The following is a 144,179-nucleotide window of genomic DNA, read 5'->3' as shown; positions in this document are numbered from 1 at the left end:
AGGACTGACTCTATACAGCAAATAAATAGTTTCTGGATGTGTGTTTAGAATTGGATCTAACGATACCTATCTTTTTGTTGACCCGATGAGTGAGAAAGGAGGGGTTAGATGCAACAATTGCAACAATTAAAAGTGTTCAAGTCTCCCAAAGAACTATTAAATGTAAGTAAAATTCTTTGCTTTTGATTCTCACAGGCACAATCCTCAAATCAGCATCAATAGTCTAGTTAAAAGAAGATAGCCAGTAAAAGGAAAAAACAAGGGAGTTAGTTATCTCTTAGCGTTAAGTAATTTTTAAGCAATATCAAAACGATGGCACTGTTGAGTTGCGGGTCAATTTTTACTTCAACTCATGGTGAGTGAAAATGGATTCTCCTATTCTTGCCACATGCTTTTCCTGCCACATGATTAGCTTATGTCTCTCTGTCAGTAACTAGAGCTTTACATTTGATAAATGTAAGGAAGTCAGGCTGACAGAGAAGATCTCAGAATTAAAGACACACATCTAAATTGCAATTGAAAATATTAAGAGTGCTAGGTCTTTAGATAAGGTTTTTGATGTGACTAGCCCAGCTTGCCATGCACATTGTTTGGCTCCAGTTGTTACATCTTCGCAGAGAGATGGCTAGGTTACTGTGAGATCATCGAGAGGTTAGAGAACACACTGTATGTCCGTTCCAGCATCAAACAGGTTTAGCCCCCTCAGTGCTGCACACACTGAGAAACCTAATGAAAGTGCCCTAGTAATTGGCGACTCAATAGGGTGGAACGTGCATTCCAACCGGGTTGGGCAGTTCTCCTCTCTAGCAGTCCAGCATATTGTAATGTTTGTGGATTGACGATGATGAACACCGTAATAGTGGATCCAAGTTCAGAATTTATTTAGCAGGATTGTCATTCAGCAATCAGTCAGGATGAGCAATGTGTGTGAACTGAGTGAATGTAAGGAATTGTAGTCCAAAAAATGCCGGGTTTGTAGTTCGTAAGCTATTATGTGTTAATTCCAGTGTTCTATAGATTTACGATCGCTGGTGATCATGACAAGAACCCCCTCTAAGGAGCGGCTTCGAGATGCTCCTAATACAGTTCAGGTGGTAGGTGGAGCAGAGGCAGAACAGGGGGAGGGATGGAGGGCCAGAACCATGCAGAAGAGGCATACCTAAAGCATGGAGCTGAGGAGGGCCTGGAGCGTGGAGCTGCTGAGGGCCTGGAGCATGGAGCTGCCGAGGGCCAGGAGCATGGAGCTGTGGAGGGCCTGGAGCATGGAGCTGTGGTGGGCCTGGAGCATGGAGCTGTGGAGTGCTTGTAGCGTGGAGTTGCAGAGAGCCTGGAGTGTGGATTTGCGGTGGGCCAAGAGGGTGGAACTGTGGTGGACCTGGAGCATGGAGCTGCGGAGGACCTAGAGGATGGAGCTGCGGAGGACCTGGATCGTGGAGCTGCGGAGGGCCTGGAGAGTGGAGCAGCGGAGGGCCTGGAACTTGGGGCTCTGGTATGTCTGGGGGCTTTGGCTCAGAGAGCACTGGTGGTTCTTTAAACCCCAGTGGGGATGAACTGAGGTGGCGGTGACCATTGAGAAAACTCAGGCGATGACCATTCAGGAAGCTTAGGCGGCAGCCATTCAGGAAGCTCATGCGGCAACCATTCAAGAAGCTCAGACGGCGGCCATTAGGGAAACTCAGGCGATGGCAGCCATTTAGGAAGCTCAGGCGGCGGCCAATTCGGAAGCTCAGGCGGCTGTGGTATCTCTGACAGTGGCGGTAGCAGCACTGGCGGTCGTGGCTCTGGCAGCGGCAGCTCTGGCGGCAGTGACTCAGGTGTCATCTCTGGCAGCGGCACCGGCTCTGGAGGCTCTGGTGGTGGCAGCTCTGATGACAACGGCTCTTGTAGCACTGGTGGTAGTGGCGGAGGATCTGGCAGCTCTGGAGGATCTGCCAGCTCTGGCAGTGACTGAGGATCTAAAAGCTCTGGAGGATCTGGCAGCAGCAGTGACTCTGGCAGGGCCAGTGACTCTGGCGGCGGCGACTTTGGTCCTGGACCGTCTAGGACCAAAGTCTATGAAAATGGGTCTGAATGGTTCATTTAGCCCATAATAGAAACTATGAGCACACACTGAGGGATCTCTCATGAATCATTGGAAAAATCCAAAAACTCACATATATAGCTTTCAATGGTGTTTTTTTCCTGCTTGAGTTGGTATAATTGATCTGCTGGATCCATGCTGAATGACTGAGCCTTCTGTAATGTTTGTGGATTGACGATGATAAACACTGTAATAGCGGATCCAAATGCATAATTTATTTAGCAGGCAAAGTCAAGCAGGCAAAGGGTCAGGATATGTGGCTAAGGATCAATACACGGAAGAACTAAGGTGAGGTTTTAAACACGGAAGACTAGACAGGAAAATAGTCAGACATGAAAACATTACAACATAACAAGTCTCAGTCCTGAGGTGTCTGTGCATGCAGCTTAAATAGTGTGTGTAATCAATCATTGACAATCCTTCGGTGGTGCGTGTGTGCAATTAGTCAGGATGAGCAACATGTGTGTGAACGGAGTGCATGAATGGAATTGTAGTCCAAAAACTGCCAGATTTGTAGTCAGTAAGCTATTTTTTGTGAATTACAGCGATCTATAGATTTGAGATCGCTGGTGATCATTACACATATATTCTTAATGTTGGGATTTTACTAACTGGGGCTCAGGGAGCAGACAGATTGACTTAACCAACCATCTGCTACCCTTGACAGTTTACCATACTCTGATAATGTGGAGAACATAGAGCCACCTAGATATAATAACATAGAGACTGTGTCTGTTCCCCGAACCTCTAAATAAAAAAGAAAACTCCTAAACCCTTTCAAAGGTAACAATCTAATTGGTGTTCATAAAATTAAAAATAAACGAGTTTTCACCTGAAGCATATCATTATAAATATGAGCTGCATCTTAAAGGAAAAGGTGGAGGGGTTGGCATAATATACATTTTTTGTGTCACTTAGCAATCTGACTTCAAATTTAAATTATTTGAAGAAATAGTGTTAGTAGTACTGAGTGCTCATTTACGGCATTTGTTAACAGACCACGGGATCAATCACAGAATCAATGATGCAAGTGTGGATAAAACCCAATGTGAGCCAACCAGTTAACGAGTTGAAAAAGGCCTCTCTTGCCCACCAATCAGGGAACTCCCATTACTTTCATTCAGAGAACTACAGAAACATATGAGGTGTGACATTTTACAATTTAAATCATTCATTTTGTCTTAAAGGGCCCCTATGTTGAAAAAATCTACTTTTCAAGCTGTTTGGACAGACATATGTGTAGGTATGGTGTAGAATTTTACAAATATAGTGTTAGAGGTAAGAGTGAGTTTTACAAGTTTAACATGTTTTAAAATAGTGCATGTTTGTAATGAATTACAGCGATTTTCTTCAGCTTTACTTCATCACCACAGTTGCGTGACAGTACAATTATAAAAGAAGACACTTCAATCCCGGTTGATTTTGTTCATTAACATAACATATCCATACAGTAATGGAGATTAATGTATATCCTGTCACATTTGCGTGCAAAAACAGTGCAAAGCTAAACACAGTCTATGTGTGTGTCCGCGGTGTGGGTTTGTGCGTGAACTTTTTGCAAAATCATTGTTTATAACTCATCGTTACAACTCCACAACAAATTTATCAAATACTCATTGGAAAAGGTTTTACAGTAGTATTTCTCACACACAGTAGGTGAGATCCGCTTCCTTCATGTCTGTCTGTTGTCTAAAACAGCTGAGGGAGGAGATTAAAGAGCCCATATTATGGGTTTATGAAAATGACCTTTATTTAATGTGTAACACAGCTCTAAGTGAAGTGAAATATCCAACTAAGGCTTAAATCTGTAAGTGTACAGTGTTTAAAACTATTGATTAATGTATAAAAGAGTCGACTAATACTGCTTCAAAGGAGTCGTCTTGATAACGAGTCATTAGGTGTTTCGCAGTGACGCGGAAACGAAACAAGCCGTGCCCAGTAGTTGCGCACATAAACCCGGGAGATTTGAAACCTGCGGCCTCGCCCACTAACACAGAAAAAAAGGCTAGACACACACTGTAACTTAGCAGACGCCGGTTGAATGACATCACGGTGTGATCAGATGGATATTTGTCACGTGAGGAGATCAAAGCAAGGAACAACAGAGACGAGGATCCAAGTGCAGATAAAATAAGATTATAATTAAGCAAAACAGGGACAAACAGAAGTGCCTGATACAAAAAGGACAATCCAAAAACGTAGTCAAAAAACTGGCATAAGGTCAAAAATATATTGCAAACAGGAATCAAACAATAAACAAGGCTACAGTCAAGAAACAAGCAAAACAACAAGAAGCTAGGACATGCAAGGTACATACATCAACATCAAAGACTCTGTACTAAACTGGTGTATGTGTGGTGTATAAATAGTCTGAATGATCAGTCATCACAAGTCTCAGCTGTGTCTCATCAGCTTTGATGAGCATCTGGTGTTTGACATGGCCTGATAGGACTTGTAGTTCCTAAACATGAACTTTGTAGTTCACCAGCGATCTGTCAGGAAGGATCACTGGTGAACATGATTTCTTTTTTGCAAAAATACCTAAAAATACTATTACAGCCCACCCTTGTGCAGTGCTTCTAGAAACTACATGCTTACAAAGAAGAATTCATCGGCCGTTTGTTGAAGAAAGGATCAGAAAAGACTACTGTTGAAGCGGACAATATCAGAACATGGATCAGTGCATTATGGATCAGTTTCTTCACACACGTCCAACGGTCAAGTTTCAAAATAGTTCAGCTCAGGTTCGAGGTGAGGTGTCTGAATTGCACCCAGGGCTGGAGTAAGTTGAACTGGCGCTCTAGGCGAACGGCGATCACGCTGCCCTCAACCTGAAAGTGCGTTCTATGTATTCTGTTTTTAAACGTTTTTGTAAAGGACTTTTGTTTTGGTGTTGTGTCCTCTGAGGAGGAGGGTAGTGTGTGTGTGTGTGTGTGTGTGTGTGTGTGTGTGTGTGTGTGTGTGTGTGTGTGTGTGTGAGTGAAAAAAGAGCAGGTTGAGTGTGACGGGCTAGGAGACTCGTGTCGTATCAGTTCTTGGAGTTTTTGCTTAATAAAAAAGTCATCTGTATTTTCAAGTCCATCTTCTGTATTTACATTTACCCACTGGCAGCCAAAATCTACGCCTTACACTATAAAGTGTGTATGCACTCTGACTACTTGAAAATTTTTGATTAGAGATTAGCTGCTGGGGATTTTTTACTCTGTCTTGTGCTGAAGGCTATCAGTGTTGACCATCATGGGTCCAATCAGTGCAGATTAGCTTTGCGCTAAGGAAGGGTTCGGGAACAAATAAATCACTGAACGATTAATATGAGAGTTGCTGAGATAATTATGTAAAAATAAATGCAATATTATAAGACCATAAAAGTGTTGTTTGACCTTGCATGCATATTAGACTGTGAGGAGACCCTTACAACCAAAACATGACCCTATTTCATATATAATAGGTACTCTTTAAGGCACGCTGACAGGTACCTGGAAACGGTGGGCATGAAGGACTGGCCTTAAAGGCACAGTTCAGATAAACTGCTACTTGATGATTCGAGCTATAAAATAGAAATTTTTTAAAAATTGTTGACATTTTCTAGTTTGTATTTTTATTTTACATTTTTGCAATATCTTACTTCAATTTGAATGTACAATGTTTCTATTCCATAAGATTTTAGGTGAACAAATCTTATTTTAATGAATATAACTTAAATAAAGCTGTTTTGTTCAAATGCACCAAAAAAAATGTCTATACTCACTAAGAAATGTTTAAAAATGTTCATTATTAAAGGGGGCTGTACTCGTTTATGCTGTGCACTGTATATGTATTTTTGTTTCATTTAATTTTTTGTCCCTCACATCTATAGTACCCTTATATTTAAATTTGAAATGAATATATAAGAACATATATAAAATGTTTACTAATACAATTAAACACACAAATTTTTAATTCTAATAGTTAAAAAATATAGGTAAATAGCCAAGAGCATGGATTAACAGTTAAAAAACAAACTTTTTTTTGTAGCATTGATAATAAAACTAATATATAAAGCACTAGGATTAATATTGGCGTGGTTGTTAGCCTGCTCTGGAACAGGCTAGTTGCAAAGAAAAAATTAATTTAGCTTAATTTAGCCCGCTTTCATGCAAGTGGATCAAGAAAAAAACTCAGCCAGGATAACCTCAAAATCACAGCTTAATCCCTTATCTTACTTTTGTGCAATGCCATTCTGGTGTTGACCCTCCCTGGATGACCATCCTTTAAATAAAGTTGTGCTTGGAACTTTTATCTGTGTACACACCCCAGTTTACAGTTTCATAGTTTTCATGTGGGAAGAAATAGTCTGCCACTGAACCGTATATCTTTAAAGTCACAAATCACATTGAAGAAAAGAAATTTCTGCCACTTAACTTTTCATTATCAAAATAACATTGTATACCACTGAATTTGACTGGTTAAATAAAAAGAACAAAATGCAAAACACAAACCAAAAATCATTTAAAATGAGATCACAAATAAAGCCATATAAACCATAAAACAAATTGAACAAAGAAAAGAAAAAATATAGAAAGCAAAACGATGCAAAACAAAAAATTAGTAAACAAGACCAAATGCAACATAAAACAAAAAACTAAAAAGGGTAAATGTTTTAACTAAATTGGATTAAAAGGGATAGTTTACACACACACACACACACACACACACACACACACACACACGCACACACACACACACACACACACACACACACACACACACACACACACACAAATTTCTGCTATAATTCACTTTTGTTGCTAGAAAAAAGGTTTGATGGTTGGACAAAAAGACAATTTAAACACTAAACTTCAAACGCAAAATATAATGTAAAAAACAAAATGTAAAACAAAACATAAAATCAGGAAAAACAATAATCACAAAGCAAAACAAACATAACAACATAACCAAAAGTAAAACAAAATGTTAATCAAATCGAAACTCAATCAAAATATAACATTTAAATATAAAACAAAAGGCTATAAACAATAACTTTCATGATCACCAGCGATCATGTCTTGGAAGATTGCTGGTGGACTACAAACCCATCCATGAACTACAAATCAAGCCGTTACACACACCGGTCACTTTTCTCCACTGATCACATTATTATTGATTATGCGGACTATATTTACACCCTACATACAGTCTGCAGTTAGTCTTTGTTGTTTCCTGTCACTTATATTTCCTGTCACTATGTTTTTGCTTTAGTTTAAGTTTGTTGTTTGTTTTGTTTGTACTTTTGAATTGATGCATCGTTTATGACCTTTTGATTATTTTGCTTATCATTTTGGATTGCCCAGTTTATATCTTGATTTTTCTTATTTTTGTCCACGATTACTTGCACGAATACTTTCTTTAATAAATTATTACAATTGGATCCTAGACAAGAGAGGTCCTGGACAAGAGGGGTCTTCACCATGCTAAGACCCAAACGTGACAGACTCATTTGCTTGCGACAAGGTTACTGCTCTATTGAGCAGCATGTGGAGGAGTTCATGCAACTTGCTCAACGATGCTCTGCGGACAAATTATATCTAAGGATTTTTCTTTTCAAGGAGGATTGTCAGAACCACTTTGCAACCTTATGCTGAATAACAATCCAGACTGGACTCTTCACCAGTTTACGCAACTGGCAATTTCGCTGTCAGGATTTTTGGTGAGGGAAAAGGAACAGTAAGACCAGCTGGTGATAACACTTGCTGCTCAACCCACCAAAATGAAGGTATTAATTAATCCTTGTTTATTAAGCATACAGTCAGAAATGCCACAAAAGTTTGTTAAAAATATTTTTTACAAAAGTCTGGAGCTGCCATCCATAACCCACAAAAGGCCGGAGCTTTTGTCTGTGTCCCATGAAAGGCTGGTGCCGCTATCTGAGTTTCATGGTGGGTTGCCAGAGCACTGTAAATGCCCCGTTTTTTTTTACTTTTGTGACATATCAGAACTGTAAGTGCTTCCTATTCCTATAAGTCCCCTGACCCATTGGGCTTTTCTGAACAATTTGTACTTGTGAATTCAGCTCCATGCTCCAGGTTAGCTGCAGCTCCATGTTCCAGGTCTATTACTGTTCCATGCTCCTAGTCCACCACAAATGTATGCTTCAGATCTGTCTCAGTTTCATGCTCCAGGCCTGCCATAGCTTCCATGCTTCAGATCTGCTGAAGTTCCATTCTCTGTCTGCCACAGCTCCATGTTCCAGGTTTACTGCAGTTACAGGTTCATGCCCTCTGTCTCTCCCCCTATTCTGCCTCTGCTCCACCTCCCTCCGGGATTGTTCTGAAATCATCTTGGAAAAGAAGGGTACTGTCATGATCACCAGCGATTGATTTCTTGGAAGATTGCTGGTGGACAACAAACTATTCCATGAACTACAAATCCCTGTTACACGCACACTGGTCACCATTCTATACTGATCACATGCACAGCTGACTCTTGATATTAATGATTATCTGGACTATGTATACACCCTACACGCATCATTCTGCAGTGAGTCTTTGTTGTTTCCTGTCACATATATTTCCTTTCAGTGTTTTTGACTTAGAATAAGTTTGTTTTGTTTTTACTTTTGGATCAATGCATTGTTTGACTGTTTTGACTATGATTTTTTTGGATTGCCCTGTTTGAATCTTATTTTTTTTCCCTATTTGTATCCACGATTACCTGGACAAATACTTTCTTTAATAAAGGATTAAGCTGCACTTGGATCCTACATCTCTTGTCTTCACCAGGCCGAGACCCAAACATGACAATAACACAAAGCAAAAACTTTGTAAAAATGAATTAAATAAAATACAATAAATAAATAAATAAATTCTAAAGGCAAAATAAAACAAATTTAATAAATAAAGTAAAGATAACAAATAAAACAACTGAAAATAAAAATGACAATACCAATCAAATAAATGTAAACAACAAACCAAAGTAAACCAAAAAAGATGACTTCAACAACCCAATAACAGATAAAAAGAAAAAAGAAATTATTATATCGACCCCATTCCACGTGAAAAAAATCTTTTTTCATTGATAGGAGGATGAATTAATAAATTTATTTTATTTTTTTTGTGAACAATCCATATAACATATAACACAGGATTGGATAAGCAAATGTGCTTGTGGAAACAAACCACAACACTGGCAAACATGTAGGCTATATAACTGTATTCTCATTCACTTGTGAGTGCTGGTTTAGGAAAAGGTGAAACGCATATGCAGTTTTGTTTGGGTAAGCAAAATGACTGTGCCCAGCGCATGTCTGGCACTGGCCCATGAACCCACTGCCCCACTCGCTTTTAATGCCATAATGAACACAACTGCTGGAAACCAACCATTTCTGCTGAACAGCCGTAACTATCACACTCCTAATGATAGTATGCAGTACACATGAGGGACACAAAATCACCAGACAAGAAAAACAAATAAATCTGCAAAACACCAATGCGGTCAGCAGGTTTAACTCCACCATACAAACATACAGTAGATCCATGCTTTAATCCAAAGATTGAAGTGCTGTTGGAGTCTGTTGCTAAGCGACAAACTGCTTTTTCTGTAAGGGCATTTCACCCCATTGCAAAACGTTATTTGTCCAATACTAATAACACATGACATAATAAATAAGTGCAAAACGTTTTAACAAACAAACCTAACCTCCATATATTTCTGGTTCACAATGTCTTGTTGTTTACAAGCATGGTACTATGACCAGCAGTTGACAGCTAGCTATTATTTCGAGTGCAATAAAGTGCATTGAGCCTGAGAATGTCTGAGAGTTAATCAGTCAAACTGTCATGCTTTTGGATCCACATAAGTGATGCTCAATAAATACTCAAGGTGAGATGAAAGGTAAAAGCTTCCAGGCTGGCCATTCAAACATCCAACAGCTTCACGCTATGGACTTAACACATCTCCAACTCACTGGTTGTCATGGCGAATTGCTTGTGTGTTTCAAGATAGAGCTAAAAATATCTACAAATGTATACAAAAATCCATATATGCATTACACTCTTGGTAAGGCACTTTGTATTATTGATATTTTTAGGTAGAGTGATGTTAAATGGTGCATTTCAACAAAATACAAATAATAGGGATGATAATAAAATACTTTGTGAAAGCTTGTTTCTGCCATAGGATGAAAGCTATGAAGGTAATAGTGACTATGTCTCAAGTGCCAGTAATGTCCCAGTATGTTTCTGCCTGCATCGCAACAATGCCACTTTTCAGACTAACCAGCCTGTTTTTTTTCCCTAATACTAATGCAAATTACCAGATAAAACTTCAGCATTAAAGGCAAAAATGTAAAAACAAGCATGCTGACCACAACAATGCATATATGTTATTTCACATAGCAGACAGCACTTTACAATTGTGTTAAAGCTGTTTTATACAGATTAAATGCTATTATTAACGATTACACAGACATAAACACAGGTTCTCAAAATGGGGTCTGTTTAAAACAAATAAATAAATAAACAAATGATCACAACAGATAATTGATTTCAGCCAAGAAATCCACTAGTTCAGCAATCACTCAAAACCTCATTTCAAAGCTTACCTTGTCCAAAGGGGTATATACACACAAACTTTTAATTTTTAGTCAGCCAACAGCACTTTATGTGAACAGTCTTTCTATTACAACTCGTAATGTTTAGATCTGAATTCTTTATAAAATCAGTGATCTTCACTACCCTATACACACACACAGACACACAGACACACACGCATATATACATAACTTAAAAATTGATTGAAACTGTGTTCCATTTAAAAACTAAATTACAATACAATATTATATTTATTTTTATAAGCAGCTTTTTGGTTTTGAGTATAAAGAAATATTTGTTTTATTTGCTGCTAAGCAGAAACCTCAGAAGTATAGCTCTATCACTGTTTAAAGAAAAGAAAAAAAAACAGGATCATACTTTTATGATATTAGTTTTAATACATTAAAAAAAATACATCTGAGAAATCCACTGGCTTTTTTCTTTTTTTGCTGTATCGAAAACGTAACGAATCATGTCACCACTGTATCGTATCGAACCAAACCGTGATTTTTGTGAACCGTACACCCCTAATATATATATAGAGATAGATAGATAGATAGATATACAGTATAACTATAGCTATTTATAGTATAGGTATACAGTATATATCAGATCAGACAAAAATCCAAGAATAAATTTCTCTTGCCCTGACACCGCTAGCATTATCCCTGTCTTTCATCTTGTTTTACACCTAAATTACGTAACAGCTGCTGTAATAGAAACTTTATGAAATTGCTAATAGTTACAATAACCTCTCACTGGAACTTTACCATTAGCCGAAAATCACTAACTGAGCATATAGCCATTTTCACATCCATTGCCTGGCTTTTTCTGCTTGATATAATCAAAAAACTCCCTTTAAGGCCTCGGCTACTCCCTTGGCTCTCTCTGCACTGCTTTCAGTTCCATTAAGTTTGACTAATAAACATAAGGTCCATTGGATTTATTTGAAATTGCTGTCTGCCCTGTACGCAAACATACCTGTGGAAATGCATCATCAGCCCGATTATTATTATTCAAACTCCTAACCTTCTACCCTACCCTTAGCCCCTTTTGCCTTCAGTGCGAGTACGACTCCACTAGTCGTAGTCGTTAATGTTATGCGTCCGAATATTATGAAATAACCTATGTTATCTCTCGCTTTATTCACCATATATAGACCCTAGGACCCTATGTCAATTTTCTAAAAGAGTTTTCTGATTTTATTTCTGACTTTTTAATTAAAACTGATAAAATACTGATTGTGGAAGACTTTAACTTCCACATAGATGATGCTAACGATACACTAGGGCTGGCGTTTATAGATTTGCTACATTCACTTAGTATAAAGCAAAATGTTGTTGGTCCAACCCATCACTTAAAGCATACATTAGATCTATATTTGTCTCATGGAATTGAGGTTAATTTATGTAGACATTATACCACAAAGTGATGAACAGACCACTACTTCTAACTATATAAGCTGTGTTTACCTGAAATTAGCAAATCCGCACAAATATACCGCCCTGGTAGAAATATCGTTCTGTCCACTAAAGATGAGTTAAAAAAATAACTTACCTGATTTTTTTCTATTTCGAAAAGCACCCGCTAACGCAAATGACCTTGATATAGTAACCAGCAGTTTGGATGTTATCTTTACTAAAACACTAAATACTGTGGCACCCATCCAATTAAAAAAGACTAGAGAGAATAAAACTTCACCATGGTATAACAGTCATACTTGCACTCTCAAAACAGCAAGCCGTGCCCTGGAACGTAAGTTGAAAAAAAACTAATTTAGAGGTCTTTAGAATTGCGCAAAAAGACAGTGTGTTCAGCTATAGGAGAGCTCTAAAATCTGCCAGGGCTGAGCACCTCTGCAAACCCATAAAAAATAATCATAACAATCCTAGATTTTTATTCAACACCATTGCTAAATTAACAAATAATCTGTCGTTTTTGGAACAAAATGTCCCACCGCAAATCAGTAGTGATGACCTCATGATTTTTTTCAGTGATAAAATAGAAGGCTTCAGACAGAAAATAGAAGATGTTTAAGTTTTTGCTCCGACTTATACTTCAGATCCTTTAAACATTTCACTGAATCAAAATAATTCAGTGCTTCAAAATCACAGAACCGAAAGAGCTTGATAAAATTATTAATGGTTCTAAACCAGCTTCATGAATGTTAGACCCAATTCCAACAAAATTACTGAAAGAATTGCTAGTGGTAATATGAGAACCTCTTATTAACCACATCATCTTCTCTTTAGCCCGTATTCCAAATCCTTTCAAGCTAGCTGTTATTAAGCCTATTATTAAGAAACCACGACTCAACCCCAGCAACTTAGCAAATTATAGGCCTATTTCAAATATTCCATTTATGTCTAAAATAGTAGAAAAAGTAGTTTTTGCCCAATTATGCTCCTTTCTGCAGATGAACAATGTTTTTGAAGGGTTTCAGTCAGGTTTTAGGCCTCATCCCTGCTGAAAAATCCAGCTTAATCCATCCTAGGTTGGTTAGCTGGTTTAGCTGGTCAACCAGCCTGGTTTTAGAGGGGTTTTGGCCATTTCCAGACTGGTTTCCAGCCATTTCCAGCCTGGTCTTAGCTGGTCAGGCTGGGAGATGACCCGTTAACGCAAAGGCTGGTTTAAGCTGTATTTTTTTAGTAGGGATCACAATACAGAAACCGCATTAGTGAAAATAACCAACAATTTACTCCTAGCTGCTGACCAAGGGTGCATCACGTTATTAGTATAACTGGATCTTAGTGCTACATTTGACACCATTGACCACAATATCCTCATGAACCGCTTAAATTCTACAGGTTTCCAGGGACAGGCTCTACAATTGTTTAAGTCATACTTAGCTGACCATTACCAGTTTGTGAATATTGATGGACAGCTTTCACAAGTCAGTCCGGTAAAGTATGGGGTGCCTCGTAGATCAGTTTTGGGCCCTTTGCTGTTTACAATATACATGCTACCCCTGGGAGACATTATTAGAAGACATGGGATCACCTTTCACTGTCATGCAGATGATACTCAATTATATATTTCAGCTAAACCAATGAGACGTCTGAACTGTCTAAGCAAACTGAGTGTATTAAAGATGTTAAAAACTGGATGACCAACAATTTTCTTTTCTTAAACTGACAAAACAGAATTATTACTTATTAGGCCTAAATCTTGTACACAGCAGATCTCTTAACTCGACCTGCAATTAGAGGGATACAAAGTTAGTATTAGCTCTACTATAAAAGATCTGGGTGTTATATAAGACAGCAATTTAACTTTAGAAAATCATATATCTAATGTCACAAAAACTGCTATCTTTTATCTGGTGAAATATTGTTCCGAGAAATATAAGTTATGAAGAATGCTATCCATCTCAGATACCGAAAAGCTAGTTCTACAAGCTGCTAGCCACTGTAATGCTCTTTTTGTTGGTTGCCCAGCATCATCTATTAATAAAGTCACATGTCATATCCAAATTGCTTTATCTGTCACAATTAGATTTTCCCCAAATCGCACAGCCCTAATGTGCAGTTGAAAAAATCTGCAAAAACCCATGCTATCATGGTAATATTAAACAACACTTCAGATAAATGTTTCCAGCACCCATGCCACACACAATTATAGGCATAGCTTACCAAAAATTGGAAATTCTGTCACGTTTACTTATTCTTTACTTTTTTCAAAATCGCTTTGAGTTTTTTTCTTCTGTTAAACACTGGAAACAGAAAAATCTGAAAATCTAAAACCATTTTGTTAAGTAGTATTTGTTTTCCTACTATGTAAATCAGTGGTTACAGGGTTTCAGCTTCTTTCAAAATATCTTAATTTTTGTTAAACAGAAAAAAAAGAAACTCAAACAGGTTTGAAACAAATGAAGGGTGAGTAAATATTGAGTAAATATTTATTGTTATATATTCAAATTATATCTATTGATCTCTTAAAGCGTACTGAAGGCATAATATGTATATCACAAAAAAAAAGTGGTGTTCAAACAGTAAGCACTCAAAAATTGCTTCCAGTTTTCATAAACAACAATTAATGAATTATCTCAAAACAATGATCAGTTATTAATTTACTTAATTATTGCTAAGTGGTCTTTAGTAACTTGAAAAGCAGTCATATTTTTTAACATGAAAAACAGATTAAAATAAAACCCTCTGATCACACAATCAGGTATCAGGTACACAATCATTAATTTAGAGGTAATCATTACTTCACAATCATTAATTTAGAGCTCTATACACTCTTTATGTTTTAATAAACCCAACATATTTCCTTTATATATGAAGAGACACATTTACTAACGCACACCATACATGAATACTAAAACAGTCCACCTATAACAGTCGCTAAATCTATGGCATGTTGCCTTTCTAAACTAACATTAACATATTGAATTAGAGCTTTCTTTCATTCCTCCCCATATCGCTCGCTTTTTTCACTCTTTGTTGTTTTTTTTTCTTTTTTTATTTCATCACTCATTAGTCAGTACTATTGCCTTTGTCACCATGGAAACTGGACTAGCCATGTCTTCCCCGGATCTCTAGTTCCTCTCCCTGGTGGGCGACTCTCTCTCTTTCTCTCTTGTCTGACGGACATCTCAACTGCCTTAAACACACGCTACTATATCCAAACATCTCTCATGCCATATGTTACATAACACAGACATTGCATACAACAAACATAATACAGCTGAACGGCCCAACCATGTTCAATATATATGCAACATATATTTCAAAAACAACTATTTAGATATATTTTTTTCATATATATTCAAATGCATTCACTATTTTTACAAATACACATGCATATGTGACCTTATACTAGAAACCTATGTGTTAAAACATATTCATAATTACTGTAAGAGTTGAGTCAGAATCTGACCTTATGTGCAATATTTTATGCGTATATGCATTTCTGAAGGCAATGCAGCATGATAGCTTCATTGAGAGCTTCATTAAACCAAAATGAATCAGTTGTGTGAGTGTATAGCCAAGCTGGATCAGCAGAAGTTCGAATAAAGCTGCAAAGCCACCTCTCTGCACTCACATTGCATACATAATATCGTATATCTGCGGAGTGCTGCATACATGCTTCGATTCCCACTGTCAAGCATCAGCCATGGCGCAGAGAAAATATGCACAGCTTGTGTTGGCATTCAAAATACTCTTTTTGTTTTTTTTAAGGTGTGCTTGGATGCTAGTCAAGAGTATTTTGGAATAGCAAGTGGTCTCTTGGGAAAGTATAAGTGTGCCTTTGCATGTGCAAGAATGATAAACATAGAGTGGTTCTTAAAAAGTGTTGAAAACCGAAATGAATATATTATCCACTTCCATTCAAAACAGTTCTCGAGAGTTCTGTAATAGGAAAAAAAAACATTTTTTATGTATTAATTGCCATTTTAAATGACCAACGTGTGATAAGGTTTTATTAAAAGATGAAATTCTTAACTTTCTTTGATTTCAGTGAAAGGCTAAAAAATAATTCATGGGAAGGACATTGATTTCCAGGTAAATCGAAAGAGTCATGTGATTTTTATGCTCTCAAGAGCCTTCCTTCCATCCTTTACAAGATTTACTTACAGTGTTCAACACAATGCCGAAAGACCCTGCCTGAACTGTAATGTCAATATGTCATCATGGGGCATAGCCAGGTTTATTAGTGACCCTGGACTACATTTTTTGGAAATGAACATTTATACATCATATAAAAGTTAAATGAATAAACCTTCCATTAATGTATGATTCATGAAGACAGGACAAAATTTGGCCAAGATCCAATTATTTGAAAATCTGGGATCTGAGGGTCATACTGTATATTATGCAAAATATTGAGAAAATCACCAGCTGTCCAATTAAAGTTCTTAGCAATACATATTACTAAACAGAAAATGGGTTTTAATCAATTTACTGTAAGAGGTTTACAAAATATTTACATGGAACATGATCTTAACTCATGGAATATGATCTTAATTAGTTCTAAAGATTAATAATGTTAATCAATAATTAATAATAATAACATAAAAGGAAAAATCATTAATTTTGACCAATGCAATTTATTTTTAGATACTGGCAAAAATATACCTGTGCAACGGGTGTATTTGTCGTCCACGGTCACATATAGTCTATATTCTCAAATACACTTTATAATTAAACCCTGATAACATAATTTTAATGTGTGATCAGATACTTTCTTAATGGCTGTTTTCTTTGGGACAACTTTGGGCAATGGTATTATCAATGGGCAGCTAGGTTAGACAAAGGGCTACTAATTAGAACAACCAGATCCAGATACAAATTTGTTGCCCATTCCTAATAGGAAAATATCCATGCAACATCAATCTGCAATATTGCACAGCAATGTTGCTCAAAATGTTTCCCCACATTCGCCGCTTTATCACCTTTAATTGTGCTCTCAGCAGTGTTTACACATCTGGATATTTGCCATTATTTTCTTGCTGCAAATGTTTTTCCAGTTACTTTTTGTTTCTAATCAAATAACAAAAAATAAATTTATTATATGTTTTGAGTCATGTTTAGTCACTCAGAAGTGAGAGCACAACCAATAAGTTGATTCTTTATCATTCGTTAAACTGCAACCAGTGACACTAATGAAAATGGTTTCTAATTCAAATAATAAAAGTGAACTTTGTTGTGTGCATTAACTCATGTTTAATCCTTTGTATTTTACACCTACACAAGTGTAAGAAAAAAAACAAAAAACTCTTTTTTTGTACAAAGAGTTGCTAGTTGCAATTCCCTAAAAGGCCACTGGTGTCATTAATAACACTAGTTTCAGAATTATAGCTCTAAAAAAATATCAATTCAATTTTTGAATGAGTCTTTTAAAAACACGGTGTTGCAAAACAGCAGTGATGTAATCCACTAGTCAGAGTCCAGCTTTACGCTCTCAGAAGTGCACAAACACATACATTAACTTTCATGAACATCACTCAGTAAACATGCACATTCAGTGTGGCACAAAAACGCTAAACAGATGTTTCACATCTGCGAAACACTTTAGGGAAACAGCTAAACGGCTGATTGGAAATCCCAGGAGCCAGTTCTGCAAAACTTGCATTCTGATCGATGCTTCCATTAAAGCCAATCAATGGTGTGACTGATGCATTTAAGAATGTACAGAGAGTGTGTGTGCCTGGTTGAGAATACTCACAGTGATTTTGGTCTCCTTGATCTCCTTATTTTGCCTCCTGGCCGGGGACGTGGACCCTGGACTCTGGGGGGACAGATAGGAGGGATCATCAAAACTGCCCTCTGCATCAAAGCTTTCCTCCATCTCCATTGCTTCGTGCCTCCTGTCTTTCTTTGACGATCTCACTCTTTCTGCAGGCAGTGCTTGACTCTGACTGCTGCTTTGTTGCTGTGGCGAGTGATGCAGAGTGGAGCGTGTGTGTAGAGGGGAGCGCAAGTGGGGGTGGCGGGTGCTCAGGGGGAGGGGGTCGTGGAAGCATGACAGAGTCAGAAAGAAAGAGAGAGCAGGTAATATACACAAGACCTCAACAACAGTTAGGAGGACACATGGTCAGTAATAATAATAATAATAATAATAATAATAATAATAATAGTTTACTTTATAAATAATGTTAATCAAGCAAAAATATTTAATAAAAAACCATACTGATATTGTATTTTGATTCATGCTAATAAAATAAAAAGGGTGATTTTATTGCATTATAATTTTAGAAGTAGTAAATAGAAGTAAACAAACATAACATTAATAAATAATCTTAAAAATATGTTTTGTGATGCTTATAAAAATAAAACTAACAGGAATTTAATTAAATTTTTTGAAGATTTGTTTGAAATTAATAGATTGCAAAGAAAAGGAATGGGCGCTTAGTGGTTGTTATGCAGTTGCTAGGGAGTTCTGGATAGTTGCTATGCAGTTGCTTACTGGTACAAGTCAACAGATCCCACCCCCAAGTCGCAGCAATATCTAGCAATATCTCAGCAATATCTCAATATCTATATTCCTTAGATTAAAAATCAGGTTTCTCCTTGAATTGAAATGCATTATATTGCAGCCATTGGACTGTGCACCAGGTTGCTTAAGAAACAAAAAAGCCTGAAAAAATCAGAATGATTTGAAGTATGAGCCAAATGTAGTTCTGATCTCTAAAGCAATAATAATAGTCATACGTGCCTTAGCAAACACTGCTACTTATAAAAAATATTATTATTATTTTAAATGCAGAGGAAAGGGGTATTAGGATAACGAGAGATAAATGATTTCCTCAAGCAGCACCACACTCCCTTCTTCTCGACGGCATTTTTGTGTTTGAGCAGAGAGAAGGAGGAGAGAGAGGGAGGAGGGTGAAATGGGGCTAATTATCATTGGAGGTAAAGCTGCAAACAACAGCACGGCGTGAAAAGAGACAAATCACATGACCTGTGAAAAACAAAGCCATTTCTCGCCGTCTCTGAGTGTGTTTGTGTGTGTGTGTGTGTGTGTGTGTGCGCGTGTGTACATGCAAGCTGATGTGAGCTTATGCTTCAGACTGGCTGATGCTTCAAGGCATCCGAATTCATTTTGAATCAGTGTTCGAGAGATATACTGTATGTATGTTCAAGGATAGTGTGTGTAAAAGCTGCAGACTCTCCATCACGACCCTTGTGAGACCAGGTGTTTGAGGCTGTGTGCTTATTGTGTGTAAAAGCAAACACCTCCCAGCATGCATCAAACTACACTGCCTCAATACTGTGCTTAACTGTAGGCTACTAGCATAAAACATGCGTTTGCATTAAGTGCTAAACATCTATGTACACAATCAGATAAAAAAGATGGCTGGTAGAAGAAAAACAGAATCCACGGCACTCATTACAGCAAGAAGCTAATGAACATACACAACTTAACAATTCTGTCTTACCGTCTGGCAGAACATGTCAGTGCAGGCCTGCAACCTATGGTCTCATTCATTGCCCAACTCGCCAGGTCGGTAACGGTTCTACACCCAGGACTCTTCCAGCATCCCTCGTCTTCTTCATCTAACCCTTCCCAGCTCTGCTTAAACTCAACACCTTCCCAATCCTGGCTTGAGATCAAACTCCAACCACTTGCGAGGATCCAGAACTGAGTCGCCCATATGGCCTACTCCTTGCCGCTCCCATTTGCTGATTACATGAGCTGCCCTTGTTTGGCTGATAGTGGATCACATGGCATACGGAGGGTTTTACTTGGCCCTGCTTTACCATCTACTTTAACTGTTACTGTTCCCAGATTGGCACAGATGGCCCCAGATCTAACTAAACTAAACCATGCAGGGCAGCGGCCCTCCAGGAACACCCCTGATTTACAGCAACATGAACTGAAAAGATTCTTCATTCACTTTGAAGATTTCACTCACGGATGTTCAAATATTGGTGTGGGATAGTGCTTAAAACTCAAGTTTTTAATTCCTTAAGGATCCCATAAGACACAAGAAAACAACCAAGGGAATCCTCTGGGGATGTTAAGTTTAATAGAAATCTACAGTTCCTTTTACACTTTTGCATTTCATTTTTTTAAAATGGTGTATTATAATGAAAATGCTATTCATCCAGGGTTGCTATTTCAAAAACCATCATTAGCAAACTAAGGTTGTTAGTTTTGTCGTTACACACATAGTTCATTCATTTTGTGTTTCTCAAATTAGTCATTCCAACGAACATTTCCAAACTTTGTTGCAAACCTGTGCGGTAACAACTACACCTCTAGAGCTGTGGTTAGAAGCATAGTTAGAAACGTCTTTCTCACATGTAATTAGCTTTCAAAGTATCTATTGCAGTTCAATTTCGGCGATCATCATTTTGAAAATTGTGCCTCATTCAGGGTGGACTTAAATTTTTTACCATTTTGAACACTCATGACAAAAGCTATAGGTGACTTATGATGTAAAAGCAAAATCTATGTTATGTCTCCAAAGCATGAAAACAAATGAGTAAGTTGAAACAGTTGTTCATTTAACTTTAATTGGAAAATTTTCACTGTCTCAAATAGTCTGTTGCGTTTGTCACCTCAAACATATACTGAAACAGCATAAGGGGCACTCCTTGTCTCTCAGTTTTGATAAAAGATAGAAAACTGTGCTTCAAAACAGTTCAAACCATTAATGTATAAATAATAACCAAAAATTTAGGAGTTAATTTTCTATTTAAAAAAATGCAATTATGGGAAGGGTGGCCTACAATGAGACCATAATTATGGCCCTGGTCACCCCTTAGCCCATCCCCCTTTGTTTGTTGTTTTTTAAGCTTTCTATATGAACGGCAAGAATGGTGAACACGGATGAAAACAGACCAGGGGTTATTCCAGAAAGCTGGGTTAACTTATAATCTGCTAAACCCTGAACCCCAAGTTTAATAACCCAAAACCTGCTTACTGTATGTCAGTTCCAACATACCTGAAAAAAAGTTGATCAACCGCCTGAAGATAACTGTGGGTTAATGCATAATGTACACCTGAAGGCTTTTTTAGTGGATTTCCAAATTCACGATTCAAAATAGAAAGTCATGGTGAGAAAAAAGTGCAACGTACTTTACAGAGGCAGAGCTGGAGATTTTAATCCTGGCTTATGAGGAATTAAAGCCAATTATATTTTTAAAAATCAATACAACTGCATTATCGAAGGAAAGAAATAAAGAGAAAATGCCTTAGTTTACAAAAACATTCTCCTAAAATGTATTATTTGAATACTGGAGCTACGTATTAAAAATTCTAGAATATTCTTTCTGTCATGTAGCTAATAGAAAGGAGGCTGAGACATGCTGACTGATGTGGGCCAACAAAATACTGCTCTATCCCTTAATAAATGCTAATCAGTGGTTGAATTATTGTACCTTAAACCACACAATCTGTCACAGTTGTTGGTGGTGGTTGTCACATACCTTTAGTTGCCTTTTATGCTTTTTGATTTGCATGCAGATGAAGAAAAACACGTTGACACATCTTTTTGATGGTCTATTTGAATATTAGTGGAATGTCTGCTTAATATGTTAATACTGCTCCTTCAACAGACAATTAACTGACTATAAAAAGCTTTGCAAGAACATGTCAACTTACACTAGCCCTAACCCCAACAACAGTCTACTTATAATCTAATGAGAATTAGTAGGGCATGTACATGCAATGTAACTTAAATTCAACAAATGGACCATCAAAATATAGTGTGACCAAAAACGCTAGCTATTAAAAAAGAAAAACTTGAAATAGAAATAACGGAGCATCCCCTTAATGTGAGAAACATATAAGAAGAAAATATGTTACATGTTAAAAGGTTGTGTATAAAGCAATGTAAAAAAAATAAAATTAGTTTATATCAGGAAATAAAGAAATGAACAGTGCTTCAGTCCAAACTATTTAATTAAACATGTTGTTTTTTTTTTTTGTCTCTTAGCCATCTTTTTGGTCTGCTTGGGTCATTGAGGGTTATTCTGGGTCAGGCTGAATCATGTCTGTAGTACAGGTTCAGGGTGTCATCATATAGGGCAGAAAAGCATATCCTTTGTACCCCAGCAAGTAACCAAAGTAGTGGCCAATAATAATTGAAGTGTATAATACAAATATACTAAAAAGAACTAAAAAAAAAAAAAAAACTTTGTGTGTATCCTGAATGTATCCTGTTGGAATGTGTGGCATAATGATGACTCCTTGAAAACTCTGGCATCATGTAAAGACCCGGCCATTTAGTCTCAAAATGGTGATGAAATGGGGTCATCACATATTAGCTAATTAGCAGTAACAAGTTTAATAGTTCCATAGTTACATGTAGGGTTTCATTCTATTGGCCCAACAACGGAATCCAAAGTAACGTCAATAGTGATGGGTTGTCCTTAAATGATTAGTTCATTTTTAACTAATCTTTTGTATGACTCGATAATGATCAGTCCTTTCAGGGAGTGATTCGTTTATTTGCGCATGTGCACATTTGTAGAAGCAGAGGAGAAGATTTGTTTCTTTTTTGAGTCTTCTATCAGGTTTGAGTCTTCTCTCTTAACATGCTGTCATTTGATGAACGAACGAGTCAAAAACTAGGAGACTCGAAAGGTGAACTAATCATGGCTCCTTCAGGCTTATTTGGGACTGTCTGTGTGATGTAAATGAACTGTGAAACGAGGTTAGCTAACATAATCATAGACAAAATTATTTTTCCTTTAGCTTAGTCCTTTATTAATCAGGGGTCACCCCAGAGGAATAAACCTGCAACTATTCCAGCATATGTTTTACACAGCGGATGCCCTTCCAGCCACAACTCAGTACTGGGAAACACCCATACACTTGCATTCACATGCACTCATACAATAAGGCCAATTTAGTTTATTCAATTCACCTATACCGCAATGGAAAACTCACACGAACAGGGGGAGAACATGCAAACTCCACACAGAAATGCCAACTGGCCAAGCCAGGACTTAAGATCTAGGATGAGCTCTATGCTCATGACACGCCCTCTGGCTTGGACAAGCTCATCGAATTTGTCATAAGGATGGTGTGGTCACTTTGTCACCCCTGGAGAGATAGCACCATATCAGTTTGAGTTTGTGTTTGTATTGCAGAAGAGCTGGCCACCATTTCTCTGTCTGTCTAGTAAAAGCCAGCGCTTGCCAATGACTCTGGACCTTTTGGTAAGAACTTCCCCTCTGTCTCCAGGCACCCAAACAAAAACCCTGCTGCCCATCACACTTCGTTGGGGAGGTTCCACGGTCTCTTGCTCTGCGCTGTTGGTTTCAGGTGTGGAGTAGAGTTACATCAAAGAGACATTCGCCACTGAGCACAACATTCCGCTCCACACCCTGCAGGACATGACTACTGTGTACACACTAAATTAAAGTAAATATTGGTTTTAAAATTCTCTATTATTATCTGTAAAGGGTATGCCAGTTAAAGAATATGTCAACTATTTAGATGTTGTCATTTAAAAAATAGGTCACAGTTTACAATAAGGTTCATTAGTTAATGTTACTTAATGCATTTACTAACATGAACAAACAATGAACAATACGTTTACTACGGTATTTGTTCATGTTAGTTACCATTAGTTAATGAAAATACAGTAGTTGTTATTTCATGTTAACTCACAGTGCATTAACTAATGTTAACAAGCATGAGTTTGGATTTTAATAATGCATTAGTAAATGTTCAATTATGATTAATAAATGCTGTACATGTGTTGTTCATGATTAGTTCATGTTAGTAAATGCATTAACTAATGAACCTTATTGTAAAGTGTTACCAAAAAATACAAGATAGAGTTTACTTAAACTTTAACCCTGTTTGTGAAAAGATAAAAAGTAATTTAAATTTTGGTTGTTAATGGTTTGTTCCTTAAGGGCCAGAGTTCTTCTTTCAAAAGCAGAAGGAATTTCTAGATCAGTGATAGGGAACCTATGGCTCATGAGCCACATGTGGCTCTTTGACCTAAAAAGGCTCTTCAGCAAACTCCCTTAAATAATATTTTATGGTTTAAAAAATTATAACCGTCACTAGAATGAAAATACAATTCCCTTTTTAATGTATTTTTCTATTTGTACAGTGAAATGATTAAGAACTCAGTTAACAATAAAAGGATGTTGACCAATGCACGTGTGTGGCGTTGTGGATAAACTTGATTTGCAGCACAAATAAAGGGCAAACAACTTACATTTCTACACATTTACATTTTACATTTCCTCATACACATAAATTCAAAAAATAAAAAAATCTTCAGTTTTACAAAAAAAAAAGCTGAAAATATGCCGAAACAATCTGAATTTTATTCATTTGAACTATTAGCCATTGTAATTTTAGAAATCTGAATATTATATGCCTTTAAAAATTACTCTGCTTGATTCGTGGTTATGGATAAATTACAGGAATTATGGGGTTGGTGTAATGCTGGGGAGTGACACTGACAACAGAAGGTAGGATCCAAATGCAGGTTTATTCAAAGTCAGGCAATCGATGGTCAATTCAGGTGCAAACAGATATATGAAGACAATCCAGAATCGTAATCAAACACAGGCGAGGGGTCAGAAGGCAGGCGGCTAAACAGGAGAACTGGATAAACAAAGCTAAGATCAAAACACAGGAAAACAAGACCAGGATAACGCGTTGTAATGTCACCTTACAGATAAACAAGACTCGGCAAACTGAAGGAGTGAATGAGTGGCTTAAATAGTGTATGTTAATCAGTCTCTGAAAGTCCTCAGGTGTGAATGTAAATCAAGCTAAATAAGAAAGCAGGTGTGTGGGTGAAGAGCATGTATGAAGTTGAAGTCCATTAACTAGCAGATTTGTAGTTTCATTAGTGAGTGTTTACCAGCGACATCTGGTGGTTTGTTCACTGGTAAACATGACAGTTGGGGGAGGGGAGTCTGGAAATAGGTAAAATAGGTGTTTTATTTACATTTGACCTAATGTAATATTAAACAAAAATGTTTTTTAATAGATGTCTATGCTCGGAACTGGAAGTTAGCTGGACAACAAGAAGGTAGCTAACAGAATTAGCCATTTTACATAAATGAAAATTGGTCTGTTTCTCAATATGCGTTCTTCAGCGGTCTTGCAAAAATAAATTGTTGTATGAATGCTGTAATGTTAAAAATAATTTTCAATTTAAAACCCTAAAGGTCACGTGATCAGGAAGAATGCGGCATCTCATTCCTCATGGATTCCTTCTCTGCGTACTTAGAATTGAGAAACAGTATTGGGCTTCTTTGAGAATCGCATGTCTGCAGGGTGCAAACAAGTTCTGAAAATCATTGAAATTGCAAACAAATCTGAATGAACAATGACAAAGAGAGAGATTTGGCACCACCCATTAAACTTTTTGGTTTCAATGTGTTTTAGCCTGTATTAAATTGTATGTAGTTTTTTGTAAAAAAGGTTGTGGGTAATAAATGCAATTCTAACCTCTGTCTCTTGTTCTTTATGACGAAGCACTTGCACACACCAGACCACTTTACCTGAGCCAATCAGCATCCAGGAACCATGACAACGCAATCTCCCCTGCCCAAACAGATTTTCAGTTTTAATTGGCGGGGAATAGTTATAAGTTTCCATCTATGTTGTAAGGGTAATTCTTTGTAGCTATAAATAAATGGTACAGAAGCCAAAGTGGCTGCAGTGCAAGATGACAGCAGTAAAAAAAAAAGTGAATTTAGACAGAAAGCCTATGGTTGAAAGCCTATCGGGCCTAGCAACCAGGGCCATGCCACAAATGCCTGGGGCAAGTAGACCCGAAGAAGTCATACAGCTGTACTAAAAGCCTTGAAAGCACTCTGTTTGTCTCCATTGCTTAACCTGTGGTGAAGAAGGCCACTGAGTTGTGGGTTGCTTAAAGAAGCCCAAACGCCAGGAAAACTGGAGCCGGTCCCTGCCGCGAGACAATCAGTGACCAGGTTTCACCATCTGTCCCAAGTGGGCTTACCCTACACGGCTCTGTGCAACACAGTGGGCTCACACATCAAAAAGACTAAGTTAGCAGTAATGACCCAAACCCTGAAAGACTCCAATGAGCAAGCTCTCCCTCAGTCCACCCTTCCCCTACCTACTCAGGAGAACAGGCGTTTAGCTAACTTCATTGGAGCTAAAGCCCTAGCAATCTTAATAGCTTGATGACCCTGGTGCTGCTAGACACAGGAGCTCAGGTAAGCAGGATTTATAGAGACTGGAAGGGAAGATACTTACAGCACACACCTGTAAGACCCCTGAGTGAGATGTTTAATGACATGTTTAATTAAGGATTAGCTGGAAGTCCATCATGTGAATGGGGATGTTCTCCCTTTCGATGGCTGGGTCATTATCACAGTCAGATTTGAAAATGGCAGTCTCAGCAAGCCAATAATAGTGCCTTTCCTTGTGTGTGGTATCCCCTTGGCCAGCCACTTTTCGGGTTTACTGTTTTGAAGGCAGTGGTCCTGGGTCGGCCAGCTGGACTCATTCTAACTCTTAGCAATCTTTTGTCTGATTCAATCTCAATACCTCTTGAGAAAGCTGTGTTGCTAGTCAGCTTCTGTCATGCTGGCAAAGCTTCTGTGCAACAGGGACGCCTGCCTGTAATCGGGTTGCAATTATGACACAGTGATTCTGTCTGGGAAAGTGGCCTGGATCAAGTGCCTTGTTTTATCCACTGTTGATCAGCCAGAGTCCATTTTTTGTAACTGGATGAAAACAACACTCTGCTGGCAGAGTTAGGAAAAGGAGAGGGGTCTGTTGGAAATGCAGTGTGCCAAGAAACCTCATCAAAATCAGAAAGAGCTTCATTGCTAGGTTCACACATATGAGGAATTCGTTTTCATGACAGAGCTGCTAAAATGCATTTCTTGGAGAAATTTGATATAGAAAAAGACCAAAAATGGCCTCACGCACACCTGTGGACTGGATACCAATCCTTCAAAAAGCCCTGGAACATCTTATTACCTTGCATGTTAGTTCTCCAGCATTAGTCTAACTGACCTTTTTAATTGCATACGGACCAATCCCTGGGTGCCAATTTAAATCAAAACCAAGGGGGCAAGTTGAAAGACATTGGGTGCAAGTCAAGAATGTTCACACATGTTCTATGCCCCTCACGTCCCCCTATATACCAAAAACAACCCATTAACCTATGTCATGAGTATAGCTAAACTTATTGCAGTAGGTTTGTTGGGAAACTTTTAGATTTAAGATTTGACATCAAACACAATCCTGGACAGTCCAGTGCAGATGCGGATACTATGGCATGTCTCCCACTGGACATTGACAATTACACAGTCTTATATGTAGGAATATACAAGTGATGTGGTCTGTGCTGTCTGAAATGGAAGTAAAGTAATTAACCAGAAATATGTGGTCTGGGTCACTGCCCTCAAAATCTAATCTCAGATTTCACCCAACCCCTCATTTGATCAGTTGGTCACCATCAGCCACAATGAGCTTGTCATCACAGAGAAATGTGTCGCTAGTCCTGAACCTAGCGAACCTAGCGAGAGAAAGGTTCTATTGGCCTTTAATGACCAAAATTTTTGAGAACTATGTCGCAAAAGTAGAAGTCAAAAAGGTCAGTTCTCAGAATCCTTCGTTGTCTGTTTCATCAGTTGACATTTTCGTTTAGACCTGTGACTCTCTTTTGTTTTGAACATTCTTGTCTCCGGAACATCTAGTGGTATCCTTTGATACATTCTTTCATTTTTCATTAAAGTACTTGCGATTGAACCTCTCTGTCTAAGTGTCTTGACAGAATGGACTGATCTAACATGGATCCAGCAAGTATCCCTTGTCTGGCTGAGTTTGTCCACACGCATGGACAGACAAGATGAACAGATGACCACCACCAGTCGTGCTAGCCAAGCATTGGTGACACTGGTGTCTAAACTCACCACACAGCTGCCGCATCTTCATACTGCTGGTGTATGCAGCCTAATCAGCTAACATTAGTCCAACTGTTGTGTCTGATCAAGCTGCTCGATCTTCCGAGCCTCGCCTCCCACCTCTGGCCGTCTACTCTGGAGAACCGGAGTTGTGTCGTGCCTTTTTAGATTTTCTGATCAAGCTGCTCGATTTTCTGATCAAGCTGCTCGATCTTCCGAGCCTCGCCTCCCACCTCTGGCCATCTACTCTGAAGAACCGGAGTTGTGTCGTGCCTTTTTAGCGAAGTGCTTGCTATACTTTTCCTTGCAGCCTTCCACATTTTCCATGGAGGAATCGAAAGGAGCGTTTGTCATCACGTTTCTCACTGGGAGAGCAAGGCTATGGGGAACTGCTGTGTGGGGTAAAAAACTCCCATGTTGCTCTTCGTTTAAAGCCTTTTTGGAAGAACTCAAAAAGGCATTCGATCGAGTCATGGCAGTCAGAGAGGCGGCCCGGATGCTCACGGAGATGCAGCAGGGGCAGCGAAGTGTTGTTGACTACTCCATTGAGTTCTGCACCCTGGTGGTGGAGAATAAGTGGAACACTCAGGTGCAGTGGGACGTCTTTCTCCATGGGCTGGCAGACTGTATAAAAGACAAGATCTTTGCTTTGGATCTTCCTAAAACCCTGGATGGGCTCATTGATCTAGCGATCTGCATGGATTCTCGTCTTCAGCTTCGGGAGAGACACACGCGACACACACATGCTCTGGAGAATCCCCCTCTGCTGGCTGTCACTGTATTTCTGGGGCTGGTTTACACTACCCTCTCAGAACCTGAACCCATGCAGATGGGCCGCTCAAGGCTGATGCTGGAGGAGAAGTGAAGATGTCGCAGCGAGGGCCTGTGTATGTACTGTACTGGTGTGGGTCATCGCGGCTCATTGTTCCGTAAAAGCCAGAGCTCGTCAATAGGTAAGAGATTCCTGATGGGTGGGCTATCTTTGGACAAATCTTTTCTTGCAGCCACACTTTAGAAGGTTAAGTTGGAGTGGTCATCTGAGAATTTTATGACTAAAGCCCTTATTGACTCTTGTGCAGAGGGAAATTTTATTGACTCTGCTTTAGTTCAAAGACTTGGACTTCCTGTGATTTCTCTCTCCCAACCTATATCTGTTCATGCTCTCAATGGTTTCTATAAGATTGAACACCTCTGGTAACCACTCTTATTCATTTTTAACAGAAGCTCCTGTCACTCCAGTGGTCCTTGGGCATCCACAATCCAAGTCAAGTCAAGTCAACTTTATTGTCAATCAAACCATGCAACAGTACATTACACAGCAGACTGAAATTGCGTTTCTCCCATACTCCAATTTGCAATTTAAAACAAGATATGACACACAGTAAACATAAACTAAACATTTAACTAATATAGAACAATAGATATTTAATAAATAGAAAATAATGAACAATAATAAACTGTGAGCAAATACCAGATATCCTATTGCTTCAGAATATGTCCAAATTGAGATATTTAATATAGTGCAGTTAGGTGCAGTATGGCAAAAGTGCAAGTGAAGAGTAGCAGCATGGAGATAAGTGAGTTTTGTAAACATATTACTTGTGCAAGGAATATTAACATATATTCATAAAACATTGAGTTTGCCTTTTCCATAGTTCCACAGATTTTTTGTGTATGTGGGCTGTGGGGTGTGATTTTATAGTGCAATTTTCATAAGTGAGTTGAGCAGTCTGGTAGCTTGAAGAAAAAACTATTAATGAGTCTGGTAGTCTTGCAACGCATACTGCTGTAGCGTTTTTTAGATGGTAGGAGAGAGAACAGTTTTGTGTGGGATGGGTGAAGGCTTTGATGATGTTGGTGGCTCTTTTGTAGCAGTGGAAGGGGTATATGTCCTGGATGGATGGTAGGGCTGATCCGATAATCTTCTCAGCTGACCTCACCACCTTCTGTAGAGCTATCCGGTCAGCAGCAGAACAGCTACCATACCCGACTGAGAGACTGCTGGTGAGAATACTCTCAATGGCACCTTTGTAGAAGATAGTGAGTGCCTGTGGGGCGAGGTCAGCTCTTCTCATCCTGCGTAGAAAGTGGAGGCGTTGGTGAGCTTTCTTGACCAGAGAGGTGGTGTTGGTAGACCAAGACAGGTCATCAGTAATATGCACCCCCAGGAACTTGGTGCTTTTCACTGACTACTACACTGCCATAGATGGTGAGGGGTGTGTGTGACTTGTGATTCCTCCTGAAGTCCACAATTATTTCCTTTGTTTTATTAACATTGAGATGTAGATTATTAGTCACACCAGTTGATGAGTTGGTGTACCTCATCTCTGTAGGCTGTGTCGTCGTTGTTGTTGAAGAGGCCCACATATTAATTTGAGGCAGGAATCAATAATCTCTTGGATTGAGAGCTGTCATGCTACGTGTTTGTTGTCTGCCTGTTCTTCTGTATCACGTTTTGTTTTTCAGGAAGAACACATGGATCTGTCAAACGTGTCCAGGGAGTACCTCGACCTGAAGAGAGTGTTCAGTAAGTCTCGAGCTGCTTCTCTTCTTCCACAAAGTCCCTATGACTGTGCTATAGAGGTATTGCTAGGTACGCCAATGCTTACCATTTGGTCGGTATTCGAGAAGGCGATGAATGGAAAACTGCTTTTAACACCCCCAGGGAGCACTTTAAATATTGTGATCTTCCTTTCAGTCTGTCCAATTCCCCTGCAGTCTTCCAAACACTTGTGAATAATGTGTTAAGAGATATGCTAGATCAGTTCATTTATGTTCACCTAGATGACATACTGATATTATCCCATTATCTCCAGGAACACGTTCAACACATCAGGCGAGTGTTTCAGAGGTTGCTAGAGAATAGGTTTAGGCAGAGAAATGCGTGTTTCATGTCTGTTTCTTTTCTGGGATATATCGTGTCGGTTGAGGGCATGCGCATGGATCCAGAGAAAGTTCAGGCTGTGGTAAATCGGCCAACCCCAGACTCCCACAAGGCCCTGCAGAGGTTTCTTGGTTTCACCAATTTTTACTAGCATTTTATTCGCAACTTCAGCCAGCTCGTCGTGTCTCTGACTGCCTTAACTTCCATCAAGACTCCGTTCAGGTGGTCCAATGCAGCACAAGTTGCGTTTGACCGACTGAAAAGCTGCTTTGTTTCAGCTCCCATTCTCATTGCCCCTGATCCATCACGGCAGTTCATGGTGGAAGTTGACGCATCAGAGGTGGGGGTCGGTGCTATCTTGTTGGTGCTTTCCCAGCACTCTCCACGGACGGCAAGATACATCCCTGAGCATATTTTTCACCTTGTCTAAACAATGCAGAACGAAATTATGATATTGGCAATAGAGAGCTGCTGGCTGTCAAGCTTGTGTTGGAAGAGTGGCGTCATTGGCAAGAGGGTTTGGGGGTTCCTTTTATCGTTTGGACCGATTTTAAAAATCTGGAATACATTCAATGCAAAAGATTGAACTCTAGGCAGGCAAGGTGGGCTTTATATTTTGGATGTTTTGATTTTTCCATCTCGTAGCTACCAGGTTATAAGAATGGAAAGCCTGACGCACTGTCTCGAATTATTGATCACTCTGAGCATGTATCACCTCCTAAATCCTTTGTGACACGCAGACTTTTTATCTCTGCTGTCACCTGGGTCGACACGAGGGTCCGCATGGCCTTAGAAGGGGTAATGCCTCCGCCTGGATACCCACCAAGTTATTTATTTGTGCCAAAGGTATTACGGTCCAATGTCATCCGTTGGGGTCACTCTTTTAAGTTGGCCTGTCATCTTGGGGTGAGTCGCACTTTGTCTCTAATTAAACAATGATTTTGGTGGCCAGTTATGAACCAAAGACAGCGGCTGCTGTCACTGATCATGTCTTTCTTATCCATTGCCTCCCGACAGATGTGGTTTCTGACAGGGGGCCTTAGTTCATCTCTAAATTTTGGAGAGATTTTTGTAATTTACTGGGCCGATTGTTAGTCTTTCTTCTGGTTTCCACCCTCAGAGTAACTTTGAAACAGAGAGAGCCAACCAACATGCCTTTGTCCAGAGGTGTCAACACACCAGACAGACCCTTCTTCAAGTGGGTTCGCGCACCAAGGCTAAAGCCGATCGCCACCGGTGTAAGCCTCCCATCTAGGTCGTCAGTCAAAAAGTGTGGCTCTCATCTAGAATTATCCCTCTCTGCACTGTATATAATAAACTTGCACCCAAATTCATTGGCCTGTTTTCTGTCAATAAAATCATTAATCTGGTGGCAGTCCTCCTCAAACTTCCTCCAGCATACAGGAGAATTCATCTCGTATTTCATGTTTCTAAATTGAAGCCCATTTTTTATACGGCCATTAATCTGCCTACTCTGGTTCCTCTGGTTGCAGTCCAGAGGAGAGGAGTTGGGTTCCTTCAAGGGACATATTGGATTATTCTCTGATCGATGATTACAATCGCCAGGTAAGCTCTTCCGAGAGCGCCAAGAGGCAGTCCTAGAAGAGGGGGTACTGTCAGGGTTGATGGGTTTGTGTGTTCTTTCTGTATGTTATGTGTCATGCCTTGTATGTTGTCATGTGCGAGGGTGTGTGATTGTTTACCTTTTGTGATGATGACATGCTTTTGAATTAGCTGACTTATCAGTGTGACAGGTGTGGCCTGTGACTCTCTTTTGTTTTTTTTTTTTTAACATTCTTGTCTCTGGAACATCCAGGGGAATCCTTTGATACATTTTTTTCATTTTTCATTACAGTACTTGCAATTGGACATGACCATCTTACAAGATTTGCACAAGGTTATTCCACAAATAAAAAGTGTGGCAAGACAGCAGCTGGATGTATTTTTATTTTTTTATACCACGCTTTGGATATCCATAAATATTGCATAACGATGAAGGATTAGCCACTCAAGAATGTCACCATACCACTCGCAAGGTAATCCAGCTCAGTTTAATCACACTATATTTCAGATGTTAAGAATCCTGACTAAGAGAAGGAACAATGGAAAGATAAGAATCCCCAAATCATACATGCGTTCAATTGTAGTCATCAAAAGTCAACAGGCTTCTGTCCATTTCTTCTTTTTTATGGCCACCACCCTTGCTTGCCAATTGATTTACTTTCTCGGCTGGTAGACAATTTGGAACTGAACACCCCACAAAATATGCAAAGAAGTGGGCAGCTTAAATATCAGAAGCTTACCAAGTTGCCAGGGAAAATAGTAAGCAAGCCAGTGTAAAGGGCAAAGTACTTTATGACAGAAAGGTGAGAGGTGTAGTGTTACAGCCTGGTGGCCAAGTTCTAGTGACAAACCTCAGTAATTATGGAGGGCCAGAAAAATTAAGATCCTACTGGGAGAAATCGATCTACATCATGAAAGAACAGCTTACTGAAAACCCAGTGTCTGTAGTGTACTCAGAGAAAGGGGACAAGGAAAAGACAACAACACTGCACTGCAACATATTATTATTAGTGAATGACCTTCCTGTAAAAATCTCCTTAAATCCTACCATGTCAGTCTCTGTGAAAATAAGGAAAGGCAGAGTCCCGTTTCATCATACCGACCCTGTTGTCCCACAGGAAGAGCATAATTCAGGATCTAATGCTGACTTGAACGACCCCTGTTATTGGCTAAAGGTGTCAGCAGAAAAGATGCTGGACAGGCCAGTTCTGCTACATTGCCTTCACTTACATACAGTTGGCCTCATGTTACTAAGCACTACATTCTCTCGTTTCTTACACAGCACCACCTTCTCTCCTAAGTCCATACTCAGCTCTTTATCCCCCCTTTACTCACACACATGCTTACACTCAACCACCATACATATATCCCATAGCTCTTGCTTATTGAACAAAGGTAGTAAAGTGTGAAAAAAGACGGTAGTGATTCTCTGTGTCTTCTTTGTAGAATAAAACATAATGTAGAAAATTCTGAACACTCAACACGCAGTTGCTCTTTCTTGTGATCATTGTCCTGCATTTCAGGAAATTTATCCAACAGAAATAAACTGCTAAACACAATGCATGAGATTCTCCTTATTCATAAACCACCAACTAGTTACCACCACCAGCTGCTAGTTCTCAAAAGCTTATAATTTCGTTTACTGTCTCACCCATTGCTCAGCCCACAAAATGGTTTCGCATCACAGGTGCCTTCACTGCTCAGCAGCTAAATTTGGCAGAACACTCACACCCAGTGAAGAAAGATATTACCACCTTAAAGAACTCCACTTCAGGAATTTAAAGCGGTCTGCACTGTGTTCCGTAATGAATCAGCCATACCCACCTGATCACTCCAGTGGAACCAGTTAGACTAGGGCCACATGGAGGACCAGCTGCCATAAACACCTGCCTCGGTTGGACAATACAGGTTCTAGTCCAACACATCTGGAAAGACATGACAGGACAGAAAGTGATGTCTTTTCACTTTCATCATATCCCCAGAATCTAATCTTTACAAACAAGTAAAGAAATTATGGTAGATGGATATTTGATATGACTTGTATCAGACCAGACAGGACGAGGAGGCTGTGGAATTTCTGGAAAGGAAAACAATAAAAGTTGAGGTAGATGATGCCAAACAATATGCAACCCCCTTCTTGCGTGTCAAGAATATGCCTGAACTTAAGGCACCTAAATTAATCTTTATTTTTACAATGCTTTTACAATGTAGATGGTGTCAAAGCAGCTTCACATACAAGATTATAGTAAATTGAAACAGTGCTAGTCCAGTTTTCAAAGTTAAAGTTTAGTTTAGTTCAGTTCAGTGTGGTTTAATTTTCACTGCTTAAAGTCCAAACACTGAAGAACAAATCCAACGATGCGCAGCTTCAAAAGTCCTGAACCACGCAAGCCAGTGGTGACAGCGGCGAAGAAAAAACTTCACCAGTCGGTGAAAGTGAAGGATAAAAAACCTAGAGAGAAACCTGGCTTAATTGGGCACAACAATTTCTCCTATGGCCAAACATCTTATGCAGAGCTGCAGTCTAATCACTGGAGCCTGGAGAACACAGCACATCCATCATGTAGAAGCTGCAGATGGGAGAGGTCACCGGCTGATGTACAGGCTGGCCCTTCAGGATCAATGCGAGGACTCGTCTGTCACTGGAGTCTTACAGGAATCAGTCTCATGCTCTCCAATCCTCAATGTAAAGAGGCTGTCCTGTCATGCTGTGTTCAAACTAGACGCAGAATGCGCAGATAAAACGCCGTGTGAACATTTAAGTTTACACGCTTCATTAGGGCGTCAAACCCCGCTTCATTCACGTGGCAAATCCTTTCATTTCCGCATCAAATTCACTTCAGTACAGAGGCGGATTTGTGTGATGGGCAGAACTTCTGTCTGGCCGGTGACTGTAGCTTCATTGCTAAATGGCTAACAAGGATTTTATTAAGAAAATAACAGTGTTTATGTGCTTTATGAAGGCTGAAAAAAGTATCGATACGTTTAGGTGTGTCTAAGTCCACTAGAACCTTTCAGATGTGCATCCTGCTCTGTAAGCTTATAAACTCCTCCAAAAACTTAACCTAGATGATGGAGGCTTTCAGCAGTGCTTCTGACTGAGCCAAGCCCAGTTTGATGAACTGTAATAGGTGTCGGCTGGAGGAATTCCCCCGGGACACCAACAACAGGCGCAACATCACAATCATGCCCCCAACAAGAGCGAGCTCCTGATTAGTTAACGTGGCGCGAATGTCAACTTAAGTTCAGATTTTTTAACTTGAGCGATTCGTGTGAAACGCACGTTAAGCACGCATATCGGTCCATTCATGCTGCAGGATGTCTATTTGCGTGTTTGCATTGACTTAACATGTAAATCACTCAAGCTTGACGCTTCTTCCGCGTCTGGTGTGAACACAGCATCACAGCTGACATCCACTGAACGAAGTCTGGGCAAAAATCCATAGCAAGCAGCTACCAACATCGCAGAGATTTCAAAACTGGAAAAATCAGGTTATGTTATAAAACTGCCACCAAGTGCTGTGACAAACACCCCCTGCTATTAGTACATGCCACTCCATGTGGTGGAACAAAAAAAAAGCACATAGATTACAACTGTTCATTCCAGTATCACAAACAAAACCTCAACAAACTTTTGCTCCCAGGGCCAGGGTTGGGGCCATCCTTTTTTTGCTGTTATTTACTCTCTATTTAAAGAACAACATGTTGCAGTCAACAGCAATGTTAAGGGAATTTTCCACCAAGTTGCTCCTAGAAGACAAACCACTTCTGCGCTTCCTATGGGGAGAACTAAATGTCCAGGAGCAACCCACTGGGTATGAATGGTTCTCCCCTTCGGCACTTGAGAAACACATTATCGATCATAGCCAGCCTGCGGATAATGTTCCTAATTCAGTACTGAAATCCTTTCATGTAGACAACTGACTACAAAGTTTTATTACAGAAGTAGGGTTTATGGTCAGAATCAGGAATCAACTGGCAAATGGAGGTTTCTAGTCAAGACAGTGGTCAATGTTCCTTTTACCATAATCCACCTGCCCCTTGAATCTATATCGAACAGTGCAGAACTCAGGGTATCACAAGGCCAATCAGACATTTAGGAATCGACATTAGGGCTGTTCTGGAATCATCAGTTTGACACAACCTCCTACAAATCATGCCAATGATAGTAGAGAGACTACTATGCGTGACATATATAGAATCCTGGCCAGTCAGTATGACCCATTGGGTTATTTCCTAAGCCTAAGAGACATATGTTTTCTATAATGCCTCCATACATGCTTATGTCACTGTGGCATATATTCAAACGTAGGACCAGTATGGGCAAGTAGAGGTGGCTTTCCTAACTGGCAGACCTTTTGTAGTACTAAAAAAATGTATCCCCAAACTGGAATGTGCGCTGCACTAACTGGAGCTCAACTCTTCCAAGTTCTCTTAACTAAGTTGAACCTGCCCATTCATCACTTAATCTTGTGGACTGACTCCACTATAGTCCTAGTATGGTTACAGTCTGAATTGTCAATTTAAATTATTTGTTGTTATTCAAGTTGCAGAGATCCAGGAGCTCACAGAGCAACACTCCAGCAGATATGTACCCTCCACCAGCAATCTAGCTGATTACATTACTCAGTGTAAGAGTCTCTGTGAGCTCAACTCTTAGAGTTGCTGGTACCAAGAACCACACTTTTTAAAAGATTTGCCTAATTAATGACATGAATGTCCCAGTCCTAAAAGGAAATAGACTGTGACGAAAAGCACAAAACTGGTACCCACATACTCCTCTGCTTAACATTATCAGATTTCAGCCAGTTTAAGACCCTGGAGAAACTAATCGAATTTACAGCTCTGCAAGGGGCAGCCAATGGTAAATCATTTTGTTTACTGTCTGTGACTGTCATTGCCAGTGACTACAGATGTGCAGAGATTGATGTCTTGCAGAAATCACAGCAAGATTTCTTCTTATTAGATTTGACATAGGTAAGGACTGGTAAATCACTTACCGGCAATAGCAAACTAAGAGGCCTGATGCCCAAACTTGATGTACAAACTAATCTAATCAGAGTTTGAGGATGTCTATGACATAGTCTTTACCTGGGACCTGAAAATATGCCCTCCATCATTTTGGATCCAAAACACTCCGTAACAAAGCTTATTATTTAAAGTTATGATTTAAAACTTTGTCATCCAGTTCCAGACAGGGTGTTCGCGGAAATTCACCAGAAATACTTGATTCTGTATGGGAAAAAGGCTGTCAAGCACATGCAGCAAGAATGTGTACATTGTCAGAAATATAGGAAAAAAACGAAGTACGTAATATGGCAGACGGTAAGCAAAATTGTGCCTCTCTAAGACCCCCTTCCACTCTAGCGGCATGGGCCCTATACTGTGAACATGGGGTGACACAATGAGAAGACATAAGGGAATAATATTTAAATGCCTTACCACCAGAGCAGTGTAGACTGCTCTGACAAGGAAAGCCACAGGAGCTCTTATCTGATACAAACTTCATAGCTCGTGAGAGAGAGCTGGAGGAAGCTTTTACAGCTCTTGTCCTGGATCTGTAAAATCAACTCAACAAACGTTGAATTTCATTTCAACCTCCTAATTCACCCCAGTTTGGTGGTTGTTTGGAGTGAGAAATATGCTCTTTAAAGAATTCCCTGATGGTCTCTCTCAGAAAAAAAATCAGTGACCTTTGAGATTTTTCAAGTAGTGCTGGGAGAAATCTAAGGAAGTTTGAATTCCAAACCATTGGGATATACCTCATCTGATGCTTCCAACCCTAACCCCATTACTCCTAATGGAACAGCCGGAAGCCTCACTCCCCCTGACTTTCAGAGACAGGGATAGAACCCAGGTCTCCAGCATGAGATATTGGTCTTGTAACTGCTGAGCCAAATAGGTGTTTAAGAACCCATACAAAAATACAAAAATTAACTAGCTTCTTGGAAGAGGTTTATCATTAAGTATTATTTTGGTCAAGTATTAAAAATACTTCAATAGAAGATGAAGTTAGAGTAGGTTAAGAGACTTTTCCAATTTCCAAAAATGCAAAAACTCAGGACCAGTTACTGCTTAAAAAATACTCAAAAAACACAAGTCATAAAAAAGCTTAGCAACATGACAAAGATACTTTTCAAAAGTAAGGACTCACAGAGGATGACAGGCTAGGATCCACAATAACCGAGCAAAGAACTATTGAAACTGAGGCTACTTAAACAAACAACTAAACAAGGCACATGTAAAATCAATAACGGTGATTACAGATACAAAAATAAAGACGAAGAAAAAATAAGGACATATAGTTGTAATAAAAAAACATTACATAGAAAAACTAAAATAACATCATCTCCTAACGTTCTTGCTGAGAGACTTGAGCTTGAAAGTGTGAAAGACTTGAATCAACGTAGGATTCAAAATGTCCTTAGCAGGAACCCAGGAACGCTCCTCAGGGTCATAGCCTTCCGAGTCAACAAGGAACTGCTTGGTCCAACATCCAATATCCGGCAGACCGTGTAGACTTGTTGGCCTCCATATAATCGAGGAGGGGGAGGTTTACCTGTCACAGAAAAAGGAGGATAAGACTGGTTTTTGTAGTGATACATAAGAAGGTAGGGTTTATTTTTAATGATTTAGGTTGATATAACTTGTAATTGATTGGGTTTAATTTTCATACTATCTTGAAGGGTCCCTTAAAATTCTAGGAGAGTTTTTTAGAATCCACTCATAGGGGAATATTTCAAGTGGAGAGCCAGACTCATTAGCCAGGGCACAGAGAGGGGGCTGGTCTGCGTCTTTAATTAGCCTGTTGCTGGTATTGTTGGGATACTCAAAGTATGAGACTTGCCTTCCTCCAAGTTTGATGGCAGCATCTGACAAACTGGAGGGTAGAGGGAACTGCCACGTCCACCTCCTGCTCTGGGAATAGTGGAGAAGGACAGCCAAATTGGCACTCAAAAGAAGACATATGTGTAGCCTATAAACAGAGACTAATATGTGCGTATTCTGCCCTTACAATAAAATGGTACCAGGTGGTAGGGTTTTTAGCTGCCATGCATCTCAGGGTGGTCTCAAAGTCTTGATTAAGTCTTTTGGTTTGACCAGTGGACTCTGGGTGAAAATCTGAGGATAGGTTGTCTCTTTGGCAGTGGGAAGTTTGGGCAAGGGAATGAATTGTGCAGCTTTGGAAAATCTGTCCACTATAACCAGAATAGTTGTATTCCCTTGGGACGAAGAGAGCCCCGTGATGAAATCCATAGAAATGTGTGACCAGGGGCTGTGATGTCTGGAAAGTGGATGCAGTAAACCTTGAGGTGAACAGTGGTAACTTTTACTCTATTTGCAAGTATGACATGCATTGACCTATAAAGTCCCATCTTTCTTGATGGTAGCCCACCAAAACCGCCTCTGCTAAAACTCAAGAATGCGGGCAGACCCTGAATGACACATGAGCTGGGATAAATGTTCACACTGGTGAAACTTAAAGTGAGCAGCTTTGGGGACGTTCAGACATCTTGGGTTAGAGTCTTTGGTTTGGGCTTTTCTAACAAGAACCTTCAGTTTCCATCTGATGGGGACACTAATCTTTGAACTGGGGGCAATAGGTTTATTGCAATCTTCTTGAGGGGATTTAACATACACTCAGGACAATGTATCTGGTTTTAGATTTTTTGAACCCGGATGGTAGGTGAGGGTAAAATGAAACCGGTTAAAGAATAAGGAGCATCGGGCTTGCCGGGGATTGAGTTGCTTTGCTTGTTGAACTAACTCAGTATTTTTGTTGTCTGTCAGTACTTGGAATGGGTGTTTGGCTCTCTCCAGCCAGTGTCTCCAATTCTTAAATGCTGGCTTTACTGCCAGTAGTTCCTCATCACCCACATGATATTTTCTCTTGGTTGGGGTGAGATGGTGAGAGAAAAAGCAAAAGGGTGAAGTTTGTTATCCTTACCTCTCTGGGATAATGCTGCTCCAATCCCTACCCTTAGAAGCATCAATCTCAACCATGAAAGGTTTGTTAGGGTTTGGGATAAGGAAGATAAGTGCCAATGTAAAGCGCTTCTTGAGTTCTTTGAAAGCTTCTCCAGCTTCAGATCCCCACCAGAACCCAGCAACTTTTCTTTTAGTGAGGGCAGATAATGGGGCTACCACAGTGCTAATATTCAGAATGAATTTTCTATAAAAATTAGCAAAGCTCAGGAAACGTTGCACTTCCTTGAAAGATGAAGAGGAAGGCCAATCCACCATAGCTTGGACCTTTTGAAGAATGCATTTGGATCTGCTCTGGTTGGATGACAAAACCAAGGAAGTTCTTGGAGTGAGCTTGAGAAGATGAGAATCACGTCCAAGGAGACGAATACGGGCTTGAAAAACAGCGGGAACATTGGTAAGACCGAAGGGCATCGCTAAGTATTCATAGTGGTCATAGGGTGTGAAAGCAGTCATCTTGCTTGATGCGCACAAGGTGGTAAGCATTGCGCAGATCAAGCTTAGTGAAAATTGAGGCTTCTTGTAAGATCTCAAAAGATTTTATTTAGCCCCCTGTAGTCTATGCATGGCATAAGACCACAGTCCTTCTTTCCAACAAAGAAAAACCAGCGCCCACTGGAGAAGTGGAAGGCTTGATGATTCCTATAGCCAGAACCTTACAGACCAGTTTTGGAGACACTACATACAATTTTACCTTCCTGGTCTTTAAAGCCACCAGAGAGCACTCTACAAAGAGCACTCTTGTCGGTGGGAAAGGTGTTAAAAGTACACCCTTGAGCTGATATTTGAGTGAGGACAGCCAAAGTTCAGGTGGGAAAAAGGCTTTCACATGACCAGTTGCATGCCTCATACCTTCATTCCAGATTAAAGTAACTGTAAATCCTACATTAGTAAAAAGCCTTTTTGCATGTGTACATATTTCTTACATAAATAATGGGGGTTGTAAAAAAGCTGTGGGTTCTAAGTACAATTGTAACCTATGTCTCTTGTTTTTTTTATGATGCACACACCAAACCACTTTACCTGAGCCAATCAGCATCTATGAACAAAACGCAAACTCCACTGCCCAAACTGATTTTTTAGCTGTAATGCCATGGGACATGAGACGGAAGCTAAAGTTGGCAGTGATTAGTAGTTTACTGACTGTCTATATAAAAAAAAGTAATTTTGTGTGTGCATGAATGCAGAAGTAAGTTTGCAATCCTAAAAATGACGAGAGTTTATCTGTTTTGTGTTAAGTTATTATTGCTGTGACATCACAATGCCACAAGAATATTTGAGTGCGTTTATTCATAATTAGTGTGCCAGTAACCTTATTACTCATATTTAAATATAAAGTATATCATGTGTATTAGTTACATTTACACATGTTAGCATGTGTTGATGTTGAATCAAAGTGTGACCAATTGCTTTGTTGTAAACAACATGCTAGGTGCATGCACAATTATAGCCTTGTCAGAAAAGCACTTTACAATCTGCGCTCCGTTAACAAGGTGTCAAGTTACATATATGCATGATAGACTATATTGAAGTTGCAGCTTGTCTCATTTTGATCACTATCATTTGCACAATACTAGATTATCAAGTTTAATGTTTTGTTTTGTGTTATTGACTACATTTTACTGTTGTAATTTTGTTCGATTGTTATTAATTATATATTATTAATTTCATTGTTTTTATTTTAGAAAAAAAATGCAATACAAGTGTCATACAAACCAGTTTGTTGAGTGGTAACAATAAATAAGTTGCTCCCACAAACATGCATTGCTTAATCTCTAATCTCTAGTCTTTGGTGGGTCAGCACCCTGAACTGGCATCTAGATTTCTATGGTGAAGAGCTATTAAAAGCAAACCATTTTAGCTGTAATATTTTGATACAGCTGAAAAAACCATATCATTCAGTGTAATGTTAAATAGAGCCTATGACTGTCACACTGGTAGACAAGGAACGTTATCGTTTTATTCAAAACAAAGTCTCTTAATCAGTGAGAGGAAGCAAGAGAGTGGTGTCAGTATGGTTAGCAATCTTCTTTAACAGCTTAGTAATGTAAACATCTGATGTTAGTAATCTTACATACAGTTTGTTCGTGAGAACATCAGCAGGTGATTATACACACACAGTTCATCAGGTAAATAGCAGATCTTCTAGTAAACACCATATAGGTGCAAGCACTTCCCTTAGTGTGAAGCATCTGAAGGCATACAAAGAACATCCGTGGGTGAATGTACAGACACACAGTTCATCAGATAAATAGCAGATCTTCTAGTAAACACCATATGAGAATATTCACTTCCCTTGATCAATGTGAAGCATTCGAAGACACATAAGGAACATCCATGGAAGAAGAGGGGAAGACAAAGTAGCGAACGTGAGGACAACCATCCAACTTTAATGCAAGCCGATGAGTGAGAGGATTAGGTGAGCTTTTATAGTGTCCTTGATGATGGGGAACTAATGCAGGTGACGAGAAGGCCGGTGAGGGTTCACGGGATTGGATGGAGGTGGTTTGTGAGCGAGAGCGGTGATTGGGTGAGCAGGAACAAGCTGGGGATGTGACAATGACATCTTAGATGTGAATAGATGATATTTAAAAGAGGCAGCATTTCTGTGCATAATGGACTTTGAGCAAACATATCATTAAAATTTTCTTTAGAATACTATACTACATGCTATGCTGTGCTATAGAATATTGTAATAAATAGCATCTTATATAATTTGATAAAGAAGTCCATGCAAAAAATAAAGAAAATGCAAAATTTGAAAATGCACCTGGAAATAAATTAAAAGTCCCTAACTTTTTCTTTGTTAAGGTGTAAGTGTCATGGTCTGTCACCTGCATGTTGTCACAGTCATTTGTGTTTGTTTTCTCGTAGCACATGGCATTGTTTTGACAGCTCGCCATGTGCTCCACTGCCTCACTCCACCCACTTATCAGGTTACTCATTAGATCATTATTTCATTATTCGCACCTGTCTCTAGTCTTAGCCTTATTAGTCTCCCTATTTATTCTTCTCTCTGTCATTGTCTTGTACCGGGTCGTTAGTGTGTTTACCTCATGCGGTGGCCTCTTAGATCGTGTCCTGTCTTGTATCCATTTTGACTCCAGTGCCAGTTTTTTGATTTCGATTTTGTGGTTTGGACTGTTTCCTGTTTTTTTCCCCTTTCATCAGATTGCCCTCGCTGCTATCAGTTGTGGCAGACGCTTCCCTCCTCACTTCCTGCTTCAGCCTTTTCTATACCGCCCACCAGCGATCTTCTCTGGCTGCGCTTTCACTTCGGCCGCTGAAACTGCTGTGTTTCCCGTTATTGACTGGAGAGTTGGACCGCCGTGCGCCTCCTACTAGAAGCACTTAGTATTGCCCTTCAATTGAGTTTACCCATTTCCCGTTATTGACTGAAGAGTTGGACTGCCGTGCGCCTCCTGCTGGAAGCACTTAGTATCGCCCTTCACCTGAGTTTACCCATTTCCCGTTTTTTGACTGGAGAGTTGGACCGCCGTGCGCCTCCTGCTAGAAGCACTTAGTATTGCCTGTAATTATCCATTCTGTCTTTTTGCCCCTTTTTGACTGGCGACTTTGGATCGCTGAGCGCCCTCTGTTGAACTTTCTTTATTTATTTTTTGCCAGAATTTTGTGCTTTTCTGTGGCATTTACAGCACCCTGTGCTGGGAATTTTTTGTTGTATTATATCCCCTCTACAGGCCACTGAAGTAATAAGTACCTGTTTTTCATGCATTTGATTCCTCCTGATTTTTTTATACTGACACTTGCATGACAGTAAGAGCCCTGTCTTTTTAAATAACCCATTAGAGGTTACAGTATTGGTCAGAATTAGCTCTTTATCTCTCAAAACACTGGAAACATAAATAAGTTTGATTAACCAGTGAGATGTAGTTGAATTAAATACATGAATTTGGTTCACTAAAGCATGTATAATTGTTACACAAACTAAAGAAAATAGCTGACCTCTGATAGTTAGTTTGCAGAAGAATTGTGTCCTCCGTGTGCACATACACCAGTAAACTCACGCAACTATGGGATTGTTCAAAATTGGGATTGACTATTTGGTGACTTTTCTGGACAAAAAAAAAAGGTTTGAAAATGCATCTATAAAAATCTGACTTTAAAAAAATTCAGTTGTCTTAAATTTTAGATGTTCAATATTCAAGTTATGAAATTCTAATTGAAAACAATTTTAATGTCATATAATAATTCAGATTTATTATATTACAATTTTCAATTAAAATTTTCGGTTTAATTTAACACAATTCAAATTCATATTTTTTTAGCATATGAGCTCTGTTCCTAAAAATCCAGGGTTACTTGTTTTTTGGATTTCTCTTCTATAAAAATACTCAAAATTAATTGGTGACATTTTTTAAAAATAAATCTAGTATCTGATAATTTATTCCCAAGTTTGTTTTTTTTTAATCAACTTTCTTTTCTATAATTATGCAATTATAAGGGTAAGAAATTACCAGTAAATCCTTCTGCCCACATGCTCAAGCCATTTCTCCTTAACTTTATTTTATTTGGAACAGAATGGGTAGCGTTTCCGCAAACGAATAATGTATTTCTGTAAACAACGTATTTCTATATGGAGTTAGAAAAGACTCAAAGTAATTCACGCAAAAGACACATTGTACACATGCATAGCCAGATTTATATGCAAAAAATCAAATTCAAGTGCGAAAAATATTTATATATATTAACAAAGACATTTCACATGCACAAAAAAAAAAAATATATATATATATATATATAAAGAAAAAAAAAATATATATAGACTACAAACTACAAACACACACACACACAGACACCACGCGCAGTACAGTGGACCTGGTGAGAAGGGTTAGGTATCGTTTGAGTTTTTTCGATACTGGTGCTAAATGGATACTTTTAAAACAATATTGTGCCAAAACGGTGCCTGAACCGATACTTTTTAGCCCGAAAATGATGGTGGATGACTCTACAAAAATATTTTATTTGACAAAATATTTTTAAAAATCATTTTAATAGAACAATATAACTACAGTTTAAAGTATATATCAATTCATATTGTATTACATTAATACATTTCCTTTGATCATTTGTTGGTTAGCATGAATTTAAGATTTGCATTATGAAATTACATTATCTTACTATTAACCTGTGGGGGGCGGGCAGGGGTCATGCACTTTTAAGAGCACATTTTAACATATACATCACAAAATACTCAACATTATTCCAAGTGATTTGTTTTCATGCATCACTCTGCAGTCTTCATAAACAAGATAATTAAATTATTTAAACTCAAAATAATCTTGCTTGTTTATTTATTTGACAAGTAACGTTGTACTGGTGTAGGATAACACATTTCTAACATTCAAGTACATCAAGGCACATTGTTGCTCCTGTAAACTTTAACAGGCCTACAGTTAAAGTCAATTTATTTTGCCCTCTCATTCATTTATAAAAAATAATTATTCTGGAGTCATAATAAGTCCTATTTCTTATTGTTTATTTTGTGAATAAAAGCCGTTCATTCATTCATTTTCTTGTCTGCTTAGTCCCTTTATTAATTAGCAGAATGAATCGCCAACTTATCCAGCAAATTTTTATGCAGCAGATACCCTTCCAGCCGCAACCCATCTCTACGAAACATCCACACACTCATTTACACACACACTCATAAACTATGGATAATTTACCCTACCCAATTCACCTGTACCACATGTCTTTGGACTGTGGGGGAAACCAAAGCACCTGAAGGAAACCCACGCGAAGGCAGGTAGAACATGCTAACTCCACACAGAAATGCCAACTGAACCGAGGTTCGAACCAGCAACCCAGCAACCTTCTTGCTGTGAGGCGACAGCACTACCTACTGCGCCACTGCCTCACCCAATAAAAGCCATTTTTAATTTAAATTAAAATAAGGTCAGTATTATTAGCCTCCGTAAGAAATATTTACTGTATGTTTTTGATATACACAACAAATCAGTTACAAAATAATTTAACTAATTCTTTCATAGTTAACTGATTAAGTCTAAATTACACTTTAATCTGAATAAAAGACTATAAAATACTTAAAACGACTTTGTCTGAATACAACTGTCTTGCAAAATAACTATTAAAATGTTATGCACTGACTGTCAGCATGGGGAAGATAAAAAGTTAGACATTAGAAATGAGTTAGTTAAACTATTATGTTTAAAAATGTGCTGTAAATAAATCATGTGTTGAAGATGGAAATAAAAAATGAATTAAGGCAAAACTAAACGAGTTGAATATGTCTGACATGAGCATGCAAAAACTACATTTGATCAATGTGTAACATCTGTTCTTTGCTACTTGCCGACTGTTTGTAAATTCAAGACTGCAATAACGTAAAACTATGTACACAAGATTTCTGATTAAAAATGGTCTCTGCATAGCCGAGGACTACCTATATTAAAAGTGTTAAAATCGCTATTAAAAACAGAAGTCATCACAATGAACATTTTGATAGTGTTTAACAACATGAACATGACTGAAGTTTAATCTTTTTATTACCTGTGTCAATTTGGGCATCAACTTCTGATGAATGCGGGGAACAGATGCGGGCAGCACCGTCACAGAGAGCGCGAGCGATTGCGTGTGACACCTAAAGCAGAGAGGCTTTGCCTTTAGCCCTTAAAAGTGTCATTAAGTTAAAAATGTTTCCCCCTTACACGCAACTTATGTAAAGACAGTTGCTGTGTAAGAATCCTTGCATGTAAAATACGCTTTAGAATGCTTAGTTTAAGCAAATTGGATGAACGTGATCATGCGTGTTGATCTGAAGAGAATCGCTCTCACTCACTAAAAACCAGGCTGTACTTTACGCGTTGCGTGCCTCTGTTCCCTAGCGACAATAACAAATGATGTCTCCAAAACTGATGCTTCCTCTTATGTCCTTGCCGCAGCACTGAAATTAGGCACAGAAATGCATATGCTGATTTAATACCGGTACATACTGGTTACCAAGGTACTGGTGCTATAATGGCACTGGGTTTCGGTACCCAACCCTAATGGTGAGCGAGAGTTCCCTTAAAGGCAGAGAATAGGGCTTTGACAGCTTCCGATTTCATCTGACTACTTTCACTGAGTACATTTACATGGTCACCAATACTCCCCTTTTATGATTAAGATAGGCCTGATACTGATTAAGAGTCTACCATGTAGCAGCGATTTTGATTATCAGAAGGATCACGCGAGTCCCGAAATGTGAAGGTTTTTCACCATGCCTTGTCAAATTCCATTAAAACATCCTGATTGAAAATATGCTGAATGAGAGTGAACTGCTAAACGGCAGTTAAAGTATAAAGATTAAAAATGAAACACCCGAAATTGCATAAAACTCTGGAGTAAATGCAGAATAGCCTGGTGATGCGTCATAAATAGTTTTATCCTGAAACTGTCCTTCTAAAAGCGCGCCCTTGGTCTTATACAAATTTTCTTGCACGTTAAACACATGCAGGGCCAGAGCAACTAAACTGGAGCTCTAAGCAAATCACGCCACCCTTAACCTGAAAGTTTGGGTTTTTTTGCGTTATTTTTTTCTATAAATATGTAAATATTTAAAATTAATCATTTAATTTTGACAGCCCTTATATATATATATACATATATATATTATGGGTGGAGCCGAACCCGAATACGGTATTCGGAAAGGCACGAATAGCGTGCTTTTTACGAATACTTATTTCGAACAAATAATTGAAAAATTATTTGTATTCAGGAACAAGAAAAACATTGTATCAAAAGCAGCATTTCCTCATGAGATCACAGTGCATGCCCGTGTGAGTGAGTGAGTGAGTGAGTGAGTGAGTGAGTGAGACGCTCAGGAGGAGTTGCGGAGGGCGGGGTGGAGGTAAAGGGTGACTGAAAAAAAATACTTTCCTGCATTACTATTTTTGTCAAATAGATTTTTGTACCTTATCTGGGTTCCAGAGGCAGTTTATAAACTTGTAGCGTAATTGAAGCGGAGTTTGATCAGGATATTCGATTACGCTGCATTATTGACGTCTGTAATCGGGTGCTCTCTGTTAATGTTAGCTCTGTTAGCGCAGTAATTTAGACAGTAGACTGTTGGCAGAGTAATGTTAACGTTCGTTTATAAAGGTTAAAACAATGCTTTTTTGTGCAGTTGTGTCGAATGGTATTAACTTATGGGAGTTATATGGTACGTCTAAATTGGTCTTTGTCAGACAGCAAGATATGCTGGCTAGTTAACCTTAGCATAGCTTCCTGTCACCTATTAACTTGAAACTCCTCAAATACATTTGGCCACCCAAATAGAAAAGGGTGAGACTGCTGCTGAGCCATTTCTTGGTCCTCCACCAGCCTAAAAAAAAAATGGTTCTGTGTGGAAGCATTTTACAGTCAGTGGTGCTGCAGATAAAACAAAGTGATACTGTATAATGTGTGCAAAAGTGAAATCAGCAGAGGCAGAGACATCAAACATCTGTCAACATCTTCTATGCATGATCATTCATTCATTTTCTTTTTGGCTTAGTCCCCTTATTAATCTGGGGTTGCCACAGTGGAATGAACCACCAATTTATCCAGCATATGTTTTACGCAGTGGATGCCCTTCCAGCTGCTACCCAGCACTGGGAAACATCCATACACTCTCTTTCACACACATACAATAGGGACAATTTTGCTTACCCAATTCACCTATATTGCAAGTGTTTGGACTGTTTGGGAAACTGGAGCACCCGGAGGAAACCCATGGCAACATGGGGAGAATATGCAAACTCCACACAGAAATGCCAACTGACCCAGTCGAGGCTCGAACCAGCAACCTACTTGCTGTGAGGCGACAACGCTACTCACTGTGCCACCGCGCTATGTAATGTATTATCACATGCACTTAAAGCATCCTCTCCTGGGGCCTCATGTATCAACGCTGCGTACGCACAAAAACTTTGCATACGCCAGGTTTCACGCTCAGAATCGCTCACGTTTGGATTTACTAACGATGAAATGAACGTGGGAATGTGCGCAGCGCCACACCAACTTCATGGCTGGCGTACGCACATTTTTTTGTGCGTGTCTGTTTTATTTCCATTGGCGACTCCTATAGGCAGTAGTGTTAAATTGCACTCTACAAAATATCTTCTCAGCTGTATGAGAAGGGTTCATCTGCATGTCTAGTATATAAGGTTTCCGAACCATACAGTTGACCATCCAAACAATAAAGCGCAATCTGCTGCGGTCGCCACTTTTCCCAATGTAATCGGAGCTATCTACTGCACGCACATTGCTATAAAGGCGCAATCTGAGGATGAATTTGCATACATGAATCAGAAACGTTTCCATGCAATAAATGTGCAAATAAAATATGATGCACAGACTTATTAATGATTCCTACTTGTCTTCCTCATGATGATGAAGAGTATAGGCAAAATCTGATATGTAGCGGGGGAAAGTTCATCAGACGCTGGATTCGAACCGAGTTCATGCTTGAACGAGTGAAAACATATTGCCATGCATTTAACGAACTGCGCCACTCAGGCTGTTAAAGGTACTAAAAAATTTGACACCTTTACATCGCACTATTTCTTTTTTAAATCCACACGATGTTCAGACCCAACTGTGTTGACTGCATAAGCTAAACTCTCCCACTCTATTTTTTTCTTTTGCTATTAATTCCGGAGGACAAACTTGCAAATAAAACCGTTTTTCTTTGGTCTACCTCCGAAAGCAGCACCTGCAGTTCACATTCTGTTTAAATTTTCTCTTTTGGCTTGCTTTAGCAATTGCTTTTTTGTTGGGTTTTGCCGAAGTAGAGTCATTAGCATATTCATACGGGGGAGGAGGCAGGGAGGGGTTTTGTGCTCATGCATGTTGCACTCAGTTTCTCGTTCATTCAGATGTACAAAGAATATGCGTCGGATTCAGCGTACGCAGTGTTTCATACATCTGAATTTTTTTCTGCATACACACATTTACAGCTTTGTGTGTACGCAATGTTTTAGTATGATTTCCACGCAATTCTTTGTACATGAGGCCCCTGATACTGTCTGCCAACCCCCCCAAGCATCAATCCCCTCACAAGCACCAAACCATCAACCCAGCCACATTCTGCCCCTGCAAGTCAGTTTCAAACATTAAAAAAATAAATAAATAAATAAAAAAATAAAAAAAAACTTTTTGTCTGTTTTGCAGGCCGTTGACAATAGCAGGGTTGTATCTTTTAGTATTATATAGAATACTTCTGTTCTGCCAGATCCCCCAGTCAGGGGTTTATTTAGTTATATTTTATTAATTTTAGTTTTTGGAATTCTGTGCATTAGAAAGAAGTTCTTTCAGAAGAAGAACAGTTCTTTGAAGTATTATTTGGCTTTATTCTGTCTATTCAGTGTCCTTCAACAAAAACGGTGGTGGTAGAGTTTATAATGTTCACAATGGTACTTTATTAGTTGTTGGTTTAACCATGGATGAGGTAATGGCTGTTATTTTCTTTTCTTTTCAATGACGTTTCTTGTTACATGTTCAAAAACATCAACCAATATTGCATATCCATAATTATTACAACGGGTATAATTAAACAATACTTACACTATAACGTAAATTAGAAGTGTAATAGAAAATATTTATATATTTCCATTTTGAATTTTACTCGAATACAAATACAAATACTTTTCCCCCCTCAACAAATACAAATACACATACAATTACCGGCTATACACACACACACACACACACACACACACACACACACACACACACATATATATATATATATATATATATATATATATATATATATATATATATATATATATATATATATATATATACACGCTCCCTGATATACAGCCATATCCCGCTGCCACTCGAGTGATATTGCCCATATAATTATACACCAGGGGTCACCAACATGGTGCCCGTGGCCAGGTAGCCCGCTAGGTTCACATTAGTTGCCCGCGGGCCTGTTCTAAAATTAACACATATGAGTAAGCTTCATCTAATATTTTTATAGGTATTCTATTTAAATCACACTTGCTTTGGTGTAAATTTGAAAATTACTTTAAGTTATATATTAAAAAAAACTTTAAAAACAATTTCAGACAAAGTAAGTGTTGATATTTATCTAATTTGTTAAATCATTATTGACAACTACTGTGAGTAATTAATTACATGATTAATGTCTTCACATAGATGAATATTATTACTTATTAACAATAACATATAATTAACAGTAAATTAAGAAAAATGTGTTATTTAATAACACACTAATCGGTACCCAAGAAGTAGCTTTCAGTTTCCAAAAGGTTGGTGACCCCTGATATACACATTCAAAAAAAAAAAAAAAAAAAAACAATTCACGTACACAAAATAAAAATACATATTTATAAAATATATTTCACAAATACAAAACACGATTTGCAAATGTGTAACAGTGTACAAACGTTTTGAATGTTTCAAATTTGCTAGTTCATCCTAAATGAGTATGTGCAAATCCTCTTTCATGTATTTATTTATTTATTTTAAAAAATTTATTCATTTATGCATTTTGAAAGGAAAAATGGAACTAAAAGTAAGTAAACAATTGAAAAAATGAGCAAAAATCTATTGATAAATGTTCATTATTTAAGGGCACTTTTTTCCATGAGAATAAAGGGAAATAGAAAATAGAGACTAAACATGCCTGAACCTGTTTATGCTCATTAAATATGGTGGAAATTAAGTTTTTATTCAGTGAAAGTCAAAATTTATTAGTTCTGGCTTGAAATCTGGGCATCTCTTTCTCCGTTCGACATGTTTGAGAGGATCAGACTATGGAAAAGCTATGCAGAGTGGGTTACATCGAATATATAAAGATTTTGAGCACGTTAATTGTTTTTGTAAATATCTAAATATTTTGCGCACGTGAATTTGATTTTATGCATGTAAATGTGGCTACGCATGAGTACATCGTGTCTTTTCCGTGAATTACTTTCGAGTCTTTTCTAACCCCATTGTTCTGCTACACCACACTAGAAGGCGCTGAAAGCCATTTGAAGAAACGTTCACGATGCATTGAGACTTTTATTTTGTAAATTTAAAAACCGTTGCTATAGCAATACAGGAAATCTGTTTAGGTGATGTTTACAAGCCAGTCGCATTAAAACAGGAGTCATCCGCGCCTTTATTTTGATTAAAGCACTGCAGCTCGTGAACATGTGCTTATTGCTCGGTGCAACTGGAGTAGGAAAAACGCTTCTACTGAAGCGACTACAGAATATCCTTCAGCAGCTCTTTACATTAGACAGACTGCATGTTGTGTTCCTCTAAATCTGATTGTTTGTTTGTGTAATTTCACTTTTGTGGTTTTATATTTTACGATGTGCGTTTTTAAAAAACAAGTTAACTGCACCATTTAATGTTCATGAATATTTCTTTATCTGGACTAACAGCTGTGCCAGATGGATCCATGCGCAGATTTGGGCGAAGCGCCAGTCACTCTGCCGACGGTGAGAACTCATTGTATGACAAACAGTGTGTAAAAAGTCTTATGACAATTTGGTAATGTATTTATTGATACGTTTTATGCATGAGTACATATACTTAGTTTAATAGATAAGAAAAGGTTTTTACGTTAACGTCTTTTACCAACTAAAATATAGCGGATGACCAGTGGTGGACTGGGACAAATATTCTGCCCTGGCACTGTAGTCACATCAGCCCACATTACCACACCGACACAGCCCACCCATGAACAGGCATATTCACTACTATATTGGCATACAGATGGTGAAATAATATAAGCAGTGCCATATGAAATAGATATTTAAACATTAAATCTTTGTGACTGGAACAAAAACAATCAATTTATAACAAATTTATACATACAGTAAAAACTAAATAAAAAAACTATCTGTGAATCTTGTATAATTACTTCAAAGTATATTTTCTGTTTTCTTCTTACCTTCTCTACTGCACTACTGTCCTCCAATGCAGCAGCCCAATTTAAACCTTTCGAGAATATTTCAGTTCATTTTATTAATTTGGTAGCATCTGAGTTTTAGAGCCCTTTGTTTTCTCTGAGCTTTTTGGCACCGCCTTTTCATTTTTATGGTCCATCTTTGACAATTAGTTTGTGTTGCACATACTGTTTGTTTGACATTTTTGCCAGATTTTGATTACGTCCGCATAACCTCTGGGTCAGATTGGGTCAGCCCATCTCAAAACCAGCCAGCTGTCGCAGATTAAGCGAGATGCTTAACATTTATTATTATTATTTTTTTTATTATTATTATTATCATCATCATCTTTATAGTATTTGCATCTTGCAAGAGATAAATGCTGCCTGCATGTAAAAACAGTACATATTAAAAAAAAAGAAGAAGAAGAAAAAAATGACCGGCCCACATTTAAAAACTGGTCCGGCCCTTCTGGCATTTGCCAGAACTGCCAGATGGCCAATCCGTTGCTATGTATAGCCAAAGGTGTTTTCATTCGAGACAAAGCTAATTCTTATCATATATTGTTATTATGACTCCAAGATAGAGAAGTTTACTTTGCATTTTGTTAATTTACGGGGACCATAAAAATGTCAAAAATTAATATTTTTCTCTGAAAATATCTTTTTTTTTTAGGTCGGCACCAACCTCACTGACCTCATATTAAAGAAGAAGAAGAAGAAGATAACAGTGCGAGAATTGGGAGGCTGTATGGGACCCATTTGGCCAAAATACTACTTGGATTGCAAATCTGTTATTGTGAGTGTCAGTAATTTATAATTCAATTCATTAAGATATTACATCGGGGGCGAGAGATGCCTCAATTTCCAGAACATTATATCTCATTTGCAGACACTAAGAATATGTGGAATACTCCCAGAGCTTCCTGCAGAGAGACTTTAGATACTAGTGATTGGAGAAACTATTATTTTCAAAGCTTCAAATCAGTTGAACCCAATTGCATTGCAAAATACTTCACACTTTTAAATGCTTGAAACATCATAAGGCTCAACAATAAGGACTGCCTGATGTTCTGGGGCCAGCATGCGAGACGCTCGGGACAGTAGACAGAATCCTTACTGGCTCAATTGGGCCAGTGCTACCATGTCACTAAAGTTTAGTTTTCCTGCGACAATTGTGTGCAAACACAGTAGAATTGAGAATTGTGCTTTTAAGCCTTTAAATACTACCTTCTTTTTGAAGTCATAAACACCATGTTGCTCTTATCTGATTGGATGTTGTGAGCACATTGTTTATTTCTGTAACCTTGTAACAATCAGTACAGCGAAGAGATAATAACATCAAATTATGAGGCTAAAAGAAAACGTCTTTCTTTCTAAAGTCTTGGAAGCAAAAATATATGTGGGTACAAGATGACAAAAAAGTAATGCTTTGAATAGTTTGCCGGCAGTTTCCAGGAAAAGCTGACAAATTCGGAGCCTTTTTCGTAGGAACAAAGCAAAACTTCGAAGTGCATGATTAACCCGACACACATAGCGTGCATGGCGACTAAAAGAGTTGACGAGAACTCTTCATCTGCTCCATTGAACTTGATTGTGAGACGTATGAACGAACAAAGAGAATTATGAGCGCATCGAGAAACTCGTCAACACAGCATATCACATCATAAAGAATGAACAGCCCTTCCTGTAATTCGAACGATATATTAACATTAATTTGTTTAAAAAAAAGCCAGCTAAGTGAGCCACCTTTTGTTAAATAATTTAAACTGCAGTACAATACTGGCACAGTTTCCATACGGCTCTTTTTGTTTGCATAACACTGAATTTTGCAGATTATACATTTATTTACATTTTTAAATATTTAAAATCTAAATTGACAGATGTTATTTTTGAGGATCTTTGGGAAATTTAGTTTCATCACAATTGTAAAATTGTTTAAATTGCCAGTTGTATTTAAAGTCCCCAAGAAATCAAATCTAACCATATGATTTTGTCATTTATCTGTGCATGTCATTAAGAAAAAAGTGTTTTCCCTTACAACAATTAATTGACATCTGAAAATGCACTTCCTGTTTTTAAATTGTAGATTACGACTTGGGCAAATTAAAAATTTAACCATGCTACTCCAACTGTCAGTTTTAACAACAAACAGAAATGGTGAGAAGGAGGAGAAGTCTGTTAGATTGTAATAACTCTTCTAAACCCCCTTTCCTGAGCTTTTTTTTATGAAATGCCTACATTACTGCCTGCATTTAGCTCGCAGCAGAAAAAAACAAGCCATGCCAACAGTTTTCTTATTTAATGTTTTGTTTCTCTAAGAATTGCATCACAATATGAACAAAAAAAAAAAAAAACAGTTGCAGCTTCGGAAAGAAAAGTTATGCTGAATGAAATGTGTATGTATACAGTTATACGTGGCTTTTGACACATTATTTAAAGTTTGTGGCAAAGAAATGGCCATTAACATTTTTTTTTTGGTAAGGCCAGGGAAATTTTGGTAGTGCAGCGTTGATGGAAACGGTCATGTAAAGTTAAGTTTCGCAGACTAATTTCAAGAGAAGCACGTGATATGACCGACTATAGCTGATCATTAGCTAGCCTATCAGATCAATCTAAAACAACTATATATATCCTGCCTAAACTTAATTTACCATCTCCGTTTTCACAACCCCTCACTCTCTTTCCCTTCTTATTCCGTCTCATTCTATGATTAGGCGAAACAGTGGCTCAGTGGCTAGCGCTACTGCCTCACAACAGGGCCAAAGGTTCAAGTTCTAATTGAGCCAGAAGGCACTCCCTGCGTGGAGTTTTCATGTTCTTTTACTCTATTGTGATTAAACTGTATATTAAAGTGTAATCCTGCGATTGCATATCCTTCGACTTGACTATTGCAGATGCACACATTGCAATATCGATGCTGAAACAATATATTGTGCAGCCCCAACTTGAATGTAGGATAGTTGTCTTTACTTCTTTTTTGTTCTTTGCTCTCACATTGTTAGTGCTGTGTAATATTATCAAAATCAATACAAAAACAAATTTAAACAAAATAGATTGTTGCTTGTTCTATAATATGCTGTTATAAATTTGAACGTCATTGTTTTTCCAATTATCTACCATGTATATGTCGACATTAAATTAAACAATACATCATGAAAATGTACTTAAAAAATCTCTGCCTGCACCAAATGCTAGAGACAGCTGATGGCCAAAACTGTGTAAATTTAACAAAACATGGATTAGATTTTTTTTTTTAAATATATTGCAACTTTCATCATTCAATGCATTTAGATTATTAACTATTATCATTTAATATTAAGTGTCTGCAGCTTATATTTAGCTTGTTTCATAGTGGCTATGTTAAACAGTCCAACAAGTGATTATTAACTATTATTAATCTGTATTTTATTAATGCTTTAGTAAATTGTCTGCAAACTATTAAAACTGATCGGATCAGGTAAGAAAAAAAAAGCATTTGCAACTGGGGTGTTGTCTGAATAAAGCCGTGTGATTCATGCAAATTTTTTATCATACAGTTTGGACTTAAAAGATTTGAAGCTCAACAAAGCAGTGCTTTAAAATATGATTATGTAGCTCATCATGACTGATCTCTATCTCTTCTTGATTCGCTACAGTTTGTGGTGGACTGTGTGAACGTTGAACAGATTTCTTCATCCTGCGTCCAGCTGCTATCTGTTCTCTCTGCGGAGTCTCTGCTCTCTGCTGCTGTGCTTATACTCTTCAACAAGAGGTCAGCTGAACTTTCTTTCACTTTTTCTCAGTCCAGCACTAATTCATGTTAAACCGATCACTCCTCACTGCATATGTTTCCTCAGGGATCTTCTATGCAGTATGTCTCTGGTTGAGCTGAAATCACTGTTCAGGATGGATGACATCATCAAAAGTGCACCTCAATTTGTCACCATACTAGAGGTCAGTGCTCGCTCCGGGCAGGGCCTTCAGGACGTGCTCCACTGGCTTTCCTCAAACCTCTCTGACACGAGTGATTAGCATGAAGAAAACAGTGGGATTAACATAACAGGACACAGTAGATATCTGACAAATGTGATGTGAAGATGATTTACAGTGTAACTGCACTCAGCCACGGCACATCCAAACACATTAGTTTGAGAAACTGTGTCTAACTGAGGTGACGCAGTGGCGCAGTAGGTAGTTCTGTCGCCTCACAGCAAAAAGGTCGCTGGTTCGAGCCTCGGCTCAGTCAGCGTTTCTGTGTGGAGTTTGCCTGCTCTCCCTCCATTCGCTAAGTTTCCTCGGGTGCTCCGGTTTCCCCCACAGTCCAAAGACATGAGGTTCAGGTGAATTGGGTAGGCAAAAATTGTCCGTAGTGTATGAGTGTGTGTGTGAATGTGTATGTTTCCCAGGGATGGGTTGCGGCTGGAAGGGCATCTGCTGCGTAAAAACGTACTGGATAAGTTGGCAGTTAATTCCGCTGTGGAGACCCTGGATTAACAAAGGGACTAAGCTGACAAGAAAATGAATGAATGTGTCTAACTGATCGACTGGTAATGGACACATGGATAATTTCAGTGCTCTGAGGGAAACAATTTACTTTAAAGAAACTGATATGCACAATGAAAAGAAACCATGGTAACAACATGCTGAGAATCACTGAAATGCAAAAAAAAAGACTCCATAAGACTCCAGTGACTCTTGTGTTCCACTGAATAAAAAATGCATTTGTGTTCTTTGGACTATTTTGAGTTTGGAGTTAAGCATGAGCAGGTGAACATTATATAAGCCGACAGTATACATTTGCCACTGCGTAGTGTATTTGTACTTCTGTATTTCTGCATCATGGCCCTTTCTACAATCAACAAACAAAACAGACCTTTCTTTACCCATCTGAAGAAGAGTGTCAGCTCCTTGTACTTCAGCCCATCCAGCTTGTTCAAGCTTTCCAAAATGGACAGTAAAGGACATTAAGCTGTTTGTCGGTTATTAAGCAAAAGCAGATGTGACTATTGTTTTGTAATTTCTGTTTTTCTTCTTAATGCTTAGAGTCTTTGAAGATATAGTACGCTAGCATATTTACAATATGATCACGTTGCTTATCATGACTGATAACCATTTCTACTTTAATAAGTGTAGATTGTTGTGGACTATGTATTGTTATCTATATCAATAAAGCTGTTTGAGCTGTACATTTTTCTTTGGTCCATCAACCCTTATGTCAGAGAAGAGCTGTTTCTCAATTTCAAGAACGCAGAGAACAGACTTGCGTTATTGTGGAGACCGGTCTTGCCTGGTGTCCTCGGAAGAATGAACTCAGGAGACAACGAGAATAGAGAACGCGTCCTGTGAGAAATGAGATGCTGTGTTACTGTTTTTTCCCCTTTTCAAAATATATACTGTGCATAAAAACATTATAAATATACGTTGCACAATACAAAAAAAACTGATTTTTATATTAATTTTAGCAAACAAACATGTATATTAATGTGTATATTTCTTTATTAAGATGTCCATAGTAGTGTTTATATTCACTATTTCATTTAGGGAAACTTCTAAGGTAAATAAGTTACATCTCTGAACTTAAATAATAAATCGAAATAAAACGCAGTGCTTCCAACCTCAAGTCGCAACGACTTCTGGGACTTCTAGAGCAAGTTCGGGGCTCAATGCTGCATCAGTGCGTCCTCTATATTAAGAACACATCCGGGAAGTTTCAAGCGTCCTTTTACGCGTTCTTGCGGTCTTGAGTATTGGAACTGAACTTTGGCATCTGATGATGACGTTACATGAGAACACGAGGACACAAGACAGCTGAAGAACACATATTGAAAAACAGCAAAGGTCTCTGAAGTCTGAGATTGCAAACAGTTGCTTAACTAGTTTGTAGCCTCCCCAATCCCCAGCCAATAGAAATTAAGTTATTCACCCTGATTCAACAGTATTTGTCTCCTATAACTATAATCTGTCATCCATCATCATCCACCCTAACCCTCAGAAAACCAAAGGCCGTATTCTAAGCTCAATTCCAACACTTTCCTAGTGAAAGGCTGTCTTCAGAACCAGTAAATGTCCAATCTCCCGTCTAAACTCTATCTCACCCTACCTCAAGGGTGAACCCTCCTCAGTCAGCATGTTTTTTTCCACACTTTACAACACGTACATTGTTTTTTTACACTTAACTTTTTTCCAATAGCATCCTTTGGCCATGGAATCACTAGGAGTCACTGGAAATACTCGCCTTTTGATTATTCCATGCTTTATCAAGGGTTGCCATAGCAGAATAATTTCCCAATTACTCTGGCACATGTGTGTACACCCACACACTCTCCCTTTTACACACTATGGCCAGTTTAGTTTATTCAATTCACCTACAAAAAATGTCTTTAGACTAAGGGTGAAACAGAGCATTTGGAGGAAATTCCCGCAGACATGAAGAGAAAATGCAAACTGTACACAGAAAGGCCTCCTTGTGCAGTCGTACTTGAACCAACAACCTTCTTGCAGCGAGAAAACTGTTCTAATTACATAGCCACTGTGCCACCTCGCTAACAGTATCTAACAGTCAAATTGTCTATAGCTCTATGTATACACATGTGACATGCAAACTGCTGATCGGTCAGAGAAAACCATCACTACAGGTGTTATTAAATTTATGAAACAAGTCACCAAAACCAATTTTTTTAAATAGTCGAAGCAGCTACTGCTTTATTGTTATTTGCACAATCAAACAGCCATAGCCTAATGGCTAGAGTTTAAAGTTGGTGGGAGTGAATAACCTGCACTTAATACCACAACTGAGGGGAGTCCCTTGAGCAAGGCCCCAACTGCTCCCCAGGTGGTGCAGCAGGGGCTGCCCACAGCTCCCGGTGTGTGTTCACTTGGATGAGATAAATGCAGAGCCCAAATTCTGAATATTGATCACAATACTTGGCCACATATCACAACTTTAGTTTTCAGTAAAAGGTCCTGATGTTCCTCTTGTTTGTAGCTGAGGAGCAGATCCACCAAGAGCTGGAATGAGTTTTTCAGGAAGTCGTGACAGTAGAGGCAGCGCAACTATATCAATAATCCCACCTAATTTTATCAATGCTAATCTGAAGTGGAAACACAAGCACAGCAAACTAAACTAAACTAAAGCAAGCCTAGCTGAATCATACCGAACTGTACTGTATGAAATGACTTGAGTTTCATGTGAAGCTAAAATTTTTTGTTTTCCTATTGATGTAAGAATTAAACAAGCATATCCATAATTGCAGATCTTAAATTGTCATTAATGATAGTGGTCTTTATACAAACATAAATGTACCGCAGCTACATTTATTAGGGGTTTTGGACTTTGACGTTCACAACAAGAGATTTGTGGGTTACGGCTTTATTTCGTAGGTTTGCCTTAACATATAATCTGATTGAGCAGAAAGCAAGCACATTTGGTGAGCTGCCCAGAGGGAGGTCTAATAGTTCTGGTTATGCTCCACCCAAACCTTGTTCTGTCTTTTGATCAGTCCAAAGTATCTGCAAGTGGGTGATGAAGTAAACCTGGTCAAATCCACTAATTTTGTCCTTAATCTCAACACCTACAGTCAGTGTTGTATACCAGTACCTTTTCAAAAGATACATATTTGTATCGAAAGAGCGGTACCTCAAAGGTGCATATTAGTACCCAAATGTACCTAAAAAGTACTTTTGAGGTACCAATGTGGACCCTTTAGGTACAAATATGTACCTTTTGAAAAGGTACCGCGACAGCCCCTGTACCTTTATTTCTGAGAGTGTACTGTGATTATAGTTATTTTAGTTTTTCGTAGACATACAAATTGGCCACAACGTTATGTGACTTTTTGCCTTTTTTTTTGTCAATGTGGCACTGTTTTTATTTCCTGCACTGAATTTCTCATTTTTTGAAATTCCAAAGAAATAAAGATCTAAAATGTTGGAAATCATGCAAGAAATGACAAGGCGTGGAGAGAATGATTTACTAAACATGAAAATAACAACAAGCCACACTTTTTAGTTTCATCTCCATCTTTGTATTTGATAAGCAACGTGCAATTGTCTCACGTACTTGCATTCTGTTAGTATGTGGCATCAACTCATTTTGAACACCACAGTGAGTACATTCTCTTGCTGGAGGACTAGTCATTCAACAGTCAATGCCCAATATTATAAAATCATACTTAAATTATTGGCCCCAAAGTCCCTGTCATTTCATACTGGAGCCAGTGACCCATCGGATGCCTTCAGTGTTCACAGATACCAGTCATGTCAAGTAAATAAAAGGATTGCATTGAAAGTCATCAGATACTCCAGGCTAATAAAATACCACTAAAGCAGAGCTAGAAACTGGTGTGAGGAATCCAAGATTATGATAAAAATCTATGAGGCTTTGGAATTGTGCTTGGGTTATGCAGTGGGCTTTTTGGAACAAGTAATAAGAGCTTCTTATCCAAACTATTGTAATACTTGGATTAAATATTCATAATTTTAACCTGTGCCATTTATTTGTAATTTCTTATAAAGCCAGCATCTGTATTGCCATGTTTATGCCTAGTTGACATTCACACATTTTATTACAGTTGGAGGTCATTCACACATACAGTGATTCACACATACTCCATAGTGGACATTCTTATTGCTAGCTAGGCTAGTTAGTAGTGTCAGTGAAAAGCTTTGCATTCAATTTTAATTTTTATGTGCAGACAAACTAAGCTGTGAATTTTTCATCTGCTACTTTTTTTGCATTATAAAAATGCTTAATGGAAATGCCAAGATGTGCATACATTTTGAAAACGTAGGTTTAGGATCTACTTAGGAGATTAATTTAATTTGACAAGAAAAAAATTGCACACAATGATGGTACCAAATTTACCAAATAAATTCTAGCATGCTCATCAAAAAGTCGTGATTTTGTGTACCACATTGTAAAATAGCTGAGATGTGGTTTTGGTCATTTAAAATCTCTTAGCCAGAGTTCATCATCAAAGTGGTTCGTAGTATAACCTCCCTAAATTACCAACTCCCAAAGCCACCGCACATTTATTGATTTCCGTCTTCATCTTCTGAGGCACAAGTAATTTATTCTATATATAAAAAGGTCCACTGTTTATTCTATATAAAATACATTTACATTACAATTACATTTCTTCTTTTCGATATTTGGAGGCGGTTTATCAGAAAGTGATTATTTTGTTCTCTTTGACTCACTACATGGAAACGTGCTTCATTCATATGGTGCCTAAATTTAAATGTATTTCTGTCTCATTATGCTTGAACAACTAAATAAATACTTGGGTCTATTTAACTGACTGGATTGTGATTATATTATACTATTGTTGCTGTTCAATGGAACACATGAAATGGAAGATGGTCAGGCCATCGCTTTCACTATAAGTTTTCTTGGCGGGTTTGGGCACACCCTGTGCATAGAGCCCCTTTTCCACTTGTTACTTTTTCTATTTATTACTATAAAGCTGTTTTGTCCCAAACATTTGTGGTTTTTAAACTGACTAAACAAGTTTAATGAACTTCAACAACAATAATAACCAAACAACATTTCATCTAAGCAAAAGAAGAAAAATGTAAGGGGAGAAAAAAGCAAATAAAAACCAAATGAAGAGGGCAAACATTGGCTGTGTTCCACTTTGCTTTTAGACATTTGTGAACTTCTTTCAGCACTTTCCCTCTGCCATTTTCAAGTGTGTTCCTGCAGTTAAAGCTCTTTGAGTTTTCCGTTATGAATGCCTAATAGATTGAGATTGACTTCATCTCTGAAGAATGCAGAATGTATGGGCAATATAGCACTGTTCAAGAAATCAATCCTGCATTGATTCTGACAATTTCAACATTGCTTCTGAGTCTAATTTTTAACAGCAGATGCATCCAATTTCTTACGCATAAAGCTTGAACCTAAATTAATCATTAATAAGCTTAGGAAATGTTTACACAAATTATTCAGTGTTCACAGTAAGCTGTTGTTGCATTAATTTTGAGATCTAAAAAACAATTTCCATGACTCCGAGCTCTTCCTCTTGATTATTTGAGTGCATGGTAAAAAACCAGCCTAGAGCACCATCTGCAGTTAAATAAAATAGCCTAGAGCACCATCTGCTGTTGAAAACCACCCTAGAGCGCCATCTGCTGTTAAAAAAACCTTGAGTGAATTCTGCTGTTGAAAACAAGCCTGGAGCAGAGTTGTTCAACCACGTTCTTGGAGGACCAGCAGCGCTGCACATTTCCTACATCTCCTTAACCAAACACACTTGATTCTGATCATAAGCTCATTAGCAGAGGCTGAAAGACCAGTAATGAGTGTGAGAGACCAAGGAGACATCCAAAACATGCAGTGTTGTTGGTGGTCTTTCAGGAACGTGGCTGAGAAACACTGGCCTAGAGCACCATCTGCTGTTAAAGAAAAGCCTAGAGCAGTGCTTCTTAAACACATTCCTGGAGGACCACCAGCTCTGCACATTTTCTACGTCTCTTTAACCAAACACACCTGATCCTGATCATAAGCTCATTAGCAGAGACTGAAGGACCTGTAATGAGTGACAGACAAAGGAGACATCCAAAACATACAGTGTTGGTGGTCCTCCAGGAACGTGGTTGAGAAACACTGGTCTAGAGCACCATCTGCTGTTAATAACTAAGCTCAGAATCAATGCTGAATAGATTTCTTGCACTATTTTTTTTGCCACAGCTCTAACGTAACGTGTAGCTGTTGGCTTTATTACTTGTCTGCCCCATGTTGATGTTTTTTTTAGGCCAACTATACAGGTGAACATGCTAGATCATGTGTTTGCTACTGTGCATGTGTGCGTTGCATAACTGATCATTTATATAACATTCAAATTAACCACTTGATACAACCACAAAGCATTACCAGTGGTCGTTGTTATTAAAAATAAGTATATTTGTAAATTAAAAAACAATGTATGTGTGAATGCCTCTTGAGAGCAACTGCATAGAGCAAAACCTTTAGGCTGTGAAATGAGCAAAGCCATTAAAAATGTGTTCCAGTTTTAAGTCATTCGGTAGTTAAACAGTCCTTTTTTGGATGTAGTCTTTCAGAGGAACGGGTTCTGATTGTGTGTATCTGGATCTGCAAGCATGGTTTTGCTGGACAGTGGTAGCAGTGGTTGCGGTAGGGGTCCAGGGATCAGCGGCATCACCTGTGCAGACTGTGTGAAGGTGTTGGGCAAAGAGCTGGGCTGCTGGCTGGATGCCATGGCCAGAGACGCATTGAATGGAAGTGATGAGGGTGCGGGAGACGTGGAGCTGGGACGCATCTGATTAAGCGTCAGGCGGGGTGCTTCATTTTGGAATGGATTAGAGGTTGTCGGAGCAGGCACTCCTGAATTAAAATCAGAATAAAGAAAATTATTATGGATTTTGAAGTACATAACCTAATATAGGTTAAATGGTTAGTTCAACCAAAAAATGTAAATTCTGTTATTAATTACTTGCCCTCATGTCATTCCAATCCCCTGAGACCTTTTTTCATCTTCATTCCACAAATTCATAAATGGAATGCAAGAGCTTTTTCAACAGCACTGGTCCTAAGACTAAGCCTGTAGTTAATGTCAACCCTGATCTGAAGTGGAAGATTATAGTTAACAAAGTCATTAGGTGCGTACGACTTTATGCAGCGCTGCGCAGATCAATCAGAATCTGTCTTAAAAGCAGTGCATACTGGTTAGAAATGTTGTCCCTATTTATGCTGCGTTGATGCCACTTATTTCTACAAATATTTCTAATAATATTAGATTGGTGTTAAATATTATTGATTAATCAGACCTAAGCCTGGGATGATAACCATTTTCAAGGTATACCACGGTTTGGAAAAGTCAAGGTTTTAAAACAGTCAAAATTTTCTGCAATACCGTTCCTAAGGTATGTGTAAGATGTTTTACACTCATTGCCATTATGGGGTATTGTGTGTAGAATCTTGAAGAAATAAATGAACTTTATCCATTTTGGAATAAGGCTGTACAAAAAAAAAAAAAAATGGAAAAAGTGAAGCGCTATGAATACTTTCCGGATGCACTGTAAATATGTGGTTACACCAGGATTTGTCGCTTAAGGGTAGAACTTCACTTTCTAAAGCACAGGGTCTTTTAAGTCTAGCCTTCTCTACAGCATCACTGTATGTGGATACTAAGACTTTCAAGACAACTGATCAATCCTTGTTTAATTATTAAAAATAAGAAACACTATATTAGAAAATATGTAGTTTTAAATAATTATGAAAATTGCGGTCCTATTTTCATCAGTTTTGCTAATCCTAATTATACATTCAAAAATAATTGGATTAATCAGCATCTTAAATATCCTGCCTCTCTGTAGAATTTTATACCAAATTTGTTTTTCTTTAAATTAGGGGGTTTAAATTTTTTGCTCTTGTGTAATTGTAATACAGAGAAAATACCTTCCAAATCATTTCATAAACAATGTCTGTTATCGCGGTCTTTAATTTAAAAGCACAACTTTTCCCCACATAATTAAATAGTTTTGCACAACCGAGAATTATTTTACAAAAATAAGTCAATTTACTTTGATAATTGGGCTAAAAATAGTATAATTTATGTTAGACAATTAATCTGCTCCATAAAACATATGCTGGATGAGTTTGCGGTTCATTCCGCTGTGGCGACCCCAGGATCAATAAAGGGACTAAGCCAAAAAGAAAATGAATGAATAAATAAATGATAGACAATTATTTAATAACAAAGGAAGGCCTTTTTAATAGAAGGATTTTTTTGTCCAATTACAAATATCCAATCACAGCTAAAGAATTTGCTATTGTTTTTGGAGCAATCCCCTCTGGGATTATTATGCATGCATGGGACAATCAGTCACCCGAGGATGTGCCACATCTAAAGCTGCTTTTCCACTATCGTGCCAAACCATTCTAGGAACACTTCGGTACGGTTACGGTTGTTTCTCCACTGAGCCTGGAACGGCGCGGCACGATTACAAACCGTTCTCGGCCCGGAATTCTCGGCACGGTTAGACAACCGTGCTGAACTGTGCCGACAGATTCTGTGTGTTGATGTCGCGGCTCTGTTGCTAAGCTACCACAGCTGGCTCAGCAAAAGCGCGCTAGTCATCAGACATCCTCAATAAATACAGTACATTAAATATAAAATAATGATCCAGGTCTAAACGATACAGTTTGAAAAGGGTTTTAAAACCATAGCAGTCTCTGGCAGATAAGTGAATAACTCATCACATTTTATTCATTAAAGTTATTATTTTATGGACTTGTCTTGAATACAGACCTACTTCGCCTGCCTGAATGTGAGTTTATTGCAAGCAGCGCTGTATTTCACAGCACAAAACTCGCTCTGATCCAGGAGAGACATGCCAGCGACTTGCGCTGCTGACTTTTTTTTCCTGCTGCGCATCGAATAAAGCGAATAAAGTGAATAAATATCCATGGAACACGAACTTGCAGACTCTTTAAACAACAAGGAAATAATTGCACTTTTTAATTCAAAGCCAGGACAGCTTGTTAATACCGGCGAGACCACCTAAAGGACGGCGTGTTGTAATGTCGGCCGTCCAAAAGACTTTGCTTGAAAGCTTTAGGAAGGGGCACTGTAACTGTCCAAGGTACTGTTGTATGATTTATATTATAGCATATGCACTAATAAACAAGTCAAAAGAATGAATTAATTAAATAAATATGGATTCTTGAATGTCAGTATTGCTTTTACTCAAATAATATCAATACGTTTTGACAAATGTTTTATAAAAATAAAATGAGCTATTTTCATCATTTCAGCTATAGGCAATTATATGATTCAGTTATACATAAGTTATATGACATTTATGAGGCATGTAACATGTTTCTGTGTTTTTGTTTTTTTGTTCTTGGTGATCTTTAATATAGCTACACTGTAAAAAAATTGCTGTTAAAAAACGGTCAGATTCTACGGTAAAATAATGTTTTTTCACTAAAAAAGTAATATTCGGTTAAAAACAGTGCATTCTGTGTAACATTTTTGTTTTCGAGAAAGTAACCAACAGCAGAAAACTGTGAGCTAACAGATCTCAGATTCGACATTTTGAAGTCTGTGTTTAAAATCACACTTTGTGCCCTTGTTCACTATTCCATCAACTAGTTTATCAATATAGTTCATCTGACAGAGTTAATGAACACTAATGAGTGAATTCAGACACTGATGAACACCTGCTGTTAATAATCACAATTACTGAAGGAAAGAAAAACAAGAAACACAAACAACACTTGAGTTACAACATTAAATAAAATCAAGTAAAATAAAACACTTTCAGTCTCAGCAGAGGATCATTAAACAACTCCACAAACAACAGCAGACACACTTATTACTGACTGATTTGACTTCCATACAATTCTCATTGAGATCCAACAGAAATTTAGGTGTTTTTTGTGTCACCATATTGGAGTGAGGGGCTGGTTTAGTTGGGCTCTTCACCCTTGAACTCATTAATTCAGACTCTCCAACTGCTGTAATACAGAGTTTAAAAAAACACTTTTATTATAGCAATAAAATGGGAAAGACAATAGATAAATTAATCTATTTGTCTGAAATTAGTTCTGATAAATGTTTTAGTACAAATCTGGATGAAGGGCCTCATACAATAGATTTTATGCAGATCTTAATTTAATTAATGAGAAGTGGAAACAGATAAAATACCTACGTAAATACTTAACAGTTAAGAAATAACATACAAAAACAGTTCAGTTATGACAAAAGCCCCTTTCACACATACAGACCTTTCCGGAAAATTACCGGCAATTTTCCGGAAAGGTTGCATGTGTGAACAGGCCCTTTTTGAAAATACCGGTAAATTCGCTCTGGCTATTTTCCGGAAAGAAAAGTTGTAACATTACCGGTAATTTGCCGGAATGCTGCGCTGTGTGAATGCAGAAGGAAGATTGCCGTAATAAGCGCGTCCACGTCTAGAACGGGCTGACGTGAGACATCTGCTTTAGCCAATCAGAACAGTCAGACGCATTCACGTGCGCGCGGTTTATGAGAATAAAAGCCTTTGAATATTTTTTCCAGAAACCTTTAGCTGCTAGATGTTAGTCAGATAATGTTTCTATGTTCCTTCTCAATGCTGTGTAAATAATTATGGATAAAATGTTTATGATAATCCGTTGTTTGTTTACCTTCAAGCTCTGCGTGTGCCCGTGAGCGCCCATAGCGCCAGCACACACGCATATCATGAACATCTCGACATGCGAAAGTGTTTCCCTATGTTTTCATTAGAGTTGTACTCAATACTGATCCATCCGATGAGTTTGTAATGTAGTCAAATGTTTACAAACACAAGCGCAGCCGTTTAGAGGTCATTTCTGGTTAATGATGTCAGAATTTACTGGCATTTTGCGATGGATGTGTGAATGCTCTTTTCCGGAAAAATTCCGTAACGTCCTCGCCTGTGTGAACAGTGTTTTTTTTAATATACCGGTAAAGTAGTTCCGGAAATTTTCCAGATATTTACCGGTATCACTGTGTGAAAGGGGCTAAAGACACACTCAGACCTCATGAATCAGACCTTGTATCTCAACAATGGTAACAATTCAAATGTTTCATGCTGCAATGCATGCTGGGTGTGGCACAGTACAGATATCCCAGCCTGCATTGCGGCATGAATAAATGTTGTATAAGGGTGTCACAGTTTTCTTTATTTATGTTTGATTCTGCTTTTGTTTATGTTTAGACTTTCAGTTGCCTGTTTGTGAGTTAAACTGTTAATTTTGTTAGTTGTCACCATTATTGAGGTTCATACGCCGATTACGGACGTCTGTTTGAGTGCTGCTTACGCCATAGAGCAAAGTGTTTTAGTCCAAGATATTCTTAAAACTTCCAGAAATCATTGCCACATACAGACCTAAAATGTGAAACAATAGATTAAACATTGAATAGGAGCAGTAAATTATATTATACCTAATTAGAACAGACTCTACCGTTTAATAACAACATGAACATCACCAGATCTTATTTAGGTTTTTGGCTGGCTTGCCACATCAAAAGAGCTTTTTTAAACAAAGTTCTTAACAATTGCAGCAGCCGAGATATATTAATCATAAAAATGTCAGGGCTAAGAGCCCAACTAAAGCAAACTCTGTTCTCCATGATGGTGACGTAAAACTTTAACTTTTTTCTCAAGAAGAACTTTAGTAGATGTTATACAAAAATACATGTATTAAGTAATAAGTGTAGCTGGTGATGATGTTTGTAGAGTTGTTTAATCATCCGCTGATCATTTAAATGATTAAATCATTTGTTGTTCTTCAGGTTATTTCATTATAAAGCTGTGACTAAAGTTTTGTATGTTCTGTTCTTGTTTTTTCCCTTCAGTATTTCTTCATTTGTTCATCGCTAATCCTCAATTATCTTTTAATTAGTCATTTAATTAATTCATTTACTTCAGCTTTGCTACATGTTTCTTGAACACTCAGTAGTGTGGACACTTCAATTAAATCTGGGGTATTTGCTCTGTGGTTTAAAGGGTTAAATGTATGGAGTTAAAAACACAGTGTAAAAATGTATTTTAGCAGGAATATACTGTTAAGTTAAACTACGGAAGTAGACTGTAAAAAAACAGTAGATTGCTGGCAACCACAGCTGCCAGTAGTTTACCGTTAAATCAAGGTAAAAACAGTATTTTACTGTAAAACCTGAAGCAAATTTCTTCTGTGTGTCACCGTTGTGGAGGAGAGTAGAGCCAGTGTATGAGTTAAAGATGAACAATGAACTGCTGATGTTATTCTGTATGTTTCTTTATTTAAAGACAGTGGCTGCTCAGTTGCTGATGCAGTCAGAATCTCTCTGTGTTAATTCCAACTTTACATGTATGTGTGCTGATGTGAAATTTAAGACATTTGAGTCAAACAGAACTTTTCTAATTAACTAAAATAAGTTATCATTATAAGCATGCTTCTATAGCACATTACTTCATAAACTCATACAGCAGTTGGCAAATTTGAGGCAGTTGCTTTCAGTAAACAAAATGAGTTCACTTGAGTGTTGTGAATTTCAATGTAGTCCATGTATTTTTACAGCAACATACTGTAAAATAACAGTACATTGCTGGCAACTGCAGCTGCCAGTATTTTACCGTTTTTTAACGGGACAATTTTTAACAGTGTACGCAAATATTTTCTAAAACATCTAGCAATAATTCGCCTACAGCTTGTTAGTTAATTATGAACACAAAAATAATTATAATAATAAAAATAAAATGATCAAAATAAAAAGATAATAGAGCAGCGTTTTGCTAAATATAATAGTGCTTTATATGCTTTAAATCCTGCTATGTGTTGTTTCATATTCGTTTTTATTTCACTTGGTGCATTCGTTATTTATTGTTTGAATAGTAAAACAAATAACAGCCATTGCTTAATTGGTGTCATTTTACCATCAAAATGTAGTATATTTTATTTCATGATCAACTTTTGATATGAAAACACAGTGTAATTTAATTGATTGTTAAAAATAATAAATAATAAAATAATTTATATGCTGTGTTTTTATTAGTGAAAGTGCCTGCTCACCTTTGACAAGGCCTGTCCAAATTGATTTCTGCCACTATAATTAAATCACACTGAACTGAGCTAAACTGATCTGAACTGAACTTAAACACTAAAACCTGAACCACACTGTTCCAGTTACTATGACCATTTATGTGAAGCTGCTTTGACACAATCTACATTGTAAAAGCGCTATACAAATAAAGCTGAATTAATACAAATGCACTATTATTTTTGTCTTATCATTGTTTATTTTTCTGTTATGTTCAGAGATTTTAAATATTATTTATTTCCCCTCCAATTATTTTCAATCATCACGTTACATTTTGGTAATTTTCTCTCCAAATAAAATTTTGCCAGAGCTGCGCAACATATAAATAAGAGTGTACATGTACCTATATTTAGCACCCCTATTTGATAGAGCGGCATAACAGTGTTTAGTCACATGGTTGCTTTCGCTTTTATGAAAAAAAAAAATAAAAATAAATAACTAGTTTCTCTTATTTAATTTAACTGAACCGTTTACATTGCGTTACCAAGGCAACTACTGATGCGTTTTGTATAATGTTTTAAAGAGCTTTGTCGCAGCACGACAGTGGAAAATAAAACCATATACGTGCTGTCTGGCCCGGTTTGGCACGGAATGGAACAGTTCTGTTTAAAGAACGATTCAGCATGATAGTGGAAAAGCGGCTTAAATGTGCTAAAAACTGTTCTTGGTAAATTACTATTTACCACAAAGCCAAATAACAAAAATATCTGCTCTCTATTTCAGCCTGAGATAATCTCTAGTCCTAATGCTGTCTATTATTGGAACAGACAGTTTTTGCAGTTTTCATTATGTCAAATTTAAGACTTTTTAAGACCATTATGAATGAAATTTTAGAGTTATACAGGGCTAAAAACTAATGATTATTTCTAATGGCCCGGTTATTTATAATGATTGCCACAAAAATCTAATGTAATTATTTCTTAAAGACATACTTTAATGTGTCAAAACAAGAAAACTCTAGTTGTATACGCTATTTTCAACATAATACTACATACTTTTTTGTTTTAAATGACAAGTTTAACATTGTGAAAAATATATTTATTGTGGAGATGATTACATAAATAATCAAATATATATATACTTGTTGGCTTTTGGTCTAAATTGATTGAGCACAATTTCTATTTAACCTAATGCATTTCTGTTATAAAACCTTAAGATTCATGTGTAATTGTGTAATTGTTTTTAGTTTTCTTTCCCTGATTTTATTAAGATGGATTGGTGGTGATTGGATGGATGGACTGAGGAACTTTTACTTGGACTGAGGAAAATTAAGACCTGTTTAAATTTATTTAAGACCAATTTAACATTACAGTGAATTTAAGACATTTTTAAGGCCTAAAATTTTGTTTTTGAAATGTAAGTCTTTTTAAGTGTCTTATAAAATTATACAAAGTTTTATTTCTGAAGATTTTAATGTAAATTGCTCCTTCTGCGATCACCAAACTGAAGGTCTGTAAATTGTGAATTTACCAAAAATGTATTAGGTATATGTAGTGGCATAATCTCTGATATTATGTTGAAATATGTTATTTTAGGATATAACCATTAGAATTAACATCCAGATGTTTTTTTATTTATTTAATATTATTATCTTACTGGTTAATTATTGGTCCCCTTTATGTTGTGTCACAGTTACCTGTGAACTTACATGGTAACTAGATGTGTAAGTAGTATGTTACTACAGTGTATGTACACACTGGTACATAGTATTTACTTGTGTTATACTGGTGTAACTATACACAAGTAACAACACTGAATAGTATGTGTAAGTTCAAATGGGTAAAAGGACATTGGTAACAACACAAAAAATGTACACATCTGTAACAAGAATTATATAGGTGCATTGTGTGACAACAATATACTTGCAGGTGTTTTCCCACTTCCACACCTGTTTGCATACTATGTGCTTCTGAACACTGTATTCGAATAAGAATGGCAGAACTAATGCTGCTTTAGAAGGTTTCACCTTGTGATACTAGTGTAATTACAGGGTAAGTCATCAGAAACTGCCCACTCAATATAAAGTTTAAAATGGTCACAAATGACTGTGTAATATATATAAAAGCATTTGTGCAACTGTTTAACAACAGCAAACTTCTGCCAAAACATATAAGTTTAAATAGAAATATACACATGCCTTATGTTTATGTTGTTTTAAGGTAAACTGTATAATCACCTCAGTGATTCACATTAAAGGGGTGGTTTACCAAAGATAGTGTTATTAATTTCGTGTTACACAAACACATACTATTCAGTGGGTTGTTACATGTGTATAGTTTCACCAGTATTACACAAGTAAATACTATGTACCAGTGTGTACAGACACTGTAGTTACATACTACTTACACATCTAGTGACCGTGTACATTCACAGGTATAAGCGACACTTAATATAAAGTAGGACCATTACAGTTGAACCACTGAAGTGTTGAAACAATGTTTTTTTTTTAACGGGATAAGTGATCTCTCAGATTATATCTGAAATAACATAGTTTGTATTCAGTAGATGAAATAATGTCTCAGGAGGTGGAATCGACATGATGGTGAGTAATTATTAACAGAAATTGTATTTTGACATAATCTAATAATGGTGCATTCTGACCTGATAAAAATGGGTTGAAGTTCTTGGAAGTAGGATTTGGGGGTATCAGAGAATCCAAGTTGACAAGTGAAGCTCCAGATGGACCCAGAAATGCCTCAGGAGTACTGCAGGTTCGAGGAGCTGGTTTTGGTAGACCTTCGCCAAGGGAAGACAAATTGAAAGGCTCAGGACTACCATGGCCATTCACATTTGCCTGGCCTCCATCCATAGCCTCATCAAAAAGATCATCATCTATATAATAAGAATTCAACATGGAAAAATAAAATATATAATACAAAATGCACACTAGCATTCAAATATTTGGGGAAGATAGTGCTTTTTAAGATGGTTATCTTCAAGTGTGTTCACAGTTATAGTTATTTTGGTCTGGACCAAAATATATCAATACTTTAAGTCCTGCACTGTGTAAGTTTTAGGATAGAACCTAAAAAAATCAAGCGCACAAGAGTTTATTTTAATTGTGAACACAAGACATCCCTGTACTTAGCAAGCATCATTACTCAAATGATCTTTCAGAAAATATTTTAATATAATGATTTGGAGCTCAAGAAACATTTCAACCGATCACTATTACTTTTGGTAAAAGCAGTTTTTCAGAGTTTTTCAAACAAATACCTAATAACCCCAAACATTTGAATAGTAGTATGTTTGAAGAAAAAAAAAATTATGAAATGGTGAATAAAATAAATGTTATTATTTTAAAATAAATGATTAATATTAGAATATTAATATTAATGGAAATGAAAAAAAAATCAAAGTGATTGCCTGAGGGACTTCCTGCACGAGGGGGTGAAGTTTTGAGAGGGCCAATAGATCCTCGTCTGTCCACTACGGGGGGAGAAAAAGGATCCACTCCAGCCCCTGGAAGATTTAAACACCCATAATACACTGAATTGCTAGACCATATATATTATCTCTAGGTCATCTCTATGCTACTGCACCCCTACATTTACCTAATAGAGACAAAAGATTATCAAGCATAATTGGGAAAGAACGTTTTTTTTAGAAAATTTAAAAATATATTTTTCTTTAAAATTAGCAAAGGATTAACAGCATCGTTAGGATATTTAGTATATTACAGGATGCAAACTTGTCATGGTTTAAAAAAGGTGACCCTATATAGTGCACAGCATAAACAAGTACACCCCCGTTTTGAAGATAAATATTTGTACCATTTCTCAGTGAATATACACAATATATTTGGGTGCATTTAAACAGGTTTTAATAAAAGGATATATTCATTAGGATAAGTAACTTAACATTTTTAGGAATGGTATAATAATACATACTGCAAAATTTAAAAAGTAAACGAAAAACTTTTCCTCTTTTGCTTATTAAAATTTGACTTAATACTTCCATTGGTGTGTATTATTTTTTCACTGTGATCTTGAGTTGTTTTTTTTTTAGATTTGTTGCAGCTGTGGCTTTAATACTGACTAATGTAATGTACAAGCATATCTTATTATATAGCATCCTATAGAAACTTTTCATTCTAAAGAGATCTTGTGTACTCATATATATATGATAAGAAAAATAGTTGGATCATCACAGAAAATTGTATATATAAATATATATTAGGGGTGTGATGAGACACTCCACAAGACGAGACACGAGACTGGGTTCACGACAAAACGGGACAAGATTTTTACAGTATTTTTAAGAAATATTCAATGATGAAATACATGAATGAAAAATATTGTATTCAACAAAACTATTTATGTGCTTCTTTATAAAAATAAAAAAAAAGTCAAATAGTACTGAATGTTATTTTACTTCTATTTTAATGAATTCTATTAAGGACATGCAAACACGGCAAAATATCTGGTAATATATGAATGGAAAATTTATTTTTATTTACCTCAAAAAAAAAAATCACAAAATGTAAAACAACTCATTTTTAAATCAACTTGTAATAAATGTTATTTTACATTCATTTTATTGAATTGTGACATAAAGGACATGCAAATACTGCTAAATATTTAGCTCTAAACGCTACTCACTGGCTTCTCCCCTGTACCGTTTCACATGTGAACAGAACTCCTTTTCACAAATTGAAATTAAAAAAAAAAATTGTAAACATGTCATTTTGGGTTTAAATTTTTCAACAGTTTCACTTTCTATTCAGCAAGAGCTTACGTTTTGCAGTTCTAATCCAATCCTGCCTCTAACCTACAGTGCTAAATTCACCCTCATGCTCCATCAAAACATCACAACTGGCGAGACAACTTTTCACCTCAATGAGAAATCTCGTCGCGATTTAGTCTCACGAGATCACATCACATGTATATATATATATATATACTGTATAAGGCATGTGATGAGAGACTCATCTGATAGAGAGACTCTCGTGTTCTCTATGTTTGCATGCCATCGTAAACACAGAGCTCTCAGTAAATTGGCATTCAATCAGATGCTTTTTAAAGTCCACTAGAACCAGAAGCTGCGATATTTGCGATTATTGTGATGCGGTTTCTAAAGAAGCTGATTTTTAAATGAGAAGACAGTGGATGTGGCTTGTTTTTTCTACTGCGAGTTGATTGGATGTAGTAAAGTAGGCATTTAATTCAGAAAGATCAGGAAATGGTTTTGGGTTATTACGACCTAACAGACACCTCCTCCTTACCATTTCTGTTTGTTGTCAAAACTGACAGACAATCATAATTTGAGAATTTAACTGAAAACAAACAAGAAGTGCTGCATTTTCAGATTTAATTTTAAATTAGAAGGGCAAACTATTTTTTTCTTAATGACATGCACAAATTAACTGTTCACCACAAAACTAGCAATGTGAGCTAACAAAATCATATGGTTAGTTTTGATTTCATTTGTACTTTAAGCTAAGTTTATAGTTAAATGCATCCAAATATTGAAATTTGCAGAAAGGTGACAAGTTTGCACCCCTGTTATCAAGCTTATTAGCTTCAGTGTATCATCATGCCGTTGTAGAGTTGTACCATGTGCAGGGGAGATCCAGGTGTGATTCGTGGACACAGGGCTGGAGGCATTCTGAGGGGCATCCCATGGGTCAGAAGTTTGCTGTCGATGTGCCCAGGGTTGGGAATATTCACTTGATGCAGGAGGTGCATTCCATGAGCTTCCATGCCGGCGGATTGAAGAGCTGGGCTCTGCAAAACAGGAGTTAAGCATTACATCAAAGCAATATTGCTGATGGTTTATGTTCATTTTATTGCTTAAATGTGCACCAACAAATATTTTGTTTGAGTGCCACTTTGTAAAACAACAGTTGTATTGAACTTAAAGCTAACACATCACCTTATTATGTAACTGCTTAGTCCTGTTTAAAGTTATCTTGACAGGAGTAAAATATCAGTTGTAAGCACATATCTTGAGTCACATATAGAGTGCACATGGGAAGTATTATAAGCACTTTTCCCTACATTTTGTTTAATTGAAGCTTTATTCTAAATTGGATAAATTTTTTATTTTTCTTAAATTTCTACAAACAACACCACTATATATAATATATATAATAATGCATGTTATATATATATATATATATATATATATATATATATATATAATGCATGTTTCTACAATACTGATTTTCTTCTAGTGTCTGTGCGTTCAACTGCTGTGTAATTATACTTTTTAAATTAGCTTTTTTATTATCGTGGCAGAGGCATAAAAAAAACAGATATTGATTTTGACCCTGGCAGGCCATGATATAGACCACTTGTACAGAAGCAGCAAACATTTTTTGTTAATGCCGTCATTTAGGAACGCGTATTGTAACCCATTCACCACTGCATTAGTCACTCATGGTTCATTGACTTTAAAAAATGAAAATGTATCCAAATGTTGCATAAGTGCAAATGTTCCAAATGCAAGTAAAACTAATTATGGTGATTGAATAACGATTAGCATTAATACTACTTTGTTTGTTGAGCTCTCATTTATGTTGCGACCCAAACAAGCGCGTCATAACAAGGCAAAAATACTTTTTTTTTTTTTAAAGTTGATTAATGATGAATCCTGCTTATAAAAACTCAAAATCTATTCCCTCACATATAAATTCAAGTTTCTTTTCACCAATCCCTTGTTCCATCAGAGAAAATAAATAGGATAAATGTTCTTACTGTCAAATTATTCTATGCAATATCCTGTAATATAAGTCTTAGGTGTTCCCAGAATGTGTCTGTGAAGTGAACATATCTCAAAGATTCTATAATATGTACAATGCAAGGAATGCCCCTTTTTAGATGAAAAGAAAAGCATGCTGTCACTTTAAATGAAAATGAGCTGCTGTTTCCCACCCCCTTTCCAGAAGGTAGTGTAACCTTTACAGCTTCTGCCTCAGCTACTCCATCAACAACAAATGAAAATATCTGCATTTGTTTTAAAGCCTTTACAGTTTAAACTCCTGCTAAACAGACATGAACCATGACCACAGCAGTGTTAAATTTGTCAATGAATATAAGTATTGTTCAAATGTTCGTTGCCTATGGCTTGAAACAAACAGAAACTTGACAGGTCTGCTGCAGCAGTAACATAACTGAAAACTATGCATTCTAAACTGTTCATCTAATAAATGAACTGATGAAAAATAACAATGTTTAGTTTATATCTTTTTGAGTATATTTCAGTCTCGTCTTTCTTTATCAACAGTATTGCATGCTGATATAGTCATGTCGTCCCTTTTATAATAATTTTTTGGTCTTTCCACTGTCAAAAGCTACCAAAAAGCAAACTGTACTGTAGCACTTTTTGAGTACCCTTTGCAAAGGGTACCAAGCACGACAAAAGCTTATCAAAAGGCGGAGCTAGACGCGCAGCAGAATGCTATTGGTTTACAGAGAAACGTCACTAGCACATGCACAAGCAGGAGAATATACAGCCGAGACATTACACTGTAATACTACATGCATTCAACAACGAGCCATGGTCGACCCGAGCTCAAACAAACCTTGTCGTTGTCTTAATGAACAGCCACAAAGCCAATAACAACAAAATCTGCTGTGTCCTGTTTTTGTTTTGCGAGGCCGTCTACAATTGTGAGCGGTTGCGTCTATGTTTGAAATAACTAACTTTTTGAGCTGATGATATTAACGTGCGCATGATTATTAAAGTGCTTCTGACATTCGATCGTTTCGGAAATGGACAAACGTGACAAAACAAAGAAGCAAATGATTCTTTCAGCAGCCTAAAACATGAACAAACTGCCACCTTTAACTATTATCATCAATATTTGGACCATTATGAACTCTGAATGACGAAATTACTTTCTAACAAGATGTTACATGTGCTGGTGAAGAGTAAAGAAAGGGTACCATTGGTACCACTCAGTATAAACGGGACATTGGTCTTGGAAAAAAGGTAGTAATTTTCCATCCTTATTTTGTTGGTGAAATTAACACTAGAGCACAGAAACAGACAGACAGACCTTCACTTCAACTAAGTTATCTTTCAAGTAACATTTCAACTTAAGTGTGCACAAGGTTAAATATATAAATATAAATATATATATATTTAAAAAAAAAACACAAGTTCACATAAATGTTGGTTATGTCTATGAATAAAAACAGTTCAATAAGTAATTACAAAAATTTATTTTGCAGTAAAGTGATCTCAACATTATTTACCAAAAAAACACTTGGTCCACCTTTGCTGTTGAAGAGCACTTACTGCTAAGATGCAATCATACTGAATCGCAGGGCTTACCTAGACTATCCCATGGGTCAGACCGCAGAGGACCAGCCTGCGCTAAAGCACCTTGGCCTCCAGATGAATCCCAAGCACTGGCAGCAGAGGGCAGTTCAGGAGCCGAAGTGAAAATATCTGCAAGATCCAGCATGGCAGACTGCCAACGGGAAGGAGAGAAAAGCGGTTTCAGCACATTCAGAAAGATTTTTTTAGGTCAATAGCATCTATACAAAGCCTGAAATGAGGACAACTAACTGCAGTACAGAACCTCGAACAGTACCTTGAATTTATTGTGACAAAAAAAGCCCAGGTAATCCTAACATTTCAGCTCATCTGTGAGTGTAGCAAAATTGTACAACTTATTAATTGTATAATTTTAATGAAAGCACAAATTTTATTAATTGTATAATTTTAATGAAAAAAAAATGAAATTCTGTAAGTAATTATCCTCACACCTTACAATTCCCTGACAACTTCATTCATCTTTGGCTTATCTCAAGGTGTACAAAGTTCAGAAAAAAAGACTGTCAAAGTATTCCATGTGACTTCAGTTGTTCAACTGTAATCATACGAAGCTCTAAGAACTCTGTTCCAAAAAACTGTTAAAAATGTGAAACAGTATGAAACAGTAATGGCACTATGACTATGCCATTAGAGTCAGCAGTGCAACACAAAAGTACCATAAACACAAAGAGACAACCACTGAAGACACATGGACTGTTTTGACAATGATTTGGTTCCTTCTCTGAACATCTCTGGACCATTGCTATCTATGGAGGATGAATATTGAAAAAAAACGTACACTGCGACATTTAAATTTTATGCAATTTTCATAAGTTAGTTCATAAAATGAAGCTGTATATTATTCATTGTGTAAATAATTAAATATGATTAATCTTTGTTTAATCTGCAAACATAATAATCCGTTGTGCACAAATGCTTTAAACTCACTTAAAATGTTTACACACAGTGCTTAAAAATAGAATCAATTGATAAACTTTCCATTTATTATGATTAAACTGAAATGATTCCAAAACTGTCATGTTTTCTAAACTGTTGTACCTGGTCAACTATAATCTGACTTCACACTGCACATCCTGCAATGCGACTATTGTGTATTCACACATTGCGTAATGATGCTAAAAAGATATATTGTGCAGCCATAATGAGGGAGCTCTCAGATTGCACCTACAATTTCTTAATTTGTGTTCTGAAAATGAACAAAGATCACAGGTCATTGGAAAGATATGGGCATGAGTAATAAATAACAGAATTTTCACTTTTGGGTGAACCAACAATTTACCTTACCATACATTTTATGTCAATTTTTGCAGTAGGAATCTTATACATCATAGAAAGTGTAGATTTTACTTTGTTTCTCACACTGTAAAGCTCAAAAAGTTAACTCAAAACAATTTGAGGAAACCAATTTAAGGTTAAACCCTTTAAGATCAAAAACTTTAAGACCACAGTAGAACCCAATAGATGAAGAGAACTCAAACCAACGGAGTGCTGTTAAACCCAATAAGTTGAGGCAACTCAAAGCTTTTGAGGAAACCGATTGCTAAAAATCATTTCAGTTAAAAAAACTAATCTATATGAGTACTGTGAACTTACTCTATTTAAGTTGAAGAGGTATTTAACTCATTGCCTTCAACGCTTAGTTCAAAACTTTTCAAATGAGTAGAACTAACCTTCAGTAAATTTTGAGTCAACGACACTCATTTCATTTGATAAAGTTGACTGTTGGGTTTTACAGTGCATAAATACTTGCAGAACACTCATCTATGTCTCCACCTGGTTATAGCATGCATTGTCATTGATCCAATCACAACATGTTAGGTTTAGACATTTAGTCAAGTCATTTCCACTTGCAAGCAACATGCATTCAAATTAATCCCTTATTACCTTTTGTGTTCGGATTTCATCATAGTCCTTTTCTGTTATTTCTTAATGAACAAGCTAGTGTTATGTGGTTTACAAGTGAGCGGTAAATCAAGTGCATGAAAATTATGGCAACTATCATTTTAAACATAAACTGTTTGCTGTGGTACAGTGCAGCAAAGCATGACTACCTTGTTTGTTTAGTAGACATACATTTAAGTATGTTTTAAGTTAGTAGGCAACACATTTTTTTTTCTTTGTTTTTTTTTTTTGATGATTAAATATTTGACCACATTTACATTATATAAAGAATCTAATTTAATGTTATCGAATACCTCTGCAAGAAGTTAAAAGTGGAGAAGGTCAAAGCACATAAGACCCCGTTTAAACTAGTTTTTAGCATCGCCCACTTGTGATGGACTGATGAAAGCACTTCAATATTAAGTGTAAAGATTGAGCTTATGTATAGCAAGCAAGTTTAATGAGTGGTTTCATACTCCTCCTTTGGCCTCCATTTCTCGTTTGCTCTCCTCAAGTGCTTTCTGGAGCAGAGACTCATCCCCCCGACGGCTCCTCTCCTCCTTGTGAACAACAGAGAAGAGATCAATTCATGCTTAAGAGAGAAAGTCTACATAAAATAGTTACAAATGTTTTTTTTCAGAATATCATAAACTAGGCTGTTTGTGACAATTTAGTTTGGATATTAATCATTGATCCTGAATCATTTTTAACAGCTTTTTCACACATTAATTAAGCTCTTTGTGAAATTGCAAAATGTTGGTTTGTTGTTATTTATCAATTTATTAATTTCTTGAATAACACACTTAGCACAGCTGCAAAGCACTGACAAATTCAATACTGTATAAAAAAACTTTGATAATTACAATTTATCTTGTCTGTCATTCACTCTTTGTCTCGCCCTGTCACCTTTTGTTCTGCTATTTTCTCTCTCCCAGGTACCCGCTCATTGCGTTTCCTTGTGGATCAATAGGGCTTCCTTCTGCAGACTTTAAATTTAACAGGCACGCCTTGTTTTCGTCTATGCTGTGTGTGTGTGTTGGTTTGAGCTGTGTGCGCTCGCTTCTGATTAGGTATTATGTTTTGTTTCATTTAACTAAATAATTATACACAACTGTAAATTAATTTAATATGGTTAAAGAGTTTATCATTCCTTTTAGGGAGAAAAGGAATAGGTTACTAAGTCACGGGACATACATTTTGCCAGTAGGTATTGTTCAGAAACACTAGGTAAGTGGGTGAGCATCGCTTTTTGTATTTTTGTTTATTATTTCAGGGAGTGTATGTTATTGACGTTGCATACTCTAAAGATTTCGATTTCTTCTTCACATTTTGATTTTTATTAGTAAGTTTAGAGGGGATCTTGTGTTCGGTGGCTTTTGGTTTTGTTTAGTTTTTTGCTTTGACACCACTCCAGTTCCTTTTCCCCAAAAACTTTTGGTTTGATTTTATTTCTGTTAGCTTTTTTTATGCATTGTATAAAGCGCACACATGCCTCTCTTTTGTTGGCTTTATCACTCTTTTCCTCAAAGAGGAATAAATAAATTGATTGTTAAGATTGTGTCCTTGTTTATTACCATCCATTTACTGCAGTAATAATTTAATATTCTAAATGTTACGTTTACTCTCCCTAGACAACTTATTAAATAGTAACATAACTCATTTCTAATAAGTGATTTATTTTATCTTTGCCATGATGACAGTAAATAATATTTCACTAGATATTTTAAGACAATTTCTATTCAGCTTAAAGTGACATTTAAAGGCTTAACTAGGTTATTTAGATTAACTAGGCAGGATAGGGTAATTAGGCAAGTTATTGTATGATGATAGTTTTTTTTTCTGTAGACAATCAAAAAAATATACAGCTTAAAGGGGCTAATAATTTTGACCTTAATTTTTAATTATTATTTTTATTTATTTTTTTTATCAAGTACTGCTTTTAATCTAGCCGAAATAAAACAAATAAGACTTTCTCCAGAAGAAAAAAGATATTATCAGACATACTGTAATAATTTACTTGCTCTGTTAAACATCATTTGGGAAATATTTAAAAAGAAAAAACTATTTCAATTGGGGTTTAATAATTCTGATTCCAACCGTACATAAGATAATATATTGAGTAGAAAAAAAAAAAAAAAATCAATGATTTTGTCAAAAATCTGAAACCTGCTACTTTGTTCCTTTATGTTTTAGTATAAAAAAGCAGCTCCTGATGTGTGACTCCCACCGCACCACAGCGTCTAATGATGAGATCAAATTAAACTAAAACAATAATACATAAAATTTCATCTGAATGTTATTAATTACCTATAAACTCACTTATAGCCTTTTAGTACTGCTGCCAGGCACGTGCACACATAGGGATCAACCTGTGCAGTGCACATGCCCTTTTTAGTCTTGGATAGAAAGTGCCCTTCCAAAATGATCAAAAGTGCCCCGCGACAACAACAACACCACCCACCTCCTGGTGTCAACTCTGTTTATTAAGTAGAAGCATTTAGCTTGCTAGAAATTAAGGCAGTATAAATGCACACAATGAATCTAGGGCCATTTGTGCAATGTGGAAAACAACAGAGATACAAAGAAAAAAAACGTAAAAGCACTGTTTTATCATATTAATTACATTCAAAAGTTCTATTCTAATGCTGCTCTCTCTGTGAAGTCAAATAAAGCACACAGCATATTAAAGTATTTTTTTCTGTTAGACCAAACCCGAGTGTGTGACATCATTAGCATGAACACAGAGGACACGGTCTGTATCACTAGTGAAAACTTTTGATTCCTCTTGATCTTAACATTCTTCAAAACATCTGGAATAATCCAAGTACACAAATCAGATAAATATATAGCACTGTGCTGGTGGTGTCTGGATGGTTAAAAAAGTAATGCATAGTGTGCCTTTAATGGATTATACAGCAGAATTTTTAGAATGCTTTTTAATAAAAAACGAATATAAAGAAATTCAACTTTCAGTCATAGCTAGACAAGTTGGTTGTTCCAAATCTGTGATGTTTTTAAAAATAATTCTAAATTATTTCTTTACAGTCACTTAGTCACTTCTGCTGTAATCTTTTATCATGCTACAATTCTTGCTGTAGTCTAAATTTGATCACCATATTTATTCATTTTCTTTTCAGCTTAGTCCCTTTTATTAATCAGGGGTCGCCACAGCGGAATGAACCGCCAACTTTTCCAGCCTATGTTTTACACAGAGGATGCCCTTTCAGCTGCAACCCATCTTTGGGAAACATCCATACACTCTCAGTCACACACATACACTACGGACAATTTAGCCTTCCCAATTCACCTGTACTGCACGTCTTTGGACTTATGGGGAAACCGGAGCACCCGGAGGAAACCCACGTGAATTCAGGGAGAACATGCAAACACCACACAGAAACGCCAACTGACCAAGCCGAGGCTCAAACCAGCGACCTTCTCGCTGTGAGGCGACAGCACTACCTACTGTGCAATCCATCACCATGTTTTTCAAAAAAAAAATTGTTGATATAGCTTGTTTACTTTACATTGGTGGTACAGCCACAACTGCGTTTCCTTTAAATACTGAAATAAGATTACAGTATTTATGGAAAAATCTGATGTTTTAATTATTTAAAAATAAATAATTTCTGTATGAATTACTCTTTTTAAAACCATGATAAATGTTACAATTGTAGAATATAATTTAACATAATTCAACAGCAAGAAAAGTTCTAGATTCTTTATAATTTGCACTGAATTATAAGGAAACCTAATACATTATGCAATATAATTTTCTGATGGCACTATTTAAACAGGCTCTATATGTCTCACTATCAACTGTCCCACCTGCTGATGTTCCTCTTTACTGAGAGTGAGGGCGAGCTGAAGCTGTGCCTCTTCATCCATCTCCATAACCGCAGCAGCAGGAGGAGGAGGGGGAGGAGGAAGAGGAGTAGGCTATGTATAAGAATAATAATAATACAGTGTCATTCACAAGAAGCAGGCCTCTTTTCCTGAATCTGCTGATGAATGAAGAGCAGGTGAAACAGAGACTGATGGGAGTGCTGTACCTTATGTGTCTCCTCCTTACTAAGACTCATAGCAATCTGAAGCTGCGTCTGTTCATCAATATCCACAGCTGGAGTCGGCTGGGGGAGAACAGATTCATGGGTCTGAGAATAACAAGTCAATGACAATCACTGATTAAATAAATGTTAAAACAGCTGTGCTGCTAGTTATTCATCTTAAGAAAAACACATCTAAAAATATTTAGTCTGTTATTTTTAAACACTAAATAATGATATGTCAAAAAGTCATGACAACAAAGGGTTTTTTATTTTAACATTTTAATAAGTCAATTAGCCTAGCTGTTGGCTAATTGACTTATTAAAATGTTAAAATAACAACAAAAAAAACTTTGTTATCATGACTTTTTGACATTATCATTATTTCTCTCTGCAACTCACACATGATACCTGGAGGACCTTGATGGTAGACCACATGGGAAAACTAGGTTGTTGTCGGAAGAGGTGTTAGTGAGGTCAGCAGGGGGTTGTTCAACCTGTGATCTTTTTGGTCCTAACGCCATAGTATATTGATGGGGACTGTATATTGCTCAGTGAGCATCGTCTCTCTGATGAGATGTTAAACCGAGGTCTGAAAAGAGTAGGGGTTTAACCCCGGTATCCTGGCAAAAAATTGCCCACTGGCCTCCATCATGGCCTCCTAACCATCTCCATATCATAATTGGCTTCATCAATCTCATGCTGAATAGCTGTCATCACATCTTCCAGGTGGAGGCTGCACACTGGTGGTGGATGAGGAAATTCCCACCCAAAAATATGTAAAGTGCTTTGAGCGTCCAGAAAAGTTCATTTGATCCAATAAAGAAAAATTGAAAATGCCAAGAATTCTTTTGTTAAGCATAAATATATGCTGTGGCCTCATTATCATTTTATTATTACTATCATTATTATTCATTTTCATATTTTTGGATTGGTGAAAATAGCATCAGACTCAACAAATCAACGTTTAAACATTATACAAAGATTTTTAACTAAATGATTATTGATAAAAATAAAGTTACAGTTTGAATGGGCATTAATAATTAATAATGAGTTAATAATTAATTAATAATTAATAATGAGTTCTTAGTTTTGAGTGAATTATTTTATTAGCATTTCAAAATCCCCTTTTCATGTGTTATGCAAGGTCATGAATAAGATTGTTTTCAAATAACTTTTTAAGTAATATATTTTTTTGCAAGCCCATCTGAAGATATTTCACTTCACTGACTTAACTGTTTCATTAACTCTCACGCGCAAATTATCGTCATGTAATTGCAAATAGAAGATCAAACATGGCCTCTTACAGACATTTAAAACTTGGAGGAATCGCTGATTATAGCAGTGTTGCATTATCCTGTTTTATCATTTTTTATATATTTTTGCCTGCTATGGAAGTCTAAGGGAGCCATCAAATAGCATTATTCAAATGATCTTCATTAGTGTTCAAGAGAAGAAATAAACTCAAAAGGTTTAAAACCACATGATGGTAAATAAATGGTGAGATCATTTTCATTTCAAACTATGTCTTTAAAGACCGTGTGAACCAAAAGTTAAAGACTTTTATTTCAGCCTGTTGATACTTGTAACTGAAACAGAATATTAAGTAGGGGGCAAGGCTTTCTTTTTGTGCATCATTCCCTCATAGCCATCTAATGGTTAAAGGGCTGTGGTTAAGAATATAGTGGCTGAAGGTGTCAAACTGACAGAGAAAAGTCTCCACTCCAAATGCGAAAGCAAATGGTCAAAAACTTTTTTCCAATGGATTAACTTGTTGGGATTAATGGTTCACCTGAAGAATAACAATGTGCACTAGCACAATGAACATTGTACATTATGATTTCAAATGGACATTAAGCTTTAAGGGTCTTGCACTGCTCAAAGCGTATGCTGTACAATAAAACAAGAGCATACTTGCGGATCAATGCTTCAGACTAGTAATACACCGTTAGTCACTGTAGCATCACGTTTAGACCTGCATTATCAGTGAATAAAGATGTTAATGTAGTCCCTTTACACTGTCAGATGATGACTGAGCTCTTTCTGGAAAATCACTCTCACCTTAAGTGCACTACAAACAATCATTAGCCCACATGCTAACTGGAAATTCAGTGCTGGTCTAAAGGCTTCAGGCAAATAATTCTCTAACAAAATTCTAATGAAAGACAAGTTACCTCATTGAAGCACATCGCAAAGGGCACATTAGATTGACTAGTTTCTCAAAACTTTATACAGTCAATTTAAGAAGGCCCTAAAGCGCATCTGTCTTATTAAAATGCAGTATACAGATGCTATGCTGCATTAAACAATCTAGTGTAAATACTCATTTTTAAAAATGTATGCCACTTCAGGTTTAGTTTCTGTGTCCCCTTTGCTGTGTAAAGATGCTCATAAAAAGTTAAATTCAGCAGACTCATTTACGATATGTGCCACAGCCTACATTTTTGTGAAATGTAAAACATGTTGCTCTGGGTACATTTTGTTGCAAGTTTTAGTTGACAAATCCACTATAGGTCACTGTCTACATTTTTGCAAATGTGAAATATGTTACTTAGCATTTTGTTTTCCATTTTAGATACATTATGTTTTTAAAAGCAGACATAAGAGAAAAAGGCACTGCAACCATACAGTTTTACCTGACTTTACATTGCTTTTATCTCTTGTGAAATCGTGCTTCACTAGACCTAAACCTAAGAGCTCTGCATCACAAGTGCAACACTTTACAAAGTGAGATGCAACGCAAACTTATGAGGTCCTGATATATTTCAAATTAAGTTCTTTTTTTGTTCTTCGTTTGATATGCTCAAAAAGATTAAGTGATGGTATACTGTTCTCAAACCTTCCGACACCCCTGCTGCAGTGTGCAGGGTTGAAAATGTGTCATGCGGACTTCTAAACACAACAATGGTGGCGCTGAGAGAAGAACAGTTTCATATAGGGCAAACAGCCTTCTCCATTGAGAAGTGCGATCATGGCATGACAGGCCAAATTGCTTTTTATTTGCCATGGACAGGCACTGAATGGAGCAATGTTTAAAACTTTATCAGACGTGGCATGATGCCGTTGTGCTAACAGTCTGTAATGTGTGACTACTACTCGACCATCCAGTTTAATCATGTTGCTAACTTGTTGTTGTGCTGTATGTTTTTTCTCCTGTGTGACTCTGAGTAGTAAGCTAATGTAATGCAAATGGCATAATGCAAATTTTGCTATCATGCTAACAAACAAACAAATGTGTGTATGTATGTATGTATGTATGTATGTATGTATGTATGTATGTGTGTGTGTGTGTGTGTGTGTGTGTGTGTGTGTGTGTGTGTGTGTGTGTGTGTGTGTGTGTGTGTGTGTGTGTGTGTGTGTGTGTGTGTGTGTGTGTGTATATATATATATATATATATATATATATATATATATATATATATATATATATATATATATATATTGATTTAGCAGCAGATCAAAAGTTTAGCAAAGTATAAAGATAACTCCAAAGCATACACAACCCCAGTTATTACCAAAAAAAAAAGTGTTATGTGTCATTGCCTTTTCATTGCATTTCTTTTTATTGTTAAAAAAAAAACTATTTAGAGTTGTCAGAATGTTATTCACAAAAAACCTATGTAGTTCTGTTTATAACTGAAAGGTTCTTTTGGATACTAAAATAGTTACCTATGACCTCCCTGCAAAAACGCACATTTGTAAGCATTATTTTTGAAAGTGTGTTGTGTGCATCTCTATAAAATGTGCGTCTGAAGCAAACCAGGCAGAAAAGCACTGATTGTGGTGGTGTTTGTGTGTGTGTGTGTGTGTGTGTGTTTGACTGTTCACCTTCTCGCTCTCCTCTCGGCTCATAGCCAAGGCCAGCTGTAGCTGAAGTTCCTCCTCTCCACTGGTCTGAGGACGGGCCCGCTCCAGATCTGGGGCCAGATGAGGGGAGGAAGACGAGGCTACGAGGAAGAAAAGAGAACACAGTTAATTCAATCTCTCGCTTTGGATTAGAAAGGACTGGCACCACCACTGAATGTTAAACAAGCACCCAAATCAGTATTTTTTCAATGCTTTCCTGTGCCTGTTTGACTCTGTGCAGGAAACAATGGGGTGTCTGTGTGGGGCAGAAGAACAGGGAACAGCTGATGGGGCTTACATTATAATAACCCCCCCATACAGGTTTGATCAAGCCGTTCCTCCATCTGTGGCATGTGCTGAAATCAAAGGACAAAGACTCTTCTCTGTTTCAGGAATGCTTCTTTCAAATGTGTGACTATTTTTAGATTTTCTCAACCAGAAAGCAATATTATAATAATTCTAAATGTGTATAAAGACAAAAGATTTTAAGTGTAAATAAACATTGCAGCATTTTATTTACTAATTTGTATTAACTTTCAAAAGTTGTCATGAACAAAATTGCCGATATTCTTATTGTGACTTCTTATATGTTAAACTACTTTTTTGGGCCTTGATTTTGTCCAAGAGCAACGGATATTTAGATTGTTGTTATTTGCTATTGGTGGACTGACAGTATGATTAGTGGATTGAGTGACAAAAGGTCCTTTGAAGTGCTCTGAAATGTGCATTTTTTTCCCGATGTTTGACTTAATCTCAAATAAAACATAAAGAGAGGTCAGGGTACATAGTAGCACCTCCTCTTTTAAAAAAACAGCCATTAGTTATATCACAGCTCAACATTTGAAGAGAAAGGTTAAGTATGTAACCGTGGTTCTGTGAAATCCAGATGACCACCTGAGACGTTGTTCATATAATGTTGCTCATAATCGCAGCGCCAGCTGGACAGGTTGAGAAATAATATACCAACAAAGATGGCACCAGCTGAGCTGAGGTATATAATTCACAACAGCTCTGCACCCTGCCTTGAAGCGCCTCGCATTCTGGTCATCCAAATTTCACTGAACCAAGTTTACATATGTATTCAACAATCTGTTTCATTCCTCCTGACCAACAGAGACAGTGTTTACATAGTGAATGATACAAACCAACAAGGTCATGAGAAAGAAAATCTTAGCAGAAAAAATACAGGGTCATTTGTGGAAACCAGCTGTGCCCATGTTTAGAGACTAGGTGATGCTGACATTGAAGAATCTTGCAACTGTGCAGGAAAAAGACCATGTTACTGCTGCACAGATTGTTGCAAGAGAAACGCCTTTAAAAGCAACCCAAGAATTGTAAATAGGTACAGGTTGCAGAGCCCTCTTATAGGCTCAATCAAAACAATGACCTCAACAATCCATCATGACAGTCTCTGTTTGCTTAGAGATGAACCTCTGCTAGCTTTTCCATAAAAGATGAACAACTGTTTTAATTGACTTATCAACTGTTCTGAATGAAGTATAATACAGAGAAGGTGGCAAAGGCACCCTGAAACTTGGAGGCTGCTGTGCCTGTGTTAGCTGCTAGAAAGTTGTAGACAGTTTCACATTTCCAACACCTCTGATACATCTGGGCCAAAAAAAAAGACCTGGAACAATAGTACGGTCCCTCAACATCTTTTTACAGTCCTCTGATTATCTGGGCTGAGCAAGCCATACTTGCTTTGGGCATTTAAGTGTGTTGCTGTAAGAGACCTCAGCTCTCGAGCCACATGCCCAATAGCAAGCAAGGCTGTCTGAAAAAACTGTGGAACAGAAGGGTCCGCCTCAGATTTAAAAAAGTTAGAGGCAGCCAAAATTAGTTAGCACTGTTCTTAGCTCTGTTAATGCAAGCAGCTGGATATCTGCAAAAAAAACACATTGGATTAAACAGGGTAAGCAGGATTGTCATCAAGGCCAACACGGGCTACTGCCATCTGAAGGACTTCCAATGTGTCATCTCCTTTGTATGGAGCAGTCTCAGAAGAATGAAGAGGGCCTACTTCAGAACTAACAGTCACAGCAGGTTTTACTGGTCAAACATTGGGCTCAGAAACATCAGTGTGAGATTGGTCCTGAAAATGTTTGTCAGAAGCACATTCAGACACACCGAGGTGTGGAAACATGAAGATGCAAAAGGTGGCTTCTTGGAAGATAAATGAGCAAGAACTTCCTCAGGACATAGGACATGCTGGCTCTGCTGTTTGGAGATTTTGTAAAAGATGTTTTATTTTGATCATATCTGAAGACAAAAAAGCTACTTTCTTAGACAACAGATGTACAGCAAAGTGCATTCTGCCTAGGCTGGGCATCTTAGGATGAGGAATGCCAGAGGCCACAGAAGTTTTTTGTTTTTTTTTTGCTTTCTGTAGCAACACTGGTAAGACAACAGCATCCTGAATGTGCCTCAGCCCTGCCAAACACAACTGTCTCTCTGATAAGGACAGTAGACTACAGTGGGGGCATGAATCAGTGTGCACTTCTTTTAAATGCTAAACAGAGGCATGACAAGCAGATATTGTGTGTGTCATCTGGAAGAAACTTATTAGGATAGAACATGCAGGTAATTGGGAAAGCTGTGGAAATTAAGTGATAAGCCATGAATAAATGTAATCAGATGACCTCTGGTTAGAACCACGAGGAATGTTTCCTGCCTCTGGGTGAACCGTGAGAGAAAACTGAAAAACTGATAAACGAAACAAAATGGCTAGTGATATGGAGCGCGAGAAAAAATAATGTGACAAAGACAAAGTTTGAACCACACAATGGAATGGGAGTATTGAGAAAAAAACAATTACTGAATAAAAATTATTTAATAACCATCTGGGACCACTTAGGGACCATTAGGATCACTGGACAGAACAGAAAAAACAGTTCAAATAACAGCAGTGAAGAAACACATAAAATTATTCTTAGAGAAAAAATGGCTAACCTCCGGATAGCACCGCGAGGTAATTACCACCCAAACACGAACCACAATTCAGTGTATAACCTCTGGATAACACTGGTAATTACAACTCAAATAGTAATGTAACTGTAGCATGAGGTCCAACACCTGATATAACTCAGATGCCTACAGTAGCACACTGTCTAGCCTCTGGATCACACAGCAAGGTAATAATAACAGCGGAGTTTAAGATAATAAAAAAAATAATTACCCACAACCCGCAATGTAAATTAATTTTATGAGTGAACGATCCTAGATAGTTAAATCACTTGGAAAGCACAATCCGAAATACAAAAATGTCGGAAAATCATTAGAGCTCAGGAGGACAAAAAAGTTCTGCTCCTAGGAAGCTGCACTAGACTATTCTAATAGTCCTAAAATAAAATCCAAAGAAAAAAAAAGAAAAAAAAAGGCAGGACGCTGAGCTGCTGCAGATAATATACTTCAGCTTAACTCATGCCACAGTGCATCTTTCTAGGTATATTGTTCCTCCACCTATCCAGCTGCCACTGCTATTATCCATTATGTAAACACCACCTCTGGTGTTCAGGAGGAATAAAAATAAAAAACTGCAAGCTTTGGGTGTTTATATCAGGTTTGTTATAGCTTCTAAAATTTGTCACTGTTTTAAAGCACACTAGCTTATAGATGTTCTTAAAACTAACATACCAAAACAAAGACTTTATTTTAATTACACATGACAGTTAAGCGACAGTTCACCCAAAAATGAAAATTCTGTCATTTTCATCATTTACTTTTAGTTTCAGCTTTCATCAGAATGTTTTTTTTGTGTTCAACAGAAGTAAGAACCTTATAAAAGTGGGGAGAGTATAGTGAGTAATATTAAATTTAATTGTTTTCAGGTAAACTATTCCTTTACAGAGTGATCTTGCCTTTAAACATCATCAGAGAAAAGCAGAGATGTACAGGGGTTGGACAAAAAAAATGAAACACTGGCCAATTTAGTGTTGGAGGTTTTATGGCTAAATTTGACCAGCCTGGTCTTCATTCATTGCACGTTCCACCAGTAAGAGCAGAATGTGAAGGTTTAATAAGCATTAATAGGTAGCAACCCGGGTTCTAGCCTAAAAACGGGTGGTAACTCCAAATATCAGCTTTTCAACTAATTGCAGGATTAAATGTGCACCTCAACTGTCTCGTTAAAACCTTTGGTTACAAGTGCCAATGACAAATGTTGATTTTAATGGTGCCGGCAGCAAAAATCTTGGGATGTGGACAATGTGAAACATGAATTGTGCTCGAATGAGTCCACCTTCACTGTCTTTCCCACATCTGGAAAAGATACAGTTTGGAAAAGCCCCTCATTTGATTGAAAATCAGAAAGTATATTGAAATATGTTAAAACTCACTGAAATGTACTATGTGCCATGTGATCACTCGATCTGTGTTTTGTAAACACATTTACAATGTTTACTGAGGTCATCATAAATTATTATTGAATGTAAAGCATAATTAATGTCATTTTTCTACCAAAATCGAAAATTCTATTATTTATCATAAAGGCACTAAGCCGAAAAGAAAACGAATGAATGTTATTTATCATATTTTACTGTATATTATTATGTTATTTTGTTGAAAAAATGTTAAAAAGCAGGAGTTGACTTCCATAGTATTTGTTTTCCTTCTATGGACATCAATGGTTACAGGTTTCAAACATTCCTTAATCTTCTTTTGTGTTCAACAGACAAAGGAAATAAACGGTTGGAAACACTTTAGGTGGGGGATTAAAGGGATATTTCAAGTATCCATTTAATTCTCCTGCAGCTCTGCACAGGAGGTTTGGTTAGAGGAGAAATAGTCATGCCCACCTGAACCTGGCTTCTCTTGAGTTTTTTTTTTTTTTTTTTACTTCCGTCAATAGGTGAAGTTTTGCTCCTGGTCACTGTCACCACTAGCTTGCTTGGTTTTGGAACTTGTGGAGCTGCGCATCGATGGATTTGCTCTTCAGTGCTAAACTACACTAAAATTAACTAAACTGAAATTCAACTCTGAAAACTAGACCAACTCAATTTTCATTTACTAGAAGATATGTTAAGTTGCTTTGATACAATCTACATAGTAAAAGCGCTCTAGAGATTAAATTATATTGTGCAATCAAGTGTTTTTATACAACTTTGTATATGAATATCAATTCACTTTATTTCAATGGATTGATTAAATGTTGTTTTTTCTTGCAACATAAAAATTTTAAATTATGTACTATGACAAATGCGAGTTATACAAGTTCATGTCTTGATGGTTTTAAGGATTTAAGTTGATTCCCCCAATAAATGTTTTGAAGTACAGTAGGTGCTTGATCAGAGATCAGAACAGCCTTGGCCCAGAAGAGAGGAAAGCACCAGAAAGCGACAGTGTGCTTTTTCAGTTTTCCTCTCTTCCACTGCAGTGCCCCTGAATGGCCTTGTTTGGCCTGGAATGCACTGGTAGATAAACACACATTACTGGCACCTCTGTGGTGCAAATCACAACTTTTAATGTCAGTTACGTTGCCCTAAGACCCTGTTTGATTGTAAACAGTGGGTAAAATAATTATTGAACATCACAGTTTTTCTCAGAAAGGTTATTTTTAAATGATCTATTCACTTGACATTTTTTACCAGATGTCAGTAACAACCAAAGAAATGCATACAGTTGAAGTCAGAATTATTAACCTCCCTTTGATTTTTTCTTTTTTAAATATTTTCCAAATGATGTTTAACAGAGCAAGGAAATTTTCACAGTATTTCCTAGAATATATGTTCTACTGGAGAAAGTCTTATTTGTTTTATTTCGGCTAGAATAAAAGCAGTTTTACATAAAAAAAAAAAAAACATTTTAAGGTCAAAATTATTAGCACCTTTAAGTTATTTTTTCGATATTCTACAGAACAAACCACTGTAATACAATAACTTATCTATTTACCCAAACCTGCCTAGTTAACCTAATTAGCCTATAGTTGTGCCTTTAAATATCACTTTAAGCTGTATAGAAGTGTCTTGAAAAATATCTAGTACAATATTATGTACTGTCATCATGGCAAAGATAAAATAAATCAGTTATTAGAAACCATGTTAAAAAAACACTGTTAAACAGAAATTAGAAAAAAATAAATGGGGGGCTAATAATTCAGAGGGATTAATAATTCTGACTTCAACTCTTTATACTAAAATAAGAAAATGTATTAGTTTAGAAATTGAGTTGTGTAATAAAATCAATAGTCACATGTAAAAAGTACTAAACACGTTAAGAAATGGAAGAGTAAAAAGGCATGGAAAGCCCGATTAGCAGATGAATCTCTCAGTATTTGTAAAACAAACATTCCCCTTGCCAGTGCAAATTAATATTAGCTGCTTTACTCCCAACACCTGCAATACCAGGATAATGAAGCAGCTGAAAACAATGGATGCTGGATGAAACAATTATCCAAACACAGCCAAGGACAGCTGTCCTTTCCAAAAACTAAATTCATTTCAGTAGTTCAGTACTTTCTCTTTTTGTCTTTCCATTGTCCTAATAATTAAATTTTTTTTTTTTTTTTTGGTTTTGGGTTTTGTTTTGTTTTGAGTGTATTTAATTCAAAGACAGGAGCATGTTTACAATATATATTTACCAGGAAAAAATATGACGTTCAAAACTTATTTCACCTACTGGGAATTTCTGTACTTTCCAAAAATACCTGGCATTTTGACAAATGTGTTGGTCTATTGTAAAAGTAAAAGTGAAACAGAATGTTCCTAATGTAATAAAAGGCTTGATTTCAATAGATTAACTATTGTAAATGGCTAAATAATTTCTTAAAAGAATATATGTTATCTGTCATAGCAAAAACTATAAAAACAATAATTGATTTCAATGGAAAAAAAACTATTGTCCAATACCCATAATCAATAACTCCTTCCTTTGGAAGCCAAAGTATAGGCCGATAAATACCTGAGATTTTTTTTTACAAAAACAGAAAATAAACAAATATAGTGGACAACTAAATTGTATTTTTAACTTTTCAATTTGAGTACAGTGCAACAGAAACAATACCAAATCCCCAGAGCTTGCTGACATTTTTGAGCAGGCAGAGGTGTTTTGTCACAATCAGCTACAGAAATGAAAAGCTACTTGTGAAAAAAAAATATATAATGAAAAAATGAAAAAAAAAAAAAAAAAACTTTTTAATTAGACTGTGTATTAAACCTCCAAAGGTTGATACTGACCCTCTCCTAACAACAGAAAAACAGCAATTGTACATAAATTCTGTAAGCTTTAAAACAGTAAACTCTTTTAAAGGGCTCCTATTTTGTAGATGCCAATATCCTAGTGTTCAAGTGTACCGACATATAACACTATGATTCTCACAGCTTGAGTTCAATTCCTGGCTTGAGGTCCTATGCCGATCCTTAAAGGCTGATTTATACTTCTGCGTCAAACACCGGCGTATGCTACGGCGCTGACGCATAGCCCATCGCCGTGGCCGTCGCCGTCACTGACGTGCACCTCTCAAAAATTGTAACTACACGTCGCAACAACGCGTAGCGCAAGCTCTGTGATTGGTCGGCTTGCTAGCGCCGACGAGTCTGGGCGGGACCGAGAGCCGCGCGAATGGCGCGAGCGATTGTTTACAAGTGTGGAGTCCCGTGAAGGAGCTCCGGATGGAAAGTTTTGTTCTTTGTTTACCTCATGGTTAAAGTTGTTGCACGTCCGCCGGTTCCTGCCTCAAAATGAGCGAGTTTGAGTCACTTGTACATCCAGGAAGTGTTCAGAATAGCAAAACAGAAGCGAAGAAACTCGACACAGAGGAACATTTACACCTCACTGCCCACTAGCGTTTCGGAAGTGTTAATGCAGACCAACGGAGACAGCGCGCAGAAGTATAAATGCCCAGCCACGCGCGTTGCCTGCGCCGTGAGTTGCGCCGGTCACTTGACGCAGAAGTATAAACCAGGCTTCAGGGGCTCTCTGCTCCCAGTTGCTTTCTTGTCTGTCTTCCACTATCCTATCCAAAAGGTGAAAAAAAAAAAAACCCTAAAAAATAGTTATATAAAAAATAGCTCCTATTTTTGTTTGGTGTCTCCAGAATGTGTCTGTAATATTTCAGCTCAAAATACCCATCAGGTTATGTATTATTCTCCTATAAATCTGTACTGACACTATGCAGCTGTGGTGATTTCAGCAATTTTTATGTCTTTATTATAAACATGCAGTGTTTTAAAAAAGTTTTAAATTTGTTAAACCAACACAATCTCATGGCAGTTTGTAACTGTATGATTTAGTGGCTAAAGGCTGATTTATACTTCTGCGTCAAACACCGGCGTAGGCTACGGCGCTGACGCATAGCCCTTCGCCGTGGCCATCGCCGTCACTGACGTGCACCTCTCAAAAATTGTAACTACACGTCGCAACAACGCGTAGCGCAAGCTCTGTGATTGGTCGGCTTGGTAGCGCTGACGAGTCTGGGCGGGACCGAAAGCCGCGCGAATGGCGCGAGCGATTGTTTACAAGTGTGGAGTCCCGTGAAGGAGCTCCGGATGGAAAGTTTTGTTCTGTGTTTACCTCATGGTTAAAGTTGTTGCACGTCCGCCGGTTCCTGCCTCAAAATGAGCGAGTTTGAGTCACTTGTACATCCAGGAAGTGTTCAGAATAGCAAAACAGAAGTGAAGAAACTCGACACAGAGGAACATTTACACCTCACTGCCCACTAGCGTTTCGGAAGTGTTAATGCAGACCAACGGAGACAGTGCGCAGAAGTGTAAATGCCCAGCTGCGCGCGTTGCCTGCGCCGTGAGTTGCGCCGGTCACTTGACGCAGAAGTCTAAACCAGGCTTAATTCGTATGAATTTGTACTATCTCATTCATACAATTTAGTACAATGTGTTTATCCAACAATGACGGTTGGGTTTAGGAGCTGGGTTGGGTGCCACACCTCCTTTTTACAAAATGTAAAATACTTACAATTAGAACAAGCTTTGTAAAATGCATTCTTGAGGTGTAGCTGATCACAGAGAACTATAAATGGATCTTTTAAACTCAGTTTCTTTGCAAATCCTGTTTTGTGGACAAGTTTAAATGCGTTACTACAGAGACAGAGACAATCAAGTTGGTGGGTGGAAACATTTTTTGGTCTCAAAATTGATGGGATTTGGATCGTATTTTAACATGAGTAAATTTAAAAATGAGACTTGTTGTGTTTATATCACTCCAATATGACAGCGGTGACACTATAAGATACATTTGTCCAAATAACTTCCAAATGTTGATTTTGCATCATGGGTGCCTTTCAATTAAAATTGTTCTGCTGTTTTACTATCTAAAAGTGGTTGACAATTCATGACCACTCGTGTCTTCTGCAGCACCAAGCACATAAATGATGCTCATTGGTAGTTACACAGCAGTGGAAAAATCCGAAAAACTCTTGAGGGGGGGCAAGAGCTTGTTGACATGACAAAGGCAACATGGTGGAACTATTTCTGAGCATGGCATCTTAGGTTTTCAGAGGCAAAGAAGCAAGCTGTATAACTCCAATCACTGCACATCTGGAATACACATCAGAACTTTATTGTGGTAGTGCATGAATAAAACCATGCCCTGATAGTTCGGGACAAATACATTTAAAGTTACACCTCTAGTTTATTGTAAGCTGTGTTTAAATTATTCTTGTGACATAAAATTCATAAAATCACACACAAGTGCACACAACACAGAAGCGTCTTCATAAGAATCTGATTGTATGGCTAAAAATCAGACTTGAGGGCCATCTGCTGTTTAAAAACTAGTCTAGAGCATCATCAGCTGTAAAATCTAGCCCAGAGCACCACGTTACTTACATAAAAAGCCTAGAGTGTCATCTGCTGTTAAAAAACAATTTCAGAATCAAAATTATTCTTTACCCCAGCACTACAAGTTTATAGTATTTTTATGTAACATATTTCATTCCCTGAATTTTCATATTTAGTGTTTATAGATAGAATTCATATAGAATATACACATATAGTGTAAATCAACCAATCAATCTCCATTACCCTTGGATGGTTCATGGGCATGGGGTCTTTTTGACCATGAATAATGTTAGTTTTTTTTAAATGCTTTCTTCAAATGCCATAAAACATGGCACAGCAGTCAACACTGTCAATCTATAAACCAATAAAAAAAATCTAAATAAAATCTTGATTTTATGTTAGTGTTGAAGTAAGTTTGTGGTCCTTGGGGTCTCTAGAAACCCCACAAAAATGAATAAAATCCATTCTCTAAACCAGAAACAACACAGAACACTGATAAACAGAAATGAAAACAGAAACAGAAGTAAAATAAATCTGAGACAAAATACAGTACCACCACAAAATAAATTGGTCACTCTGACACACACACGCACACATACACACGCTCTTTTAATTTGTCAAATTAATTTTCAATCAACTGCAACTGAACCACCACAAAAATAATTAAACGATAATAATAATTACAAGATTCACACTCAGTTATTTGTAGATTGAAATAATTGATCAACTCTAAGAACTCCAACTTTTCTCTTTGTAACATCTGGTTTATTTTTATTGTACTCATAGAGTAACTTTATTTAAATATTTTTATGTTGTTTCTTGTGTACACTAGCTATTTTTCCATCCATCTGTTTTTTTGCACATTTTGGATATAAGCATAAAAAGTGGTTGATGGAAACGCCATGACGCGCATAAAATTTGAAAATTTGCATATTTTGAAAAAACGTGCATAACTGAATAGTATACATTTTTTATTAAGTTAGAAAAATCCGCATAAACCATGATGGAAACAATTTTACTGAACAAATTCCAGTATGCGCATTAAAAAAAACACAAAATGTGATTTTGTTTTAAGAGATCATGTGATCTTGAAAATGTGTGTGAATGGATAAACCAGCAGGCTAAATGTATTGTAAAACATCTAAAATGTTATTTTGGTTATTCTATACTGCCGTAACTATTTCATTACTACTGTTATCATATTATTAATGGGGTTTATGCACACAGACTTTTAATTTCAGTCAACCCAGGGCTTCCAGTTAATTATTACCCCATACAAAAATCGCCGTGTTTAAGATCTGATTTCTTTAAAAAGCATCTTCAATGCCTGACTGAGATACAATAGAAAGTGGGTATAAGACAAAACAAGAAGCACTGCTTTAAATTATATTTTTCCACACCATTAGTCTTTGAAAAATATGGAAATGAATCTTACCCCAGTATTTTTAATGGAATTTCTGCGGTAGCCTGCGGCTAATGATGGCTTTAAACGTTCTTTCGTCTCTTTTTACACTTTAACAACCAAATGAATGCTTGAGCCCACGTAACTGATAATATTTGAATTACATTACAACATTGATGCTGTAAAAGGAACCTTATGAATTTAAGAATAGTCACATAAGGCTCTCACCGGAAGTTCATTATTGGCTGTAAAACTAGTTGTGTATATAACTCATTACCTCCACAACTGTCAAGAGGATCTGTGCTTCACACGTTCATTGTGTGTCGGCATTGTCTTTTAAGGCACAAGTCATATAATAAATGAAGAAAAGATTCACACAGCTTCTCCTACCACAGCAAATTCAGTTTTTACGGTAGATATTTGGTGCCAGTTAATCAGGAAGTGATAGTTTTGTTCTCTTTGACTCATTGGATGGAAAAGCAGCTTTATTTGCATGTCTTTTATGCAATATTCCAGTTTTACGTATAAATTTAATTAACATTTTTAAATGGAAACAAAGCTAGTGACACACTTGCTAAATGATAAATAATAATCCAGACTCAACATTTGTTAAATAATAAATTATAAGCCAGACTCAACATTGCGTATGCTCACGATGTAGCTATTGCGAATGATCACATTGCGATATCAATGCTGAGACGATATTCTGTGCAGCCATAATCGTGATTTAATAAATTGCAGATATGAATCATCTGTAAAAAAAAACTGAAAAGAAACATCTTTCTGTTTGTCAAATCCCCTTGTTAAGTCATAATGTATGAAACACTGTTTCTGGGTTCAAGCCGCTACTTATTTGAATTGAGAAAATATTTGTTTTTGACCACTTTTTAGTCACATCACTCATTAAAGTGAATTTTATAGAAAATCATGGTGTACACAGCTGTCTCTGAACTTGCTGCATCACAGACAGCAATATTTCATATAGTGGTACATACAGTGCATCCGGAAAGTATTCATATTGTCTCACTTCTCCCACATTTTTTATGTTAAAGCCTTATTCCAAAATGGATTCAGTTAATTTATTTCCTCAAAATTCTACACACAATACCCCATAATGACAATGTGAATAGATTTTTAGAAATTGTTGCAAAGTTATTAAAAATAAAAAAACCTGAAAAATCACATGTAAATAAGTATTCACAGCCTTTGCTCAATACTTTGTTGATGCACATTTGGCAGCAATTACAGCCTTAAGTCTTTTTGAATATGATGCCACAAGCTTGGCACACCTGTCTTTGGGAATTTTTGCTCATTCCTCTTTGCAGTACCTCTCAAGCTCTATCAGGTTGAATGGGAAGGGGTTACAGCCATTTCCAGGATGACAGAAAGGCTCTGGCTGGGCCACTCAAGAACATTCACTGAGTTGTGAAGCCACTCCATTTATTTCTGATGGTGTGTTTTGGGTCATTGTCCTGCTAGAAGATGAACTTGAGGTCAAGAGTACTCTGAAGCAGGTTTTCACTCAGGATGTCTCTGTACAGTACATTGCTGCATTTATCTTTCCCTCTATCCTGACTAGTCTTCCAGTTTCTGCTGCTAAAAAACATCCCCACAGCATGATGCTGCCACCCCCATTCTTCAGTGTAGGGATGGTATTAGCCTGGTGATGAGCGGTGCCTGTTTTTTTTCTAAACCTAACGCCTGGCACTCACATCAAAGAGTTCAATTTTAGTCTCATCAGACCAGAGAATTTTGTTTTTTATAGTCTGAGAGTCTTTCAGATGCCTTTTGGCAATTCCAGCCGAGGAGTGGCTTCCGTCTAGCCCAGGGGTGGCCAACACTGTTCCTGGAGAGCCACCTTCCTGCAGATTTCAGTTGCTACCCATATCAAACACACATGAACCAATTAATTAGGACCTGAACACCACGTGATAATTACAGGCAGGTGTGTTTGATATGGGTTGCAATTGAAATCTGCAGGAAGGTGGCTCTGCAGGAACAGGGTTGGCCACCCCTGGTTTAGCCACTCTACCATACAGGACTGATTGGTAGTTTGCTGCACAGATGGTTATCCTTCTGTAAGGTTCTTCTCTCTCCACAGAAGAATACTGGAGCTCAGACAGAATGACCATTTGGTTATTGATCACCTCTATGACTAAGACCCTTCTCACACTATTAGATGGCTGGCCAGCTCTAGAAAGAGTCCAGGTGGTTCCGAACATCTCCCACCTATGGATGATGGAGGCCACTGTGCTCATTGGAACTTTCAGAGCAGCAGACATTTTTCTGTAACCTTCCCCAGCCTTGTGCCTCGAGACAATCCTGTCTTGCAGGTCTACAGACAATTCCTTCGTCTTCATGCTTAGTTTGTGCTTTGACATGCACTGTCAACCCAGGGACCTTATAAAGACAGCTGTATACAGGTGTATTTTCAAATCATGTCTAATCAACTAAATTTACCACAGGTGAACTCTAATTAAGCTACAGAACATTTCAAGAATGATTAGTGGAAACAGAATGTACCTGAGCTCAATAAAGAGCTGCACGGCAAAGGCTGTGAATACTTATTTACATGTGATTTTTCAGGTTTTTTATTTTTAATAAATTTGCAACAATTTTAATAATCTTTTTTCACATTGTCATTATAGGGTATTGTGTGTAGAATTTTGAGGAAATAAATGAATGTAATCCAATTTGGAATAAGGCTGTAACATTAAAAATGTGGGAAAAGTGATGCACTGTATATACCACTATATAAAATATTGGTTTCTGTGATGAAGTCCAGAGACTGTTGCATCACTGTTGCTGATATATTTTCTTTATATAAAAACTGAAAGAAAAACTCCAAAGTTTGTTTAAAAATGGAATTTTGCTCTGGAATGGCAGTCCTTCTTTGATGATTCGGTCAGTTTGACTGATTGGGTAAGATATTATTAGTCCTGCCTCTCCAACAGTTAGTTTGCTGCAAGAGGAAAGGAGGTGCAAAAAATAAAACTCTGCCCCCTACTCTTTATTCTGTTCAGTTGGAAATATGTCATCATACTGACATGAAAGTCTGCAGCAAATTCTGGTTCACATAGACTTTAAATGGCACCTATGGTGAAAAAATCTACTTTTCAAGCTGTTTGGACAGACATATGTGTAGATATAGTGTATAGACCATCACATTGGGGTGATATAAACACACCCAGTCCTTTTTTTTTCAATTTAACAACATAAAAACGGTGGACCAACTGGAGTGGTTTTCAGACCGACCGCAACTTGATGTAGGAGTACGTCCCCCTGCCCACCTAATTTATTGACATCTGCACATGTTAACATGTCACAGTAGTCACGCGTGTAATCATATCAACAAGACCAGACATGAGCAAACCAACCGGGAATAAAAGGTCTGTTCAGTTTGCTAGGATCATCAATCATCATCAAATGTGATCAAGAAGAGTGAGTTTTACAAGTTTAAAATGTTTTAAAACTGTGCATGTGTGTAATGAAGAACAGCAATTAACTTCAGCTTTACTTTATTAGCACAGCCGCGTGTCAAACAATTATAAATTATAAAGATGCTTCAAGATGCTTCAATCCCGCTTTGTGTACATTAAATCAGGTTTATTTTGTACATTAACATAACAGATATCCATACAGCAGTGGAGATTAACCTGTATCCTGTCACATATGCGTGCAAAAAGAGTGCTAAGCTAAACACTCTCCGTCTGTCTGTGTTTGTGTTTGTGTGTGTGTGTGTGTGTGTGTGTGTGTGTGTGTGTGTGTGTGTGTGTGTGTGTGTGTGTGTGTGTGTGTGCGTTAAGACTTTTTAAGACTTTACTTTGTAAAGACATTGTGTGTGACTCATCGATGCAACTCCACAACAAATACTCATTGGTAAAGTCCTTAATGTAGTATTTCTCACAAACGCTACATGAGATCTTCTACCTTTAAGTCTGTTGTCTGACGCAGCCGAAGGAGGAGATTAAGGCAAGCAGAAAGGCACATAGAAACAGTAGGCGGGGAGGACTAGCCTTAATGGCGCAGTACAACAAAACCGCCCCCTGGTGCAAAATTGTATAAAATAGAATCTTGTAAATGGTATAATGAAAAACCTTATGGGTGTTTTGAGCCCAAACTTTACAGACACATTCTGGAGATGCAAAACACTTATAATAAATCTGAAAAAAAGGGTAACCTAGGTGCCCTTTAACTTCTGAAGCTGACTGATATGGTAAAACCATTTCCAAGACAAGTAGTTTGTTGTTGAGCAATTTGTCTCTTCCATTTCTTTTCTTACTCTAAAACAACCACTGATACCACAATGTTAATGCCTTGTTGACAAACTAAGCAGAAACAATTCAAAGTGAATGTGCAAGCTGCATTGATTTATGCACAATTATAAACATATGACTCTGTGAATTAGGGTTGTAACAATATACCGGTATGACGGTTTACCACGATTTGAACGTGCACGATTATCATACCATGAACAATTGCATATCAACGGTTTTAACCCTTAAAGACCGAGACAGCCGCCCGCGGCTAAAAATAAGTATTGCTCTTAAATGTTTAATAACTTTTGATCCGCTGATCCGATTCATACAATTCAAAGATTGGCATAAAGAAGAGAGTCTCAGCTTTCCAGTGCTGTATCACATAACATTCGGACTTTCAGAGGCTCCGGAATCAGTGCAGTTACGTCATCAACATTTGACAACGCTGATTTGACAAAGAAACGCTCGTCACTGTGTCTCCGGACAAATCAGACATGATACATTGATGCATTGTCCCTCCTCCATGCTCAGATTGGTTCAAACTCGCTATATCACAACCAATAAGCATAGGTTTCGCTTTTGTTTGTGGACCAAGCTTTTTGAACAACACGGAATGAGAGAAAGGCATACATTTATGCGCGGCTAAATAAAACGCAAAAAAAAAAAAAGTTTTGCATGAAATAATTCTCATACTAAGTACTTTTGCATGCACAGCAGCACAGAAACATGACAAAACAGTGACACAGCAAAGACGAACTGCTGCTCTTGCTGTTTTCAAAAGACACAAATGAAGGTGCAGCTGTTTGTCTGCATTGCAGACAACCACATCCAAATCCATATCCACAGACAACCATATCCATGCTGGCACATAAAACCTAAGGATGTTCCATATTGAATCTAGTTTCGTTATGTAACTATTTATAGTATAGTAAATATTTATATCTATTTTTTACTGAGGATTTGCACCATGTTTATTTGGACTTTATTTGGACTTTGACACATTATTTATTATTTTCTTATTTTTTTATTTGTTCATTGTAAGTGGTGTTGTTTATAGTAACTAAAAAATATATTATTTGGAAAAAGTCAAATTTGCTTCACTGTTCTATTATTTTGTAACATTTGTAACATACCGTATACCGCGAAACCGTCAAACCGTGGTATTGTTTTAGACGATTATCATACCGTGAAAAATTCATACCGTTACAACCCTACTGTGAATACTGTACTAATAATAACAGTTGTATCATGTACACTATGTGCAATCCCTTGCGTGCTTGTAAAAAAAATTCTATATATTTTGGGCTGAGCTGTAAAATGCTTTAGTGATGCAAAATTAATGTAAACACAGTTTATGTCATAACGACACTAAAACATCTTGCATTTTTTAAAAGCAGATCTAGCTGTGCATTATAAATGATTGAATACAGCTTCATACAGTTATCAGACTGCCTTAAAAGTAAAAAAATCCATCACTGGAAATTTTTTTAGATTTTAAAGGGCCATGAAACCCCTCTGTTTCAGTGAGGTGTTTTCACACCTTTAGTTTGGAAAAAGCCAGGAAAATGGGTGTGTCTACCTCTGTTTACGTGAGAGTGTCGGGGGAGGGAAAGAGGGAAGGTTTTGGATAAAAATGACGGTTTGGGCATGCGCAGATTTTCACAGAAGCAAAACAAACACACAGATGCAAGGGAGAAAGACAGTGACTGTTTACATGGACATCAGTAATTAAATTATTTGAAAAAATCGTTAATTTGTCGACTTTAACTGCATTTTGGCACTTTCACTTTCATTCCGAAACATTTTATGCTTTATTTTATGGATTTCACCATTTCCAGATGCGAAAAGCTCTTGGGTAAAAATGTTCCTTACGAACATATTTCTGCCATGTGTCGAGAGTACAGTAATCAAATCACAAAGAACTCCAAGGTACAGACGTCCACCCTCCACGCAGGAATACATGCAAATATCTAATCACTGTGACGCAGCTACAAAAATGTGTTTCAAACCGAAATAATGAATTTGCTGAAAGTAATGCAAAAACAACCAATTTTCACTTTTTTTGTAAAATATATGTCTAATAGTGTTTTTAGCAGCGTGGGACACATATACCACTGTCAACAGCTCAAAAAATGTGTTTTGGTGTTTCATGACCCTTTTTAAGCATTTTTGAAGTTTGTTTGTGTTTTGTGTGTGTGTGTGTGTGTGTGTGTGTGTGTGTGTCTGTATAATAAGAACAGAAAAAAGTGGCTCAATGTATTACAAACAGTGTTTTTAAAAGTCTAAACACTTTTTAAAACACTAAAAACTATTGATAAAGTGTATAACCAAGCGCATATGGTCAGAACATAAAGAAGTTGCAGGTAATTAAATATTAAGTATTTCTCTCAAAGAAAAGCCTGATTAAGAAAAATGCTAGCAGGCCTCTGTAGCTCAGCTCACGCTTTGCCTCTTAGTCCTTGTTTGGTATCACCCACGCGAACAAAATGGCGAGGGTTAGTCACACCTACTTGTAGCTTCTTTCGCATTCTTTAGAAACCTATGGGTGACGTCACGGATACTATGTCCATATCTTTAACAGTCTATGCATCTTATAGAAGGTTTTATATCAAACACACTTTCAAACTAAATTTATGAAGTGAGTTTGTAGTAAGAACATGCTATTATATGTGTCAATTCATGTACAGCATTTACTACACAACAGTTGTAGTGCACTGAGAAGATATGCAGACAGCTGTGATTATTACAGCATAATTATCTCGATGGTTTTATAATCGAATTAAATTGATTGTGATCTCGAAACTGATTTTTGCAGTCAGTAAAATCAATCAGTGAAAAAATGTAGCTTGAGAACAGTATGAATGGTAACACTTACAGTTGAAGGAGGCTGGTGAGTCCCTAGGCCTGGCAAACTCGTCCACATGAACTGCTTGCATGCTGGGCTGACTAGGGTGGCGTCCCGGATAGGGTGGCGGTAAAGACCCGTAACCCATGGCACTGGTGCTCCCTGTAACACGCTCACGGGTTTTGTGTGCCTGCGATCTTTCCTGCTTGAGCCGCTCATCGTCCCTCAGCAGAGCCACCAGCTGCTTAGACTTTTCCCGCACACTCATGCCCTGGTCTTGTCCATCCCGGTCAATGTACTGAAAGTCCCGAAGGGTCTGGATGGCGTAGATGTTCTCCTTGCACTGCTGGGCCACTCTCTCTGACCCAGTCTTGATCAGATATTCCAGCAGGTTAAGCGCCTTGTACACGTGCCGCCAGTTCTTGCCATGGTCATTTAGCCTCTTCCAGATGATGCCCATGACCTCGGTGAAAGCCACCACGTTGAAGGTCAGATCAGAGATTTCCATCATGAGTGAGGAAGGAGGACCCCAGGGGTCATTGGAAGTTGCCTCTCTGACCTTGATTTCAGCATCTGTGTAGTTGTTTACAATGTTTTTGACCTGCCTTCGTAACGAAGAGGTCGTCATGATGGTTTTTTAGGTGTGGGATGGGGTGGAAGAGAAGATGGGGTGCAATGTTTGGCACAGCGATGTAATGGTCAGATACCAGCAATAAAAATCTGCAAGTTTTTTAACCTGTGGAACAGAGAAATGAAAATAAAAAGGTTGGATTTCATACTCGAAATATACATTGTTTTAATGATAAATTCCCTTGATTTCTTTGGAAAATACATACAGCAGGTAAAACAAGTATTGATTTTTCCTGGTATTTTCTAAAGGAGCTGTTGACATAAAATCGACCTAGATTTTGGTAAAAAAAAATAAAAATACATAACAAAAACAGACTTTTTTATCTGGGCTTTCTATGCCTTTTTACACCTCCATTTCTTCATGTGGTCAATACTTTCTTTCTCTGTATCAATGAATTTTATTACAAAAAAAGTTATTTTAAGCAATTAAGTTATTTTTAAAAAATTTGTTTTTTTCCGACCTATTTGCTATAGCCTAGCCCAAACTGTAATACCTAAAGACTTATATGGTCCGAGGATCAGTAATCCTCACCACTAGTCAGATTCAAAAACTCGTTCAAATTAATCAATAGGTGGCACTGTAGAGCTCATTCATGCGAGTGTGCACATAATTCCTAAACAATTTGTTGTAGACTCAAAAATAAAATGTAAGTTGGCAACATTACATTATCCTACTACATTGGAGTTAGGATATAGGAGATAAGTTTTTCCACTAATTTAGGTTATATCTGAAACCTATTCTGAAACCTAAACTAGTCCTAGGTTTTCCACTTGATCGGAACAAAGCAAGCGTAGAAATAATCTCAGTAAGCTGAATAGCAATAGCTATTAGAAAATTTTCTCTCACGTTTCTCACGGTTGTTGAGGGATGGCAAAATGTTTGTGGCCGTTTGGTCCATGTTTATGTCAATGGTATGACTCATGAACGGATTGAGATATCTTTTATAAAATTAGGTCAATTATGGCTCGTTTCCACTGACTGGTACAGTACGGTACGGTTCGGTTCGGGTCGGTACGGATCACCTTTATCAGGCTTGCGTTTCCACTATAAAGGGTACCCTTTTGATGGGCGTGGTGTATGACAAAGTTTCAGTCTATGTCTTTTTCGCTCGAGAAAATGTCTACAATAAAGCTGCACAGGTTGTTCACATATAATATGAAAAGCACTTCTCACAAAACAGATGGTTTACACACATAAATACTTGTGTATAAATGTTTATTACTAACCTTTCTATAAACAGGAGTTGATTATAACTGCAGGTCATATATGAACACATACAGACCCTTACAGTCTCCGATATGTTACCAACTACAGAAGAACTACTCAAAGCAGACATTTCGTCGTTAATTAGGTTCAAAACAACACAAAGTATAGCCTATACAGTCAGTGAAAACCTCTCCTCTGTGTCTGTAATCTTCAGCAGCACGTCATGCAGCCTCTGTTAGAGTCATTCCATCATTCCCAGTTCATATTAGTCCAAAAGGTGATAATACAGATTAAAACAAGGCAGTTTGTTCACATTTGCTGAAGAAATAACGTGCTCCTTGGCTTCGCCTTTCTTCCCACGCTCTAATCTCGCGTTTGTCCTATTCTTTCTGAATGTGTCACTCGCGTTTGTCAGCTTCTCACAGGATCGGGTTTCCAAAGCTTGTCAATAATCAAGTGCATGTTATTATCATGAGCTCAAGAAGTTTGTTTTTTCAGATAGAGACGCGCGGCGAGCGCTTCAGACGGGCTCGTTAAAAACTACGCGGCACAGGGTGAATCTGCTGTTCTCCATGGCTTTGTGGCTGTTTATCATGACGACGACAGGGTTTGTTTGCAGGATTGACCATGGCTTTATATGTATTTATAATTCCGCTGTAATCTCTTGCTGTGTATTTCAAACATGGCGGGTCCTTTGTTTACATTCTGGCTTGTTGAGTCTACGAATGACGTATCTCTGTAAACCAATAGCGTTCAGCTGCGCGTGTAGCTCCACCTTTTGGGACCCTTTCTGCAGTTTGGGACCCTTTTGAAAGGGTCCCGAAAAAGTGGTACGGTACGGTTTGGTTCGGTACGCCTTTTGACAGTGGAAACGGCCATAAAAGCGTACCAAACCGAACCGTACCGTACCACTCAGTGGAAACGGGCCATTATGTAATACATCATTGTGAGGTGACAACACAAAACAACACAGACATTAGCCACATGGTGACACTATAACAAAAAAATGTAACCGATTGTATGATCAAATTCAACCTTTTTCAACTTTTACATGCACTCAGTAGGCAGCGTCAGAAAGCCGTGTGTGTTATTCCTGTCACAAAATGCGGCGAAAATCCTCCACGACGGTAAGTTTGGTTGTGGTGCTTTCATATTTACACTCAGAGAGCAGCATTTACAGCAGATTTTTCAGTCCATAATATTGTAGTGATGTTAACATACGGTAAACTTTATTAACTTAGAAATCATTTGACTAAGGCCCGTCTTTAAATACAGAAAGAGTACTGCTGATAATATGAACTAACTTTGCCTCTGAATAAAGAAGCAAAGACCTCTGATCACTCCTTTACCAATTCTGTGAAGACAGGACAATCAACACCAACTGGAGCCGCGTCTTCATTAAAAGGAGATGAGCGGCAAATCCAGATTTTACCATTTCCAGATGAGAACAGCTCTCAGGTAAACAATGTTATTCAGACATGTATTTCTATGGCACGTCGCATGCACTGTAATCCACTCTTAAATCCAGATTAAACAACCAACCAATTTTTACTTTTTAGTGAAATATATGTGTCCTAATAGTGTTTTTAGCAATGTGGGACACATATAAGACTGTCAAAAGCTCATAAATGTGTTTTGGTGTTTTGTGACCCTTTCCACACCTCTTTTCTAAACCGGAACACCCATGAGTCCACCAAGTGGTGCAAATGGATTTGTTTTTTAAACAATGTGGTGCAAAACGGGAAAATTAGGGTTGCGCTGCTCTGAAAATAGCAACACGTCATGGCAAACATGTCTTGCGTCTTATTGCACCAGGTGTATGATAGGGCCAACAGTTTTTTGTTCAATTCCCACAAAACCAGTGTGAGGATTAAATCTAAAGATGTTTACAACTGTGTTTAAAACTATTGATAGTGCAAGGGAACATGGGATTGATCATGATGTGAAGATTACGTTCACTGAGAGATGGCCAGACATGTAGCTGTGGGGAATAAAGAGTTTCCTTCAGCTTAGTGTCTATATTTATTAGGGGTAGCCACAGTGGAATTAACCACCAACTTATCCAGCATATGTTTTACACAGCAGATGCCTTTCCAGCCACAACCCAGCACTGCGAAACAACCATACACTCTTGCATTCGCACACATACACTGTGGCCAATTTAGCTTATTCAATTTACCTACACTCATGTCTTTGGATTGGGGGGGAAACCGAAGCACCCGAAGGAAACCCACTCCAACACATGCAAACTCCACACAGAAATGCCAACTAACCCAGCCGGGGTCAAACCAGCAACCAGCAGAATGAAACCTTCCAACCACAACCCAGTAATGGAAAACACCCAAAACACTGTCAAATTCACACACAGTCATAAACTATGACAAATTTAGTTCATCCAATTCACCTATAGCGCATGGATTTAGGGGAAAACTGGAGCATTCTGAGGAAACCCAGCTGGGAGTCGAACCATCAACCTTCTTGCCGTTAGGCGACTGAGTCACCGTGCCAAAACAAATTATTATGTCATTAAGGCAATATATATGCAATACGTGTGTATATGTATACAGTTTCTCATAGTAAATGCATACTAAAGTAGCTACTTTTATTGAAGTACAAATGAAATCAAGACTAACCATATGATTTTGTTAGCCCACATTGTTAGTTTTGTGGTGAACAATTTATCTATGCATGCCATTTAAAAAATGTTTGCCTTTTAAAAATGCACTTCCTGTTTTTTCAGTTAAATTGTCAATTATGTATGTTTTAGGACCAACTCTCAGTTTTGCCAACAAAGCAAAATGGTGAGGAGGTGGTGTCTGTTACGTTGTAATAACTCTTCTAAAACCCATTTCCTGATTTTTCTGATTGAAATGCCAACTTTACAACATCCATTTAGTTTTCAGTAGTAAAATGTTTTGAAAAAGATCTGTCATTTAATATTCCAATTCTCTAGGAACTGCACACAATATGAAAAAAAAACAGTTATATCTTCTGTTCATGTGGACTTTAGAGTTTATCAATAATAAACAATATAGTTAAGTATGAACTGAATGTCATGTTTTTCTCTAATTAAAAGGATACATTTATTCTGCACAAGATCTTTTAAAATGAAATCCAAAAATATAACTCAACTCTTCTCTGCGATGTAAAGCAAACCACCTGCAACGAATATGTCTTCAAATAAATGAGTTCTAGCTAAAAAAAAAACAAAAAAAAAAAAACAGAGAATTTCTGAAGAGTCAAAAATACCGCTATCTATTCGTTTTAGAGCTCAGCTAGTGTTAGTTTGTCCAAAAGAAGACAGGAAGGGGAGTTTTTAGCATTTAAAAGGTCATAATGTTACTGTTTATTAATGTATAAGGTCAGCAGATAAAATTCAAATGTGGTAATGGATGTTTCTGGAAGTCATCTGATCAATCAGAGAAAAAGTAGAGTCATCTGACCAATCAGTGAAGAAGTGGAGCCATCTGAACAATAAAAACTGAGAGGAGGCATCTGATCAATTAAAGCATAGTAACTGACTAATCACCTCATAAGTGGAGCCACCTAACTAATAAGAACAGAATAGTGTCATCTGACCCAGGGTTGGGCTTTAAAATAGTATGGGTATTTACTAACTGTACACCATTGTCAATAATAATAAAAACTAAAAAGTTGATATAAAGCGTTATAGTTTTATTAACATGTGGCTGCAGAGCGTGCTTTGGAAGGAATGCCAATTAGCTTTGGGTGTAAGTTTGCCATTTCCAAATCGAGGCGCACGACTTGCACTTGCAAATAGGGAGCGACACACACATGCTTACATTATTTCAGGTACACCAAGCTAAAAAAAATCTTAACTTTTCAAAATGCCACAAGCACATCACAATTATTGTAACTAGAACTAACTTATCTGTTTCACACGTTGTATTAAATATATACATTTTGGTAATAATGGTAGAGTAATTACCTCAGACATTTACATTTACATTTAGCAGACGCTTTTATCCAAAGTGACTTACAAATGAGGACAAGGAAGCAATTTACACAACTAAGAGCAACAATGAATAAGTGCTATAGGCAAGTTTCAGACAAACATAGAACCCCCAAAAACTGTAGTGCTTTTTAATTTTCTCCAATAAATAAAACTTATTTTGGAACTTGTTTCAGAACTGCATCAATGATTTGTCTATTTGTTATTCTCTGAGTAAACAGTTCATCTAGTTATGACATATAGCAAGGGAGTGCAAACGCAAAATGCATTTAAAGGGTCACGAAACACCAAAACACATTTTTTGAGCTGTTGAGTCGTATATGCGTACACTGCTATAAACACTATTAGGACACATATATTTCACTAAAAAGTGAAAATTGGTTGTTTTTGCGTTATTTCGAGTAAATTCATACTTCCGGTTTGAAACAAATTTTTGAAGCTGTGTCACGCTAATGAGATCTTAGCGTGTATTCCACCGAGTAGACTGGATGTCTGTATGTCTAAGGAACATTTTTTACCCGAGAGCTTTTCTCATCTGGAAATGGTGAAATCCAGATTTGCTGCTTGTCTCCTTTTAATAAAGACGCAGCTCCAGGTGGTGTTAATTGTCCTGTCTCAACAAATTTGGCAAGTGAGCGATCAGAGGTCTTTGTTTCTTTATTCAGAGGCAAAGTTAGTTCGCATCGTCAGCAGTACTTATTCAGTGTTTAAATACGGACCTTAGTCAAATGATTTTAAATTTTTGAAGTTTTTACCGTACGGTATTATCACTACAATATTATGGACTGAAAAATCTGCTGTAAATGCTGCTTTCCGAGCGTAAACATGAAAGCACCACAATCAAACTATTTCTGTCGTTTAGGATTTTTGACGCATTTTGTGACAGGAATAACACACACAGTCTCAAGTTACAGAGAAATGCAGAGGTTTTTTTTCTCTCATTCGCAGTGCGGTATTAAAAATTGCATGAAAAATGCACGCCTCCAGCAGCTCCTCGAATCAAATATCTTATTTGTCACAAGGGGCATGAATGAAATTCCTGAATGAAAGTGTCAAACTGCAGTTAAAGTCCACTACTATATAATAATTTGGCAAATAATTTGATTACTGATGTCCATGTAAACACAGTAACTGTCTTTCTCCCCTGGGTCTGTGTGTTTGTTGTGCCTCTGTGAAAATCAGCGCATGCCCAAACCGCCACTCCCATTTTTATGCAAATTTTTACGAACCTTCCCTCTTTTCCTTCTCCGACATTCCCCCCTAAACAGAGCTGGATTTGCCCACTATCCTGACTTTACCAAAACAGAGTTGTGAAAAAACCTTGCGGAAAAGGGGTTTTCATGGCCCTTTGAAATGTGAAGGAAACCACACGCCTCGCACTTTTCACCTGTGAGTTTTGGGTTGCGTCATCACAATTGCCGTGTTTCTTTTTTCTGTGCATCCCAGCCAATAGCACCCATCTGAAAGAATTTTTTAGAATAGGGGTATAGTAGTCATCAAACTTGTCTTTCTTGCTCACAATTTGTAATGTTGCATCATGCATTTAAATAATAATGGTTGGTTCCTTTACATGAAAGCTTAAATTTGATTATAATACATTGATTTGTTCACAAAGTTTGAGGTTTATTTTATCATTATTATTGACATTTTACAGATGTTAATCTACCTTGAAGTTTGCTTTGATTGTTTTTCATTTACTCTTTTCCACTGCACACACTTTGTAATATTTTACCAAGTTTAAGAGTTTCTTCAACACTTATGTTGACCTATCAGAACAGGGAGTCAGCTGTCCAATCAGAATGTTGCCATATGACCAATTAAAGCAGAAGTCAATTAAACAATCCACTGATCTAGATTACTAATGACATCATAAAACAAGACAACAATTTCATCTGAAATCTCCATGTGTACTGTCTGACGTACACAACTAGCCTGAACATGAAGAATTACTTTTTTGGGTTCGTTAAACATTTCTGCTATCAATAATAAACCTGAGAAGAGTATAATAAGAGAAAGATTATACAATACTTTTTTGTCAGACACTATGTAAACCTGATCATTCAATAACTTTAAATACATACAGTTGAAGTCAAAATTATTAGCCCATTTTGATTTTTTTTTTCTTTTTTAATTATTGTTCAAATAATGTTTAACAGAACAAGTAAATTTTCACAGTATGTCTGATAATATTTTTTCTTCTGGAAAAAGTCTTATTTGTTTTATTTCAGCTAGAATAAAAGCAACTTTACATTTTTAAAAAAAAGCATTTTAAAGTCAAAATGATTAGGCCCCTTTAGACTGTATATTTTTTTCGATAGTCTACAGAACAAACCATCATTATACAATAACTTGCCTAAATACCCTAACCTGGCCAGCTAACCTAACTAACCTAGTTAAGCCTTTAAATGTCACTTTAAGCTGTATAGAAGTGTCTTGAAAAATATCTAGTAAAAAATATTTACTGTCATCATGGCAAAGACAAAATAAATAAATTATTAGAAATTAGTTATTAAAACTATTATGTTTAGAAATGTGTTGAAAAAAACCTACTCTCTGTTAAACAGAAATTGGGGAAAAAATAAACAGGGGAGATAATCATTCATAATTCTGATTTCAACCATATGTATATACAAAGCAATTTTGGTTTTGAGTGAGACAATACAAAGCGTTAGTTATATTAAATTTAGCGTCTTTTGCTACTAGAAAGGAATTATTCCTTTACCAATTAAATGTAAGGTTGGTTTTGCATTTTGTTTACAACTTTAGCTGCATTTATTGGCAATTCTGATTTGGTTAAAAGTGGTTTGTTAGAGTTAGATGTTAGTTCAGCCAATTGCATGCTCAGTAAATTCATATAATGCCAATTCACTTTAAAGACAATAACAGTTAAAAAATGAATATAATTTTATTTCTATAAGGTTCTAAGACTTGCTTTAAAAAGAGATGATACTTTCATTTATAATGCCAGGTGGTTTTGCTATTAGAGTATATTATACAGTAATTTATTATTTAGTTTTTCAGTTGCTACTACTTTTGCTTCATAAGAAAAAAAAAAAAGAAGTAAATTATGCACATAAATGTAGGGATGGGTACCGAAACTCAAAGCTAGTTTACCGGTGCTAAATTATAAAAGACAAAAGTATCAATAAGCTCTGACGTTAACGGTTCTGCTTTTGGTACTGGAGAATTATTGCAAAATAAATGTTACCAACAGTAGCATAATTTAACTAACCAACCTTTACTAATTTGCAATATTTGATAATCGTCTACACCAGGAGTGCCTAAACTAGGTCCTGGAGGGCTGATGTCCTGCGTATTTTAGTTCCAACCCCAATTAAACACACCTGAACCAGCTAATAAAGCTATTTTAGGTATACAAAAACTTCCAGACAGGTATGCAGGACACTGGCCCTCCAGGGTCTGAGATTGGACATCCCTGGTCTACACTGTTGGCAATCCCATGAGAGAAATGTTAATCTTGTTCCGCCCAATCAGAGGTGGCAAAAGTACACACATCCTTTACTCAAGCAGAAGTACAGACACTCATGTTTTAAATGAAAAGTTGAAGTACACTGTACACCATGTATACATCTGTACAAAACAACTTACATTTTACATTTTTTTTGTAAAATGTTTGTTGTGTACCGACCCGTACCGTACCATACCACCCAGTGTAAACGGGCCACAACACTGCTCAAAAACACCTCTGTATCATCATCTGAACACAAAACTTAACTGTACGGCTGTTAAGGACAACAATTGCCATACTTTGTGTCTGAAATTACAGGATATATGAGGAATATCACACGAGTAGTGGTCCAATGTGACTGTATATTGGCATTGGTGGGAGGCGTGCGTTGCCATACAGCCATATCACACTGCTACGAGTGTGATATTTAATTTTTACAACAGTTTGACAGCATAATCATGTATACATGGTTTCCAAAACACAAACTTTTCTGTAATCTTAGTAGTGCTGTGCGTTATTTGTTTAAGCCTTTAATGTGACATGCTGACTGACTGACAGGTGCGTGATGCGTGAGGCCAGCAAACACCACGTAGCTTTCAGTTAAGATGAACTAAGTTTTCAGAAATATACTTTATTTATAGATAAAGGTCTGTGCTTCTGCATACAATGACTTTATCTTGCTGGAGTTTATAGCCGTTTCACTGTACCTCAGGACGCATTAAAGCAGCTCTGTAGGTCTATTGGAGACATTCATAAATATTCCTAGCAATCTAATAAATGTTGGTGACATACTTGTTACATTAAAGCACTAAATCGCACTTCAGCAGCGTTTATTTAAGAGCGCACAAGAACATTTGCACTTGAGCAGCGGATATTTGAGGGCATTCAAGAAGCTCTCGACATTTTTTCATTTGTCATTGAAATAACACTATATAGGTAGTTATAAATCCTAAAATAAATCCTAGAGGAAACACTGTATGTGTGTGTGTGTGTGTGTGTGTGTGTATACTTTCTTTCACCATTCATTTACATCTGCTGCTGATGTGAGAACACCAGAAAATGTTGCTACTTCACAAACATTTCAGAGCTAATATTTATAGATTCTGTAGCGTAATGTCAAGTGATGACAAACCAGGTCATTTTGCTCATATTTTTAGATTATAAGGCTGAACAGCATGAAATGCTATCATTCTACAGAGATTTCCCATTATTTCTCTATTGCAATCAGGATATCGCAATAACCCAGAAAAAGCTAAAGCAGCGCAAACACTACCAGATTACCAAAGAGTGGCCAACACAAAACACACACATTTCTGATGGTTTTTATACAATTATATGGTATAAATACAGCACTACAACATACAAAAGAGAGATCGACTTATTATGATTTGATCAGGTATAGTTTGTAGTTTTACGCTGAATTTTTCTTCTCTAAGGGCTTATTATGCGGTCTCTCTTGCCATCTTGTGGATGGACAATATCAACTGTCTTTTCTTTGCTACAAAACAACTGCATTCTCGCCTAAAAAAGTCTCAGAGTACATTATGTTGTCCAACAGCTGCAATATTTGTCAAACTGTAGTCCTCTGCTTGCCACTCCTGTGGGCAGAGTAATACACAGGAGTAAAGAGGCTGTACGAGATCTGATATTGCAGAATATGAAACAGCTATCAGATTAATCAGATTTGAGAACCAGACAGAACTGTTGTATCAACTATATGAAACCGCTGCAATCACGGACAGGTGTCTATAATATCTGAAACTTCCGGAAAAAAATTCATCCCCGCCTAATATTCTTGCATAATTTTTCTATCCGCGACCGCGGAATGTGATCCCATATAATTCAGTTTATACATATTATGCTTTACTTTACAGCCTACATAGCTTGCTCGCGCTAAGCACACACAACACAAAACTCGCAACACACACAGCTCATAACCTTGCGCTTAATAGAGTGACAATGGAGGAGAGAACCAAACGGTCAAGAGTATAGTTGTATTTCCTAAGTGAACACTAGTGCGACAATGCCCGACAAAGCAAAAACAAGCAATCTGCATCTATCAAAAGTGCTTGAACTGCAGAAAAACAAATGCAAAGTTTTTGACTGCTAATGAGTTACATTATCCACATCTGTTTGCAGCCAATCACATAAGATCTCTCTAAATGTTTTTAATAATAATTAAATAAGCACATACATGCAGTTACATTTAATTTTTTTTGCAGTAGCCTAAATAAATCTTTAATATTAAAATATTTCTTACATTATGTATTTACAAATAGATGAATAATAATAATAAATGCTTAATGCTTATAATGCTTATTAAGAAAAAATCTGCTTATTTTTACATTGCAAGAATTTCCAAAACTGTATTACTTTTATTCCAAAAAAAGTTTACTCATTTATGTGAATGTGTTAATGATAAATCATCAACATCAGTCCCACAGCTGATAATTTATTAGACAAATGTGTTCATTTATCTCCAGAAGAATGCTTAAAAACTCTGTCATCTGCAGGCTATCCGTATGCTTCAACTGTGTTCCTTCAAAACACTGTATATTTTTTACAAGAAAAAAATTATTTATTAGTTTTACAATTATTGATTCAATTTTATTTTACATTTTTACATTCTGTTAAAAAAAATCTACAAAAACTACAGATAAGAGTACTGTAAAAATACCGAACCAATAAGTGATCTTAATAAGGTAGTAATACTGTTAAAGCCTTAATACCCATCCCTACATAATGGCCCATTTCCACTGAGTGGTACAGTATGGTATGGTACAGGTTGGTACGGGTCACTTTTATCAGGCTTGCGTTTCCACTGCTAAAAGGGTTTCAATGGTACTCTTTTGGTGGGCGTGGTGTACGACAGAAAGTTCCAGTTAACATCATCTTAGCTCAAGAAAATGTCTAGAGTAAAGCTGTACGGATCATTCACATATCATATGAGAAGCACTTCAAACAAATTAGATGCTTTATACACACTAATACTTGTGTATAAATGTTTATTACTAACTTTTCCATGAACATATTTGATTATAACTGCAGATCAATGACAGTGCGAAACAGCCTACTGTAACATCTGCAATAATATAAAATAAATAAATAAATGCAACATATATGAGCACATACAGCCCCTTACAGTCTCCAATATGTTACCAATTAAAGAAAAGCTACACACAGCATACATTTAGTCCTTATTTAGGTTAAAAAACAACACGAAATATAGCCCAGTCAGTGCAAACCTCTCATTTGTGTCTTTGATCTTCAGCAGCACAAGGACCATCTTGCTAGAAAGTAATTCCATCATACCGAGTTCATAATAGTCCAAAAAGTAATGATAATAGTTAAACATGGCAGTTTGTTCACATTTTCTGAAAAAATAATTTGATCTTTTTTTTCCAGCTTCTCCTTTGTTTTTTAACGCGTCACTCTCACATTGTCAGTTTCTGAAAGGATCGGGTTTTCAAAAGCACGTCAATTATCAAGCGCACGTTATTATCATCAGCTCAAGAAGATTGTTATTTCAAATATAGACGCGCACACAATCGCAAGCGAGAAAGCGAAACAGCTCATACTTTAAACTGGCTCGTAAAAAACTATGGGGCACAGGGCAGAATCTGCTCTTCTTCTTGATTTTGTGGCTGTTCATTAAGATGACGACAAATTTGTTTGAGCTCGGGTCGACCATGGCTCGTTAATATATGTACGTATTATTACGGTGTAATGTCTCGGTTGTGTATTTAAAACATAGCGGTTTATTTGTTTTTATTCTGGCTTGTTGCATGAGCGAATTACGCATCTCTGTAAACCAATAGTGTTCAGCTGCACGTCTAGCTTCACCTTTTGGTACCCTTGGTACCCTTTGCAAAGTGTGACGAAAAAGTGGTACGGTACGGTTCGCTTTTAGGTACCCTTTGACAGGGGAAACGGCCATAAAAGCTTACCGAACCGTACTGTACCACACAGTGGAAATGGGCCGTAAGTGACTATATAGGCTTTAAGTGAACCAGTGAACTGATGTGCCACATCCTTTAGTGAACTTCATGTCACACTTGTAAGATGCACAGCAGGACATTTTTAAAGGGTCACGAAACACCAAAACACATTTTTTGAGCTGTTGAAAGTCGTATATGTGTCACACACTGCTATAAACATTATTAGGACACATATATAACACTAAAAAGTGAAAATTTATTGTTTTTGCGTTATTTTGAGCAAATTCGTACTTCCGTTTTAAAACGAATTATTGAAGCTGCGCCACGGCCATGAGATCTTAGCGTGTATTCCAGCGTATAGACTGGACGTCTGTACCTTAGCGTACCGTATTACATCTCTGAGTGTGTTGCATTCATTCATGAGTAAGGCTTGATTCAAACCAATCAGCGCACTCCATTATGTATGCGCTGCAACTTTATTAATATGCATGCTAGCTTTCTTAGACTGTACCTGAGTGTTTAGACAACAGAGAGAACACACGTTGTGTTGCCAAAAGTTGTGGGAAAAGAATAAGAATTGTTTGGAGATACCGGTCACCGGAAGGGGGTTCAAATGTATAAATCTTCAAAAGAATCATTTAGGACTATTTGCAAAATGAGGTCATATGAAATTAGAGCTGGGCGATATGGCAAAAAAAATGATCACGATAATTTTTTTCATATCAGTCGATATCGATATTTATCACGATAAATGTAAAATCTTTATATCTATCAATTATATACGATTTTCAGCATGCCAATGGCTTTGTGCAGCTGATTTAACACATTTAGTGAAATGTTTTAGCTGTCTGACAATACAAATAATAAAATAATAAACAAAAGAACAATCTTAATTCAGCATTTACTTGTTCAAGTTTTTTTAACAACCAAAGACATTACCTACAAGTTATCGGATATTATTGTTCAGTATCAGAAAAAAAAAAACTGATTTGGAACAACGTGAGTTAATAGTCACAGAATTTTCGGTTTTGGATGAACTCTCCTTTTAATGGTGAGTATGGTGATTTTAGGGTGAAATATACTTTAATGTATTTTATTTAGGGATGCTAAAGATTACTTGATCTATTGTCGATAACGCTTTAATTGATAGACCTTAATCGATGACTGATTAAGCATGGACATGTAAAGGTTTAGTTATGCTTCACGCTGAGATGCATCCACGCATTACATCATCAAGTGTGTGCAGTTTATCTTATGTTGTCACCCTCTTGATATCCCATATTGCGGGTCGAATAAAACCTTGTTATGTGCTTATCTCCGATATATCCGTGCGTGTTTTGACCAAATTTGTCTGACAGACTAGCATGAATAGACCTATGCAGACTCTCATTTTACAAATCGCGCATCACAACAAAAACATGCGGGAAGCCAGCCGGGGAGCCTCTCCATTTTCACAGCGAGCTTCTGAGCGCCATCCAAGTTTATTCTTCCGAGGTAACCCAAGAAATCTATCAGTGCTGCGAAAAGACTGTCCAGTTCATGCTGCTCAGACCGCACTTAGTTAATGAATTAAAATGAAACCGTGAAAATAGTTTCATGGATTGTTTTGGCGCTAAAGCATATAGCGGGCTTGTGTTACAACGCTTTACCTCAAATGTTATTCATTCCTCTTGTTCATCCTGTAGATATCTGACCAACAAAATGTACATCAAAATTAAGATACACATTATACAAAACGAAATTCGTTACAAAAAGATACATTCTAAAGGAAATATGGTTATTTTTATTTAGTTTGTGTCCGCCTTAAACAACTGCGGATGGATGATGCTTTGCTCCGTGGAAAAAAAAGCTGTTGCTGTTGTAAACGTCTGTCATATATTTGCTGCATTTTAAATATGTCATTATTTTAAAGATTATGTCTTGAGCATCTGATTTCTCCTATGTGATTATGTCCTTTAAATATATAAAGGCTGGTTCTTTTATCGTCGATGAGAGACAATAGTGGTATTACAGATTTTAAAATAAATATTTTAATATTAAAAAGGAAACATATGCTTGACATGAAAAGTCTTACCAAATGTCTTAACAAAAACCCTTAAATGATGCAGGCTGTAGTTTGGGGGGGTTTCTCGTAAGGCACGGCTTTCGAAAATGATGGCATGAGACTCTGCTGGGTAGCTGCGCTGGTTTACCAACACTTGTTTATGTCTGTAAATTCTTAGCATCTTTATAAGAGTGGTCTTGTTTTACATGGTGAAACAGGTCGTGGTGTTGCTGCCTGCTTTTGATGACATGAGTCGTCTAAGCAGTTTGCGGTGCACGTTGCTCTGTTTTTGTGTCGATAAGGAAAACCTAAAAAGTACCTCATGAAGTCTAGTGACGTTTCTTGTCAACAATGTCTGTGACTCTTTTTTACCTTATTTCTTTCTTACTCCTTTCAGTGCAACTAACACTGTATGGCTGTAAACTTGTACGGCGTGCGGCAGTCGGAATGGCAGGCTGAAAAATGCTTGCGCTACGTTACGCATAGTGTGTAAATATTATCGAGCAATTGTCGAACTGTCATTATCGTTTTATCGAAAAATTGTATATCGTGATAATCGCTCAGCCCTATATGAAATTAATATAAAGATAAAATAAACTTTTTTTTATTTACATGATGTATACTAAACATGATGTATACTACAGTAGACCACCAAAACCAACTTAGCAACTTTTAAAAAAGCATATTTAAGAAACTTTAATCCCCCTTTTGAAATACTGCTTGCTGTATTTCATCGCATGCCTGAACGACAAACTTCTAAACAGAAGAGTAAAACTCTGACAAGCAGCTTTACTCATACAAAACCAGTCAAACTTGAAATTCACATAATGCATCAGTGTTATGTCCACGTGGACTTACATTATGTTGCATGACTTAAGATGATTTAGGCTGTCAGTCTAGACTTAAAAATAGAAAGTCTGTAGTCATAAACAAAATAACAAATTTAAGGTATACATAAAGTATAAATTTAAGGTAAAAAGTAAAAAATAAACAAAGTTAATGTCTGGAAGATGCTCAATATCAGAAATGCCAGTAAAAAATAAATGTTGCTCACTTTTATTTCAATGTAATAGCATACTTTAAAAGAAAACATGGGAATCTGTATAGAGCTCAGGATGTCACATGGCCTATTCCGTTTAAGTCATCTTTCGGCAGGCAAGGACAGCGGGAAGCAAATATGAAATAAATGCCACCAGAATGAGTTTCAAGGGACTTTAATGTGAAAGGCATAGAGCTGTACATAGCAAAACTTATACTAAATCAAAAATAACATATGCCCAATTGCCTATAATGAGGCTGTGTGGTGGCTTAGTGGTTAGCACTGTCGCCTAAGAGCAAGAAGGTCACTGGTTCAAGCCTCTGATGGGTCAGTTAGCATTTCTGATGGGTCACAGTTGTGTGAAGTTTGCATGTTCTCCCCATGTTCGCAATCCGAGTGCTTCGGTTTTCCTTACAGTGCAAAGAAATGTACAGATGAGTTGAATAAGCTAAATTGCTTGTAGCGTATATGTAAATGCAATAGTGTATGGGTGTTTCATTCATTCCAATTTGGTGGTTCATTCATTCCAATATTTTTTTTTTATAGAAAATGTGTGAAAATGAACAGATTTTTTCACAATTGTTTTCCATGAATTAAATAAAATTATGTTCTGTCATAAATGTTAACCTGGACCACAAAAGTAGTTATATGGGTACATTTTCTGAAATTGATATTGATATCAATCAATTGAAATTGATATCTGAAAAAAAAAGCTTGGAATGGATTGTTATATATATATATATATATATATATAACATATATATATATATATATATATATATATATATATATATATATATATATATTTAGCAATATTATTTTATGTATGGATATATATATATATATATATATATATATATATATATATATATATATATATATATATATATATATATATATATATATATATATATATATATATATATATATATATATTTAGAGAGAGAGAGAGAGAGACCAAGGAATATCCCACAGTATTTTCTGGTATTTCTCCATTTCTTCTAGAGAAAATGTTGCATTTCGGGGAAAAAAAAACAAACATTTTAAGCCAAATATTATTATCCCCCTAAGCAATGTTTATGTCGTAATGATTTGCCTAATTACCCTAACTTCACCTAACCTAACTTAACTAATTAACCTAGTTAAGCCTTTAAATTGGACTTTGAGCCGAATACTTCAAAATATCTAGTGAAATATTATGTGCTGTCATCATGGCAAATATTAAAGAAAATTTCAATTTTTTACCAGAAACGCGTAGTGACTTTGCCACTATTGTGCAAAAAATATGGCTCAAAATCCTTTTGACCACTGTACAGGACTTGTATCTGTCATTCTTAAGATAAACTGATGCTGTATTGACCACAAAAGAAAGCCCTACACCATAATAATAAGTTATTGTGGAGTTTCAGTTTCATTATCCGACCCAAGTGATGTTTCAAGTGATGATTAGAAAAAGTTTTTGTCTTTCCTATTATATTTTTCTTCTGGAGACTTTATTTTAGTTTGGCTGTATATTTATAAGCAGATGAAGTCAGAATTATTAGCCCTCTTTAGAATTTTTTTAAAAATATTTTGGCTAGAATAAAAGCATTTTTTTTTATTAGAAAAATTTTAAATATTAGACTCTTTAAGCTATTTTTTTCATCATGGCAAAGATAAAATAAATAAGTTATTAAAAATGAGTTATTAAAACTATTATGTTTAGAAATATGTTTAAAAAAAACTCTTCTCTCCATTAAACAGAAATTGGAGAAGAAAAAAAAACAATGAATTGTCTAATGACTTGCCTAATTAGCCCAACTTGTCTAGTTAAACTAATTATTCTAGATAAGCACTAAACATGGACTTTAAGCTGAATATGAGTAAATAAATCTTACAAATAAAATATTATGTACAGTCATTGTGGCAAAAAAATGAAATTAGTTATTAAAACTATTATGTTTAAAAAATAATAATAATCAAAAATGCATTTAAATTCACATTAGGGCTAAAAAAAAATTGCCTTCAAGTGTATATGCACCCTATTAAAATGCACTCTGAACGCTTTATTTAAAGACAAAGCCATACTACTTTCTCAAACAAATTAAGAAAATTATATAAACAACACCACACCCTGAAATAAAGGGACCTGCACACACATTAAAAGCAAAAAGCAAACAGAGCTAAGAAACTGATCTGATGGTGGACAGACCATGACCTTGATGTGACGACACACTCGGGTTTAGACGATAATCAATAACAGCCTTTGCTTAACAACACATTTCTGCTGTGTGGCTGTTGGATCCCAGAGTGCTGCACAGAGGCCAGAATTTGAAAAACAAGCGCTGCTGCTATACATAATGATTTTCCACATAAATCTACACTGTGTGGAACGATAACCATTTTTAAGGTATACCACCGCGGTTCGGAAAAGTCAAGGTTTTAAAACCGCCAAAATTTTGTGTAATACAGGACAACAGTATCTCCTGCATAAAAATGCTGATCATGTTTTAAATTGTAAAGAAATCAGTGTTTTTGAAACTAATGAAGACCGCAGTAGTCAATGATTAATTTGAATTATTCAGCCTGACATGTTTACTGCTCCAAAATATTATAAATCTTTCAAAAAATTTAATATATTATTTTCATTTTTTTTTTTTACCCAGACATTTAAAAATAAGTTATTTTAGAACAGTAATCACAATACTGTGATACCATGAAACTGTGATATTTTTATCCAAGGTTATTATACCGTCAGAATCTTATACCGGCCCATGCCTAGTGTGTATACACATACACACATACAAAGAGGGGGAATAAGTATTCAACACAACAGCATTTTTTTCAGAGAACATATTTCTAAAGGTCCTACTGAATTAAAATTTTCACCCGATGTTGATAACAACCAAAGAAAATTCATTCTTCATCTTCATATATCTTTATTATTATTTTTTTTAATTATATAAAATATTAAATACATTTCTGCAGTTCTGTACTTGCTCATTTTGCTATTCCATTGTTATTACACACAACATTTTTTTTTATATTTTTTTGTTTTGTTATGTTTTTTTTAATATTGTTAGGGCTTTTACCAAAATCTGGTTCAATTCCATGTCAACAGGTCATTTAGAAATTTTATTCCCAGGAAAAAGCATGACATGTTGGATACTTTCCCCCCACTGTATTTAATAGCCACGGAAAAAAGAAAAAATTTGAGTGTAAAAATCTTCTTTCAGTGGGTTTCGTCTATTCAAACAGATCTTTATTTTGTATTTTGTAATAGATTCAAGTCAGGTAATTGGCCAGGCCATTCTACAGCTTACTTTTCTTTTCTGAAACCATTTGCTAGTTTCCTGGGATGTGTTTTGAAACATTGTCGTGCTGAAATGTGCACCCTGGTTTCATCTTCATCATCCTACTTACTACATCCTATTTCAGCTGCTGTCTGGGCCTTCACTGCCTTTCTACACCTCCCTTTTTTCATGTGTTCAACTTTTTCCTGTGTAATTTTTTTTTTCTATGCATTTTATACACTTAACTTGTGAACTAATTAGATTTGTTTATTTTCATATACAGTTAAAGTCTTTTAAATTATTAGCCCCCCTGAATTATTAGACCGCTTGTTTATTTTTTCCCCAATTTCTGTTCAACTAAAAGCTATTTTTTTTAACACATTTCTAAACATAATAGTTTTAATAAATCATTTCTAATAAGGGATTTATTTTATCTTTTTCATGGTGACAGTACATAATATTTGACTAGATATTTTTCAAGACATTTCTGTACAGCTTAAAGTGACATTTAAAGGCTTAACTAGGTTAATTAGGTTAGGCAGGTTAGGATAATTAGGCAAGTTATTGTATAAAGATGGTTTGTTCTGTTATTAGTTAGATCTCTCATTAGTTAGAGCAGTTTGAAGATTTAATTAGCAACTTATAGCACAGTTTTAGTTGACAAATTGTTGGTGTGCATCTCACTGGCGCATCTCTGACCAAGGACAGCAAGTCTCAGTGATGTTTCAAGAGCTATGGTATCCAGGGTAATGTCAGTATACCACCAAGAGCGATGAACCACATCCAACAGGAGTAACTGTGCATTCAAAAAAAAAAAAAAAAAAAATGCTGTCTGTGAGGGATGTTAACCCAGATTGTATCCAAAAGACACAAAACCAGAGCTGCCTGACCCACTGCAGAATTAAATGTGCAATTCAACTCTCCCTGTTTCCACCAAAACTGTTTATTAAGGAGCTCCACAGGGTCAATATACATTGCTGCACTGCTATAGGCAAACCTTTGGTCACTTGTGCCAATCCCAAAAGTGCCAGCAGTGCAAATCTTAGCCTGTGGACAATGTAAATCATGTTTTGTTCTCCAGTTCACCATCACTGTCTTTCCTGCCTTTAGTTTTAAAAATGACAATAATTATGTTTTTTTCGGCTGTACAGTGATCCTAGGTAGGGACTTTTTAATGTATTTTCAATTGATTCTTGGTCTAAATGTTTATTGCAATTGTTATTTTCACTGTATGTTAAATGTATGAGTCTTTGAAATACATAAATTGGAAATAGTTTGTCACAGTGACCTACAGTAATCAGAATTCAGGAAGTAGATTCTGTCATGACAAGCAAATAACTCATTTTAGCTACGCACTTTTATTTATTTGTTTATTTATTTATTATTATTATTATTATTATTATTATTATTATTATTGTTGTTGTTGTTGTTGTTGTTGTTGTTTAAATCGCCAGCCAGTCTTATGATTATTTATAGTTTTGTATAATGAAAATGTGATTAAAAATGTATTATTTATTTGTACAAAAATTTGTCAATAAAGGTCTCATAATTTTATTTCAGATAAAACAATACATTCAGATGGTACAATACAAAGAAATATTCTACTTAAGAAAAAATCTGTTTTGCTGAATAACCTAGATAATTTCTACATTAAAAGTTGTTATGTGAAATTAATAATAAATTAAATTTTGCCTCAATCTAAACGTGTTCAAAATTGACGTTAGATTTTAGAATAAAATATAAAAAACTAGGCTTATAAGCCAAATCCCGTGTTTTCCCTAAAACAAGCTTATTTAGCAGTCTATTTCACAACAACCACAAAACAACTTTCAGTCAGTCCGGGTGGAGAACCAGCTCTCCAGCAATTCACACCCCTCTCAAACTGCAGATTTCAATGCAGATTTTAATCTACTGAAATAGCAAATCAGCCCCATAAAAATCATCTATTTATGCCTTTCGAAATAGCGAAACAAGAATAAAAAGCCCTTTAACGTCTTCTGCGTCTTCATAATGCGGTATTGCGGCACGATAGCAGAATACTGAAATTTGCTTGCGTGACTCAGCTGAATAAGAGAATAACATTTGGAAATCTTACACTGACCCTCGAGAACCAAAGTCCTTTGTGTCCTTACCTCTCATTCCCTGACATAAAAGTCCCAACTTTGGGATCCTATTGGCAATTGTACTCCTCTCGACATCTCCGCATGTTTTCAGTGTGGATAGTTTTAAAATTCTGCTTCAAAAACACCGGACGTTCACCTCAAAGTTTGGCAAGTGTGTTTCTGTTGTTTCGCTTTGAGCAGGCCTATCCGGTTGGGGGTTATTGATACATATTCCGAAAAGAGTCCCGCAACAGAACCCTTGTTAAAGGCCAGTGAGTGGAGCGAGAGAGGAGGCTGATGGAGGGAGGAGAATCGAGCTGCACATTCACCGCCTGGTTTAACCCTTTATGCACCGAAAAGAGACATACGAGCCTGACACTGGCAGGCCACATTGAGAAAACAAATCCCTGACACCCTGAATGCGCCGATTTATCAATTGTCTCTGTACAGAAATGTGCTCTTAAAGCAATAGTTCGCCCCAAAATGGGCTGTTCCAAAAATGATTATTTGCAGTTAATTTAGTCACCCTCAGGGCACTGGAGAGGTGTTTTTCTAATCTTCATTGGATCATTAAAGACGAATTTAGCTTAACCTATAGTCATTTGTGATTCATATATTGCAAGTCAAAGGTCACCCGTTTTTTATATTAACGTCAAGGGGAAATTAATTTTTACAACGTTCCTTTTGCTGAAACACATTTTGCCAGGACCAAGGATTAAAGCTAATATTTTATATAGGCCTAGTGTATATTGCACAAACTGATTGTGTTGCTTCATAAAACCGTATAGTCAGGATACACTGGGACTGATTCGGACTTGGTTGGACTTGTTAATTTTTAATCTCAAAAATGGGTGGCCATTGATTGCCATTATACAAATCACAAAGGAAGATAGATTCAGTAAAAATACTTCTGTAATTTTCTAGAGAAGAAAAAAAATATTCATGGTCTAAAGGTAAGTAAATTCTCAAGTAAAACTCAAATTGATTTAATATAAATAAATAAATAAATAATTCACTTTCTAAAGTCAATCTGAGCTCTCCAATATCATTTAGCTAAAATATCTAATATGTAAATAAATGGTCAATATGTAAATCAAAGCAATGCATTTTTATTTGTCTGTGCAAGGAATTCAATTTTATTTAACATTGCATTATATAAGACCAATTTTGTTCCATAATCCATAATACGGATTTGGGAAGATTAAAAAATAACAATAAAGGAGTAAATCATATTTGTCAGGATTATATTTTATTTAGGGATAGCTTTATGTTCCACATTCCTGCACATGTCAAATTATGAGACAAAAAGAATTAGGTAATATTACCAAAATTAGTACTTTACATAAGCTGATGATTTGTGTACAAATCAAAAAACAACTATAGCATGAGTCAAATCAATTCATGTGAATAAAGACCATCTACATGTTAGTTGATCAATTAACAAATTCACATTCACCTTTGTAAGATGGTGTGAGACTTATTTCAAAAACATGTAAATATTTAAATATATTACATTCAAAGTCCAAAGATATTTTTGTTAGATAATAGTTTCTCTAATATATGAAAAGCATGTTATTTAGATAAAAGTACAACAGATAAAAGACACCAGATTTTGTGTGTGTGTGTGTGTGTGTGTGTGTGTGTGTGTGTGTGTGTGTGTGTGTGTGTGTGTGTGTGTGTGTGTGTGTGTGTGTGTGTGTGTGTGTGTGTGTKKTTCTAGGTTATGAAATTGTCTAATGGAAATGAGAGAGCAGCTGCTAATACAGGTGGTGAAGATGAGCAGTGTTAAATTACTCATGAATCTTCCCACTTGGCCAAACGTTTATTCTCATGATTTATGCAGTATTTTCTGGAGAGGGTAATATGTGATGGAACATCACCACTGATTTTTTTTTTTTTTTTTTAAAGTGTCTTTTTTTTCTTTCTTTTGTCTTTATATGCAATTTTAGCACCAAAGCGACAACAAACTGCATTGCAAAAAAACTAAACTACCAATATCATTCAAATTAAAGTATACAAAATAAAATGATTTGGGTAATTATTGACTGGAAAAATATTATGCTATTGTTTTTTTTTTTTTTTTTTGTTTTTTTGGATAAATTGTTTTGACAAGGTTGTATCGTGTAAAATATATGTAAAATATAACAAATGTTTTGTTGTCAAAAAATATGTAAAAGCAACATAAATACATTTATATTTTAGGGTGTGAGATACTGTTTGATTATAGCGTTTGAAACTGTATAAAATCTATAGAAATGAATGGAATGTCACCTTATAGCCAAGGAAATATGTGTTTCGTTCAATGGGATTTACAAAGCAAAACAAAAATCTATCATACATGCTTTTGGTTATGAATTGTGAGGAGGAAAATGACAATTAAAGAGAATTCCTCTTGAGGGCTTCCTTGTGACAAATGCTTTGGCTAAGCAAGAGTTTCTGGAAATACCAGATCCACTCTTGACAAACTGATACTCTCCTTCTTCTAGTGAATAAACAAAGACGCTGTGAACAGCTGAGAGAAAGGAAATCAAAGCACTTCAACAGTGTTAAATCCTGAAGGTGCCATGTTTAACACTTTCCACGTCATACTTTACCACCAAATAGAAAACTTCTTTATAAAAAAAATCATTAGAGAGGCTCGAATGATTATTGGTTATTATGTGTTATTCTTAAAATACAGTTGCCTGAGGTCATTGCTATCCCTTAAAATAGAGACTAGTTTAGGTATATAAGTAGGGGTATTGTACATCCAGCAAGTTGTTCTCACAGAATAAAGCCAGGCAGGTTTATCAGCAGCTGTTGAATAAACGTATTGTTATTTTATGTGTTATTCTTAAAATACAGTTGCCAGGGGTCACTACTATCCCTTAAAATAGACTCTTCTTTAGGTATACAAGTAGGGGTATTGCACATCCAGCAAGTTGTTCTCTGCAGCTTTTGAATAAATGGCTTCATTTGATAAAACAACCAGCTGGATGTACATTATCCCACATAAAACACAGCTACTAGATACAAAACTACTATTAGACACAAAACATGCTCGGAGCTGTAATAATTTACTAACGTTTAATTAAATGTTAAGCTTACAGAGAGAAAATTTGGGTGTAACAAATGTCTGTTCGATACTGGCAAATGTTTAATGTGCATTTGTAGTACCAGTCAGTTACCACAGTAAGGAGTTATTGAGCTAGATCACATGATAGTGGCAAGTGAACAAAGTACATCCATATTTCATTAAAAATATGCACACATTGACAATATTGGAAAGGATTTTCAGAGATCTCAAGTAGGGGTGTAAATATATATAATGTTTAAGTATGGAGTTATTTTGTTTGGCAATACTGTATTGATTCCCAAAAATGCAATGTCAATATTTAAAAAATTATACAATTTACAATGGTTGTTTAATTTAAATTTATTATTGCCCAAATTCCTTTTGCTCATGAGAAGTTTTTTTTTTTTTTTTTTTTGTCAGTCAGGCTGTTTTTCACTTGTAAGATCGCATTTGGACATAATGTCAAATGGTTACAGGCACAGCGTATCTGCAGGTTTCTTAAAGTTATATTTAAGATTTTTTAATACCACACAGAATTAAATTTAAAATCAATTTCATAGTAAAGTATATGAAAAAAAAAAAAAACACAGCACAAGCAGGCAGGTCCGTGTACGTTGCGTTCATTCGATTTTTGATCTTAAACGAAATTTAAAAAAATTGCATCTGGTTTAAATCTTAATTTAAATAAATGTGAATTACTTCCCATTAAAAATTGTGGTGTTTCCTCAATTTGTGGAGTAGCTGTTAAAAACTCAGTATCTTACCTTGGCATAAATATAACTAACGATAAAAATAGATGTGATGCTAACTTTAATCCAATTGTTGCAAAAACTAAAAGAAAATTGAATAGTTGGCTTCAAAGAGATCTGTCTATTAAAGGAAGAATTTTGCTCACCAAAGCAGAGGGCCTGTCTCGTCTTTCTTATGCAGCTCAATCTCTGTACGTAGATAAGCCTACATGCAAACTAATTGATAAAACTTTAACAGACTTTGTCTGGAAAAATAAATGCCACTATATGAAAAAGACTGTTATAATAAATTCGTATAATAAAGGAGGTCTTAACTGTATTGATTTCTGCTCTTCAAATTATACTTTCAAAATTAATTGGCTTAACCAGTATCTACATAAAGAAGACTCAATTTGGAATATTTTCCCAAAACACGTATTTTCTATTGTTGGAGGCATTAAGTTTTTATTGATGTGTAATTATAACATAACCAAAATTCCTGTTAAACTTTCAAATTTCCATCAACAAGTACTTCTGGCCTGGACTTTAATTTATAAACATAATTTTACTCCTCACACATTTTCTATTTGGAATAACCAAAATATTTTATATAAAAATAAATCTTTGTTTTTCAGTGATTGGTTTAACAACGGTTTGCTTTTAGTTAGTCAGTTATTTAACAACAGAGGTTTTTTAATGAATTACTTTGAATTTATTTCCGAGTATAACATACCAGTAAGTCCAAAAAATTTCGCCATTGTTATGGGAGCTATAACATCAGGAATTACTATGCTCTTCAAAAGTACCATTCATCTCACTCCTAAAAAAGTGTACCTTTCTGATCCGACAGAAACATTTGTGGGTAGAATTTGTTTTTCAAACAAAAAAGATAGAAATTACAAAATTAGATCTCTTTTTATTGAAAAAGTTGCTACATTGTCCCCTGTAATCTCTTATTGGAATAATATCTATAGAGATTTGATATGGGAAAAAATATGGTCTTTGCAACAAAAATATTTTCTCACCAACAAGGTCAAAGAGGTGTCTTTTAAATTGATCAACAAATTTTATCCTATAAAACAATTTTTGAAAAAGTTTAATTCTAATATTGATGTAAAATGTTCATTTTGTCAATTTCATACTGAAACTGTTATTCATTTATTTTGGGAGTGTAATTATGCTGTACAATTTTGGAAACATATTGGATTATTTATTAATGATAATATACAACAAGGTGTTTCTGTTACTTTTAAAGAAATTGTTTTTGGTTATTATGAATCTGCCCCTACTAAGAGAAATGCTTGTTTTGTTATAAATTTATTTATTTTCTTTGTAAATTCCATATCCACAAATGCAAATTTACTAATACTAAACCATATTTTCCTGTGTTTTTGCAAGAATTTAGTCATTATATACAATTAATTTCATTATCTAAAAATAAGAAAGCAAACAGAACTATTTCATTTTGTAATGACTTTAATTTATGTACTGTTCTTGATTCTTAAATGTCTTACCCTCAAGTTTATATCATGTTCTTTATTTTTATTTTATTTTTCTGTCTTTCTCTCTCATATCTCTTTTCATTGACAATGTAATTCATATTCTGCATTGTAAACAAATATTGTTACAAACTTGTCAACTGTTTTTTTTTGCAAATAAAAAAAAAAAAAAAAAAAAAACCAAAAAAAAAAAAAAAAATTTAAAAACGAGGAAACGGCCGTTTTTCGTTTTTTTATTTGGCTACAAAAAAATTAAATAAATGATTTTGGCTCGATTTTCTTTTTTTGGTTTAGGGTAGGAAAACGGATAAATGACTTTAAAATTCATTATCCACATGTAGGCGGTTCTAAAACGCCCATTTCCTCTGATTGGTCAATCAAATCTGGGCTCCTGACGTCGCCTTCAAAATAACAGTCCTGTAGTCTTCGTCCTCTGCGGATCAGCACACAGGCATTTAATATATTATATTTAATATATAATATATTAGCAGTATTATTAGACATTTATCATTACAATTTATCATTACTGTTATAGTTCGCCGCCAAATTTGCTGCTATGCACCTGATACTGAGCAAAAGATTTGCGAGCAGCACTTGGTTTGCACGATTGTTTCCAAGCTAGGCCTATAGTAATAATAATAATAATAATAATAATAATAATAATAATAATAATAATAATAAGCCTTCCTTTCGAGACTTTCGCTGGATTAATGTCGAGTACAAAATATCTGTTTTAACAGTTTTCAGTATTTTGTGATTTTTACTTTTTTATTATTTATTATTTATGTATTTATTTGCATTGTCTGGGCTGGTGTTGTATATTATGCTACAAAAACTTTGTAATAAACTGTGTTTACATTAATTTATCTATAGCCTATATTATTTCCTAAACATTATATTACTTCAAAAGTCCACAGAGCAGATATTAGGTCCCATAAATGAACGATGCAAGAGTCGGATCCAACAGCCAAAGAGAACTATTATCTTTATTTTTTTCGTTTAAAACTGTTTAATATACATAATACACCAAATTTACGTATCATTTGAACCACATACTAGAACATAGGCCTATGCCTGATACATTCATTGCATATGCATAAATTATATAAAAACAGCAGTATAATTATTTGACATTAAATTAACGTCACTGCCAAACTTCTTGCTGCTATGCTCCTGATGCTGTGCAAAATAAAGCCATTTCTGAGCAGCACATTGCATTATTGTTTCCGAGCTAGGCGCAGCTTTATAAATACGTGATTATTTTCACGTATTATTGTGATGTAATTAAAACTAGACCTATTTAACAATAGGAGAGAAAGCGAGAGATGGATAGATGGATATGCGTACATGTAAGGATGAAAGCTTAAATTCAGCCGAATATTAATGAAATACTTTAATTGGCCATATGGCTGTTTCCGAACACTGCCTTTTGTGTTTTATTTGGATATTACAAAATTAAATAGTCAAAATCTATTTTTTTACCATTCTCTCTTTTTACCATCATCATCATTCTCTCTCTGGCTTTTTTCAATAACAAAGAAATATATTTCAAAACAACACTTTAAAATGTATTACTTACGCTACATTAATAGTAGATTTACTGTAGAGCTCAGCAGTTTACTCCGTGAATTCGCAAGAGTTACATAGCTTATATGGGAGTATTTTTTAAGCGCTAAAGTCTACATTTTTATTTAATCAGGTGGATCAGGTGATAGGATCAGTTATTATTGCTTATGCAAACGTCATCTACGTTCTGAAAAATAATAAGGTGTTTTAAAAATGTGTATCTTGACAAACTGGCACAAATTTGGATATAAAAATCTTTCATCGTGGCCAGACACGCGCAATCTCTCACAATGAGTTTACTGCACAAGTTTGGAGGATGTTGTTCATAAAAAAAGCAAAGACGGCTCCTTCAAGAATATAAGATTTTTAATTGTTTTGTAAGTGCACTCAGGCATATGTTTTTGCATATCACTATAATTCTTTACAAAAGATTGTTTAATTATTCTGTTTTCGAACTGTACATTTATTCTTTACCTGTTATGTTATTATGTGGGCGTGGTTAGAGGTCCGCTTGCGAGTTCAATGAATGTATTTGACACAGTAACGGAAGAGGAACAGAGGAAAAGGCAAGTGCACATCGCGATGCTTAGTCGACAGTTTAAAGAATTATAGCCAACAAGATTACAACCACACCATTCCAAGAGCAAGCAGTTTGACTGAATCTTATCAGATGAGAAGAAGATGTGGTGTGATTTGCTTCGGAGTTTGACATAACTTTATAACCACACACATACACAATCACCTGCAACTGCATAAAAATTTACAGCAACATTTAACTTCATCTGATAACTTGTTTTAACACAATAACTCCTCATTTTACATTATACGTTCATGGCATATGAAAATACGATCCCGGCAAATGTTGCATAATGGCATCACTTCCACGGATCGTCTGCTGAAGTGATCGCTTATAATTCTCTAAAACTATGGGACTTGTTTCATCACTATATTACAACTTCTCAGTATTAAAATTATTGTCATTCTTATGTGATAATTGTTTACCATTTACGTGGGCCTATGCTATTTTGTTTGATTTGTATTGTGATGATTATGTTTACACATTAATCATAAAGAAATTAATACATTGTTTAAACATAATAACTTGTGTCTGACCTCTTTACTCTTCTTCTATTCTTTGGACATCAATATATCCTTTAAGGTGGTATAGAACCGTACAGTTATCAGTGCATTCATACAGGCTTCAATACAAATTCTGTATATTTTTTCAAACTGACCGGGGAATACCTTCATTGCTGCAAAGAGTTTGTAAGGCTGTCCTGGCTCATTCAAATCACGAAATTAAATCGAAACTGACAGCCGCAATGGATGATTTTGATATTAATAGCCAATACAGTTTAATTTAGGCTACTCTGAAACAGTGAATATTTCACTTTAATTTTATTTATATTATTATTTTATTTAACAAAAAGTTTTGTGTTTTGGCACTGAAGCCAGGCCTATATAGGGGACCTCAAATATTGTTGTTTGTAGTTAACTGGCCAACAAAAAATACATTAAAATTAAGATATCTTACTTATACAAATTATACCAAACAAAATTCGTTCCAAAAAGCTCATCTTTCCAACAAAAAAGCCTATATGAAGTGTATTTTTTTGTTAGGGCCGGTCTGCTATACAGTGCTGTGGATGAATTGTTTTGCTAATAAGGATTTAATTATAGGCCTATGCTCACTGTAATTTCTGTATTACAAACATTTACATTTTAAAGTTATTATTTTACGAATTACGTCATCTGCCTTTTCCTCGGTGCAGATCACAATCGTAAAACTGTCGTGCTCGGAAATCTTGCTCAGCATCAGGTGCATAGCAGCAAAAATGGCTGCAAACTATAACTTTTTTAAATGATAAATTGTAATGATAAATGTCTAATAATATATATCAAATAATAATAATTAAATGCCTGGGTGCTGATCCACAGAGGACTACAAGACTATTATTTTGAGGGCGAGGTCAGGAGCTCAGATTTGGTAAATAAAAAATTTATAATTATAATTATATTTTTTTGTATAATTTATGCATAAGCAATGGATGAATCAGGCATAGGCCTATGTTCTAGTATGTGGTTCAAATGATATGTAAATTTAGTGTATTATGTTAAACAGTTATTTTAAACAAAAAAAAATTAAGATCATCGTTCTCTTTGACAGTTGGATTCTACTTGCATCATTCTCATCACCTGCAGCTGCTGCCAAAGTGAAACGCGGTGCCTAGCTGCGCCTCCCTCATATCTGTAGTAAGATGTTATAGGCTAAAGATAAATTGATAAAATAACAGAAAATGCTCTGACAGTTTATTACAAAGTTTTTGTAGCATAATATACAACACCAGCCCAGACAATATAAATTAATACATAAATAAAAAATAAATAAAAAAATCACAAAATACTGAAAACTGTTAATTTACAGATATGTACTCGACATTAATCCAGCAAAAGTCTCGAAAGGAATTGGCTTGCTGCGTGAGAGAAAATGTGTGTGTGTTCCAATGAACTCTTATTCTGGCCCTGCTAACAACTATAAAAATAAAAACTAAACAATAAAAACTATATAATAATAATAATAATAATAATAATAATAATAATAATTATTATTATTATTAATATTACTATTATATAGGCCTAGCTTGGAAACAATCGTGCAAACCAAGTGCTGCTCTCAAATCTTTTGCTCAGTATCAGGTGCATAGCAGCAAATTTGGCGGCAAACTATAACAGTAATGATAAATTGTAATGATAAATGTCTAATAATACTGCTAATATATTATATATTAAATATAATATATTAAATGCCTGTGTGCTGATCCGCAGAGGACGAAGACTACAGGACTGTTATTTTGAAGGCGACGTCAGGAGCCCAGATTTGATTGACCAATCAGAGGAAATGGGCGTTTTAGAACCGCCTACATGTGGATAATGAATTTTAAAGTCATTTATCCGTTTTCCTACCCTAAACCAAAAAAAGAAAATCGAGCCAAAATCATTTATTTAATTTTTTTGTAGCCAAATAAAAAAACGAAAAACGACCGTTTCCTCGTTTTTTAAATTTCGTTTAAGATCAAAAATCGAATGAACGCAACGTACACGGACCCAGGCACAAGACTTCAACATGATGTCAGATTGACGTTGTACCCCAACTATGTCAACGTTGTGGTGTAGCTGCAGTTTGTTTAGAAATTAAAATCAAGTTGACATCAGAACGCAATGTCAGGCTGATGTCAATGTCCAACATCCTACCTAAAAATTAACCAAAAACCAGCATCTAATGTTACAGCTTGATGTTGTGTGAATGTTACCAATATGACGTCTATCAGATGTTGGATTTTGGTTGCCATACCTAACAAACAAATGTCAGAACTTGACTTCAATATGACGTTGGTTTTAAATACTGGCTCGAAGTTGGATTTTGGTCACTTTCCAACACTTTCCAACCTAAAATCAGCCAAATATCAATATCATTTAATGTTGTTATTGGATAACAAAGTAAGATCATCCTTAGATGCTAGCTAGACATTGAAATTTGGTCAACCTCACAACCCAAATCTAATCATATATTAACATCTTATGGCATTGTGTTCCTGCTGGGCAATAACTAAATTAAATTGCCCTACAGAATGTTACGTTTACACACATCCACAAATTACATGTATTTACATGTAATCAGCTTTTTACAGAGTGATAATCACTACTCAAGTACTTTTGAAAGGACTACTTTTTACTCATACTTTGAGTAATATTTACAGCAGATACTTTAAATCTACTTGCACTACATTTTTAGACAAATAATGGTACTTTTACTTAAGTAATTTTTTTAGTACTCTTTCCACCACTGCATGACGTCGATATGCGTGTTGTCACTGAGCTACAGCCTGTCCCGATCCAGCCACTAACAATCCTGTCTATTATCTTGACCATCTCTCGTGCTTACCCCGGGTCATTAGGCCATCCTTATAGTAAAAACTGGGTCTGTTTAGAACAGCTTATATTTTATACATTTAATTTAATTGAAGAATCCTGCAAACATTTTTCCTTAAGTATTCATTGATACTAGTCAGAAAAATCTACACACAAGTTGTGACATTTACAGTTGTAAACAAGCTATTACAGTAAATATGGTCTGTTTATACAATCTTATTTGTAAAAAATTTACCCCAAGTACATTTTCAGTTTTACCCATACAGCAAAAAGCATAGTTAAATGGCATCCAATGTTAAAGGGTCTAATTAAATAAATGTGTTTTCTTCCATGGCTCAGATATGATGATGTGTTAATGAAGATTTTCATGAAATTATCACAGTGTATCCCAATATATCGTATTGCAACTCATGCATCATCATATGTATAGTTTCATCAGATTCTTGTTGATACACACAGCAAAAATATCAAATCTAATGTGGGACTTTTATGCATGAATGCAGTGTGCAGCAACTCACAATGTAATAAATGCATGAAATGTAAAAACCAAGCCAGGCTTATAATTGATATGTACCCCTATATACATTCATGGGAGATCACAAAATATGTCTCAGGAGATACTTTTTTTTTTGCAGTTTTCACAAATCCACCAGTGTCTGCTGTGTACACTTTTTCAGATTTAAATTTTCTCTCACCATTTGCGGCTGCTGCTCTCGTGTAAATCCACCAGAGGCCACTATCAACCGACTAATTTATCAAGCGACCGACTGACCAGATCACTTCCTTCCCTAAACCCAACCCACAGTGTTTTCAAAAGCGATCCAGAAAAAGAAATCCCTCTCCTGATTTTTACGTTTTGATATCTTACCACATTCTCACCCTGTTTTTACTTGGTTTTTTTTTTTTTTTTTTTGCCTTTTGTTTTTGTTTTTGTTTTACCTGCTTTCTGAAACTGTTCTTCATCGGACTCAAACCCTGTTGCCTCAGTCAACTCCTTTCTGCACTGGGCAAACTGGTAACAGCGGAAAAGCCATCCACACGGTGGTAAGCGGTCAGCTGGAAGCGCAAAAAGAAACAAGCCATTGGCGTCATATTGTCACTGTCATATCTGTAATAAGCTTTTTTTTTTATAAAACATTTAACCATTTGTTTAAACTACCAATGATAGACTACATGCAATAATATTAATAACTATAAATGTATTTTTTCTGGATAAAAGTTGAGTGTTGCAACATCAATATCTCTGATTCAGAACATTATAGACACAAGGGGATTGGCACATTTGTAGCAACATGCTGATACTTAAAAAGCTACATATCAATATGAAGTATGTTAGGATAACCTAGCCACAAGTTTAAACTTGCTAAACATGCTATAAACATTGAGTCAAATACTAAAATGTTTAATTATTTAATATAATTATTGTTTAATAGAATTATGCAAGTCATGTTGTCATCATGCTAGCTACATGCTAATTGGATTGGAACCACACTAGCTCCATGTATAATTTTAGCAACATGCTTATCTAGTAAGCATTATGCAAGCAACATGCTGCTGGAGTACCTGAATGGAATGTTTCTCATTGAATTTACATTGCTAGGGCATGGCTAGGAAGTGTTGAATGTAGAGAGTGATTTGATTATTATACTATGAGCTCAAGATTTTATTACAATTTGAGAAAATTGTAATATTGATATGAACTGCTCATTATAATTATAATGTGTTGCATTATATGTGTTACATTAAGTTTGTTTTTTACATGACATGCCGTTATTAGATTATGAGTTTATACACAGTGTTTGTGCTACTCCTTAGCTAGAGGCACAGATGAATGCACTTTTATAGCATAGACAATCATCAAAGTGCAGTGGTGGAAAGATCATACTTAAGTTTAAGTACTATTACTTGCCTAAAAATGTAGTACAAGTAGAGTAAAAGTATCTGCTGTAAATATTACTCAAAATATCCGTAAAAAGTAGCCCTTTCAAAAGAATTCAAGAGTAGTGAGTATTACGCTGTGAAAAGCTTTTTGCATCTACATGTAATTTGTGGATGTGTGTAAATGTAATGTCATAAGACATTAATAATACTAATATTAATATTAGGATAGATTTAGGTCGTGATGTTCGATGACCAAAATTCAACATCCAGCGTCTAATGTTTTTTATTATGTCCAATAACGACATTGATATTTAGTTGATTTTAGATTGTGTTAGAATGTGACCAAAATTCAAATCCAAATATTGATTAGTTGGTCAGGTATGGCAACCAAAATCCAACATCTAATAGACATCATAGTGGTAACATCCACACAACGTCAAGCTGTAACATCATTAGACACTGATATTTGGTTGATTTTAGGTTGAAAGTTTGACATTGATGCGACACAGTGGCGCAGTAGGTAGTGCTGTTGCCTCACAGCAAGAAGGTCGCGGGTTCGAGCCTCGACTGTGTCGGTTGGCGTTTCTGTGTGGAGTTTGCATGTTCTCCCTGGGTTCGCGTGGGTTTCCTCCGGGTGCTCCAGTTTCCCCCACAGTCCAAAGACATGCGGTCCAGGTGAATTTGCTAAATTGTCCGTTGTGTATGAGTGCCAATGAGTATGTGTCGATGATTCAACACATTTCACAGATGGGTTGCGGCTGGAAGGGCATCCGCTGTGTAAAAATGTGCTGAATAAGTTGGCGGTTCATTCCGCTGTGGCAACCCTGGATTAATAAAGGGACTAAGCCGAAAAGAAAATGAATGAATGAATGAATGAATGAATGAAGTTTGACATTGACGTCAGGTTCTGATGTCAGCTCTATTTTCATTTCCAAACAAAATACAACATCCCCATGACATTGGGGTACACCGTCAATCTGGCGTCATTTAGACCTCCTGTGCCTGCTGGGTCATTTGTTATCTTATCATCAGTGACATGCATCTAAACAGTCTCTCGGTCAATGTCGGATTTTAGACTTCTTGGATCTTCTTGGATACTTTTAATGTTTCTAAACAGTTTGCTGCAATTATTATTATAAATCGCCCATGACTTGAGGTAGTTCAGTGTGATGCGATTTACTTTCTATGTGCGATTTGACTGGACAAGGATCACAGGACAGATTTTTCTAATCCCCATAGACAAGAAAAAATAAAAGTAGAGACTGCAGATTGAAGGAAAGTAGTTTACTAAAAGTACCAATACTGCAATAAAAATGTACTCAAGGGAAAGTAAAAGAACACATTTTTAAAACTACTTAGTAAATTACAATTACTGAGGTAAAACTACTCAATTACAGTAATTTGAGTATTTGTAATTTGTTACTTTACACCACGGTCACAGTGTAATGCATTTTTAGCATTCACTAACCAAAATAATTTAAAAACAAATGAATTAATTAGTAATTGATTAATTAATTAATTCATAGAGGAAATGCTGAAATTCAAACAGGAAATAAACTTATTTACATCATGCTGCCCTCACGTGGTAGAACTTGGTTACTAAAACAACACCTTCATTAATATTTTAAATCATAAATACTGCACTGCAAGTGTGATTCCACAAAGAAGCTCATCGTTCATGGGACCTTTCCAATAATACTCTTTTTTTGAAGATTAAAACACTAAAAAAAAAAATAAATATATAAATAAAATCCAACAAAAAACAACCTTTGGAAACAACATTTATGAATCATTTACTGTTTTATTCATTATTATTATAGTTATTGAAATATGTATTCATTTTGATTAATACATTTATGAAATTATTATACATTTTTCTTAAAATGACTGAGCAAAAAATGTTTTCTATAGCAAAATGTTTGTTTGTTTGTTTGTTTGTTTGTTTGTTTGTTGTTCAATTTTATTTGTTCTGTGGTAATAAGGTGTTAGGGCTGAACCAATAGGAATGTCTGACATTTTCAGTCAAAAGTTTATATTAAATGATGATGCACACATTTTTTTTTTTAAATGGCAAAAGTTGCAAACAAATATTATTGGAATACAATTTTCTTTTTAATTTGATCTTGCCATTTTTTTCAATATATAATTTTAAGTTTACTTATTTTGTTAGACTGTTTGTTGTACTGTTGCACTGATTGGACATTTATACGTGACATTTTTAAGGTGAACTCAACACAGGAAAAAAAAAAAAAAAACATAAATGTGTGATACGTGCCTACAGATTCTACGAGAATCCCAGCACAAAGCAGCACTAAACTTCAGTACAAAGCTGACAGTGCAGAGGAGCAAGTGATATTGTGACAGCTTACAAAAGACAGATCTGTGGAAAGCAGTGTTTTAAAGCACACAGTTGCCATGGCGAATTCTATTTCATTCTCAGCAGAGAACATTTAGTCTCACACCCTTCAAGGTAAGCATTGTAAAAGAAAAGCAAAGCACACCGTGAGCCATTCCAGTCAAGTCTCAGTGGCCTTGAATGAATAGAGACCAACTAAGTCTGTCAGGGATGTAGGTGTTATTTACGCAGAACAGGGTGGACATTTGTCTTCTCTTAACTACTGTAATCATTTTTGTCAAATTCAATGTGCAGACACACACTAATGTTGCCAGAATGTTCTACATAT

The 144,179-nt window shown here is 36.5% G+C and overlaps 3 protein-coding genes and 1 long non-coding RNA gene across 17 annotated transcripts in view; 2 read left to right on the top strand and 2 right to left on the bottom strand.

Annotated features, from left to right (window-relative positions):
* Positions 1 to 43,625, bottom strand: part of gas7a (growth arrest-specific 7a) — a 132,765-nt gene extending 89,140 nt beyond the window's left edge. Inside the window, exons 1-2 of one of the 3 annotated variants that reach the window (XM_073943619.1) lie at positions 43,455 to 43,625; positions 17,818 to 17,880 (exon numbers count right to left, since the gene is read on the bottom strand). Coding sequence is in view for 2 of the 3 variants with exons in the window: in NM_001278819.1 (NP_001265748.1) it covers positions 17,818 to 17,946 (129 nt within the window). In the remaining variant the exon portion in view is untranslated. 3 annotated transcript variants of the gene reach the window in all.
* On the top strand, positions 22,028 to 26,538 carry LOC141381281 (uncharacterized). The gene is made up of 3 exons (XR_012401221.1): positions 22,028 to 23,479; positions 24,066 to 25,850; positions 26,192 to 26,538. It is a non-coding gene; the product is annotated as an uncharacterized lncRNA (long non-coding RNA).
* An 8,861-nt stretch (positions 43,626 to 52,486) lies between the features above and the next one.
* Positions 52,487 to 58,485, top strand: arl16 (ADP-ribosylation factor-like 16). Of its 2 annotated transcripts, none has more exons than NM_001089500.2 (5): positions 52,487 to 52,636; positions 52,810 to 52,868; positions 53,994 to 54,116; positions 56,956 to 57,071; positions 57,157 to 57,532. In NM_001089500.2, exons 1-5 carry the CDS (start codon positions 52,576 to 52,578, stop codon positions 57,329 to 57,331), a joined length of 534 nt encoding a protein of 177 aa, NP_001082969.2. In that variant the 5' UTR covers positions 52,487 to 52,575; the 3' UTR covers positions 57,332 to 57,532. The 2 variants fall into 2 exon arrangements, with proteins under 2 accessions (NP_001082969.2, XP_068071495.1); XM_068215394.2 differs by having other exon boundaries at positions 52,491 to 52,637; positions 52,811 to 52,868; positions 57,157 to 58,485.
* Positions 58,486 to 61,255: 2,770 nt separating this feature from the next.
* On the bottom strand, positions 61,256 to 129,122 carry epn3a (epsin 3a). 11 transcript variants are annotated; one of them, XR_012401213.1, is made up of 12 exons: positions 128,867 to 129,122; positions 107,193 to 107,898; positions 88,911 to 89,029; positions 85,089 to 85,190; positions 84,865 to 84,975; positions 81,513 to 81,596; positions 79,150 to 79,288; positions 76,425 to 76,595; positions 74,236 to 74,331; positions 73,471 to 73,701; positions 63,892 to 64,643; positions 61,256 to 63,736 (listed from the first exon to the last, which is right to left on the bottom strand). XR_012401213.1 is itself a non-coding variant. In XM_073944981.1 (12 exons), the coding sequence occupies exons 3-12, from the start codon at positions 107,788 to 107,790 to the stop codon at positions 64,357 to 64,359; spliced, it is 1,938 nt and encodes a 645-aa protein (XP_073801082.1). In that variant the 5' UTR covers positions 107,791 to 107,898; positions 114,360 to 114,432; positions 127,419 to 127,530; the 3' UTR covers positions 61,256 to 64,356. The 11 variants fall into 11 exon arrangements, 8 of the variants coding, with proteins under 8 accessions (XP_073801082.1, XP_073801084.1, XP_073801083.1 ...); XR_012401214.1 differs by having other exon boundaries at positions 85,089 to 85,166; XR_012401215.1 differs by lacking the exons at positions 74,236 to 74,331; positions 128,867 to 129,122 and adding exons at positions 114,360 to 114,432; positions 127,434 to 127,530 and having other exon boundaries at positions 73,471 to 73,605.
* Between the last annotated feature and the right edge of the window lie 15,057 nt (positions 129,123 to 144,179).

The sequence above is a fragment of the Danio rerio genome, chromosome 3 (assembly GCF_049306965.1).
Source record: "Danio rerio strain Tuebingen ecotype United States chromosome 3, GRCz12tu, whole genome shotgun sequence".
NCBI lineage: Eukaryota > Metazoa > Chordata > Actinopteri > Cypriniformes > Danionidae > Danio > Danio rerio.
Note: the sequence above shows the minus strand (reverse complement) of the source record. Positions and strands in the feature narration are given on the sequence as shown.

Coding starts and splice junctions, on each gene's coding strand:
- arl16 (XM_068215394.2), top strand. CDS start 52,576: ATGTGCTTATTGCTCGGTGCAACTGGAGTAGGAAAAACGCTTCTACTG. Junction 52,638..52,810: donor CTACTGAAGCGACTACAGAA/TATCCTTCAGCA, acceptor TCTGGACTAACA/GCTGTGCCAGATGGATCCAT. Junction 52,869..53,993: donor CGCCAGTCACTCTGCCGACG/GTGAGAACTCAT, acceptor TTTTTTTTTTAG/GTCGGCACCAACCTCACTGA.
- epn3a (XM_021471467.3), bottom strand. CDS start 107,790: ATGACGACCTCTTCGTTACGAAGGCAGGTCAAAAACATTGTAAACAAC. Junction 85,191..88,910: donor GCCGAGAGGAGAGCGAGAAG/GTGAACAGTCAA, acceptor TGTTATTCTCAG/ACCCATGAATCTGTTCTCCC. Junction 79,289..81,512: donor AAATGGAGGCCAAAGGAGGA/GTATGAAACCAC, acceptor TCCCGTTGGCAG/TCTGCCATGCTGGATCTTGC.